Here is a 115,701-nt window from a genome sequence, read left to right as displayed (position 1 = left end):
GGAGTCTACGAACTTGATTGTCTGAATTGAAAACTAATGAAGTTGTAATAACTTTGAATTATATCTGGATTGTTCACTGCTGCATTTTAGGACGAAACGGTTGGGCATGGTACTTCCATTTTTTCTTATAAAAACAAATTTTTTATTGGAAAATAAAATTCTCTTATACTTGAGTTAGTAAATATAAGATGTAAAAAATTATATAACCAAGCTCCTTAATCTTTTAAATATTTATGTTTGAAAGACTTAACCAGTATAAGTTTTAGAAAAAAAAAACACTTATTATTTTACACATGTAATGTTGTCTACACCTTATTTTTTTTCTCACTCGACATACTCTAACTCCTTTTGTTAATATGTCATATATGAGAGATGAGAGTTAGGACATACTTAGGAGGTTGGTTTGTTTGTTTGTTTCTCTTAGAGCGAAAAACATTTTTATTTGAGGTGGAGAATGCTTTGTGATGTAGTGTGAAGAAAAGAACACTGTCAACAACAATGGTGGATTAATAGAGAAATTACCAAGATAAATGTTTAGAGTGCTCATAATTTGAAGATGTGGAGATTTTGTTGGAGGTGTCAAGATTTTGCTAGGAGATTTTGTATTGAGATTTTACTAGAGATATAAATATTGTGTTTTTTATTGAGGAATGTCTAAATATTGAAGCCCAAAGAACTAACCCATGTAAACACAGCCCAGCTACAAAGAATACAGTCCATCATGAATGGCCCAAGCCAACAAAAGTAATAAAAACAAAAGCAAGCCCATATATATACACACAAAACCCAAATCCACGTAATGTTCAGTGTTTCCATTTACTCAAAAGACAGTTATTAAGCCTGTGAAGTGAAGGGATGAAGAAAAAACTTGTGCCCATGCACTCTCTGGTCCCTTGGCTTCAAATACAATGTTCATACCCATTTCCTTGTGGTGGCAACCGAACCGTGAGAAAAAAACCAGAGAAAAAATAAACGAAAGTTAGCATTTGATAGTTTTAGAGGTCTTTTTTTCCCCAGAAAAAGGCATTAAGCTACTCGACCATCAGTTCACTCTCTAAAAAGTGTTCCTATTAATGATTCTGCTACTAGTTCTTCATCCTTTCGAACAACTTCAGTTCAGAACTCCAATGGCAATCCACTTGTTTGTCGAATATGTGACAGAGTAGGTCACACTGCCATAAAATGCTATCATAGATTTCTCTTCTTTTATCAGTGTCACTATCCACCAACCAAGCATGGAGTAATGGTAGCTGAGTCTAATGCACAATTTAAACATCAGGTGTGGTATGCAGACAGTGGAGCCAATGCCTGCATTACCTCAAATGCTCAAAATATCACTCATCTGCTACCTTTCAATGGAGAAGAGACTATCACTGTAGAAAATGATACATGTTTGTTAATTAAAAGTATTGAATTCGCCTCTTTACAAATTGACCAGTCTAATTTTCAACCGTCCAACATTCTTCATTGTCCATATGCTTCTACAAACTTACTTTCTATCAATAATTTTTCAACGTTTCAATGTTGCAAGACTATTTTTCATTGTCCAAATGGTCTTGCAACAACTATCGGTGAGAAAGCATCTACTAAGCAATGGCATAGTCAGCTTGGACATCCTTCCCAAGCTATTTCTAGTAACTTCAACGTTTAAGTTCTATTTCTCTCTTATCATATGCAAATAAAACTACTTTTTGTTCTTGTTGTCCTCTTGGAAAATTTCCCTTTAGTGACTCCACCAGACAATCTACCAATCCTTTAGTTTTAGTACACTTTGACTTGTGGATTTCATTTGTAGCTTTTTTGTTTTTCGATGATTTTTCAATATTTTCATTTTTGTGTCCTTTACATAATAAATAAGAAGTCTTTGCTGTTTTTTCTGAGATTTAAAGCTTATGTATTATCTTGATGTATTTTCAAGCCAAAAAACATTTGAAAAACAACCATTACCATACTTTTAAACACCCTGTAATAGATGATGGTATCCATCTTTGATAATCCAAATATATTTTTAACTTGTTTAAGAACACTTGTATCATACTCTGGCTTCTTCTATAATCTCTGGAGCTAGCTAAGTTCTCTGCACATGAGGTGAGCTACTAGCAGATGCCACGTAATATAGAGGAGTAGTGGGTGCCTTACAATATTGTACTCTTACTTGTTCAGATATCAACTATGTTGTTAATCAACCCTGTCAATTCATAAATAGTCCAAATATTGAAATTGAATATAAGCATGTTGAAGTTAATTACTATTTTAGACTATTTTATTCGAGAAAAGATAGTTAATAAAGATATTTTAGTTTGACGATTAACTGGTTTATGTCCTTGCAAAGGGACAAACACTACTACGCTTCACTTTCTTGCGTTCCAAATTAATGGTGTAGAAGTGTTGGTGAATCTGTTTCTTCACTTGTAGATTCCCTTGTTGTCGACTCTACTTAACAGCCAGCTGAACACTCTCCTACAAATGCTGTGTAAATCTAAACTTTCAAAATGTATATTCCATATTTCACTCCTTTTATTACTCTTGTCCTGTTGCATTGTATACCTATTTATTTCGATCAATACAACAACAGTGAAGTTCATGTTGGCCAAACCTGTTCTTTATCTTGTCTTTCATAAACAAGCGTTGTTGTTGTTGTTATCCAGTTGAGATGGTACTGTTTTCTTGCTACAAAGGCAAATGCAATTACAAATTCCTCTAACTTTATACTTGTTAATTACATAGAAGTCAACGCTAGTTTTGATCCACTTGCATGGTGACGCTGGACAATTTGCACAAAGTTTCAGTCTTTGTTTTTGGTGATCCATTGGGAAAAGTCATGGTAGAACATTGCATCTTCACTTCACCTCTTAATCTATTATAAAGCTCCATTTCTATAACACTTCTTGGTCCGCATGTCCACCTGAATCTGCATGCTGTTCTGATCTTTTCTTCAATTGTAAAAATCCAACCACCAGAACCCAACCCTTTAGCTGCAGAGTGGCTCATTCATCCATGGTTTGTTCAGCCTTTTGCTTCCGATCCTTTGTTTTACTTCTATCTTTAATCTCAGTCACCTGCTCCAACTACACTAATGAGACTGACTTATTAGCCTTGATCCAATTCAAGAACAAAATAGTGGATGATCCTCTTGGGATCATGAGCTCGTGGAATAGCACTATCCATTTCTGCCAGTGGTATGGTGTCTCTTGTGGTCGGAGGCACCAAAGGGTCAGAGTGTTAGCCCTACAGTCCCTCAAACTTTCAGGTACCATATCACCCCATATTGGCAATCTGAGCTTTTTAAGGGAACTACACCTTCAAAACAATAGTTTCTTTCATGAAATCCCTCCACAGGTTGGCCGTTTGCGTAGTTTGCAGATATTTTCTCTACACAATAATTCCATCTCTGGTCAAATTCCTACTAGCATATCTGATTGCTCTAACCTTGTTTCAATTAAAATTGAATACAACAATCTGACAGGAGAAATTCCTATGGAGCTAGGCTCTTTGTTGAAGCTCAAAAACCTTACTCTGGAAGTCAATGGTCTAACGGGGACTATCCCTCCTTCTTTAGGGAATCTATCCTCCCTCGAGATCCTTCGGCTAGAAAAAAATAAAATTCTGTTTGGGAATGTTCCTAGTACTCTTGGCAAATTGAAGAATCTTAGGATTTTAAATCTGATGGATAACAGGTTTTCAGGCGTCATTCCACCCTCAATCTTCAATCTTTCTTCATTGACAGGTTTGGATATAGGATTCAACCTTTTCCATGGCAATCTTCCATCTGATATAGGCATATCTCTCCCAAATCTTGAGTTCTTTTCAATCGCCTCAAACCAGTTCACTGGTTCCATTCCTGTTTCCATATCAAATGCTTCAAACATTGAATTGCTTCAAGTAAGTTTAAATAATCTAACAGGAGAAGTTCCTACATTAGAAAAGCTGCATAGGCTCAACTTTTTCACCCTTTTCTCCAACCATTTAGGAAGTGGACAAGCTAATGACTTGAGCTTTCTCTCCTCATTGACCAATGCCACCACTTTAGAGTATTTGTCTATTAAACGAAATAACTTTGGTGGGGAGTTGCCGAAACAAATCAGCAATCTCTCAACCATGCTCGGGGTGATCAGTCTACAGGAAAATAACATATTTGGAAGCATCCCAGCTGGAATAGAGAAGCTGGTGAACTTGAAAGTTTTTGATGTTGGCAGCAACAAAATCTCAGGTATTATTCCTTCTAGCATTGGAGAGTTTCAGAATCTTGAGGGATTGATTCTTGACTACAACAATTTATCCGGGCATATTCCATCCTCTGTAGGGAATCTGACCAAATTAATGGCTCTCCATTTAGGGGAGAACAGTCTTGAAGGCAGCATCCCCTCAAGTCTAGGGAACTGCAAGAAATTGTTAGTGTTGAATCTGTGCCCAAACAATCTTAGTGGTGACATACCCCCAGAACTTTTTGGGATCTTCTCATTACTGTATATTTGTTTTTCTCAAAACCATTTTTCGGGTTCCCTTCCCATTGAAATAGGAAAGTTAATAAATCTAGGAATCTTAGATGTATCTGGAAACATGTTATCAGGTGAGATTCCTAGCAGTCTTGGGGGTTGTACAAGTCTTGAAGGCTTGTATATGAATTCCAACTTCTTTCATGGGTCTATTCCTTCAGCATTGAGTTCACTGAGAGGAGTTCTACAGTTCAACTTTTCTCATAACAACTTGTCAGGGAAAATTCCAGAGTTTTTTCAGGGCTTTAACTCATTAGAGATGTTGGATCTCTCTTATAACAACTTCGAGGGCATGATACCAGATGAAGGAATTTTCAAGAACTCAACTGCAGTTTCAGTCATAGGAAATAGCCAGCTATGTGGTGGCAACACCGAGTTTGGGCTGCCTGGATGCAAGTTCCACCAACCAAAGAGGCGGAAACTCAAATTGAAGATAGCAATCTCTGCTATTGCAGTGTTTCTAGCATTGGCCCTTGTTGTCACTTGTTTATTTCTTTGTTCATCAAGAAGGAAAAGAAGAGAAATTAAATTGAGCTCTATGCAGAATGAGCTATTGGAGGCGTCTTATCAAATTCTCTTGAAAGCTACCAATGGATTCTCTTCAGCGAATTTGGTTGGTATAGGTAGCTTTGGGTCTGTGTATAAAGGAATACTTGACCAAAATGGAATGGTCATCGCTGTCAAAGTGCTTAATCTCATGCGTCAAGGAGCTTCTAGGAGTTTCATAGCTGAATGTGAAGCCCTGAGAAACATCAGACATCGGAATCTTGTCAAGGTATTAACTGCATGCTCAAGTATTGATTACCATGGTAATGATTTCAAGGCTATAGTTTATGAGTTCATGGCTAATGGGAGTCTAGAGGATTGGCTGCATCCACCTGGTACAGGAGGTGGCACAACGCTGGCTCTAGATCTTCGCCAGAGACTTAACATCGCCATCGATGTTGCATGTGCACTAGAGTACCTTCATCATCATTGTGAAATACCAATAGCTCACTGTGATCTTAAACCAAGCAATGTTCTTCTCGATGATGAACTCACTGGACATGTAGGTGACTTTGGGTTAGCAAAATTTCTTTCTGGAGCAAGCCTTGACCATCCAACAAATGAATCAACTTCAATTGGAGTAAGAGGAACTATAGGTTACGCTCCTCCAGGTAGTAAAATTATCAATCTTCCAATCTTTTACTTTTTTTGTCCCGTAACCTCTTATGCCAGGTTTCAACATCAAATATAGGATTAAACACTCATTAGAAGTGAAGTTTCAGCTTATGGCATTACTTTAACATATGTTTTGAAAAAAAACAAACTAAATCATATGTTTTGGTTATGAATTGTAGAGTATGGCGTCGGAGGTGAAGTGTCAGCATATGGTGATACATATAGCTATGGCATCCTCTTGTTGGAGATGTTCACAGGAAAGAGGCCCACTGATGAAATGTTCGGAGAAGGCTCAAATCTTCATAACTTTGTCAAGAGAGCTGTGCCTGAACAAGTGAAACAGATAACAGATCCAACTCTTCTTCAGGAACAACCAACTGGGGACGATGACAAACATGAATTTAGCAGCATGAGAAACAGTAGATCTCTTGAGTGCTTGAACTCAATATTACGAATTGGAATCTCATGTTCTGTTGAATTTCCAAGAGAGCGCATGAAGATTAGCGACGCCGTTGCTCAACTCCATTCTGTCCGAAATGAACTTCAATAAACTGGTGGTAATAATGCTATCTTCCTCCTTCAAAGCTAGAACTCCATTACTGATATTTTCATGTAAAATCGCACAACTTAAGCTCTTCCATCACAGGTAAGCAAGGATGATAGCATTTCTCCAAGTTGCCAAACGATCGAGAAGAAGCATCGGCCAGGGGCGCCTGTCAATCATTTATCATTTCTGGGCCTCGCCATTTACCACCTATATTGCCATTAGTTGTATTTTATTTAATTTCAGCATGCTTTGTTTGTATGATGAACATTTTCTGTAAATGTTAGCGTGGAAAAACTGCCATGTTTTACTTCAGAATCTTGTCCACTGATTCTTCCATAATTTGACTTTTATATCTTAAAAGTCTTAGGGATCAAAAATCAAATTAAGGCTTCGTTTGTTTGCTGGAAAGTAGTTTTTTTTTGGAAAGTGAATTCCGGGGAAAAGTGAATTCCGAGAAAGTGAATTCCGAGAAAGTATTTTCCGATGTTTGGTAATGTAATGAAAAATAAGTTGGAAAACATTTTCTAGTGTTTGGTTATGTCATGAAAAATGAGCTGGAAAATAACTTATTAATATTTTATTTTTCTCAAGTTTATTAAAATAATAAGGAATAAATCTTACAAATTAAAAAGTTGAATGAGAATGAAATTGAAAAAAAAATATATAATTTCATAAATTATCTCAAATAAAATAAATAATAATCAAAATAATAGAGATCAAATCTAAAAAATTAAAAAAAAATGAAAGATGAAGAAATTAAAATAATAATAATCAGCATTTCATAAATTATTTCAAATAAAATAAGTAACAATCAAAAGAATGAGGACCAAATTTGATAGATAAAAAATTTCAAAAAAATATAATAAGAAAAAAGCAAATAACAATTATAAAAATAAGGACCAAAGTTAATATAAAAATAAAATTTTAAGAGATGAAATTGAAAAATAAATATTCAAAACAAAATATATATAGCAATCAAAAGTTTGAGGATTAAATTTAATATAATCAGCAAATAATGACATTTCTAAATTTTTCACAACTTCCGGAAAGTGTTTTCCTCTCAAATTTTTCAGGAAAACACTTTCCTGAAAACTAAGCCAAATTTTCCTTTTACTGGAAAGTGTTTTCCATTGACCAACTTTCCTACTGGCAAACAAACACAAGAAAGTTTGGAAAGTGATTTTCCAGAAATCATTTTCCGGAAAACAAACACAGCTAAAGGGAAAACACTTTCCTGAAAACCAAGTCAAATTTTTCTTTGACTGAAATTGACTGGAAAGTGTTTTATGTTGACTAGAAAGTATTTTTCGTTGACCGGAAAGTGTTTTCTGTTGACCAACTTTCCTAATGATAAACAAACACAGGAAAGTTTGGAAAATGGTTTTCCGGAAACTACTTTCCGGGAAACAAACATGGCTTAAGTCATTTACAACTTCATCTTTACACGTTCCAAAGATTTTAACATTGATAAATCCAACTTGTTCACCCTCATTTTCTTGGCAGATTCATTGAATTTGTGTATAAATCTACGAGAAATTAAGCCTATTCACATCATAAGACTGGGTCGTAAACAACATGAAAGGGTCAACTCTAAGGATAATTGTAAACTATATTCAATTTCCTAATTAAATTATTTCCACCTCTAATTAAGGACAGTCATTAAGCAGGCCTTAAACTATAGTTTTTTTCTTCTTATTTAAGAACCAAAATATTGTCTTTTTTAAGCTAAACTGGCTTGAAACCTGGATCTCATTAATCCCCTTTAACTAGCTTTGCAAAGACTTATTTTTTATCAATTTTTTAACTCGTGTAAGTTCGATTTCAAGATTTTTTTTGGAAAAGAAAACTTGTGCAATGTTTTGGGGTTCAATGCATATATTCTTACATGGTATAGAAATATAGGTCTTTCTTTGATTTTCTATAAACTCTTTTTTTAGATGTGAGCCCATTCTTGACTTGGGACCCATTTCTTCTACTGCCTTTCTTACCCATCATATTCATGGAAAGAAGTTTCTAGCTTTTGTTTCTTGTGGGGTCCTTTCTTAGTCCATTGAATATATGTTTTGACATCACTTTCTATAATTCTCTTATCAATACTTTAATTTCCTTTTCCATCATAAGGGTTTTTTTGTTTTGTTTTAGCATAAAAAATATTTTTCAAAAAGAAAATCTTTAAAATATTTGGTTTTGTTCATGAGAATGAAACTTTCAAATTTCAATGTATGCATCATAATAGTTCCTTAAGCAATTCCCCCAAGGGTTTTATTAGATTTCTGAACGTGAGTCACCTTTAAGTCAGGCTTTTACTTGAGGTGACTTGATGCAACCATAATATTTGATAGTTTTATCCATATTTACCTAGTATTTTATTTATGTTTTATATATATATAATGCTTTGATAATCTTTGTTTTATGTTTTTAAAAATACTTTTGGATGTAGGATTTAAAAGGGAGTAAATTAGACATAAAATTCAGACCATGTTTCAACTCATGTTGAATATTGATAGATTTAATCTCTGATTGATGTTTTATGCAGAACTTGAGCTGTAGAAGTCAAAATGAAGTGATTCTAATAGTATTAGAAAGATAACATTCATACATTTCTAGACATATATGGAAAGAAGAATAAAAAATAAAGGGCATGGAAATTACAGTCTTTAAAGACAAGTCTTAAATTCTGTCAGTTTTGACATTTGACCATTCCTACTTGAATATCTTGAGTTGGAGAAGTCATTTTGATGAAAACTCAATTTTTTTAGATTCCTGACTCAAAGACGTACCAACCTATCAAATTGAAGCAGAAAATGAGATCATATGAAAAAGATATGATATTTCTAAGACAACCTATAAATTTTACCAACATACAGGTTTTGTAAAAAAACAAGTTCAATTTACTTCTAAAACATCCGATTCAACATGACAATTGTTTCTTCATATGGAAAAGATATTTATTTGGGGAAATTAACTTTTTTAAGTTCAAAGTTAAAGCTTGAAGATTTTATGCAACACTATATATATATATATTACTTAAATATAGATTGTCTACTTTGGAATGGATTATTTTTACTTTTTGGAGGATACAAATGGATTGGAGAGATGTGGGAATTTGAGTTTCCTATGAAATAAAAAGAAGGAAGCGACCAGAAAGAAGAAGAAAACTCTTACCCTTTTCTTCTATACCTAAAATTATATTTTCATCTTTTCTCTTCCTTATTTTTTTTTATAGACATGTAAGACTAAATTATTTTTCTTGGTTGAAAGGATACAAAAACCTTCAAATTCCAAAAACCATGAGATATATTTCTATATTTTCTTTTTCAATTTATATGATGAATATGAATGTTTTTCTATGCTTATTTACTATGATTGTTTAGTTTGATTGGTAGAGAAACTCTAAATTATTAGATTTATCTCTTCAATCACATCAAAAATTTATATATTTATATTCTGTTTTAAAATTAAGTATATCGACTGAAAACTTGTGATCAAATCTAAAGATTATTTTTAGATGTAATAACTCGATGTACTTGTTTACTTTTGTTTTTATTGTGTTAGATATTTTATTCTGTCTTTTGTTTATATGGTATGTGTGTATGTATTATTTTTTTAATAGGGGTTTTAGACTACTTGGGGTTTACAATTAATTTTAGTCATCAAGGCTTATGAGAAGATAGTAGTAGGATTTTCTCTATGTTGCCTATGCTTTTCTAACTTATTCATAACCACCGAGGTTTTTTTATCAATTAAGGTTTTTTTTTTGTCAATAATTTGGGTGTACGTAGCAAATATGCAAATATCCTATTGAATCTTAGAATCGTTGTTTGGAAAACATAATAAATCAAAAGAAGTGGTTTGGGGGAAAAAAAATTCTTTTTTACTTAATACATTCATTAAAAAATTTATGTGTTTGTATAAACACACAAATATGAGAAATCTAGTTTTCATAAAATACATAAAATATATAATAATTATTTTGTTATCACTAAAATTTTGATCTTTATATTCACTCATAATCATAATTATAAAACTCCGAAATGATCCATCAGATCAACCAGTTACATAAACAAAATCTTTCACCAACTAATCATCCCTTTTTATGAAATTATATGAAAAAGTAGTTGCAACGTATGTAAAGTTGTGTCTATCTTGATATCTTGTTTCCTCCATACAAAAAACACATACATGTATGTATGATGGGGATATTTTACATATATAATATACCATCTCTAGTTTGAACAATATCAGAAAAATTAAATTAAAACCATAAGAAAAACTAAATAAGGAGAGCATCTGCATAAACCCAAGCCTTTGAATAATCTTTATATATATATATATATGAAAACAAAAAACAAGGTGTTATGTATGTTTTTTGAGATGTATTCTTCTTACTCCACTAATTATCTTACTAGCGTGCAAACTTAGTAAAAAAAAAAGTACTAAAATAGTATAAGTTTACATTATAATTGATTTAATATTCAAAATGTCTTTATCCAAAAAAAAAAAAAACAAAACAAAACGCTACAATCACCATAGTCTTTCTCTCCCACCACCGCAACCATCCCTTCTTGGCCACCAACGGACACCGCCACCATCAACCCATGAAGCCAACCAACTGTTACCTTTCACCCACAATGCACATTAGCTCTTCGACTCTTTTTTATATATAGAAAATCGATGGCTTTTTGTATTTGTCAATGCGTTTTGATTTGGGAATTGAGCCAAATTTGATTTATGTCGGCAGGAGAAGAAAGGGAGATTTGGGTTATTAATATAAATGGGTTATTTTCATCTTTTTATCTAAATATAAAAAATTGACTATGACTTGGTATGTAAATTGTAATTCTTTACATGTGAGAGGGAAATTGCAACTACAAACAAACCATAGGATGTTTATCATAATCTTTCAAAGACGTGTCATTCTAATTTTTTATATGATAAATATTAATTAAATTATCTTGTAAAGTGATGTTAACAAGCTATGGACATAATAATCTTATGTTAAAATTAAACTTCCATCAAATTATTTTAGACAGCCACAATCACCATGCATAGGCAACGATAGATTATTATGAAATTAAACATTGTTATATGGTAACTTTTGAACCCTCCAGCAAAATATTGCTCGCATGGGATTCCCATTTCCCACAACGTTGTTGACTACAACTGTCTTCAGACAAGATAGAAAATACTCACGGTTTTCTCTCGTGAATATTAATAAAAATAAAAGGGTTTATTTGGTTTTGAGATTTTAAAAAAATTAAATTTTTTTAATTTTTTTATTCAAATTACTAAACTATGCGCATAGATTTCTTTACGGACTATTTGCAAATCTACACAAGTAATAAAAATTTTTGTGTGAATTTGCTTATATAATACTTAAATCAATTTATATATATCTCAAGGAATGTTTAGCACCTCTCAAACTTAACACGTACCATGTTTTTCTATATCATACCCCAAATGCTGCTCTCTGTTTGTAATTTCCACGGTTCAAGATGCTCCAGTCAACTACAAAGTTTTTGGATCTCCCAAATTAATGATGCTAGCTTTTTTTCATTGTTTTTTTTTTAATTATTATATACTAGGAAATACACTATTTATTTAAGCTTTTTATTATTATTATTAACATGAATACCTGAATTAATTTATATATATTTGGATTAATTTTATAAATTTTAAAATTAGTATATGAAAGGAATGGAGCTCATTTAAGGACCAGTACCTCGACTAATTGGCCCTGAAGTTAACGACCATATAAATCATATAAACAACCTTCGAACATAAAACCACAGAGATAGCAAACAATCATTTAAGCCTTTGATTGCATGGATGGGGTTCTAACTCTGCGCTCTAAATTGCTAAAGTGTAGTCTGTCAGGAGCTTGTACGCTCTGTCGTTTATTATGAATGCTCCTCTGATTATTTTAATTTTACCGGCACATAAAACTGTTCCGGCCATGCCTAAATAATTAATTCCAGCTTCTTATTCATTCGCCATGTTCTTTTACCTTCTAATATTGTCGTCCAACGATTTATTTTTAAGGCCGCAAGCTTACATTCCCTTTCCATGCAGGAGGACTCGCTATCGATCTATTCTTGCACACTTTTACAAGGTCTCAAGTTACTTAGTTATGCTCCTGTGATTCCTGCCTTTTTGTTGCGTCCTACAGCACTTTTTGAAAGCGTCACCATAACCAGTATGATTCTAATGAAAAGTACCTTAATTTCATGCACATTATCGATATCCCTCGGGCTCCAAAATCACCCATTTTCGAAGTGAAGTTCAGACTAGAAATGAAGCAAGGAGGCCGTCCAAATAGCCAGTTCTGCCTGAAGGGCATCGGAGGATGTTGAAAAAACAGAGGAAAACCTTGTGGTGGGGATGTGACCACAGACGTTACACGATACAGCGAGATGATCATAAATCCTGAAACAAAATCTTGGTGCCAACCAGAAAATTTAAAGTAGTGTCCACCTTGTCACTCCCTTTTCAAATGGAATCAAAATCCACATGACCGATAAGGAGAACTACCCTCATGATGCCTACCACCTCTGGTGTGCTCCGGGCACTGCTGAGCACCTTGAAGAGCCACATATTCTATGTGATCCATATAGCAACCCTCAAGCACAAGAGATGCTGCAAATTCTTCCTCGTCCTGTCTGGGGGGAATACGGGTACTCTATAAAGAAGGGGGGTGGTTGTATAGAGGATCCAAGAACTTGGGGAACTTGACGTTGACACTGTACTTCTTTACCTGGTATATTCTCTTCCTTTCTTCCAAGTTTGCTGTCAGACGAGGGTGCCAAAATGTTATTAGGAATTGCTTCTTACTATTTTATTCGATTCATCGTTGCAATGCAGGATCCTGGCACTTGACCTGTGAAGAGAAACTGACCATCAATTGACTTGGCAACTGTACATCAGCAAAGATCAAGTGGCAGAGAGGATCGTCAGTGACTTTAACACTGTTGCTCCAAAATTAAGAACGATACAGTCAGATAGCAAAAGGCCAAGTAAAAATATTATAGCTATGATTCATGAAATTCCTGAAACGTTTCTAGCCTGTTTCTTCTTTTAGTTTTGTCCTTGTTCGCTGGCACAGGGCTGCTCAAACCTGTCTGCTAAATAAAACCTGGTTAATAAAAAGAACAGCTCTCTTCTAACCGCTCAGGCATCATTTCCCCTTTTGTTGCTTAAACGACAATAGTGATTTGAGACTACAGTACTCCACCAAAACACAAGTTTCTTGAAATGCTGAGTGGAATTTTATTCTGATCAACGAATTGAATTACATTAGATATCTAATTACACAGCATGAATATACAGGAAGTTGACTAAACCCTTGAAACCCAGCTACCCCACCTCGAATTCTAGACCTAAATCCATTGCATAATACTGACTATGTTAATCCATAATGAACAGTGCCCACATTCCTATGAGCAGCCAAAGCAGCAGGACCAACTGGACCAAACTGGGATTGTGCCTGGAGCAGTTTTGCATCAATGGCAATTCTTTCATTTAACTGCTCCACCCTAGATTGTGGTTGGTAATATGGGTTGGTGTTCAAGTCCATGGCCATCCCAGATGATGGCTTGGCCGCCACGTTGCATTTAGGAGGTTGCTGTTTGGTTTGTGAATATTTTCCAGTCTCCGAGATAGACTTCTCTTGTATCAACGTGTTAGTCCTCAAGAAACAGTGTGGAGAGCTGGTTTGGGGAGGAAGAACAGCATTTCTACAAAACATCCTTGTATCATAGAGATCTTTGACATTTCTGTCATTCTCATACGGTACACCTGATCCCACAACTCTCCCTGGCTTTGCTGAACAACAAAACAAAAAAAAAAAAATTAGATGTTTAGTCTACTAAACGGAATCTAGCTTGGGGAAACCAAAATTCCCAGGAAGCACAATAAATGGTCTAGAAAGACATCTGGTAAAAGAGTTCATAAGAACAATTCAGAAACTAGTTCTTGCTTCCGAGCTTCAAAAGAAAATTAGCTTTTTGCAGTATGGAAACGGGATATATATCCAGGATGGGAACTAAACTAGTCGCAAGGACAAAAAATTAACTAGCTCTGCCATAACTCACTAAGGTATAATAATGACTCGACAACTCCCTGCAGCTTGAACATTCAAGTGATCCATATATATTGTTGTAGTTATTTAGTAAAGTCTATCCTTAACAGTAACTGCTGAAAGATGAAGCCCTCCAACATCTTACTGACAAAGAGAGAACTTGCAGAGGCTTGGAGGTCGAATACAAAAGTTTTCCCAATAGGCTGGATTTAGGGGGGGGGAAATTTCTCTTTACAGAAAGCAAGCAAAATAAGCATAAGTTATACCTGATGATGGCATTCGAGGTGGGGGCCTTGTGACATTTGCTGGATTTTCAAAACCTGTATCCTGTGCTCTTAAATTTTTAGAAGCATCTTCTGTAACTTGCCTGTTGTCAATTGAGGTTGAATTTGACTGCATTTTAGGAGGGATTGTGTTTGAGTGAACAGTAGACCTGTGAACAAAAGTAAAGGTTAAAAGGAAAGAATGCAGACAACATATTTATAGTGGAAGAACACAAGAATTCCAGATTAAAAAATACTCTATAACCCTCAAAACAAATAAGTCCTATAAACCATTTCATCATCAATGATTTAGAGGACAAAGGAACAAGTAATTGCAAGTCATACCGTGGAAGGGAGACATGCTTCCTCTCTAGAGGTATCACTGGTGCACTTCTACCACTGTTTTCCTCGAGATGCGCAAACTGCTTTCTAAAATGACCTATGGCACTGCATTTCAAATTATATATAATTTAAACATAGAAAGGAAAAGGAAAGGCAATTGCTGCTACTCAGAAATGGGAAAGGTGAGCTGGAGGGAGGAAGAACTCAGTACCTAGGATAGAGAAAATTAGTGCTTTCATTTCCATTTATGTAGTCTTTGAGTAGCTGTGGATGGTATTCCAGTATTTCACGGTATAGCAGTTCCCGAACATCTTCCTTTGTTACCCTTCGCCTTTCAAACTCAAACTCCAACTTCGTGATTGGCTGACAGGAAGGTTCTCTCTCAACTTTGGCTAGGCCCTTAAAGTAAGGGTCAGCTAATGCCTATTATACAAAACTTGCATCAATCAGTTCAGCAATGAAATAAAGATCAGGTGCGGCAGGAAAGGCAGCTCCATTCATACATCAACAAAAATTGAATGCCAGGACACCATTCTTAAGGCGAGAAAATACAACAAAGCACACACCTCTTCAGCAGTTGGTCGATCTTTTGGATCGAATGCTAGTAGCCTTTGCAGTAACCTGTGTGCCAAAGGATCTGCATTTGGAAATTTCTGTGCAAATGGCACAGGCTGTTTTTTCCTCATATCTGTCAAGTATTTTCTTGCCTTGTCATTTCGTATCTGCATTTTAATCCAATACAAATTATGATCAATAACTTGAAAAGGAATTTCTGTGACCAACTGGGGGGGTGAGCGAGAGAGTCATACTCTAGAAATGGTTTCTAATGAAGGAGTCCCAAGAAGATCGGTGATCAAATCTAATTGATGAACAACGCTTTTACCCGGAAACAGTGGCTTCCCTGTCAATACCTCAGCAAAGATGCAGCCAATGCTCCAAATATCAATTGCTCGCGTATACTGCACCCAAGTAGAAACACAAAAATAAGCAGCAGAATTATAGAGCTTTACACTGCAATTAAACCACTCCAGAGAAACAGACATAACCTGACACAGTTACCTGGATTGACAGATATTTCAACTTCCAGGAGAGTTCATAGTCCTCCCTGAACAACAATTGTTTTAATCTAGGCATTACTGCTAACTATAAAGCACTCAATCATTTTATGGAGAAGTAAACATTTTGCTTCAATGATGCAAGGACAACCAATTGTACTATATTTTCTGTTGCTTCATATCCAACAAAAGCTTATTGTAAAACAAGGAAATACCAGAATGATATTAAATATGCTGAACAATGACATAATAACTATAGCATTATTCAACAAAAGAAATAACCATAGTGTTAACAAAAATAATGTACCACTATAAAGCAACACTTGTAAGAAATTTTGGAATCAAGCACCAGTAAATTACATGTCGACCTATACCACAATGTTAGTCCACTGTAGCCTATATCACGCTCCAACCAAGTTAGCTCTGGAAAAGAATGGCCACACATGGTAAATAAAAGCCATACCTTTGAAAAGAAAGATCCACACAGCTCTGGAGCTCTATACCATCTTGTAGCAACATAGTCCTGCAAGATGCATTTATTAATGAAAACTTCTTAACTGAGAGATGTTGTCAACTGATAGTTGTTATAAAATGCTGGAATACATACTGTCCAGAAAACAGTGGTTGGTGTATCACTAAATGCTACTCTTGCCAGCCCAAAGTCACATACTTTAAGTTTGCAATTTGCATTTGCCAAAATATTCTTCGGTTTAAGATCTCTGTGGTACATATTTGCTGCAGCCAAACAACTTTAGTTCAGAAAAGAGGCAGATCAAAAGCATTACAATTTAAGCTGCAATTACACTGTTACACAAGATAATGACCAAGCATATATCTGTTTTTGAGGATTAGACACGGAAAATTTTGACCCAAAAGCGGCCTTTGACAGAGCAGGTAAGAAAGAAACAGTCACCTGTATGCATATATTTCAGTGCACGTAACATCTGATAAAGAAAGAACTGATGGTGTTCCCTTGTCAAGTCATCATTAGCTTTGATGACTTGGTGAAGATCAGATTCCATAAGCTCAAAAACAACAAATATGTCTTTGAATTCTCTCTTTGAGGGTGGCAGCATGATTCTCTTAATCTCAACGATATCAGGATGCCGTAAAAGCCTAAGTAACTTTACTTCTCTCAAAATTCGAAAAGCATCAGAAATATGCTCAAAAACATTATTGATTTTCTTTATTGCCACTTTTTCTCCAGTATGAGTGTCAATTGCAGCACAAACAACTCCATAGCTTCCCTTTCCAATAACTTCTAGAATCTTGTATCTATTGGCATCCCCATACTCAGTGAAAAATTCCATCTCTTTTAAGTCCTGAGACAAGACAAAAATTTCAGATTCAAGCAAGCAATGATTTTGCTGCAGGGATTGCCTAGATAAAATGCATCTAGAAACAAATTAATAAAAAAAATAGAAAACATAAACACAAATCCAAGAGCCTCTGGATAAAAAAGACAAGCAGATGAAGCCTCTGTTAAAATGATAGCATACATAGAGCATATATTGGGAATTATATACAGTTGCATGCATAACCAAAAATAAGATCCAGACAGTTCAACAAGCAAACGGAAATAAGTAGTATATTCCAAAGCAAGCAAGACATACCAGTGTTCCAGGGGGGGCAACACTGGACACATATAAACCAATAATTTTATCGAATGATCATGCTAGGAGTGAACTAATCTCTAACTTGATTGTATGCCCAAAGATTCATTACACTGAAAAAACTGCTTGAAGAATGAGATAGTGAAATCTTTCACAAATCAATACACATGAAAAACATTAGAAAAAAGAACCGAAAGATGAATAGCAGAGAAATTGTGCACCATCAACTTTAGGGAAAGGCATCAGGTTGCAATTGGTCACGGCTCACAATATGCATTAGTGAAGAATCAAATTCAGAATCTAATGGACTAGAATAGTGCCTAGCAATTGCAATACAGCACGCAAAGATATCAAGTAAAACACCTTTATTTTCTGGAGGGAAGCAACATCAGTGAGAATCAGAACCATTTATCTGACTAATTAGGACCAGGAACAAAATTTTCAAGCATCAAACCCAAACCAATCAATTAGGTTATTCATAGTTTAGCAGTTCGGAAATGGGGAATTTCAGCTTGTTGTTTCAATAAGTATTGCGACAGACAAAACTGTAACCACTCCGTGATCACAAAGCAACCAAAAGCTAAAAACAGATCATACTATTTCATAAAAGTAACAAAAGTATTAAAATTCTAGTTAAAACTTATCAAGAGCATAAAAGTACAAATAATTAGCTTATGTTTCCAAAATTTAAAATAAAACAGCAACCAAACCAAAGAATTAATTTACAAGTTAACTAGAAGTAGTATCCAACCACATTTCAAAACCAAACCAACTGACCATGAACTTAATGCAAATTAAGCATAAATAACCCCAAACTTAACATATTTACTTACTAATCTGATTAAGCCCAATTTTCTCAAATTACAAAACTTCATCCATTATCCTACACTTTCTCCCCACCCGAATAGACAATATCAATAACCCAGATCCTAATTCAAAAGGATAATTTTCCACTTCAACAAAAACTAAACAGAACATCATCGAAAATCAAATCTTTCATCTTCCCTTAAATTGAAGAAAGCCGCAAAAATCCTAAAAATTCTTTTTTGATCAATTGGGTGGTTGAATTTGATAAAAAAAAAAAAAACCATTCAACTTCTTTTCTTTTCGTTTCTATTCCCCCGGAAGAAAAAATACCATACAATTAAGAATAAAAAACTTTGGCCGAAATCCAAATTTACCCAAATTGAATCAAAGCCCCAGATCCCAAATTCTTCAAAACAAGAGAATTCAAACTCTTTCAACAGATAAATCAAGATTAATAGGGAAAAAAAAAAGAGACAGAGAAAGGGAAACTAACCTTCTTTGGATGATCCTGTTGAGTCTTCTAGATTTTCAAAACCCACCAGAAAACAATAAACACAAACAAGAAAAGAACTTGTTCTCTTTTTATCTATTGTTTTAAACAAAAACAAGGGCTTTATTTTTATTTCTCCTTTAAGATAATAATTATAATAAAAACAACTGCATTTGCCCAACAACCTCCACCAAATCTATTTCCTTCTCACTCTCTGCTTCAAAGTTATCTTCTTTTCAACAACCATCAACACCTCTTCAAAATCTTCACTCTCTCTCAAAACCCACCACCAAAAACTCAAAAAGCTTAAACTTTGAAACAAGAACCACCTCAATTGGTGAAATAAATTTTTAGAGGAAATCTGTGAGAAAGAGAGAAACGGTTGTTGTATGGATCTGAGGAGAAGAGAACAATGGAAAGAGAGAAACAAAGAGAGAATCACAACGGTGCAACAGCGATTGTTAAATAATGAGAAAACGAACTTGTCTTGTTTTGCTTCTCTTATTCCTTTATTTATATATTTATCTTTTTTACTCTCTTTTTTCAATTACTGTTACAGGTAATTTTTTTAAAATTTTACATCAATTGTTTTGAAAATTATATAAAATATCCTTAGTTAACAAAAAAAAAAAATTCAAATTAATCAAAATAAACTCATATATATTATATCATAAAATCAGCTAAAGAAGAAAACATAATTTATTTATTTTTGTTTCTTTATAATAAAAAAAAAATCTCTCATCATAACCTAAATTGAAGACTAAAATTCTATAAAATAAAAAATTTTGTTGTTAAAATTTTGATATTAAATATTTTTAAAATTATAATAATAATAACAATGTAAAATATTTTTTATTTAAAAATATATTAAAATAAAAAAAAATTATTTTTTAAAAATTATTTTTTATATTAGTATATCAAAATAATAAAAATATATAAAAAATTTTATTTTAAAAAAAAATTTAAAATTATTTAAAAAACATAATTTATATTATAATTACAAACACATTTTACAAATTCAGAGGAGTTTTGAACAGTGAAAAATAATAAGTATTGCTTTATTAACCCTAATTACTCGTCTGTTTAATAACTAAAAAGTAAAGATGGTGTAGGCCTAGAAATGGGGTTGCCAAATTTAAGAAGTTCGGGAATGTTTGATAATGGATGTGTGATTATGTTTTAGGGAGTTTTTATAGTTATAGTTTTTAAAAAAATAAATTTTAAATAAATATAATTAATTATATTTAGTTAGATTTAGATATGTGTTGAGTAAAAATTGTGATTAAAGTTTATATATATAATAATATATATATATATATATATATAATATTTAGTGAAAACATGGTTGTAGTTTTTTTTTAAAGTGTTTTTTATTTAGAAATTTATTAAAATATTATTTTTTTTAATTTTAAAAAAATATATTTTTAATATCAACGTATAATCTAAAAATACTAAAAATATATCAATTTAAAATAAAAATTTTTTTTTAAAAAAAATATTTTTAAAACACAAAAATAAACAGAGTTTTCATAAAATTTAATTAAAATAATATCTAAAAACTACTCCTGTATTTTAAACTTAATTTTTTAATAAACATACAAAACCCAATTTGATTTATTATTAAATATCCTAGTGCATTTATTTTAATTGCAAACATAAAAACCGATGAAAAACAGACTCACCCTAGAGAAGACCATAACTTTGAAAAAGCTCGCCCAGCATGAAAGCCAACACATACAGGGATGGTCTAAAAGAAGTTTGAGATGATTCTTGTTTAAAAAATCTTTGACCTTTGAAATATGTTTGCTAGATAAGTCATCTTTGTCAAATCTCACTATCCTTTCAGGGGTAACTTTTCATGATGAAAAACAGCAAAAATCCAGATCTAGAAAGCAGATTTTTCCTAGAAGAATTTCCAGAACCCATTCAATACATCTCATCAAATGGAGTGGATAGCTTTGACAGCATTGAACTAAGCAAAATGTTGAATAATTAGCGCCAACCAGGTGGTTCTCAGCCTTTCAGTTCATCGGCGATGGTATGCTGCACATATTGTGATAGTTACCGAACAATTATAGCTTGATTATACAGGAATTCTTGGGTGGATTTGTGTAAATTTTCTTGATAAAATAGCTTTGAAAGCGACAATATGGTAAAGGGATTGCATATTTCTTATCTGTTTTGCAGCAGGGAAGTGATGTTGCTACCTTGGAAAACCAAGCTGGTGAATCTCAATCCATCTACCATCAAAGAAAGCATTCTGTTTCCATCAGCTTGTCAGCTTCTCCAATAGCAGAAAGCTCGAAGAACCCAAAAAAGTTATTTTCAAAGAAGATGCTGAAAAAATATTTGTTTATGAAAATCAGGATTCTTCCACTGCATCTAAGACTGCCGGTATGTCAGATGATAGTGATTTTGTTATTTCCTGGAATTAGGTTTGATTTTGCATGCACACAAAGTGTTTTGTGAAAGTTCTAGCTTCTTTTTTTTTTTAATGACAAAGTTGTAATAGTAATTTGATTGCAAAGTAATGACTATCAGCTTGATGGTAAAGTTTAGTATTTATAATAGGACTTTTTTTTTTTTTTTTGTATATAATCTAACTTTATTTGTTGATTTTTTTTTTAATGTGATTTAAAGTATTATTAACTTATAAATTCAATTATGTAAATGATGATTTTAAAAATAATTGAGATAAAGTAAAATAATGACTTAATTGCAAGATGGCAAAGGTAGTTTTTCCCTTTTCAAATTAAAAAACAAAAAATATAGCTATTTTGATACCTTTTATAATACTTAGAAAGTAACAAGTGGTATCTTAGTAATTACTTTATAGGTCCACTTTGAAGGAAAAAAATTGATACAAGTAGGAGAAAAAAGTTTTATAAAAAATATATTTTTATCACTTTTAGTGGTTCATGAATTTTGTATTCCATTTTCTCTTTATATTCATCTCTTGCCTCAAAGTAAACTCAAATAGTAACTAATATAATATCATTAATTATTCTCTAAGTATATATAATTTTCCCAATAGATATATGTAAGATTTTTCTTATAAATGTTTTGTAGTTATAGATCTCCGATTATAAACAAATTCAATCAATTTGAAAATAAATAAAGCATTATATTTATTGAAGATTATTTATAAAATATATGGTCCTTTACCGTATTTAAGATTCGTACATGCATGAAAAGTCTTAATTACTCATAAAATAATTAGTGGCATCCTGTTAATTACTTTTTAATACTTCTTTTGAGAAGAGAGATGAACATAAATAGAAGGGAGAATAAAAAACTCATAACATACCAAAAATAAAGATATTATCTCTACCTGAAATTTTTATCTTCTATTTATATCAATTTCTTTTTTCAAAATGGGTCTAAAAAATAACTATCAAGGAGTCATTAGTTACTTCCTAAGCATCATAAGATTTATTTTTAGATTGACCTCAATTGCCAATTGCTATACATTAACATGTATAAGGATCATATGAAATCATTCCATTCAATTCTATAAATTTTTTGAGTTAAGATTATTTGGTTGTATTAGGGTTATTTTCAAATTTTAATTAATATTGTTTAATAAAACTTTTCACTTTTTTTTTGCATTAGGGTTTTTTTTTTTCAAATTTTAATTATTTATGCTAATTCTCTTTTTAGTCCTCTTTGCTAAGAATAAAAAGTTCTTTTTTAATTATAAGAAAAAAATATTTATTATTATTATTAAACGTGTAAGTATGCTAAAAATATATGAATTCAATAAAATTGATCACTATGAAATTTATAAAATACATTAATAAGCATGTATTAATAGTTTGTCATTCATACATTTTCAAATTAATAAAATTAATAGTTTTTTTAAAATAATATTTAAATATCTTTCTCAATAATATATCTAATAGACAAGTAGTTTATTTTTAAGAGAAATAAATCATCTTAAAAGTAGAAGATACATAAAACAATTAATAAATTCTTCTTTCTGGTAGTTTATTTGAAGACCTGACTAGATAATAAAATGATATGTCACTCTTGTTTGATGTGGAAAGATTTTTATGAAAAAATATTTGTTCCATTAGTTTTTTTATTCCTATTTAGTTTAGAAAAATATATTTTTTTATGATGTTTTACTTTTCCTATTTTGTTTAGAAATTTTATTTTTTTCTTATTCAGTTTAGGCCTAAGACTTGTACAAATAGAGTTATCTATTTTGTATTTCATAAGACTTCTTGAATAGAAAATATTCAATGGTAAAATTTTGAATTAGACTTTTTTGTGTGTTGACTCTATTCGGTAAATTTTTGTGTTGTTTATACATGTTTTCTTTCTTATGTTATTTTGTTTATGTAAGTTGGTATTAGATTCCACCAAGTCATGGTGGTTATCGTTGTGTATTAGACAACCATGGTTGGAAAAGATCATAAAAGAAGACACACTGATGTAAGAGGATGGGGAGGTTCTCTCTTGCGAAAAAGATGTTCAAGAATTGGTAATATAAGACATGTATAGATAAATTATAAAATTAACTTGTTGACTAATAATGATAAAGTTGCAACAATAAATTGAAGAATCATCATATTCATTAGCAGAGATGAAGAAGAGAAAACTAGAAGATCATGTGGAGAGTAATCATGTATCATGGTTAGCTTTAAGAACTCATTTTAGAGGTAAGAGCATAGAAACCAAACTCTTAATAAGGATGAGTATCATGAAGATTTTAATAATCTCATTTATGATGAGATAGATTTAGATTGATATTCTCCACTAATTTATGATGTTTATTTTAATGATGATTAGGTTGATAATGATATAAAAAAGAATGACAGTAATTACAATAACGATGTCATCAATATTATCTTCATTGATAAGTTAAAGATTGAGTGTAAACAAAACATGAAAGGTGCTCAACAAAAAAAATTATACTGATTTAGGTTATGTTAATTCTTTTAATTACAAGTTTACAATTATACAAAGGTAAATATTTTCAAGTATATGGATACAATATATATCAATGAAGCAAATTTTAGGTTTGCAATTAATTACTCTGAAAGCTAATGAAAGAGAAATCATTTGTCCATTAATGTTTCTTATGCAAAATTTAGCATGAATAGATTGAAATTGATCTCTAAATTTCATATACAATTTAAGAAAAAAAGAAGAGGTCGGAGATTCTTGATTAAACATCCAAGAAATCAATATAATAATAATTTAAGCTCGAGAATAAATCAATACAATAATGATTTCTTTCTAACCGATGATACTCATGTAAGAGGATTTTTAGAAAAATATATTTGTTTCATTAGTTATTTTTATTTCTATTTAGTTTAGGAAAATTATTTTATTTATGGTGATTTTATTTTTTCTATTTAGTTTATGAATTCTAGTTTTCTTATTAAGTACAAGCCTAAAATTAGTATTAATAGGATTTTTTAGCTGTATTTCAAGAGACTACTTGAAAATAAAATATTTAGTCATAAAATTTTAAATTAAAGCTTTTATGTAGTGACCCAATTCTATAAAATTTTATGTTGTTTATGCTTGATATCTTTCTTGTATTATTTTTGTCATAATCTAAATTTTACTCCTTCAAAAATAAAATAAAAATTACATCATAGTATTTCTTAGATAAAATATGATAGATTTTTGCAAAAAATGACAACAGCTAAAAAATAATAAAAATATTAAAAATTAAGAAATACAAAAAGAAATAAAAATACAATTAGTAATAAAATAAGCCAATAATAAAATTCAAAAGTCAAGAACTAAGCCAGAGAACAAATAATTTTGAAGGACAATTAGGGATGTGATTAAATAAAAAATAAAGAAATAAGTAAAAATTGGCTAAAAGTTGAAAAATTAAAGGACCAAGGATCAAGGTGAAAGAGATGGCAAAATTTAAGGGTTTTATTAATCCAATCATAGCTTAATTAAAGAGAAATTTTGAAATTTAGACTCATTTTGATTAAAAATTCACAAATTAGGGAATTAAGAACTAAACCGCAAACCATGGCAAAACATAGGAGCTTAACTAAGTTGGATCAAGTGTAAAATTAAAATAAATCTAAAGATTAAAATTCAATTTGAGTAAAAATTAAGGGTTTGCAAGACTAAGGATTTAAAGAAAAAAGGTGTCAAAATCATTTCACCCAGTCATTAATCGAGTAAGTCGTCTATAAATAATGGAATACTCATTTGATTTGATCAATGACAAAATTAAAGAGAAAAATTAAGGTTAAGGTCAAAATTGAACAAAATTGGAAAAATTGAAAGGCTAAGGATGAACTTAAAAAGTCAGAAAATCAAAGGACTAACTTAAAATTTTCCAAAATGACATCATTATAGGTTTAATAAAAGCCCTAATTTAAGCCTTAGTTGAAACAACATCATGTCATTTTAAGTGAAATAATTGAAATGATGAGTTTCATCTAAAATGACATCGTTTTATTATCTAGGAAATAAAATAATAATAATAATATACAAGAAACGACATCATTTGAAAATCATACATAATCATCTTTTTTTTCATCCCACCTGATCATAGCTTATGGGAAAGGGTTTTAAAACCTTTATAAGAGGCCAATTTTGGCCTTATTAAACCTCTAGTTCACACATCATTAAGATAAAAACTCATGCACCACATTATCCTTTAACAAAGTACCTGTAACCCTAAGATGTTTTCTTTGCTTTCAGTTAGGGAAATTGATGTCCAACCATGCCAAAAAAAGCCCCACAGAGCACGACAAACAAGTTAGGCCTACCACTTTATCATCCTTTATCATATTATGTAAGATAGCTAAAGGCAAGCTAATGGTGGAATTTTACTCTTCATGATAAAAGGTCTTGATCTAGCCAAATCATAAGTATCTTAGAATCTTTTAATACTCATATAAATATCCCTAAACCCACAACTCAAAAGGAAAAGGAAGAAAAAAAAGACAGAGAAAAGGGAGATGAAGGTAGACAAGAAAAAAAATGAGAGTTGAAACATAAGAAAGATATACAAAAATGAAAGAGGCAAAAAGGATAAAAGATAAGAGTAAAAAGAAAGTGGAGGAAAAAAAGAGTTTTGTGAAAATAAAATTTATAATGCAATGGTGAGCTTTGTTCTCAATGATAATAGTACCAGTAGTCTCTCTTAATATCAACTTTTCTTCTAGTTCATTCCTTAGATTTAAGGCATAGCAATAACAAAACTCCCAAGTAGCAGCAACATCTCTAAGTCATAGCAATAGTAATGGTTAGCATAAGATAACAATCATGGTTTAGCTATAACAACGATCTTTGCTTAGCCATTTCTTGATTTTATTGGTGAAGTGAGGTAGTTCTAAATCTTCAAAAAGTAATAAAAACCATAAAAAGTGCCAACAATATTTCCAAAAAACTACAACAACTTGGACTTGAGAGGAAATACTAGTTGACAACAACAATAGTTTTTGATTCATGTAAGTTTCTTTCTTTTGACTGCAGAGCTAAATGAATTTTATATTGTTCTAGGATTAATGTAGTAATACACCCAAAAAAGGTGAATTATGTGTTCCATTAATAATTAAAAATATTGCAATTAATTTAATTAAACATAATTAACCAACAATAAAATTAAATTGGGTAAAGTAAAGAGTTAATGGATAAAAATTACAAAGTTGATTTTTAATGTAGTTCGACAAGCCTACATTTACACCTTAAATACCAAACCATACTTGAGTATTGCATTCTTCATTAATCCAAGCTCAAAGATATAATATCACTTGGTGAACCCAAACCAAGTTTTTTTTCACTACTTGAATAAAATTCATTTTCAAGATTTTACCTTGGTAATGTCCCTTACCAATAACTAAAATTTTTTCGCCTAAACTCTTAAAGGTTTACATTTGTTTGATTTTTGTTTACAATATAATTGAAACTTGCATCTTTATATCTCATTTAATAATACTTATGATATTTGAAGGTGTTTAAGTGTCATGAGTATGAGAATTGATCCACTACTGCTAGAATATGAAGGTTAAAATTAGCACAACTTAAAGTGTGATAGTATTGATGATTTCTAGTTTTTTTTGTTCACTTGAAATAATCTCTACATTATTTTTGTTTGGAATCCCCTTCTATTTTAGCAAGCATGTGAGCTATTTATAAGTTTTCAAAAGAAACTAATTGTTGCAACCTCATTGACGGCTGAAGTGATTGACTAGTTCCTGTAAATTTTCAAGTGTTTATCCCTGATCAACAAATAGGTAAATGTCATAATATAAGAAAAATACTCTGATATTAAGCAAGAATATTTATTAAAACTATAAGGATTAATCTCAAATGAAAAATAATCAAAAGAGGTTAACCCTTATAACCTTCAACAAATATTCAATCAATTTGTCATTAATTACAAGCTCCTTGATAAAATAAAAAAAAACATCAATGAAATAGATATCTTATAACTAACAAATGATACTTAATCAAAAGACTCCACTGTGTATTAATTTTTCAAGTTGAAAATGAGATTAAGATTTTGGCAAAACCAAATAGATGAAAAAGATTGTTTCAAAACAACATTCACTATTTTGTTTGAACATTATAAATGGAATGCAGTACCATTTATACTTAAAAACACTCCTTCATAGTCCTAAAAGATAATGAATGATATCCTTAATTCTTATTTTAAACTTGTAATTGTGTGCATAAATGATGTATTAGTATTTTCAAAATCAACTACCGAGTATAATATATCAATCATTTGCAAAAATTGTTTAATATAACAAAACATAATGGATTGGTTGTTTTTTTGCATGAAAATGTGTCAGATAAAGATATAGTTTTTAGGATATATAATATATTATGGATCAATAACTCTTATTAGGAGGTCAATTGAATTTGCAAATAAATTTTCAAATGAAATCAAAGAAAAAACTTAACATAAAAAGTTTATTGGGTGACTTTATTGTGTTGTAGAATCTTTCCAATCTTAAATCAATAATCAACTCTTATAAAAGCATTTTAGGAAAAACTCTCCTATGTGTAATTCTCAAATGATTAAAATTTTCTAATCTCTTAAAAGTAAAGTTAAGAGCCTCTTATATCTAGAAATTTTTAATTCAAACACCTTTTTTATTAAAAAAAATTAACGCCTTTTATATTGGTTATGAACGTATTTTTTTTAAAAAAATTAATTAGACAATTTCTTGATTTTTCTCATTAAAATTTTTAGATAATTAATTTTCTCATTAAAGTTTTTTAGCTAAAATGTAAAAGAATACAAGTGTACAAAGGCAAAAACAAACAAAACAACTTACAATGGCTAGTGAAGAGGATGCCATTGTTATTGTCTGGATCCACGATGGCTAGTGGAGAAGATGTCGTCAATGATAGGAAAAAAAAAAGAGGTTTATTGGTGGTAGTTGATTGTTGAACGACTGAGAGAGAGAATATATATATATCAATTGAAATTGTAAAAATAATTTCAAATAATGATTTTACTCAATTTTAGTTCAATTTTATTAATTTTTGAGTTTTTGAAGTGATTTTGCACATTAAATATTTATTGACTCGTAAAATCATATAATTTTACAATTTAAATCGTGATTTTAATAATATTGGTTTAAAATATCTTTTATATGCTAGAAAAAACAACCTAGACTAGAAAACAAAACCATAATCCCTAGACATAAAGAAAAATAATGTAAAATCCAAAATTAAACAATAAATCTGAAAATATCTAAGAAAATAACAAAATGAGCCAAAACATCAACTTTTGTGTCTAATTTTGGGAGATCCATTAGTCCAATGAGTGATGCAATCACTCATTGTAAGAAAACATTATATATAATCTCCTGTAAAAATTTAAGCTCGATCCAACAACTAGATTTTTTTTTATTGCTTTTTTAAGCTATTATATGAGTCTGGCATGACTAGGCCTTCTCTTAAACTTATATTTATTCTACTGGTCTATAAAAACATTTGTTAGATCATACACATCATTTATTTGGAGCAAATTCTCTTGTAACCGTTCAAAACATGCATGTTTTTTTAACATTATAATCAAATGTTTGATTTTTACTAAAAATAATAATAATAAATCATTTCTTCTACCTACACCAATTGAATATAAAAATATCTTAATAATAAATAATTTTTTGCAATTTGTTTAATTTAGATGTGAATAATTTATTTAAACCAGGTCTATAAAGTGATTTAATTTGAATATACATGAAAGCTGATTATAACGTGCGTGTGTGTGGAATCAAAATATATTTTCATCCCACCCGAGTGCGCGATGAGACGGCAACTACAATATGGTCAACTGGGATGGAGGCATGTATATGTCATAATTACAATTTATATAAATGTCTTTTATTGCTCTGTCCAAATTATGTCTCGACCGTTGAGTGTGTTCCAGTAGACAAGGAAATAATATTGCCGATGTGATTGACCATTGCATTTATGTTTGGTTGGCTGTTTCTTCAAATAATTAAGCACGCGTATGGTGACTCTTTCCATGGTCGGCAAGACAATATCACTGCTTTTGTTTTTTTCTTCCATCATTGAGCGGTGCACCGTCTTCCATGCCATGAATATTAATTTAAGTTTTTTTTTAGAAAAAAAGAAATTAAAGCTGATGAGACTTTTGATGTGGACGGTTCTTAATTTTATTATTCATTCGACACTGTAAAATTATATTTTTTAAAATAAAATATTATATTTTTTATAATATTATTTTAAATAAAAAAATTTATTGGCGCATACAACACACATGTTAACAAGTGAGAGGTGCTTGCATCTTTTAGACCGTTCGAACAACACCTGTCGCTAGTTGACCATCACATTTAAGGGTGGGGATGGCCGTGTCTCTTCGCTCTCTTCATGGTGGTGATGTGTGAGTAGCCATTCCAACACGGTAGAGCCCCGACAATATTTTTTATTCTCCTGCTCTTTTCTCTCTCTTTAATGTTGAAAAACACGTTGTCTTGGTAAAAATTTGGAAAAAGTTTGTTTATTTGTTAATTTTATTATATTTGGTTTTCATTCTTTTAATTGTATCAAATTTGATTTATTTATTTTTTCGATTGCATCATTTAACATTTGATTTTTATATCAAATTTGGTCATCATTCTTATTATTGTTATTTGTTTTTTTGTTATACTTTTCTTAATTGATTTTTTTCAATCTCATCCCTTATAATTTGATTTCATTTTATTTTTATATCAATTTTAGTCTTCATAATTTGATTTTTTTTCTTTTTGATCCTTTTTTCATTATTATTTTTTCAATTCTACCCCTCATTATTTGGCTCATGATTTTTTTGAGTTTGACTTTTATGGTTCAATCCAACCTCATGACCCATGTCATGAGTTTAAAAAATTAAACCGGGTTGAATTCAATCTTTTTTAAGTGCTTATTTTTTTTTTCAATTTTATCATTCAACATTATGTTGGTTGAGGATTTGTATTCAATATTGTTTACTTTTATTTCTATGTATTTATCTCGATCTTATATCCCGAATCATAGATTCAGCAGAATTATTAGTGTTGACTCAAGTTTTTTTTTTTTACATTGCTTTTTCAAGTTTTTTTTTGGCACTTGCAACACCTTATTCATTTGAAAATTACGTTTCATCATTTTATTTGATTTACTTTTGAAGAAGTTATATTGGTCTCAAGACTAGGTCATAAATTTGGCTTGTTGGGTTAGATAGACTCAATTTGTTTTTCTTTTCTTTTTATATTTTTTTTTAATTTTTTCATTTGACATTTTATTTACTAAGAATTGAGATTCATATTTTTTTCATTTTATATGATCATCTCATTCTCATTTAATTTTTATTTTGTTAACAAAAAAAAATCATATAGACCTTTTAAGAATATTAAAAAGATATATTTCCAAGGTATTAGCATGTATTTTTTTTTTTTTTTGCATTAACTCATTGTTATTTTTTTTTGTTATTAATTCTTTTTTTCTTTTTCAAATCATATTATTAGGTTAACCAAGTTTATCAAACTCGGTCCAATCAATTACCCAAATCTCATATTTTCTTAATAGTTTAAAAACACAAGAATTGCCTTAACATCTTGTTTTACGTCAGAAAAAAATTAGTTCAACCCATGGCATAACATAAACCACATATCTAGTTAAATACTATTTGTGATTTTATTATGATACTTGAGAATTCTTTGTGATCTTATCATAATATTTTTCAAAGCTTGTATTTATTTATTATTTCATTTTAATTTCTAATAATACTAGTTTTGTACTTGGATGTGTTTTCTTATGTCATTTTTTTTTTTTTACATTAACTCATTGTTATTACAAAGGGGGGATGCATTTTAGTATGTGGCCAGACAAGCAAAAGCAATAAACGTTAGTGGAGTCTCTCTCGATCCATATAGTCTTTGAAAAGGTATTTTTCCCTATTACGTTATTATTATTGATTGGAGGTTAATGAGGTGATGCTCTTATGAAATTTAAGTCGGTTTTATATAGTTTTTGGATCAAGTGAAATTTTAAGGGAAGTAATTAATTACCCCTCCAAACCTTTTCTTTCATTGTAATAATTTAATTACTTTCTTTCTTTTTTTTACTAATATTTAACTCAATTTATTAACACATCAAATATCCTTGAAAATCAATCTCATATCCTTAGAAATTGTCTTTATAATTATTTCCTCTATAATAATTCACCCATCATTTTTTAACCTCATATTAAATGCCACCTAAAGCTTAAGACACCGTTTGGCATTGCGTTCCAAACGGTGTTTTGCCTAAATTCAAATTTTTTTTGTTGTTGTTAAAATTGAGTTCGGTTTGTATTTTTTGGATTGTTTTGATGTGCTGATGTCAAAAATGATTTTTAAAAAATGAAAAAAAATCATTGACATGTATTTCAGCACGAAAAGCTATTTGAAAAGCAACCGCTACCACACTGCCAAACACGCTCTAAGTCCTTTTCTGCAGGCTTCTCTTTTCTTTCTAGGGACGGCTTCCCCCTCCCCACCCCTCTCATTGGTTTCTTAAATGACACTAAGGGTTTGCAAGAGAGGTTTTATTTTATTTTTTTAAATCTATGGCGGTTTTTTGGTGACTGATTTTTATTTTGTTTATGTGTTTAAGGGCTGGCTAGTGGCAGAGCCAAGAAAATATTTGATGTGGGGCCAAAATTAGAAACTTTTTTCTAGGAGGATCAAAGCTTAAAGTTTACTAGTTTTGACCCTAAAATTTTAAATATTTCTAGAGAGAGCCAAAAAACATTTTAATTGGAATTAGCTGGATTGGATCCTTTACTCCTAGGTATTTTTTTGTGTGGTATTCTTTAAATTAAGTTCTCTATTTTATGTTGGGCAACTTGTCTTGTAAACTTGATTTTTAATTTATTGATAAATGTCTTCCTATTGTTTGGGGAAAAGAAAGCAAAGATAACTTTGTCAGGATTTTTTTTTTTTTTTTTGTATTTACAGATTTAGAGATTATGTATTGTCTCAAATATTAATATAATTAAGAAAGTTGAAATCAATATTGTTTTATTATACGAAGTTACACTATACCACAAGGTCAAACTACTATGCTTAAGCTAAAAAATGTTTACTCCAAGATAATTTTTAGGAAATACTTTAGAACGAAATATATATCTTTGAAAAAAAAACAATTTTCTTGAAATGAATTTAAAATATTGTTTCCACAGCATCATTAATAGTTTAGAATATTAAATTAAAATTAAATAACGACACCATGAGAATAGACGAGTGCGGATTTGCATCGTTTATTTCTTATCATAGTTGTCGTTACCAAGAGGATTCCCTGGACCCCTTATATTTATGCATGAATTCGCAACTATAGGGACGGGACTGAAATACACTAGTGTTAGAAATTGTTATTTTTTATTTAAAAATATATTAAAATAATATATTTTTGATATTAATGATTTAAAAATTTTTAAAAAATAATTTAAAATAAAAAAATAATTTTTTTTTTTTTTAAATATTCTTAAAATACAAAATTAAACGGGCTCAAGGCCCATAACATCGAGATTCCAGGGCTAGGTGGTACTTTATTGAGCATTGTTTAATAATGATACCGTTATATATTATTTTTCCTTTTACAAGTATCCGGGCCCAGGCCCAGGAACAGGCCCAGTCATGTCGACTATGGACGTTCTCTTCAAGGCATGGTCTTATGGAACCTAAAGCTAGCCTCGCTAGGACAAACCATGTTCAAATTCCAGACATCTTTCTAGGTGAGCTAACGCAAGCTAGATTCGAGCCCAAAGGCCACACCCTGGCCTTGTTCTAGTTGGGTTCGGGCAAGCTATGACCGAATCCAAGACCTTCTTATAGCCACTGACAGTGCGCACCCCTTCCCAGTGAACCACCTACATGTCCCTCCTCAGCATTACTTGTATCCCCGAGGACAACAACTAAAAGTTTTTTTTTTTTTTATTAATTTTTTATATTTTTAAATTAATATTTTTTAGTATTTTTAGATTATTTTAATATGCTGATATCAAAATTAATTTTTTAAATATATTTTTAAGTGGAAAAACATTTTGAAAAATAACTGCTATTATACTGTCAAATACCTACTTAGTATACTATGGATTTATTATTTTTGTGTTTTAAAAATATTTTTTTTAAAAAAATAAAGATTTTTAATTTTTTTTTGTTTTAAAATATTTTTAGATTGTTTGATGTGCTAATATTTAAAATAAATAAAAAAAATAAAAAATTATTTTTATATATTTTTAAATAAAAAATAATTTAATTACAGTAAATGCTATACTAGATTTATTTTATTTTATTTTATGCTTTCGGTGTTCGATGTAACAAGGCTTTTTGGCTAGAAAAAAAAAGCCACCATCCATTAGAGTCTATAAATTAAAAAAATTAATGCTATTTGTCGGTTCATGAGCCTTTTCTTTTATGCTATAGTATTTTAACCTTCATTTTCTTCGATATTTAATATGGAAAATCATAAGCACATAAATATACAATACATAGCCTTCATGACAACTTCTCTCTTACAAGTATCAAGGAATTTGTGTATATTATTAATATAGGGACCTGTTTTGCATGAAACCTCGGATCACCAACCCTACTTTGTAATCTTCCCAAACTATTTAAGCTCATATAGTAGAATTTGCAGATAATTCACTCTATACTTCACCAAGCCATCCTAGTTAATCTCCAAAGCTTCAAGCCTATCAATCTGTTGTGGAAATGCCCAACATTTCGACTTGATATTGGAGATAAAGTGATCTTTTTTATTGTGATATAATTATCTTTTACAAATTATTTATTTTATGGTTAAATTGATATATTTTTTTAACATAATTAAAATATAAATTTAATCTTATAATAAAAAAATTTAATGATTATTACTCAAGAATATTTTTTTCTTTTTAAAATTTTAAAATAGTGTAATTATTTTGATATTATTAAAGACAAAATCAACTTAACTCTCTTACAAGACTTTGTTTTATCATTTCACATTAGTTTTATTATAGATCTAAATATTGTTTATGAGCTTTTTTATAATTGACATATATTAAATATAATTAAATAAACTTACTAGTGCATTCCACACATGTGCCAGTATGTTGGTCCGTTTGACAACCAAACATGGCCTTCTAGGATGGTGTTTGAAAGGTTTCGACGGATTAAATGGTTCATGTTTCAAGATTCATGATAGTTTGACATTGACAACTATTGCCTCCCTTCTTTTCTTTATCCCCGCCTAAATTTTAACGTCACCCCCTTAAAAATTCAAGAATAACTCTTTAATTTGTCAACTCTTTAGATTTGATTTATTTTCTTTTTAGTATTTTTTTTATCTTGAATAATTTATAAAATTGGTATGCCTTTTCAATTTCATCCCTCTTAATTTTTTTTCATCTTTCAAATTTTGTCTCCATTCTGTTAATTGCTATTTTTTTTTTGAAATAATGTTTTAAATTGATTTTATTTTATAATTTCACCATCTTTTCGTTTATTTCCCGTATCAAATTTAATGCCTATTCTTTTGAATGCTGATTTTTTTTCTTTGACAAGTTTTTAAAATTGATATATTTAAATTTTTTCATAATATATTCCTTGATTTTACTTAGATGGAAGGTTCACAGATTGCGAGTTTTTAAGATTTAACTAGGTTTAAGATGTTTTCTTGAGTTTGCTTGTTTTTTATTTTTTGTTTAAACTATTTTTTTTCCTGTTTCATCCCTAAGTATTTATTTAATTGTAGACTATGTTTTGTTTTTTTAGCTTGCTTTCCATGAAATTTTTTATTGGTTCTAAAAATAACCCGATTATCTCAAGTCTTTTTGTTTATAATTTTTTGTTGGCTTTTTTTTGGTTAATTCTTTAAATTTTATATTTTTTTTTTCCGATCCTTTTCTTCAATATTTGAAATGATTTTTTAAGATAATTTTTAAGGTTATAATTTCTTTTCAATTTCATCCCCCTATATTTTATTTTTCTTTTGAATTTAATTTTTATTCTTTTGATTGCTATTTGTTCTATTTGAGATAAAGTTTTTAAATTATTTTTTTTATTAGTTTTCTCTAGGAATTTCCACTTATTTTAAAAATGACTATGGTTTTCTTGGGTTTTTTTTAATTGTTGCTCTTTGTTGAGTTGACTTTGGCATCAATATTAAATTGGTTTGGAATTGATCTTCTTTATTCAGTCCGAGTCTAAGATTTAATGGGTTGCAAATTTGAGACCTTTGCCTAAGTTTCTTAGGGTTTTTTTTTTTTTCATTTTTAAAGCTAATGTTTTTCTTTCTTAAATTTTTATCATTCAACATTTACATTATTAAGCTTTTTTTTTTTGTTTATTTTCCTTCCATATGTTTTTTTTAACCATGCACTTTTTATTGTTTCTCATTTTATATATATATATATATATCATCCTTTTTTCCGTGTCGCGTCTATTCTTCTAGTCACATTCTTTTAAAAAATAATAATTAAAACACACTTGAGTCATAAAATTACAAATATTTTTGAATTTCACCATCTTTTTTTTTTTATCTTTTAAATTTAATTTTCATTCTTTTTATTGCTATTTGTTTTGTTTGAGATCTGTTTTTTAGATTTTTCTTTACAATTTCATTCTTTATGGTTTATACTTTAAAGGAATTTATTGTAGGGGATTCATTGAATTCATAATTGGTAAAGTCACTTTCAGGGTAATGAGCTACTCCTATAATGGTTGTCATAATATCTCTATTTGCTATAATTCTATTTATTATTTTGAAGATTTATAATTCTTTTATTTTACTGACTGAAATTTTAATGGATTAGATTTACAAGAATCACTAATTCTAGCTTTAGAATACAAAGTAAAGTATTTTGGTCCTTTTATTTTAATATCATTTTATGCTATTCTATTTTGATATTTCAATCATGGAATGTTTTTTTTTTTTTTGGAAATATAAGTGTGCTACTTGTTACAATGGATTCTATTGATAATATATAAAATAGGTTTGTCATCTTATCTTGATAAATATAGCTTTTGACTTTGTCATATATTTTTTCTTAGTATTTGGAGCAAGAAATATATGAAATAGATTTTGAAAGTATTAAAGTTTAACTTAATATTTAAGTCCTGCTACTAGACTTCAAAAATTTCAAAGAGTTAAAAACTTTGAATTAAAAGATTTTTCTTCCCTCCATCTCTTTGTTTATGTTTATTTTGATTAAAAGATAAACTTTTCTTTGGATTTTTAGTTACTTTACATTAGTTTTTTATCAAGTGTATGTTTGATAATGTGATGCATTGTACTTTTATAAAAGTGTTTTCCAATTAAAAATACATCAATAAATTTATGTTTTTTAATTGTTAATATCAATTTTATATTTCTGGATATAAAAAAAAAGTTAAAAAAAGGATTGAACAACAAAATATAACACACCCTAAGAGAATCCTTGTAATTTCTTTGGCAGGGGCCGGATATTGTGTTTAGATGACAGTCTAGTAACATTCCTGCTCATGGATACCCGTTTTCATGACGGATTCTCTACATGTATTTTGTGTTTTACCGACAAATGAACTGGAGCACACATATAAGAAAAGTTAATCATACTACGAGAAGAATAAATGTTTGGCCACATTTCTCATCAATCCAGATTTTATAAGCACCTTTTTAGATTGCTTTTTTAGACTTCTTTTCTAAAAGGAAACAGCAGCAAGAGGGGTAACATGCTTTTCTTTTTATTTTTATTCTCAAAACTGTACAATTATGCCTCTCATAATGTTCCTCTCTCCTCTCTTAATTTTGATTGTTTGAAACATTAGAGGACCAACAAAAAATCATGCACCCAGCAGCAACTGGAGAACGTATATCTTGAAACAGTTACGAAACAGATGATAAACCAATGATCACACGTCGCCTCATGCTTTTTAATTTTCCACAGATGTGATAGAGGTCAGTCTGGTATTCCCTGCACTACTTGAATCGAGTGCTCTTTTCCCTACTGTGATTCCCAGTTAGTTTTGATTGAAACCAAGTTGAAGTCAAGATGAGGTTGAAGAAATGTTTATGTTTAGCCCATATATAAATCAAGCCCCATATATATATATATATATATATATATATATAGTGGGAGATGCTTTTAAACAAACTTTTAATAAAGCAAAATAAAAAGCACCCCTTTTACCTCAATCTTTCATACATCAAATCAAACTTCAGAAAACATGAAGCAAACTTTATAGATTTTGATTTAGCAACGTTGTTTTTCGTCAAGATTGTGTATGCGTAGTGCAAACGCTATGCATTGCTGTACTAATAATTCTTTTGTGTTCATAAGAAGTGCTTGTTTTGCTGTGCACTTGTGTTTGTAGTCCGCCTCTTGACTTGGACTCCTTTAAGACAATACATGGTAGACCTCGTATTGTTTTGCCATGTCAGAAACCGATATTATTATGCGGCAAAGCAGATTGCGTGAAGTTAGTGCTGGCCCATCGCTTAGCAGCTAGGTGCGCACCATAATGAATTATTGTGTCATCATTGCTTCAAGATTAAGACAGTAGCACTGCACACCTCTTTTCTGGGGAGATTGAACAATCATTTGAACTACTTTTATTTCCCAGCTCGATTCAGATGATGATTGTTGTAATAATGGCAAGTCAAAAGCATAACTAAAAGATCTGCTAATAGCTTTTCATATAAAGTTGCAAATCTAGCTGACAAACTTGGTATAGAAGAAATGATGATGAGAAGAAGTAATTTCATGGACTTCTTCTTAACCTTGTTTTCCACTTTTGTCGTGGAAAGGAATTACTGATAGGATTAGGTCCTGAATGCACTTCATGCAAGTGTTTCCTTTGAACATGACCACCTTCTTCAAATGACTGAAGAATCACCAAATAAAAGAGTATAAGAAAAACAACAAGCTGAAGCATAAGGTGGATATTTTCACTGTGACAACAAGAGTAGAAGCTACTTACTGTACTCACCTTGACTTTAATATCTGATGCCTTCGCTCTGGTCATTCCGGTATCTGAAAAACAAACCCATCAATTTTAAGATGACATCTTATTATTGTAAAAGAGATCGGAGGGAGAGAAAGATAGAGAGAGAGAGAGCAAAAACCTTCAAACTTTCTGATGGCCAAACTGGAATGAGTGAGGAGGTGGGAGAAGGAGACAAGTAGTAGAATGAAAAGAAAAGACGAGGGATAATTCATGGCTTTGTATCATGAGGAAGACCATGAACGTGCATAAGAGAAAATGATATAGCTCTTAATGGAGAGAGCAGGGGACTCTAAGTGACATGGATAGGTTTTGAAGGCACTACACAGATAAGAAAGGATTGGCTTTTCAACGGTGGATGATCAATTCAAGTAAGAGATGCTCTCTTGTGTGCATAGCTCTAGTCCTTACCCATGGATGGCCAAATAAAAGAAGTCAAGGGACTGCCGATCGAGGACCAATGTGTGTGTGTGTGTGTGTGTCTATATATATATATATATATATATATATATATATATATATATATATGCACTAATCACTTCAAATCAACATGTAGGTGTTGCTATTCATATTTCTTTCGAAGAAAAAACAAAGGGTGGCCGGGAGGTGTTATTGGAAGGGGGAGGACCTTAGATCATGAAGATTTTACACCCGTATGAGGGAAATTCTTCTTTCAGCCACTTTTCCGTTGAGAGAACAACCACACTCAAACTCAAATTAAGCTTGAATCAAAAGACACTTAAATAATACAAAAAAAAAAAAAGGAACATAATCAAAATATAATTACAAAGTTGAGTAAATTCAACTTCTTTTTTTAAAATAAAAATAAAAAAGGATAAAATCTAATTTAAATTTTAGATTAATCACTCGCACGATGTTTTGAACTGAAATGCGATATTCTAGCAAGTTTAAGCAAGTCCAACTGAAAACAAATAAGTTGTAAATAAGATATATAACAATTCAAATAATTATAAATATATTTATTTAAAAATTTAAAAACTATATCATAATAATTTTTTATTAGCTTGCTTTTTTTTAAAAATATTAACTATTTTTCAAGAAATAGTAAAAAGTTATCAAAACATCAAGGCCTTGTTTGTTTTTAGAAAAACACTTTCTTGAAAACTATTTTTTTCACTTTCTTATGTTTGGTAACCTTATGAAAAGTTAGTTAAAGGAAAAGTTAAACCTTTTTGTCAGGAAAGTGTTTTTCTTTTCTTATCCTTGAAAACACTTTTTTTTTTTACAAAACAATTTCCTTGTTGCTGATGATAGAAAATCATCATAAAATCCGCAACAATCTCCATTGAAGCATAATGAATCCTCTTATTTCAGGTAACCCCTTTTCCTCAAATGTTTCTCTATTATTTGCCTTATGTTTTCTTCTTCTTTGTTTGGATTTGTAGTTATGATTATGCTATAAATCTTGTAATCTTGTTAATTTGCTGTGTTTTTCATATTTTGTTTGGTTTTTGTGAAAAAAACACAGCATTCACATGCTCTGTTTTGTTTAGGATTATATGATTGGTTTTGAGAGTTGGTTTAAGTTTTCCAAACCATTTTCAATTCCAGTTGATCTCCCCACTCCCCCTACATTATGTCCCGATGATCTCCCTCTTTAGCATGTCCATGTTCTTGCCTTTTTCATAATCTGTGTCTCTCACCAAGTAGTATTTTTGCTCTTATGTCATACCTTGCTTTGTTTTAACAATTATGGTGTCGTTCGTGGAAGGAAATATTTGTTTTTGGTGGGTTTTGGTTTATTTTTGCCCTTTCTGCTTTACTTTCTCGTCAATTTTTTTTAGATTCATTGCTTTACCAAACAACAGAGCTCTTCTTTTTCATGTTCATTTATACATTTATATTTGTTTAAATGTGAAAGTATGAGTTTTCCATGTCTTTTCTTTCAATCCATGTTCTGTTTTTCTTTAAATTTTCCATCAAATCTGCTTTCAATTCCACTCCATCTTTTCCTCTTTCTCTCCTTCTTCTTGAATTGCTTTTCTTCCAGTAGAACATGGCCCACTTGATGATCTCTCCTCGAATCACCTTCTCTCCATCCTCTCCCATCTTAAATGGAAAAAACACCTTTATTTCCAGAAGCTAATCCCAAAATATGTGCCCTTCCCATATTTTTCCTCCTCTTTAACAACCACCCTGATCTCAACCTAATAATTCCCTCTAATTCTTCAACTCTTTATCCCTTATAAAACCCGGCTTTAAACACATTGTCAAATCCCATTATTTTCTGGTGTGAAGTTGCTGATAACTTCTCAGCAACATTGTGAATACCCTGAAGTGTGCAACGTGGGATGCTACCTTAGGCTCTCCTTCTCCTTCTATTCTGTTTTCCTAAAAATTTTGATTCCTGATAATTTATTTGGTGTTTGCGAGAAAATCTGCATTTCCATGATTAAAGCTTGTGTCTCTGTTGATGATATGTGTTTTCTGTTAGGTATTTTGAGGCAAATGAATAGAGATGACAACGATATTAAGTTTAAGTATAGGTTTTGTGAGAAAATTATATTTTCAGACCATGAAACATAAGGATTGAGAATTTATAAAATAATCTACTTTAAGGCCTTGTTTTTTTAGGGGATTAGATATTATTGCCATAACTTTTATACATTGTCAACTCCTTTTATTTCTAACTTTTTAATTTATAATGTGTGTCAGTTTGAGCATAATTTCTTGTATTGGTTGTGTAAGTATTTAATATGCTTTTTTAATGTTTATTTCCCTAATTTTTTAGGTTTTGTTATTAGAAAACTTTACTTTCTTTTTATGAATAGTAAGATTATTCATGCAACATGTATAAAAGCAACTGTAATTGTTATAGCTGTAGGAGTAACTATTATTAAACAAGAAATAAATAGAATTTATATACTAAGAGAACTACGTATAAATGCAATTACTTAACCAGAATTCTATATTAATAGCATTTTGAATCAAGGTGATAAACATTATGTTGAACAAATTCATATGAAACCAGTTGTATTATATAATTTGTGTGATGTTCTCACGATCAACTCAAAATGTGTCTATCCTTATAGATAATGAGTAATCGCAGATTCTATCTTTATTTTAAGGTATGAGAACAATACCAATATTTTTATACATTAATGCCTTATTTGTTTCCAGGAATTCACTTTTTTTGAAACCATTTTCCTCACTTTTCTATGTTTGGTAAACATAAGAAAAGTTGGTTAAGGAAAATGAATTCCGGTCAAAGGAAAAATTAATGCTTTATAGCAGGAAAGTGTTTTCCTTTTCTTATCCTAAGGAAAACACTTTCCTTTGTTTGCAAAAAAAAAAAAACATAACATTGTGTTACAAAATAAAATCCTTAACTCTCTCTCTCTCTCTCTTAATTCTCTTTACAAAACAATTGAAAGCATCTCTATCAAGCTTTTATTTCAAGTAACTTTTTTTTCTCAAATGTCCATTTATTATTTGTCTTATGTTTTCATCTTTTTGTTTAGATCTGTAGTTATAATATTGGCATAAATCTTGTGATATTGTTTAATTTGCTGTGTTTTTTTCACGGTTTATATTGTTTAATTTGTTGCAACGCATGCTCTGTATTTTTCCCAGAAACCAAACAAAATATCAAAACCATTCAAACACAGCAAACCCATGCTCTGTATTTCTGTATTTTTCCCAGAAACCAAACAAAACATCAAAACCATTCAAACACAACAAACCCATGCTCTGTATTTTTCCCAGAAACCAAACAAAACATCAAAACCATTCAAACACATCAAACCCATGCTGTGTTTTTTTCACTGAAACCAAACAAAACGTTTTGTTTGTGAAAAAAACATAGCAAATCCTTGTTCTGTTATTTACATTCTAATTGATCTCTCCACTCTTTTTCATGATTTTTTCCAAACCATTTTCAATTTCATAGTTGATCTCCCCACTCTCCTTGCATGATATTCCGATAAAATTCCTTTCTAGCATGTCCCTAGTTGCTTTACCCAAAAACAGAGCACTGTCCAAAGAAATCCCCCTCACTGAGGAGTGAACGAGTGATAATAGGAGAGGGACAATTCATTTAATTGGAAAGATTTGCTTTCAATTCCACTCCATCTCTTCATCTTCCTCTCCTTTTCTTTAATTGCTTCTCTTTCAGTGGAACCCGACCCACCCGATGAAAAAACACCCTTATTTCCAGAACATAATCCCAAATCTGTCCCCTTCCTAAATCTGCTGCCTTTGGCTCTCCTTCTCCTTCTCTTCTGCTTTCCTATAAAGTTTGAGATTATGTGGTGTTGGCAAGAAAATCTGTTGATGAAAAAAGTTTGTGTCTCTGTTGATGAGTTAATGATGTGCGTGATTTATGTTTTCTGTGCGTTTTCCATTTTGGTATTTTGAGGCAAATGAATAGAGATGACAATGATGTTATGTTAATGAAAAACTAAAATGGTTTGGTAGAAAAATCATTAAGACCGTGAAACATGAGTTTTATACAGAATTTATAAAATTATATACTTTAACGCATTGTTTGTTTAGGGAATTAGATATTATTGCTATAACTATTATACATTATCAGCTTCTTTGAGCATAACTTATTGTATTGATTATTTAAGTATTTTATATGTTTATTTCCCCAAAGTTTTAGGGTTTCTTATCATAAAACTTCACTTTTTTGTTATGGATAGTAAGATTATTCATGTAGCATGTATGAGAGCAATTATAATTGTGATAGCTACAGGAGTAGCTATTATTGAACAAGAAAGAAATAGAAATTATATACCAAGAGAACCACGTATAAATGTAATTGCTCAATGAGAATTCTATATGAATAACATTTTGAATCGAGGTGATAGACATTGCTTTGAACAAATTCATATGAAAGCAGTTGTCTTATATAAATTATGTGATGTTCTCACAAGTCATGACCTATTACGATCAACTCAAAATGTGTCTATTAAGGAGCAAGTAATTGTGTTCTTACAAATTATAGGTCAAAACCAAAGATTTCATTTTATTAGTGATATATATTATAGGTCTATTAAAACTATCCATCGTTACTTTAGAATTATTTTAAAAGCAATTCTTAAGTTATAAAAACACCTTATTAAAGACCTGGGGGATATAGTTCCTACATAGAGATAATGAATAATCAAAGATTTTATCCTTATTTTAAAGTATGTGAACAATACCAATATTTTTATACATTAATTAGATACATTTAGAAGAAAAGGTTATAAATTATTTTTTCATGTTTATATATGATTATGTGGGAGCAATTGATAGTATCCATGTTCCTGCAAATGTTCTTGTTGAGATTCAAAGAAAGTTTCGAGGTCGAAAAGAAGGAACAACATAAAATGTTTTAGCAGCTATAACTTTTGATTTGAAGTTTATATATGTTTTAGCTAGCTAGGAAGGAAGTGCATATGATTCACGGGTTTTAGGTGATGCATTATCAAGATCTAGTCGTCTAAAAATTCCAAAAGGTATATAATAAAGTATTTATTATATGCAATAAATATATAAAATGTTTAATTAGATAAAGATAATAATAGGTTTTTTTTTTTTCTAACTTGTAGAGAAATATTATCTTGGTGATGTTGGTTACGGTATTCGAAAAGGAATCATTTCTCCTTTTTGTGGAGTTCGATATCACTTGAATTAGTTTACAAAACATTCACCAAAAAAAAAAGGAGCTATTTAATCTTCGATACTCTTTATTGAGAACTAATATTGAGCAAGGGTTTGGTATTTTGAAGAGTCGTTTTAGATCAATTGATGAAAAATTATTTTGGTCTTATGAAACACAAGTAAATGTTATGCTTGCATGTTATATTATTCATAATCACATAATGGGAGTTGATCCTTATTACTTTTTTATGGAAGAAATATGTTCGAAAAGTGAACCAATTAGACGAACAATCAACTTAAGTCAACGAGAGGAGAGGGAAGAGAATAAAGAGTGGATAACAAAAAGAGAAATGATTGCATCAATCATATGGAATGATTATAATACTAAAAAAAACTAGTAATTGAGTGTTAATTATATGTGTTTATTTTTATTATGTCTTGCTTGAGTTTGTATTATCTTTTTTATATATTTGGATTGTTTGTTGACTTTATTATAATTTCTTATGTATTTTATGTATTCTCTTTTAAATATTAATTGTAGTTTTTATATTAAATTTATTAATTCTAAATATTGTATGATTTTATTTTGTATAAATTTGTAATTTTTTTTTTTGTAAAAATGAGTATCACATATAATGAAAAATACAAGGGTAAGCACTTCACATGGTATAAGCCTATGTCTCACATGCTATTTGAGATATTAGCTGAGGAGGCACTTAAAGGAAACAAACCTTCTTCAACCTTTAGAGCAGACTCTTTTGTTAAGGTGGCTACAAAAATTAGTCAAAAGTTCAACGTGTAATGCGAGCCTAAGCATGTGGACAATCATCTCAAAACTGTGAAAAAAAAGGGAAATAATAACCAAACATAAAATAAAAGTGGTTTTGGTTGCGATGATTGTTTGAAGATATAAAGATTACCTGAAGATTATATGTTCTTTTTCGATTTGAATAATTACTTTAAAGCTGGGTTGTCGCAAACCACAAGCCATTCAAATATTTGCTCTCTAATGATAATCCACACGAACCATTAGTGAGAAATCTCTTAAACCCTTTAACATAGAGTGCTATCTATTTTCTTTTTTATTTTAAATGTTTACGTATTGTACTCTCCTCATCCTTACATTATAGGAAATAAGAGGCATATCATTCTATTTATAAGAAAACCTAAAAACTCATTAAATAGTATCATATATATTATTTTTGGCTAATTTTAAAAATTCATTCAATCAAGTCCTTACTTGATTGTTTCTAGATCTAGAATTGTAATTTCTTGTATTAATTGCATTATAGTCCTTAATTTTTAAAACTTATTTATAATCAAGTCACACTTGATTTATCATCCCATTTTAATTTCTAACCAATGGTTCTTATGTGTGTGACCTATTAGGTTAATAAGTTGGCTCAAATATAAATCACAATCTTAAATAAAATAGGATTAAATATATTTAATTTATTATCAACTACAATACCTAGCAACTTGTCATGATCCTTAAATATTAAGAAAGTCATAAATGGTTTGACTTAATCTTTCAATGACTAGTTTCTTGGTGTAATTATTATCCCTTTATAAAAAAAATATATTCTGATTTAGACATTATCTGCTTTGTTAAATCATGTTAGTTCTCAACATTATAGTCATTGATTCTTTGAATAAGATATCAAAACTCTTTTCAAAATTCATTCTATCTTGGTCAAGGATTTCAAAATCAATACTATTTGAGAACAAATATAATATTTTCTCTAATCCATATAGGATGATGAATCCTATCTTGATTACTTAAATAATTTTATATAGTTTATGTTATACCCAATATCTGCTCGTTTGTTACCATTAATTAGGACAACATGTGGTCAAGATCAAAGCATAACTATAAACCTCTAATTAAATCAATGAAATTAATAAAGGAAAGTGATGTTCTAAGATATAACTTAATGAAAGTTGATGTAGTCTACATAAACTCGATATTAAAAATGCATCTGAACTTGAGAAAAATGACTCAGTTGTAAATGGTATAATGTAGACTCGTAACTCAAAAATTTATAAATTAGTGATAAATATGGAAAAAAAATTTATAAGTTTGGGGTGGAAATATTTAGAAAAGTATTCTAGAATTTTCAAATAAATTAATGTATGGTTATACACATGAATGATTTTGACTGCCATTAAAAGCCTTTATGCAATTTTTAACCCGAAAAGGAACAAAATTTAAGGAGAATTTGTATTATAAATAGGAATCGAAGTTCACAATAAATTAATTAAAAATATGGATGATTTAAGTAGATGAAATAGTACAAAAAATCAAATTTTGGCATAAAAAATTACTTGCTGGCCAAGTTTATACTGTTGGATCAGGCTGAAATTTTATGAAAAAAGCCTGCCCTCTCTTTTGCTTTTTGTGGAGTCATGTCATTCAAGCATAAATCTCAATCCAACTGTTGGATCATGCTGAAATTTTATGAGCGGTCTCCTGACACATCAATCAACCTTGGGTTATAATTTCAGAGTAATTAGAGTTTAGAAAAAGTTTTTGACAATACTGAAGTTCGAGTAAAATAATTTATGGACAATAAATAAGGATTTTTTTTGTACACATGATAAAATATCATTCTTTGTTTCTTTATAAGCTAAATGGTAACAACTTAGGAGAGGGAAAAAAAAATTACTCTCCTTCATTCTTGCAAAAACTATGATATTTATTTCTAAATGAGAATTAAGAGAGAGCTTGTGAGTGATTTTGTTTATATTTATATATATATAAAGCAAACTCAAAGAATTTGAGATTGGGAGGGGTAGATTTAACAAAGTCATAAAGAAGTGAAGTATTTAATAAAGTTTGAGTTTTAATGAGATGTGGATTTTGGAATAAAAAAAAAAAAAAAAACATTGTTGCCTATAATTAAGTTAGTGATCATTTAGTATTAATGACAATACAAGAGAAAATTATTTATTATTTTAAAATATTATAAAATTAACTTATTTAACAAAATATCTTAATTCATCATAATTAAATAACACATAATTGTGTGCTTGTCTAAATTTGATATCTGTTAAACATCTTATCGAAAGCTACATTCTTCAACAATTGTTAACTAGGATGGAAAAATATTGATAAATCTCAATTAGAAGATAGTTCACAACCATTATCATGTCCTGGAACATAATTAATTCTTGTTCTTATATGAGGTTCAAAATAATATAAGATAAATATTAAAATATATTCAATAATATAAATTTAGCATATCAAAACCTCAACAAACATCTTGTTTTTAACTAAAATTGAAGGTGAGACACTAAAAAAAACCAAGGCACCATTTATACAATTTTTTTTCTTATAGTTTTGTTGATGAACAATTTCTTGTATTTGTTTTTACATAACCTTTTTTTTGTTCGAAGTAACTGGCCCTATGGGAGCCCAGTCACGTGCAATATAAAAATAAATTTCTCAAACCTATTTAATGGAAGCAGTTTGGACTTTGATAAAAAAAGATTTCACCTGGTCGGCTTCGTAGAGAGTTCTCTGGTCCCTGTAATTTGAAAACATGAATTTCTCCGACTTGAGAAAGGAAGAAAAGTTCCTTTCCTCGCATTGCAGTATGTGTTTCCTTCAGCACACTGCTGACTAAGAAATACGCGTAATCTCTAATTTCTTCTTCCCAAACAAAACCCCAACGACTGCTTCTTCATCTTTTCCTCTCAAATCCCTACCTCTGTTTCTTCCTTCCCAATTCAAAGGACAAAACTTTCTTTCTTCTTTGTCACAAATTGATCTACCCAGAGACCGAACCCCATCCAAATTAAGGCAACTAACTACATGATCATCAAAAAGAGAAGATTCCAAGCCACGGTTACGGTTCCCGGTTATGAAAGCAAAGGGAAGTTGAAGATGAATCTAGGATTCTGTTATTTTCCTAAAAAGTTGGAGTCGAATCCAGAAAGTTTGGGAGAAGACGCCCATTTTATTTGCCAAGAAAGGCAAACCTTTGGGGTGGCTGATGGTGTTGGTGGATGGGCTATGAAAGGAATTGATTCTGGGATTTTCGCAAGAGAACTTATGTCCAATTATCTCACAGCTCTTCGATGCTTGAAGCCTGAAGGAGATGTTAATCTCAAGAAAATATTGTTAAAAGCGCATTCCAAGACTGTTGCTTTAGGATCATCCACCGCCTGTGTTGTTACCCTTAAAAGAGACCGATTGTGTTATGCCAACGTGGGTGATAGCGGTTTCATGGTTTTCAGAGGGAAAAAGCTTGTTTACAGGTCACCGACACAGCACAGTTTTTTCAACTGCCCTTTTTCGCTGGGGAATTGGGTTCAGAAGGGTAAGCGCCGGGCTTCGGTTTTCCTTGGTGAATTTGACGTGGAGCAGGGGGACATTGTGGTTGCTGGTTCCGATGGATTGTTCGATAATCTTTTCGGCTCTGAGATCGAGGAGATTCTTCAAGAAAATGGAGGAAGATCTTGTCCTCAGGATCTTGCCTGGACCGTCGCAACTGTTGCGTCCTTGAATTCAACCAGCGAGGATTATGACTCTCCCTTTGCAGTTGCCGCTGAGTCTGAAGGAATCGAGCACGTTGGAGGCAAAGTTGATGACATTACTGTCATTGTTGCTGTAATCGAGTTAGACCAGTGCTAGTTTGCCAGAATAGAGTTAACCAGCAGTTGTAGCAGTAGCAGTAGCAGTAATATTCCATATATCATTGTTTAATATATATATATATATATATATATATATATATATATATATATATATATATAATGCTTTGACTATAATTGAAATGAATGATTTCAATTCCCAAACCATATAATTGATTGTGAAGATCGTTTTTCTCTAATTGCAACTTGCAACTGCTCTCCTGTGGCCCTCAGTTATGGCTACAGGTTTAATTTTACAGTGTTTGCCTTTCTGCTACCCTTGAACGAATCTAGGACAATGCTCATGGTGTCCATGCATCCCATTTAGTTAGGAGAGTTTCAGGTGTTTTTTCACCATAAAAAATGTCTATAAAATCAAATCTAAGCTGTGAAGGTTTTTAGTTTCAAGTTAATAAAGATAACAAAACAAGTTTTCACGATATTAAAATCATTGTTCTAAGTTTTAGAATATACTCCTAGAAAGTTGTGGTTGAGTCTAGATATATTTTTTAGACTATCATTGGAAATGGAAACCATTTAAATTGAATTCATGAATATTAAAATTATAGATATTGGTGGCTGAAATTTGGTCACATAAGATTTTTCTTTTCTCTCTCTTTTTTTTTTTACTACTTTCTCTCTTATTTAATAACAACCAGGGATTAAAATGTAAAATAAATAAAGTCTTATGATTAAAATATAAAATTTAAAAAGAACAATTACCAAATATGCAAAATAATAATCGTGAAAGATGAATTTGAAGTTTTCTATCCTTTTTGAATGGTGTAATTGATAAACAGAAAAAAAAAACTATTTTTTCAATGTTAATTTTGGTCCCCAATTGTTTTTATTTTTATTTTAAGAATAACTTAAAATTTAATTTCATAAAATTGACATTTAATTTAGTTCTAGAATATTAATATCACATTAGATTTGGATGAGTAAGAGCATGTTAATCAAAACAGATTTCAAAAATAAAATAAAATATATGTCAATATAACTATAATTTAAAAAAAATCTGCTGACCAAAGTAAAAAAAATAAAAATTCAAGGACCTAGAAAGAAAAATATTAACTATGAACAGTAATATGAGCATAGAAAGGTCCTGCAATTCAAGTTTATTTTATAATTAAAATAATTTTCTCTTTCTCTTTCATTTTCCTTTTTATTTTATTTTATTTTATTATTATTATTAATCCTCTTTCTCCACTCCTAGATTTTTGCCCATTACAGGAGGAGGAAGGGGGCGTCAGCAAGAAAGAAGGACCCAATTTCCCTCCAATTCATTACAAAAGTCAACTTTTGACTTCATCAAACTCCTAGTATATCCCCAAGTTAGTTCTTCTTTTGCTCACGAAGCACTTGATTATTACCCGCTTACTTTCATTTTCATTAAAAAAAAAAAAAACAAAAAAGAAACCGAACCCACCACCGAACCAACCGTCAATTAACAACGGAACGGCCGCCACAGAACAACCGTCTCTGTCTCGCTGCTTTTAGTGAGAAAAACGAACTAATAAAGTGTAATTAAGAGAGAGAAAGTAACAAAATTCCAGCTTCTTTGTTAGTGTCGTTGTTTGTTTAGAGAGAGAAACAGAAAGAGAGAAGGTGGGGTTTGGGCTTTTGAGGTTCCTTTTGATCAAGAAATAATAATCATGGGTGGTCGTAATAATAATAATGTGATAAACAGAAAAGATTACATTTTGCTGAAAGATTTCAGAATGGAAATCGAAGTTGAAAACGAAAAAGATTTATCTCTCTCTTTCTGGGTTTATCTTATTGACTCCTCCACCACAACATTTCCTGCGACAATCATCAAACAGGTTTGGAAAACAGTGCCCTTTCTCTTTCTTTTTTTGTTAGATTGTTATGCATTTAGGCATTCAACTGGGGTTTTAAGTTTATTTCTTCTTCCAGCCTTTTATCCTATCACTTGAGGTGTAACCAATGTTTAAATTTTTCTTCTTTTGATGGGTTCGTGTATTTTTAGTGTTGGCAAAGCTTGTATCTTTCTCGAGGCTTTTATGAAATCTTAGGCAAAATTTATGTAAATTTTTGGTATGTTGCTACATTTTTTGAGTGTGTTGTAAACATTTGCTTCAATTGAGTGGCGTTCATATCCTGAATTTTTCTTTTCATTGGGATTGTGTTGTTGTCTTGGTCAAGTACATTGCTAGTTTGTTACTAGCTCCTTATTTTATATGGTTTAAATGTAGAAAGTTTAGTGTTCTCTATACGGTCATGAGCAGGAGTAGTGCCGTTCCTCATTACATTTGACCAAGTTATCTGCTTGATATCTTTTATGGTTTCCGGGTATATAGCTACTCTCCAGGGGAAAAAAATGGCATTACTACAGTTGATATCAATTTCTTTTCTTTTCTTTTTCCTTGAAGATTTTATAGGCTCACCTCTCATGTAAATTATGAAAGTTTTTCCAAATTCGCTAGCTCATTCCACCTTTTTTGTATAGCCCTGTAGTCCTATGTCATGAAAGTCTAATCACTAGATGTTAATAAGGATAATGAGTAGGAGAACTTTATCAGTTGTAGTAGAGTTAGTCAGCAAAATCAAGGAGCTGAATAATGTTTTTGATTGCTTAGATATTGATAATCATCTTTAATACTAAAGCCTGAAGGGTGACCACTCTGCATGCTCCATAGATCTTTGTTAACCAGTGATTTATATTCTGTAATGCGGTACACTGGTGTGTTTTGCTTGTTTGACAATTTCTTTTTCTTCCTTCAAAATGAATTGCTGAACTAAATAATTCTGTTCACAGGTTTACCCGGATATTACTAGCTGTGCTCCTTTTCTTGTTCTGAATGAGAAGATAATCACGCTTTTTCCACTTCTCCATGCACACAAAGAAACTACAAATTGTAGTAATTCTACATCAATGGAGATTAAATGTCCTCTGGAAAACTGGATTCATGTTGGATTTGAGGTATGCTTTAGAAGTCAAGTCACACAATTAGTCGTTTATGAAATTTATAGTATGGAGGTTACTTTTCCATTAATTAGTTTTTTTATCTAGTTAATTTGGATTTTTTTTAATAATATTTTTCTACTTTCCCTTCTCCCTCTCATTCTCTCACTGGCTCTCTCTTCAGTTACAAAGTGCTAAAAGTCATTTTGCTAATTATAGGTTCTTACTGATATTTTTCGGCTTCACATTAATGGGGAGATTGTAAGCGAGCAGCCTCAGTCATCCTCCCTTGACAAAAACTGGAATTCCAATGGACTGAGGAAGATAGCATTAGTTGGTTCTTGTGCAGATGATGGCCTGCAGGGTTATGTTTACCATGCAGAAGTCTTGCCTTTAAGCTTGTCCATTAAGGATCACTATGTTAAGGTTCATAAAAGGCATTTTTCTGGATTCTGTTATTCTCTTAAAATATGCCTATAAATTCACTGAATACTTGACAAATAAGCATATGCTATGGCAGGATCCACCTCTGTGGTTATCAATTGATCTCTCATCCACCTCTGAAATTGATGAAGACAATGATGGCATCTGGAATATTGTTGGAGGCAAGGTTAGTAAAAATAGAGAATTTTGATGTTATACTTTCTTAAGGAGTCATGTTACATCCCAAAACCATCTGGCAAGGGATGTTCCACTGGGGCATGAGCGACTTGATTGTCACTTGTTCTTGGATTTATCTTAAGGTTGCTGTTTCTTCTCTTTTATTCCTGCCAGCCATTTCGAATAGCTGCATGACAAGATCTATGAGATCAACTCATCTAACCATTTGCAGTCTATTTTCAAATTGAAGAATAATAGTTGCCATCTTGAGTTAGCAAGATGCTGCACATGTCAACCTTTTTGTGCGAGAAAATGATGCCTAGGCAGCTTATGCACAAGGGCTAGGTTTTGATGTTTGTATTTGCTAATCTTTAATAGGTGAAGAGGACATCTCCTTGCCCTTTGTTTTCTAAGTTGGAAGGGGAGTGGAGGAAGTGAAAATTATAAAAATTAATGTGCTTCTCTTGTTTGGTCTTAAAGAAGGGAATAAGAAGAGAATAGGTGGGAATGTTTGTAATTTTATTTTATGCAGCTAGCAAGATTTCCTGCCAAGAGAGTCAAAATTTTGAAGGGAAAATCTTTTAAAACAGGGTATATTTATAAACAGTGGATTATTAAAACTTCCCTTCCCTATCCTCCCACTTACATTTGCTTGATTTTAATTTATGGCTGTTGTGTGTAATGATTTTATCCTGTTAGAGGAAGAAATATATAGCTTAAAATTCCAAGGACTGGTTGGTGAAATGGGCCTAATGGTAGAATTGGGGAAAAATTGATGAGGTAGAAGACTGTAATGTAAAGCAAGAAAGCATGACCTTTTTTGTCCAACTAACTATATCCATACCTATTAAACATCTTGAACGAAAAGTAGTCTCGTGGAAGGAATTTAAATTATTTGTTCATCATTCATCACATATGAGTATCATACCATTTGTATTGTAATGGGAAAGGAAATGAAAGAATAGCTGCTAATACTTGTAATTTGTTAGTTAAAAACTTGTGATCTGGCCCAATGAATTAGGTGAAATCCTCAAATGACAATTTTTAATTAGATCTTTGGTGAGAGCAAAGATTTAGCAGCATATGCCCTTAGGATCAGTTTCTATGATTTCTTTTTGGATTCAATTATTTTCTCTCCCCTTTTGCAATTAGGGCTCATTATTTTGGTTGTACACAAATAGGTTTCAGGTTTTATCGTGGTTAATTTAGAACCTCCTTTGTATTTTGTATTCCCCTGCTATTTTTATGGTGAAATCTCTGCTTTGTGGTGCACCATATAAATTTGGTGGACATTTTCTTCCTCTCTTTCCTCAATTCTGTTGCTTTATTGTTTTCCTGTGAGGCTCACTAAATATCAGGTCAGAAAATGCTTGGAAACCTCAAGATTTAGAGCACCATAGGAAACCAAGAAAGCCACTCCATATCAGATTGACTGTTTTGATAGGAATTGATTTTTATATATCTCGACATTTTCTCTCCAAGCAGAGATTATTAAAAAATTGAAAGAACAGCACAGCACCACAGTCATAATATCTCTTTCTATCTCTCAAACTTATAAAATGGGTTGAATGAAATCCTCTAAAGATGTGGAGTGCGGACAGACTGTTAACTTTCCTACATTTTAGGTTAACATTGCTGAAGTTATGAACCAAGCAGCATTCTGAGCTTTTATTCTCATATTTTCTGTTTTGCAGGCTTCATGTCGTAGGGTTTTTTCCTTGGATGTGGTTTTATTAAATGCAATGAGCCAGGCTATAAACAAGGAATTGGAGGTCTGCAATTGCATCTTGAGTTTTCCGATAGTGCAATTTCTATAATTTTCTTGTATTTTTGTCATTACTTGTTGTACTAACATTTTGTACATTACTTGCTTTAATAGATTGTTGCTTCACTGGTATATGCGGACAGTGGGCTTCCTGTGGAGAAGACATCTGATGATGAAGATCCCCTTTTGACAAGCTGCGATGGGATTGATTTTTCTAATTATGATAGACCAGGAAAACTATTGCATGGGCGTGCATCTTTGAAGCTCAAAATATCTCAGGTAGTTTGTCAGATGTTAATAAGGTTTCTGGTTACTTATCCAATTCTCTAAGTGTATGTACAAGTGTCCCTCTTCTATGCATTGACAAGATGAAGATTCTTATGGTGATTCTCATTTCTTTTCTTTCCTCTCTGTTTTGGCCAGAAAACAGATGTCTTCAGCATTCCATATGCATTTTTTTCCCTGCAAGCTGTTTTAAGTATAAAGAACACTATCATATGGCTTTAGTTATCTGATATAACTTTGCTTACCATATATCTCTAGTGGAAGTTGCAATGATGGGACCGATATTATGTGAAGCTAGCTTGCAGCTTGCAGTCTCATGCAGTTGGAAGCTGTTTCTTGACCTTGACCATCCTATGAGTTTGCTTTATAAATAAGCATACAATTATTCATTTTATGATTTTCCATTTGGTCATGTTATATCCCAGACATCAAATTTTTTAGAGAATCCAAATGCTGCATATTGCAAAAGTTTGTGTTGCATGATCACAATTTGATGAACACTATATTACAGTAGTCTTCTACATGTAGCTGAAATAATAATCATTATTGTTCTTGAATTATAATGCAGATGCTTCCTTTGTCGGATTCACTTAAATGACTTGGTTTGGTATGTGTCCATGTGTCGTAAGAATTATTCTCCTTGCATTGCAATGAAAAGGATTACTCCTGGAACGGGATTCCATGTTCACTAATTCACTAGAGATTAAATATGTATGCAATTTAGGTTCTTGCTACCAATATTTATGGAATTTGCAAGTGATTCTGCTTTCTTTCTTGTGTCAGCTTTCATCCAAGTGTGATAATAAGCTTTTCCGCATTAAACTAAAAATCCCAAAATTCAGTGGGTATCATTTCCTGGAGGCATTTTCCCATCCAATCCGTTGCATCTCTCGAAGTCGTAATCCCCGGACATCTCTGTCATGGAAAAGGCCAACCTCTGTTGCTGAACCTTTCAACAAATCTCAATCATTTGGACTATATAATGGATCTATAGAATTGCAGCACAACTCCATCCATGAGATAAGACCTAGTCCATCATCAAAACGGATCAAACTTGGGCAAGAAAAGACATCTACCATGGAGAAGCCAGATGTGGAATGCTACTCTGATGCTTGGACAACTAATCAGGTATAAAATGAGTGTACTTTTATTTCTCATTACCATTTTCATCGCCTTCATCCTTGTGATTGTAGTAGCATTAGGATGAATATACTAAATAGTTGAACTACTGTAAGCATAAATATCCATCCAAAATCTAGGATATTCTTGAGGATCACCTGGTGTCATTTATTTGATTTTATATGGCTACCATATCATCAAAACTTTTCTACTATATTTTTTTTCTTAAGCTATCTTTTGGTTTTTACTCTTTTTTTTTTCTTTGTTTTTGATGTTACTCCCTTTTCTTTTTCTTTTTCTTTTCCTTTTTGTCCACATGATTTACAGCAGATTGATTGGTTCCTGTTATTTATTTTTGGCCCTGTTGACATGACCAAAGTTGGTGCATAATATTATGTCTTTAAGTAAGAGAAGGACAGGAGATTTTTTTAAAATATGTTATAATTGTAAATGATATAAGCATACAGTCTATGGTTTATATTTATTTTTATTATCCAACTCTCAATTTAATGCCACAAAGGTGGTCCATTGTTTGCTGGTGTGTGGTTCTGGATACAGAAATCTTACACCAAATGCGCAGCATGGGTATAGATAGCGTTTTTCTTACTTGGAATACATTTTCCATGCCCTGTCCTTTCCTTGACATATCGTTTAGTTTAACTGTGATGTCGGACACTCTCATTTATTTGGAAACCTGAGATTGGAATAGAAATTTATTCTCGCTCATGAGTAACTGCACCATCATTTGGAATTTAGGTTGAGAATGCACCCCGGATACCATTAGACAGGGGAGCAGAGATTGTTGAAGAAGCAGACAATTCACCATCTGTGTCAGACAGTATCAAAGAAAGGTTATCGGATTTCAATATCACATCAAGCAGCAGCTATTCGATATCAGATGTGACCATTTTTAAATACTGCCTGGGAGGATTGACAGATAGGGCTCTTCTGCTGAAGGAGGTTGCAACCTCTGCCTCTGAAGAAGAGCTTTTTAGGCTTGCAAATGAGGTGTCTCTATACTCAGGATGTTCACACCACAGGTAATGTAAGGATTTGGTTCATTCTGGATGCAATTTTGTTTGAGGTTTCTATGCCTGTTTAATTTTTAGAAGGTTAAAGTGATCATGATCTTGGTGCCGGTACTATATCAAAATTAAATTTGAGTTCTCTGCTATAATTTTTTTTTTATTTGAGTTTTACTCTTGAAAAATGATCAATCAACTACATTTGCTCTAGAATACCTTGATTAATTGATTTTTAAATGAATGGGAACTCAAATAGAAATCAGACAAAATGCAGGCACAAATTTGTGACCATCTAGCATAATGATTCTTTGCTAATGTTTCAATTACAGCATTTTGTTGATTTTGCTTACAAGCTATTCAGTTCACCTTTTCATGTCAAACTCGTTGGATTACTTTAGCATCATGTATGCTCGCTACATTTTTTTTCTCTCTCCTCTCCTATCATTCGCTACTTACAATAAAAATTCATGTTCTCCTTGTGCACTAGATTGAAGCAAGAATGAGCATTGCATATGTTGCCTACAAAATCTATGCACTTAAAGTACTTTCCCTGTGCGAAATTAACTAGGGGAAGGTGTCCATTTTCATGTCTTTTTATTCCTTATCTGTTTGCAATTTTTAAATGTTAGAATAAGGATAGAAATATTGGAAGCTCTGTGGCGTGTAATTTGACTAACCAAGTGGTCATTCCCAACTGTTGCCACTCCACGCAAGAAGAATTTCCAAATCACACGAGCCCTATTGTCTAGTTTTAATACTCACAGTACCATCTTTCTTGTTCAGACGACAGATAGTGATAGCAAAGAGGTTGATAGAGGAAGGAACCAAAGTTTGGAATTCAATCTCACAAAACAACCGCCTCATTCATTGGGAGAATGTGATTTTTGAGATTGAAGAGCAATTCATGAGGATTACTTGCTCCAGTACTAGATCCCTCACAGCAAAGGTTGCCTTTTCTTCTCCTTCATGTACTCATTGTGAACACACACGGACACCATGCTGCTACTTCCATGTTGAGGTTGATATGCTGGTGGCTTGGAAATAATATTACTAGTTTTGGATCATTATTAGCAAGCAATGACATGGCCTCATGCATGTGGCACATATATTTTCAGTTTCATTTGTGGGTTTGTTGTGTAGAGGCCACAAAACACGGGTTAATTTCATCCATCTCTTTAACCCCCATTCACCCATCTTAGAATCTGAATCTAGAACATCCAATTTGAAAGTCACTGGATTCACCTGAAGTAAATAAAAATGTAAAGAAGACGGAAAATTGTGTGGATGAAAATAATTCATCAGAAGTTCTTACAATAAACTGTTTTTGCTTTATGTACCCATAAACGCTGTGATATTTTTTTAGTATTTACTCTAACATGCTCTCTTAAACTTATCAAGCCCCTTTCCATATGAACACCTGTAGCCAAGGTCTAGTTAAGTACATTTAAGCAAGTTCCTGCCCTACAGGACTTGGGGAAACTAATGGTAGTATGGATCTTTCTGTTGATGCACTAATTGTTAAATCAATAATCTTCAGAAGAAGCTTTTTTATGCTGAGCACGTTATAATGGTGCTCAAGCATGAGTTTCAAGCATGGGTTGGCACAACTTGGAGACGTATGAATGTATTAACTAATCAGAGTTAATAACTGTTTCAGGATTTTGAGCTCCTGAGGAGAATTGCTGGATGCCGGGAATATATGGCCCAAGAAAATTTTGAGAAGATATGGCGTTGGCTGTATCCTGTTGCTTTTACATTGGCAAGCGATTCAATAAATACAATATGGAATTCTACATCGCCAAAGTGGATAGAAGGACTTATCACAAAGGAAGAAGCAGAACTGTCACTTCAGGGTCCGAGGGGCCTTCAAGAGCCTGGAACATTTGTTCTGCGGTTTCCCACTTCAAGGAGCTGGCCCCATCCTGATGCAGGTAGCTTAATTGTGACTTACGTTGGCAGTGATTACACTGTTCACCACAGGTTGCTTTCCCTTGATTATATCTACAGGTTTGGACTTCCTTTCTTTCTTCTTTCTTCCTTTGTTCCCCTTTTTATTAGGTGTGAAATTATTGAATATATTTATCAATTTGATTATTGAATATCCAGATATTTATGTGTACATTGCATTTATATGTTTACATTTTGTGGGCATTGTTTTTGGTGGGGGAGATGAAGGATAGAAGTAAGAAAGAACCCCTGTTTTTTTACTGACTGAAGAAAGTGATTGCCTTTGTTGTGTCGTTACAGTTGTGAGGAAAGGGAGATGAATTTGAAATCACTGGAACATATGCTGTTGGCAGAGCCTGAGCTCTCTCGGTTAGGAAGGCAAGATATCTGTTTCTGATTTAATCCTTTTCTATGTTGGGGGTATTAAATAATGCCTTTTCTCTCCATTGAGGGGCATCATTTTTCCTTTCATCGACTAGTAATTAATAATTCATTACTTGAAATGCAGGATAGTAAGGCAAAGCCAATTAACTTGATTGAGGCTTAGAGGAATATCCCACTGCTTTTGATTTTTGGTGATATTGAACCATCATCTCTGTTTATTCTTGTTCCTCTTCTTGGCTGCTGCTGCTTCCTTTTCCCTTTCCTTTCCTCTCATTCAATTTTTCAGCATCAGGGAATTCTGTTTTAGGTGTATTTCTGCTCCTGGTCTAGTAATAGAAACTTGAGACTTCGAGTTGGAATGTCAATATTGGAACTCCCCCATCCTTCAACTAGCAAAAACACCAAGTGGGATGCTTGTCTTTTGCCTATGCCGGCAAAAATGTGGTTCAGATGAGTGTTTGTCTTGGTTATCTGATGCAGTTTTTTTCATACAGAAACAATTCATGAGATGAGAAAAGGACCCTTTTCTGAATCCATTAATATTCTGTTGCCTCAACAATGAAGTAATGCTCAGATTGAAAAATATCAAAGAAATCTGGATTTGTTAAATGGACCATCGCAGAAAGAAGAGGAAACCTTCCGCCACATGGGATGAGAAAGAGATGCTTCACTGCTCATCTGGAAAGAAAATTATGGGGGTTATATTTGAATAGGCTGTTGAATAACTTGAATTATTATTATTATTATTATAGAAAGCAACTTGAATTAGTCTGGTTCAAGTACTTGTGGTTTTCTCATTCTAAAATTGGAAAAATCTGCACAAACTGAATGGAGATACGCACATGACTAAGGAGTTACTCGTGAAGCTATTGAGATTTAGGCACCTCGTGAAAGAAAAAGAAATCCAAAGAGTTGTTGTATCGATAGAAACAATGCACCTCAGACTTCTAATGGAAGGCTTCAAAAAGTAGATTATACACAGAGGGTAGCTTTTTTCTTCATATATGTAAATCCCTGATGCGTCTCTTCTCTTTCAATATTTGAGCATAAGATCTCCAAGTGAGATGCTTGAACACTGCTTTAACATTACTAAATCTCATTGCACAGCAACGTTCTTGCTTAAACAAGAAATCATAGCAGTCATAAAACTCCTTTCCTTTTTGTGTCAGTCATGACTCCAGAAATGTTACGTATCATACCAGTAATTTTTGAGACGTCACAATGATAAATCTTTTGATTTCATTTTTAAGATTTTGAAGCCAGATTTAAATTCAGTTTTTTGCATAGCTTTTCAACTAAAACAAAAACAAATAAGAAGGGAGAAGGAAATTTATTAAACAAATACCATCCAGTCAAGACAAGAACAGCCGTACACCACAGGAGCAGAGACCTGCATGATTGCTGAGTAGAGGCAGAGCCACTCAACTACTTGAAAGCTCACTTCACATGATTCATTTGTTGCTTGTACGTGCTAAACATCACACAGCTGTACTCATCTCGTACTGATCCACAAGAAGATGTTTCATGTTGACTTTGTGAATTCCCAGCTCCAATTTCAATGCAGTAAAACCCTGGCTAAAAACTCATCAGGTTACAAAATCCAAAATACAACACTCTGTGAAAGATAAATCTATCAGATAATAAGAGATGTGATGAAAACTTTGACCGAAAGATACTATATTATAATGAAATAAATATTTGTGTGTATCGAATGAACAATTATAAATTGTCCCAAGAGTTAGCTGGGAAAATAAAGAGTTTGGCCACATCACAGTACAAAAACACTGAAATATAAATTGGGACACAATCAAACAAAGTCTGGGGTCAATGAAGAGGGGGTATAAATACTTTGAGTCAAAAGAGAATGGCTCTTCTTCTTCCTAGTAGCACCGGCCAAACAGCCCTAAACCACTTCCTCTTGTGTTCTTTTCACCAAAGTCACTTGCATGCCTTACTATGTTGATATTTAAAGGACTTTATGTTGATATTTAAAGGAGTTGTGTGTGTGTGTGTGAAGAAAGAAACCACTACTAGGAGATATTGGGGGTGGGGGGGGGGGGGGGGGAGGCGCTAAGGAAGAAGAAATTGAAGGAGAACCAAGAATGTGATGGGATTATGGGATTAAGGTTCTTGTACATGTTTGATTTTGGGAACCTAATGAAACAAATATGTTAAGTTAGCAAAGAAAGAACAAAAACTCGAAGGAATAATTAGCTAGGAAATTGGAAGTCCATCAAGAGAAAACCCAAACATTAGGGTCGACCACATTTGAACATGAAGGAGGGATAAAAATTGATTTGTAAATTTCAATATTACGAGTTTGAACAAGCAATTTCAAGAGAAGTAAATAGTTCAAATCTGAATTTTTTATTGTATTATGTGCTCTTGCATTAGTGCAAGGAAGAACATGATTTAAGTTATATAACATGCTAAAAAATGGTAAACTTATCTTGTAAGTTGTAAATATGGGATTAATGTGAGAAAAGTGAAGTGATTGAAATGAAAGAACTGGAAGAAATTGATCCTGGTAGGTTCATCCATATGGTAAGAATTCAAGAGAAACTTGCTTGATTGATGAATAACTCTTGAAGAATGAAAAGAATGGCATGGAAATGTTACAATTGTGTTGTGATAAAAAAAAATGGAAATTAGGAGAAAAGAGGACGAGTCTCCTTTAAATGGAATTATAGATTTTAAGAGGATTGGATTGATTAAATTAGTAGGCATATGTTTTTTTGTAAATATAATGAGGGACAAGTAATTAAATGATACTATTGAAGAAAATGGACACCTTCCTTTTTTTTGTAATCCTAGGTTCGGCCAAATGAGTATCCAAGGAAGGAGAGAGACCAAATTCAAATTGGTATGTAATCTTGGATAGGAAAATGTATTGTTGAATATGTCTAATATGAATTAAGGAAAATGTCAAATGTGCATATGTGTTGAAGGAAAGGTAATGAAAGATGATTGAACATGGAAAGAAAAATTCTATGTTTTTATTATCATGGATTCAAAATTTAAATTGGGATGAAAATTGAATGAGTTTTCCATAACAATTCAATTGTATAGGATGAGTTACTTCTATTGATACATGAGAAGATGTGGGGTTTGTATAACAGCAAAAATTTTTTGCTCGAGCACAAGCATCAGATAAATGCATCACATCTTTGTTAAATAATCAAGTTCAATTCTTGATAATGTATAATTATAATTCCTTTAATTTTATTATGAGTCTATAAGAATTCAAACATGGAAATTGAAAAAGATTTATAATTGACCAGTTTCTAGAATAAAAACTAGTGGTGTAAGTATATCTAATGACCAGAAAATTGAATTGACTAACTTTCAAATTTGAAACTAGTAATGACGACATTATATCTGATGACTGAGAAGTTGAATTAACTGATTTCTGGAATGAAAACTAGTGGCGTTAATATGTTTGATGATCAGAAAGTTGAATTAACTAGTTTTTTGAATGGAAATTAGTGATGTCAGTATGTATGATGTCCAAGAAGTCGAATTGACTAGTTCCAAGAATGAAAACTAGAGGCATCAATATATTGACGATCGAAGAATTTAAATTAACCAGTTTCTTATAAGAGATCTTGTGGCATCAATAGTATTATTAGAAGTCATCTGAGTGCTCACTTGAGTGCTGGAGATGAGGCGGGTATGCCTTTTTTTTTTTTTTTTTTGATTAACGTGGGTGTCCGGGCCAGCTTACGCGCACCTCGACTAATCCCACGGGCCCTGGAGTTAACGACCATGTAAGCCTCCAGTGGCCATCATATGAGCAACCTAGGGTTTGAACCTGAGACCACAGAGGGAGCAAACCTCTTAGTCCCAAGCTTTCGCCACCAGGCCACCACCTAGATGGTTGAGGTGTTAGAGTTCAAAGAGGTGTCATCTAGGCGAGTGCCTGTGCATGGGAGGCAAGCAATAAAGGCATTGCCTGATGAAATTCTTTGATTTCTTTTTTTTTTTTTTTTTTTACTTTTTAAAAAAGGAGTTATATCTTGTCTTGTTTGCCTTTTTTTTTTTTTTTCTGGTCTTATACAAGAAAGAAATTTAAAGGTAGTTTTGTAAAAAAAAACATAGATTATGGTAAAAAAAAAAAAAAACCCACGTGAAAATCAAAGAAGAGAAACAAACGTGATAGTTGAAACAAGAAAGAAATAAACAAATATGAAACACCGCCATAGAGGAAGAGAAAGAAAAGTAACGAGTAAAGTTTGAAGAACAACACAAGTATTCCTTTAACTGTTTTTTCTTTCTTTCTTTTGTAATCACATCTTTTTGTTTCTCAAGTTTTCTGTTCTTCACTCTCTCTCTCTCTCTCTCTCTCTCTCTTTTATGTGATGCTGTCAAAATTTAAACTTGATTATATCATATAGCTGAAGCTTTGTACGTGGCATATTACAAAGATTATTTGACCATGTCATGACACATGTAGTTTGCTTGTTTATAATATATATTATATTTCAGCTATATTGCACATGTAGTTTGCTTGTATATGGCTATTTTTTCTAGAGTAATTGTTACAAGCTTACATCATGTCGACTATGTGTGTGCTTGGAGGCTTGCTACCATGCCACTTTTTCTGGACTTGTCATTATTCCAAGCTATGATTTGCAGCAGAGCACTACCACTCATATATTTGACAATGTCTCTATGATTTGAAGTAGAGCACTTGCTAATATATTCTTCTGTCATAAAAAAATGAATTGATAGCCATTATTGAGAGCCTCCAGGTAAGATTCATATATCATACAGGTTGAGCGTTTTGGTTTATTCAAGCGAGCGTCTAGTACCTTGAACATTTTCCAAGCTTGGTGTTTTTTAGGGCATTTTGCCTTTGACAACACTGAGCATTACTAAGTCTGGTGACCGAGAATACAAATTTAATGAGTTAATCAAGACTAAATAGAACTTTTGAAATCATTGAGAATTATTGTATCAAAAGGTTTAAGTTCTTATATTTTTAATCTTAAGAATGTAAATAGGTTATACGAAATTGATGGATATATTAATTTTATCTTGTGTGTTAAATATATTTTAGGTGCATCTCATCCTCGCATGAATAGTTGACATAGTAGCTCATTTTTTGTTTGTGATATAATGACATTCGAATAGGCTAAGTTATAATGTAATGAAGAAATAAATTTTAATATGTAAATAGATCCTGCATGTAATTGAATTACTAGTATGTTTTAATTTATGACAATATTATGAACTTTATCTGTAAAATGTTAGATATTTCTCTTTAATGTTCATGTGAACTTAATCTTCTAAATTGTTGCAATTTCTTCTTACCATGGATTGTGTTATAAAATATACAAATATCAAGTTCTTGACATGCATTCTAAAGCTAAATAAATGTTGGAAGGAAGTATAATAATTGATAACTGCAATGTGTTGATTTGTTGGCCAAAAGGTATAATTATTGTGTTGTCGATAACTTAATACTGCCTAAATTTAGAGGAATTTCTACTGAAATTTCAGTAATATATATATATATATATATATATATATATATATATATATATATATATTACAGCAAGTACATGAACCATTTTCCTCTTTTGTTCACATTTTATTGTCTGTTTTTCAGGTTGCCAAGACATTTGCAGTCAATGAGCAAAATAATAACATTGCAAAAATGGAATATATATATATATTATTCCTTTTCCAGAAGAGGAAATAAAGGTGCAGGGGCATCTTGAGGTTGCTGGACCTTCAATCAGTATATCGATCATCATCACCATTGTTATTAAGAGATTTTTTTTAATCATAATTAGTAACATTTACAAGTTGGAAGGATTGTAATTTAAGAAAAAAATTTCAAGTTCAAAATTTTTCTTCTGCGCACAATACATAATAAGATGGAATAAACTTTAGGTTTAAAGTGTGTTTGGTAAAAATAAATAAATAAATTCTAGCTTTCTTTTTCTTTTTTAGTTTTAGCTCTCGGCCTTCATTTAAATAGCTTGGAAATAAGATGAAGTCATGCTAACAATGTTACAGGTGGGAAGATGGTGATGTTCAAGCCTGCAGTGATGCAATCCCTAAAATCTTGAAAAGGACACTTAAATCGAGAAACAAGGACATCATAGGGCCGGAGGAGCGTATGGGACAGTGTACAAGTCGATGCTAAACGAGCCTACTGCAGAAAGAGTTCGAGGTTTCGAGAGAGAGCTGGAGGCCACGGGGGGTATACATATTTCTGAAGATCAGGAGACAATAAGCTATTGGATTGGCCACATTGATGGAACCTAATTAGACTCGTGTTTCAACATTAGTAGCGGGAATTTCTGGATACTTAGCTCCTGGTATGTCAAAGCACCAGATAAATGTAAATTCTGTCCCTTCCCTTGTAGGGATTTAATAATTAATATCTCCAGACTCCAGGTATGTTCTTCTTCAGAGTACTTTGAAACAGGGAAAGTGACTGTGAAAGTGGATGTATACAGCTTTGGAGTTGTCCTGCTCGAACTTCTAACTGGAATGAAGCCAACAGATGAAGAATTTTTCGAGGAAGGAACCAAGCTTGTAACATGGGTGAGTCTTCTGAATTTAATGAGCATTTCTAGACTCTCTTGTGGGTGAGGGAAGAAGATTATAGGAAATCCCAAAGTGCTTCTGTACAGAATGTTGTTCTGACTTCCATAATGCTCATTCAAAAATGTCATCTCAAACAAATTTAAATATTAATTAGCACATGCAAGAGAATGGTCTATGAAAGCAATATTGCATACAGTGAACTCATCTCAATTGCTACAAATTCTGAACAATAAACTACATGAAGTTCCATGGCACAACCAGATATGCCTATCAAGCTTTATGTGGATTCAGAACAGGCTGTTTAACTGGGAAAAGGTTGCCTCAACTACTAGTTTCCTCTAATATCAGTCTGAAACCACCTGATATTACATATATTGATATGGTACCTCGTTGTTTGTTTCATGTTGAAACTTGAAACAGGTGAAGGCAGTTGTTGAAGATAAAAGGGAAGAGCATGTCCTTGACAGTAGCTTAAAGTGCAGTCCCACTGAAGAGATTAATAAAGTATTCAGAATAGCATTCATGTGCCTTGAACCAGAGCCCTCCAAGAGACCTACCATGGATGAGATTGTCAAGATGCTTGAGCAAGCTAGATCGGAGAGGGTTGTGGAAGAGTACTAATATTTACTTATTGACTAATCCTTTTTCTAGCAAATTTGATGTTTACTGTATGGAGATTTAATTAATAGATGTTCATTAACAGACAATCTTGACATGCTTTATGTTGTTGACCATTATGAGTACCAAGCCTAACATGAGCAAAAAACCTAAAACAAAATGAGTCGCATATTTCTCCATTGGAGAATAGGTGAATAGCCAAAAGGATGATATGGTTCATAAAAAGCTTACCAGTCCCAGCACTAGACTCACAGAATTAAGTTTTATTATGATTGAAGTAAGAGGAACTACAACGAAAGAGGCCACATAAAGATGATGCTAATCTCCCAAGCATTTTAATGGACTGAAAAATTCTTCTATCAGAATATTCGGTGGTACAACAACATAGAGATGTCAGATTCTCAACAGTCTAAGCTACAACTATGAAGAGATAAGCAAGATTTTCCAGAGTCTCAAACAATCAAGAAAATCTAACATGGAGGCTGCAGAAATGAAAAATATAAACTTGAAGAAACTAAGATTCAAAAATTGAAGTAACATGAACTTCAAGAAACCAAGTCACCTTATTCACTTGAGGATAGTTGCAAGGCCATTGGCTGCTGAGTTTTTCAAGGACGGAGAAACTGGAGCATCTCCGAAAAATACGTCAAAAAGTGCAGAAGTAACATTTTCTGACTCAATTGTAGCATCTGCACTAGAGGGAATACCATCAGATGAGACACAAACCTGAAACAATCATAATATGGTCTTGTTAATATGCAGAGGAGAAAACCAAAAATACAAAAATAAATAGAAGAAAAATAAATGTAAGAATTAAGATCTTCTGTCACCAAAATTCTAAAAAAGAATTACAAGTGTGTTCTTGTATGCATGTGCCAAAATCACACTTACTAGCATCTTGGAGGGATTCAGCCAAGTCAAAAATATCAAAGTTCCTTTCTTAAGACTTCGACCTTGGAAGATGCTTCGGAATGTGGACAGAGCAGACTCATCAACTGGAGTGGCAGTTTTGATTCTTGGGGATATGGCGTCATCCAAGGCATCCCAGAAAGTTTTACCATCAATATCTCTCACCAGAACAATCTGTAATGATTTTTCCAAGGGAGCTGCAATTAAGGGATAATTTCAGTTATATTAGCAAAATTCATATGCTCTTCCTCTGCAGACCAACACATATCTGATGAGATAAGTTACCTTGGAAAATCGAGCTAAACAAAGCTGAATTCTCTTGAATCTCACTGGCTGATTGTCCTTTCCAAGTGCTCAATGTACTTAAGATGGATGGATTGACATATAGCCCTGCAGCATATACCTTAACACCAATTATTGCAAAAACCTTCTCCCTGTATCCTGAATTCAATGAAGAACATAGTTACAGTATTAGAACGACATCTTTAGATAACAAAAGCCACAATGAGACTTAAATGGACTTTGGGTTATCTAAAACTACAACAGACCCATTAACTTCTCTACTAGGAGTTTTGATTGCTGAAAACCATACCAAAAACATCGACCTTCAGACAAAACCATTAGTTTTCCGGTTATAGTTGGAGCACCACCTCAAATACACCCATTAATTCCTTTATCTAGAAAGACAGCTGTTTTCAACTAAGTGTTCCTCCATTGTCATAGAAAAACAGAGGATCCTCCGCCTCTAAAGGGAGGCCTTTCCATTGAACTCTCCTAAATGATTACATTTGGAGGCAATTTTATAAAGCACCTCCACGTAACTTCCATCATAGTTACTGCTTGTTGTAGTAGGATTCAGTTTATTAATACGCATTAACAATCAATTAATACACAGTGTAGAATGAAAGATAATACAAAAAACATATTTGAATATAATAACTCCTGCACATGTTTATCTGAAACCTATGCTTTCTGGTAGAGATGAAGGTTCTTTAAATGAACATGTTATGTTCCTCCACCCATTATGAGAGCAGGAAATTATTGAAATAATTTCCTTACAATAAGTGTGAAGTAGAAGGGGAAAAAAAGCTGTTCTAGGATACTATAACAGTTGTGATCAATTCTATCTATCTTCAGAAACCCTTTATCCTACAAATTGTAAAAGGATACTACATTAAGTGATCATCATACCAGCTCTTACAGTTAGATAGCTGCAAACACTAAATGATTGTACAAAAGTTCAATTGATACATAGTTTCTAGTCTCTTCTGGAAATAAGTACTCACAACACTAAAGTAACTGACCAGTTCCAAGCAATGATAATGAGGTAGAGCAACCCGGTAAACTCAACGATCTCTGAAATTTCTCTTTGGTTGCTGTTTCCTCTGTGTATTCTGCTCTCCCAACTGCAGCAATGAGTTATGAGAGCAAAAGGTCTCATAATTTTGTGATGATTTCAAATTTAGAGAAAAAAATAACAAAGAAAGAAAGGAAAACAAGCAGCATGTTTATATTGTTTCTCTTAGACTTTCAACCTCTATTTAATGTATAGCTTTAGAATAGAAAGATAAGAAGTTAGAGTAACCTTCACATATTTCAATCTGATTCCATTTCCTTATCTGTTACTATTCTTTTCTCTTTTCATTACAGTCTTAAATGAAACCACCTAGCAGATTCCATAGTGATATGTCTAGTATTAAATATTCTTAAGAATAAACACAACCTAAACAAAACAAAAGTTTTCCAGTCAAAGGATGATGCCATGCATTTCTTCTTTTGGTCATTGTAACTGATACAGAATTTTTTTTTTTTTTCCTGAATTAGCTAACTAGCCTCAAGATCTTGTATCCAAGATACAGCGGCCCCCACCCAGCCCCCAACACACAGACACGCATACTAAAAAGAATAGTTTTCACATATTTGTTTTTGACAAGCAACATTAATTCTAATTTATGCTTATCATCCCTTTGCTTTTCCCTTCCTGAAATTTTGATATGCTGCCGATGAGTTTCAGTTTTAAGAGGAAGATGATGTTTTCCTAGGTCTCAGGTGTCTAATCTAACATTTGAACAGGCACTACTCTGTCATCAACTTATACAAAGAGAACTTCATAAATCCTACTTTAATACTCTTGAACCTTCATCACCACAGTTATTAACGCACTCAACCCCAGATGTTCTCCCAAAAAAGGAAACCATCAACCATTTCCTTTTCCCACTTCCATTTAGATTTGGGTTCATATAACTACATTCACCAGTTAGATTCACAAAAATGTTATTCTTTCGGCTTTTAATCAAGAGCAATTTCCTCAAGCTCGGCCTCTATGCCAATGATGCAGCAATTATTATTGAGCTCCTATTTAATCAATAGTGAGATTTGGGGTAACAAACGAGCCCTTAAAGATTGCTAGGGGCAATCATAAGAAATATATAACGACCTTGATGATATTCTTATGAAAATACACTGAGACAAGAAATTAACAATGACACAAGTGAATTATGAATAGAAATTATAATCACATAGTCAAGAACAAAATATGGACTAATTCTTTGAAGGATTTCAGGACCTCAACCATCTCCAAGCCTCCAATACCGTAGACTTGATCCCACATTGTTCCAAAGTTTTTTCCATAATATTTACCGCAATTAGTTAAACAGGATTCCTATTTCTTAAACTTTGCCACTTTTCACAAATATTTTTTAGAAAAAAAAAAAAAAAATTCCCCACAAGAAAACAGCACTCCATATATATACAATTTCAATGAGAATATTCAAATATCCTTGAGATGATTCAAGCATCCCCCAATTGCACACAAAGTGAATCACTTCTTGTGAATTATGACCAAATTGGCGAAATTGCAAAGAACTTTGGCATGCACGACAATACTATCAATCTTAATATGAATTATCAAAGAAAAAGAAATGTGATAAATTAAAAGAAGAGTTGAGAAAGGTACCTGAAAAAGAGGAGGAGGAGGAGGAGGATGCTTTGAAAGAGAGGTGGGTTGGAGTTGAGTTGTTGTTGAGGTGAGGGAATGTGGATAAGGGTGAGAAATCAGAGTGGGTTTTATAGAATGGTAACGAAACTGGATGGATTGGAGATTTGAGTGGAAAATGATGTAAGATATTCCAGGCCTGAGTAGAACACATTGACATTGCCATGCTTCAGTAGAAAATACTACCAAGAAACAAAAAGTAAGTGTTCGAAGACTTGCATAAAGAGATAAGGACGTTTGTTTTTATTAAACAATTTACTGAAAATCATTTCCCCCTGTGTTTGATACCATTTAAGAAACAGTTTGTTTATTTATTTATTTTATTTAAAATAATTTATAAAATTAATTTTTTTATATGTGAAATTTAATTTTTAATTTTTATTTTATTTAAAATAATTTATAAAATAAAAATTGCACCATCTTTTAATTTTTTTTTAATTTAGTTCCTATTTTTTAATAAACTTTTTAAAAATTAAAATATTAATAATTTTTTTTTCTATCTCGTACAACCAAACTCTAAAAATTATTATTTTTTATTTTTCATAACATTATAAAATATCATAAAATAATCTATTTTTTAAGAATTTATTTTTAATAAAAATAATTTTCCTCGATATTTTATTTTATTAGTGATATAAAATGATATAGATTAATTAGGGTTCATTCAAATTAATTAAAAATTATAACAATATTATTTAAAACTTGTATAATTATATTATAATTAACGAGATCATGTAAGTCTCCAATAATTATAAAATTTATGGATCTTGAAGTGTTGATCTCTACAAACAAACTTAAAATCTAACAAATTAAATTACACTATTAAAATTTCCCTTCTGATTTTTTTACTTTAACCAACAATTTAGCCAACCATCACAACAATTTTTTATCCCATAAATATTTTTACAGTCAAAACTTATAAAAAATAAAAAAATAAACCTTTAGCCATCAGCTTTTAATAAGTCTTTTTATCATGCAACAAAAAATTCTACATCCTAAATAATATTTTAATGTTCAATGAGCTAATAGAAAATATCAAGACACCCCACCCTCAAGACTTTTTTTGTTTCCATTCAAAAGCAAATATGTAATTTTATTATAGTAATCTATTATGATTACAGTAAAACAACCCACGGTACTATAATGTTATGTTATGATTAATATGACAAATATATCATTGTACATGATAGCATAATTTGAACATAATATTATATACTAGAGGCTTTGTTTTTGGTTTGGTTTATTGGGAAATCCAACCTCCTATATGCCCTGGGATACCTCTTCCCCGTCACAGATGAACATTTTAGAGTTTACGTATTATCATTGGGGCACCGTGCTGTGGCTGAAGAGTTATGAGCGTGCGAGGAGCATGAATATACGATGGAGAGAGCTCAAAAGAGCAGCGCTGTAAAATCATTGCCAAAGCCATTTTTGCTTCAATCAAAGCAAAGTTTTGTCCAACGCATATTCGAGGACCCCATCCAAAGGGAAGGAATGAGACTTGACTCTTTGTAGCCTTTGAAACACCTTCAGCAAACCTCTCTGGTTTGAACTCAGAGGCATCATCACCCCATAGTTCATGATCTTGGTGAAGGAGGATTGTTGGCACCGAGATCTGCACTCCGGCAGGTAATAGCAAATTTCCAAGCTTTATTTCTTCATGAACATCTCGATTAAGATAAATTATCGGAGGGTATAACCTAAGAACTTCATACAAAATCATGGTAACCTGTAACATGCATCAAAAGAGAGAATGATACTACATGGTAAGAATCCATTAAAAAGGTGACTTGCGATCCACTTTGATAAAATAAAATATCGCATATATAGAGTTCATTTGCATGCCATTTCAACTTACTAAATTGAGAATCTTTATGATGATCCAAGAACTAGTAAATCTCATTCTTAATGTATATAGATGTCACCTCCTAGCTTGCTTGAGTGCTCATCTGTTGGTAGCTTTTCCTCGTCATTTTGGCCGATTAATAATTCAACGAAAGAAAACATGAACGTTTTTTTTCTGCTATCTTATTTTTTCTTCAAAGGATACCTAAGCTTGCATTTTAAATGCAAGAATGCTCTGTGTTCCTAACAATAATAAAACAGTACTGAAGTAGAAGAATTCAGTTGCAAATGCAGAGAAATACTCACAACTTTAAGGTGATTTAGCCCATCAAAATCTGGTTTTTTGTTACCAAAGACTTGCACAACCTCTTCTCTTGCGCGTGCTTGCCATTTCGGATACTGAGCCAATAAAACCATGGTCCAGGTAAGAAGAACTGTGGTTGTTTCTTGTCCAGCAAAGTAGAATATTCTACATTCGTCAATCACATCTTCAATACTCATTCCGACGCTCTTAGTATTTCCATGCTCTTGTATTTCTCTAAAATTGGATTCCAGAAGTAAATCCAACAAGTCATTCTTTGCATCTTCACCAGCACTCATTGCTTTCTCTCTTTTGTTGATGAGAGCCTTAAGAGAAGCTTTTATTTCTTTGTCAATAGCTTTTAGCCTTCTATTAGATGGGATCGGCAGGAACCTACATGCAATCCATGAACATGTTGTCAAGAGATTTGGATTTGTTCTTCTTCTTACTTTTAAGATATATCTCATTGAACAAGGACTAACTTGAAGGAACAGAATTGTAATGTCCAGCAAAAACATAATAAAGAGTTACCTGTAAGCTGGTATGACAATTGCTTTTATTATAACAAGAGCTGTAAGATCGATAAGTTCCTTGAGGAGATCAAATATTCTTTTTCCTTCTTCGTAATTACTTCCAAACGACGTTCGAGAAATAGCATCACAAGTTAAGCCTTGAAGATCAGGCCAGACATCCAATTCACATGACCCCTCGTCTACAGAGAACAGCTTCTCCCACTTGTTAAGCATCCCACTACAACTTTCGTAAAACGCAGGTATCATAAGCTGTAACAAGCAAACCGAACATATCATCATCGAAAGTTTTATATCACAGCTATATGAGAGCAAAACATGCATGCTACTCATTCAAGGCAATCGAATAGCATGGATGCTTATAGGCAAATAAGTTGGGACTATCATGATCACCTTCAGCTTCTCTTGATGGAATGCTGGGTTGATTATCTTTCTATGTTTAGCCCATTTTTCACCCTCGTGACTTACAAGTCCACATGCTAGAGCTTTCAACAGCGGGTGCGAGGGCTTCTGATATTCATTTATCTTCATGAATACGTCCCTTATCTGATCAGGGTTCATGATGTTCACTCTTGGTTTCGGCCCAACCCACATAAATGAATTCTTACCTGCATCGATAAAGGAAGCATATTTATTAATCAAATATATATATATATATATATATATATATATATATATATATATATATATATATATATATATATTCTTCTGTTGAGGGAAATACACGAGGCTCAAATTGAGATATGAACAAAAGAAATCCAAACCCAGAAAAAATTGCATATTTCTTTTTCTAATGGATTTTTATGAACATCTCAATAGAGTTGACAAAGTATAATCTTCTCTAGATGCAGCTTTACTTTAACATGCAGGAAAACATAAAGTTATGATTCTTTTAATATACTTAGATAAATACAAAAGTATTAATTTTGTTAAATATAAATCAACATTTAGAATCTGATTTTTGAATCATAAAATAAAGTTACCCCACACAAAAATCATCTTTTCTGCGAGAGAGAAAAATCATCTTTTCTACCAGAGAGATAATAAAGGGTTGCGTATTGAATACCATAATCCTTGACCAGTTGATGGAGGAAGGGCATGACACGAGGTAGAACAGCGGCTGATAAACCAATGGGTTTGGTCCTTGCTTCCTTCAACATATCTGAACTTTCTTTCCAGTCTCCAAACAAAAGCCTGTAAGGCTTGCCTGCAAAACCTTGTTGTCTCAAGCACCTCTCGACCTTCTTCGGCCGAAACCAAACCCAGTTCAAAACTCTCCATGCCCATCTTAGCACTGCAACATAAACAATGGAGACTAGAATTGAAGTGACTGTTACTGTCATTTTTACACGAAGAAATGAATCCAGAAATGGATGAGAGAGCGAGAGAAAAGGCGAAGACTTTGGGCAGGTGATGTGCGCAGAGACCGTGATGTGCGCAGAGAGACCAATTAAATATTATTGCCTTCCAACATTTCTTTCCAAGCAAGTTTCAATGATTCTCGAAGGGGGAGTGTGATATTTTTTTACCGTTTGTGTTGCAGAAATGTCAATTGTGAATGGCATCTCCATATCTTGTTTGCTGGTGTTTGGAACTAATATTCCTTTGTTTGGATTCTTAATTTGCGGTTGTAGTCATTAAATTAATAATTCATGAGAATAAACAAAATGTTGATTGGAGTAGATACTTTCATTTTTTTCCCATGGTTTGACATTGAAAGCTTGATTATGCTTTGTTCTGAGAAGTTAAATAAGTTATTGTAGATTAAAATTGTGGTTATTTTTTTTTCTCTTCTAGGGCATGTCTAAGAATTAAGGGGTTGAGAAAAGAAGGAACATATGAAAAGAATCACACACAAACAAAGAGGTTGTCTATGCTATCAATACCATATAAGAGAGATGTTGCCGAGGCAATTCCAACCAAGGATATCCATAATCTTATCTTAAAGAAAGTTACACACATTGTCTAAACACAACAAACTTCTTTTCACATTGGCGTGTACATTGCACACACCTTTTAATGTGGGATAATAAATAATAAGAATTAAAACAAGAAAAGAAAGAAGTTCTTAGAGAAAAAGCTGAGAAGTGAAAGCGAAGAAAGAGAAGAATGGGGATTGAAGATATGCAAAGTCTGTAAATTTTTCAATAATCATCAAAACTGCTTAATATTTAGAAAAGTAGGGTATAAATATTAAAACTCCAACTAGAACAAGCGATTGGGCTTATGGCCCACTAAATAAAATACCCAATAATAATTAAATCAAACCCAACAAATAAAGCAAAATTAATAAACCTCAACTAAAAATTCATATAAATTAAACCCAAAAATATAAAATAAAGCCCAATCTCTCAATTGATTTGAGTATCCTCCACCGTCTATGATCATATGCATACATAAATAATATTTCGGGTTTGGTGTCCCCACCAATTCTCCTGGGGTTGGAAGAACTCGACCCCGTCGAGTATAGGTCAAGGCGACTCTGATAATGATCTCAAAGATAAGAATCAAGCTGTTGTGATGTCTCTCTGATAATCCAAGTATAGTTTGAATCTGAATCTGGTCGTCAAGCCCATTTACTGGGATTTGCTGGAGTTCATCATCCCTGATAAAAACAACTTGTGCATTCAAAGTAGCATTAATATGTTCCTTTTGTGCCAAAGATATGGATACTGAGGTAGGGGTATCAAAAAAAGCATCAGGGATAGGTTGTATTTTATAAATACTAAGGTCTTTCATGTTAAAAGTAGAGTTAATATCAAACTTTAATGGTAATTTAATGACATAATTATTTGATTCAATCATTTGCAACACTTTGAATGGTCTAGCACTACTTACTTGCAATTTATGATCGGTTTCCAAAGGACATCGTTCAGGTCTAATATGTATCATGAAATAATCTCCAACATTAAGTGCATCATGATACTTAAGTAAATCAGCTCGAAATTTGTATTGTTCATTAATTGCTTGAATTTGTTTCATGATCTCAATATGCAAATTATGAACTCTATATGGTAATGACTCAGCTGACTTAGACATCCTATCATGAGGAGATATAAGAAGGTGTTCTATAAGCTTATCAGGTTTATAACTATGAACACTAAATGATTGAGGGTGTGGAATGAGACAAATATTGTTTGAAACCTGTGTAGATATGGTATGGACACAATAAAGTAAACTAGGATTATCTTCATCTTCCTCATCACGTGCACGAGGAAAGGGGTCAAGAAGCTCAACATGTTGCTCTAAACTTATGATGTGCTGGACACCAAGCATGTGGGGTGAGGAATCATGTAATTTAGAAAGATTAATATCATGAGACTCTTCTAAGAACATACTTATCTCTATAGGTGATTCCATTGAAGAGTTCCTTAAAACTTCCTCTACCATTAAAGCAGACATATCAAACTCTTTCTTAACCTCATTCTCAAGCTCACGTGGACTCATTGTGTTAGGTTCCTCTTCTTGCACATCCTCATCATCTAGGTCACTAAAATCCTCAAGATTAGGCCCATACACTTCAACACTACAATATTCCTCTTTACCTATATACTTATGTTTTTGGATGACTAAGGGTTTAGAGGTGCAATTTAAAGAGATATGACCAAAACCTAAATAATTAGTACACTTAACCTGTGAAGTCACCTCAGACACTTCATTGACAACTCGTTTGCCCTTATCTTTCCTACAAAGTTGGGCGCTACTAGGATTAGGTCTGTGGGGTGGAGCACCTAACAAAGAATCACTACTTCTGAATTGGGACCTAGTAGGGATACTACAAGAGCCCTAACAATTCATCCACCGATTCTTCGTGGCCAACTTGTAGTCTTGAACTAAGGTATAAGCTTGGTTAAGAGTAGGTACACCTTGAAATACAACTTCTCTTATAAGATCATCATTTAAGCTTGATGTGGACCAAACCTAGAAACACCAGCAAAGACCCATTACATGTTCCAAATGGACCCATGACTCGGTCCAAGACAAAGACATTCAAAGACGCATTGAATACATTGGTTTTGAAGGTTTCCACCAAGTCAGAATTGAAAGGTCCATTGGAGTATCAAGAGGAGATCCTAGTACATCTTATCCATGTGCAAGAGGGGTCCAATACAACTTTATTTGGGCCATGAAGTGAGGACAACAAAGGAAACAAAAGAATCCTACTATAACTTGGAAACAACAGGGGCTGCATGGAAAGCTTTAAATAAGCCTTGAATCAGTTGTGTACTATTTTTATTCTATTCTCTTCTTTTTATGGCAGAACATGGATTTAATATTAGAGACTTTATTTTATTTTGTTAGCTACAGCCTAAGGCTTGTTTGGGCTTAATTAATACTTTGTTTTAAGCTAGGATCCAATGTTTGTTTGGATTAAGTAATGAGCTTTTCAGTTTAAAGTTTTAGGTCAATTTTGAGTGGATCTCATATAAGTCCACATAAGGGGTCCATTAGGGTTAATTTTTCAGGAACTATTTAAACTCATGTAAGCCAAAATTTTGGCAGTTTTGATGATTATTACTTCTGAATTTTTTAGTTTTAACGTGTGAGAGTGATTCTTGTATTCTTTAATTCTTGAACGAATTGAATCTGACTTATTGAAGATTATCTGGCTTCGTGGTGTCATTTCACTTATTCCAATAGTGTTGGTGTCTTGGGACAGGTTTTCATTGTGTCACACTCTTATCAGACATATTTCGGCTTTCCGGGATTAGATCTCAATCTTGATTGTGGGTTGCGTGACCACGTGATCATGAAGTTCGCATCAGTTGGTAACAGAGCGAGGCTCCGAAACAAGGTCATATCAATATGTTATTTTTGTTTTTTTTCTTTAGTGTTCCCTTAAGTTTTTCAGTGTTTGCGTCCATCTTCTTGTTCTTCGTGTCTGCATCATCTAAGCAAAAAAAGAAGAAAAGCTTATATTTCATCTGGTTACTATCTCTAATCATATCAGTTTATTAAAGAGAGAGAGAGAAAGGGATTAGTTGAAACTTGAAGGACCATTCAATTTTTACCACAGAAACACAACTCTTGGTGAACCATAAGCAAACCACCTCGGAATCAATTTAAACTTCATATTCAGTCTATTAGGGGTGAGATAGCATCATATGTCAAATTTAGGCTTATTTTGATATTGTTTGCTTGAGGTTTTAATTCGAGGTTCAATTCTGCCGCAGAAACACTACTCTTAGTGAACCATAAGCAAACCACCTTAGAATCTATTGAAACTTCATATTCTGTGTATTGCGTATGAGATCGCACCACATATTAAATTTAGGATTATTTTGATATCGGCTTCTGGAGGTTTTAATTGGAGGTTCAATTCTATCGCAAACTGATCATATAAGGGGTTTGGGTACCTACACATAAGAGAACGACCTATAAATTTAGTTTTAGTGTTTTCATAGTATTATAATACTAAATATTGAATTTTAGGTCATTTCAAGATCGTTTGGTCTGGTTTTCAATTCTGTTACGTAAAAATTGCGTAATAGGTTAGATTTGCGTCAAGTTTCAAAACATGATCTTCACTGTTTAGTTTTGTCCAAATATTTTTGTTTCTATTATATTTGGGTTATCTAGGAGTCAATTAATTGTTTTTGCTAATATTCGCTTCTATTTTATTTCGTGTCTTCGTTTCGTCCACAGTTCGTATGAATTTGTGTTGCTACTCGTGAAATCGTAATTGTAGTTTTGTTTTGCTTTGTTTTTAGTATATTTATTGATTCTGGAGTCTGAAAATTATAATTAGAGTGCACTGCGAAAGCTACTGACTTTGATTTATTGATTTCAGTTCCTAAAGAACAAAAAAAAAGCAAGTTGTGAGGTAAAAAGATAGTGAGCTTAATAGAGTGAAAAGCCTTGATTTTTTTTTGTGTGATACACGAGAGGTGTGAGGATATATTTTATGCTACTAACCAAATTTTACAGATTCAAATAATGTCTGAAAACAACGAATCAGCTACACAAAACGCTGACGTAGCTTTCCAATTATGAGCCATAGGCCAACACCTTGAGCTGTTGTCTAGGATGTACAAGGATATGAAAGATGAGGTGAATTCGATAAAGCAACATAATAGTGGGGCTGATCGCTGGGGAAATATGGTCCTATAGCCATACGGAATGTCGGATCTGATTTTGAAGAGTTTGTTGATGAAAACACAGATACGGGTGAAGATGACTATGATTTTGCATCTACTAGCCAAGGAATCAAGTCTGGACCAAACAGGGCTAGGAGGAATGTGAATTTTCATGGCATAAACACTTATTAAGATATAGATGGGGACTTGGACACCATTAAATTGAAAATTCCTAGCTTTCAAGGTAAAAACGATCCCAAGGCTTATTTGGAGTGGGAGAAAAAGGTAGATTGGATTTTTGATTGCCATAGCTATTCTGAATAGAAAAAGGTGAAATTGGTGATAATTGAGTTTATGGAGTATGCGTTGATTTGGTGGGATCAGATTGTGATCAGTAAGAGGAGGAATGGGGAGCCACTTGTTCAGACTTGAGGGGAGATGAAAGTCTTAATGAGAAGACGATTTGTGCCAAACCACTATATTACAGAGACTTATATCTAAAGCTCTAAAGTCTGAATCAAGGTTATAAGATAGTAGATGAATATCACAAAGAGATGGAGATAGCAATGATTAGGGCCAATGTTGTTGAGGATAGAGAAGCCACAATGGATAAATTTCTTAAAGGGTTGAATCGGGACATTGCTAATATGGTTAAGCTACAACACTATGTGGAACTAGAGGACATGGTTCACATGGCTATGAAGATGGAGAGACAACTTAGAAAGGGACATGCTCGGCCAGCGTTTAATTCGGGTTCTTCATCATCTTGGAAGTCGAATATAAAGAGATAGGGTATTGTTTGGCTGAGATCCTTTTGTTCCTTCAAGAACTGAACCACCAAAGGCTAAACTTGATGTCCCTACTGATACCAAAGGTAAATCTGAAACTCAACCTAAATGTACACGTGATGTTAAATGTTTCAGGTGTTAGGGACATGGACATTATGCTTCAGAGTGTCTAAACAAGAGAATCATGATGATTAGAGGTAATGGAGATATGGAATCTGAAAGTGACATATCTGATTGTGAAGGCATGTCATCATTGAAGGATAGTGACGAGGATGAGTTCGCATTATCGGTTGAGGAATGCTTTGTTATAAGGCAAACACTTCATGTTCAAGTAAAGGAAGATGATACTAATCAATAAAGGGAGAACTTCCATATGCGTTGTTATGTACAAAGCAAGGTGTGTGATTTAATTATAGATAGTGGAAGATGTGTTAATATTTGTAGCACCACCCTTGTTAGTAAACTGAATTTGTGTTCTGTTAAGCATGCTAAACCATATAGATTGCAATGGCTGAATGATAGTGGTGAAGTGAAAGTGACTAAACAGGTTGTGGTTTCATTTTTTATTGGGAAATATGTTGATGAAGTTCTGTGCAACGTGGTACCAATGCAAGCAAGTCACATCTTGTTGGGGAGACCATGGCAATATGATAGGAAAGCAATTTATGATGGGGTTAAAAATAGGTATACCATTGTAAAAGATGGTAAAACCATCACTCTTGTACCTCTTACACCCAAATAGGTGTATGATGATTAAATAAAGCTAACAAGTAAGTATGAGGCGATGGGGAGAGAAAATCAAGGTGAGGAACAAGGGGAGAGAAGACCATTAGATTCGGCTAGAACCCAAACCACTATAACCCATTCGGCCACCTATCCAAACACAAGCAAATATTCGACAAACACTCCAAACAAATCAAACCATTCGACCATAACTCAAAAACACCCAAATCTGGCCGAGAGTGGACGTAAGACAAGAGGAGTGAAGAAAGTCAGTAAGGGTGATGAGAATTGTGTGGAAAAACTCAAGAAACAACCCAATTTTTATGCTAGAGAGGGTGAGGTCAGATATATATTTTTCACTAATAAGCCAATGATTTTACTTGTGTATAAAGAGGCTTACTTTAATACTAATGATCTTGATCATATTGTGCCTAGTGTTGCTATTTGTTTGGTACAGGAGTTTGATGATGTGTTCCTCGATGATACTCCTAGTAGATTACCACAATTGAAGGGGATAGAACATCAGATTGATTTCATACCTGGAGCTTCAATTCCTAACCGACCAACCTATAGAAGCTATCCTGAGGAGACGAAGGAGCTTCAAAGTCAAGTTGATGAGCTGATGGAAAAGGGCTACATTCGCGAGAGTATGAGCCCGTGAGCTGTACCCGTGCTACTTGTGCCTAAAAAGGATGTGTCATAGAGGATGTGTGTTGATTACCGAGCCATCAACAACATAACAGTAAAGTATAGACACCTCATTCCTAGGCTTGATAACATGTTAGATGAGTTATATGGATCTTGTATTTTCTTTAAAATTGACTTGAAAAGTGGGTACCATCAAATTAGGATGAACAAAGATGATGAGTGGAAAACAACATTTAAGACTAAACATGGTTTGTATGAATGGTTAGTAATGTTGTTTTGACTTACAAATGCACCTAGTACGTTTATACGTTTAATGAATCATGTGTTGCGTGCATTCATAGGTAAGTTTGTGTGGTTGTGTATTTTGATGACATTCTTATCTATAACAACTTAACTGAGCATCTTGATCATTTGCATAATGTACTTAATGTGTTGCATAGTGAGAAATTGTATACTAATCTTAAAAAGTGTGCCTTTTTCATGAAGAAAATTATGTTTTTTGGTTATGTTGTAATTGTACAAGGCATCGAGATGGATGAGGAGAAAGTTAAGGCCATCCGGGATTGGCCTACACCCAAATCGGTAAGTGAGGTAAGGATTTTTCATGGGTTAGTTAGTTTTTACAAGCGTTTTGTGAAAGATTTCAGCACAATAGTTGCGCCCTTGAATGAAGTTGTTAAAAAGTCAGTTGGGTTTAGATGGGGGGAGGAACAAGAATTGGCTTTTGTTCTTTTGAAAGAGATATTATGTTCTACACCTGTTTTGGCTTTACTTGACTTTACGAAAGCATTTGAAATAGAATGTGATGCATCTGGAATGGGAATACGTGCTGTTTTGATGCAAGATCAGAGACCTATTACGTATTTCAATGAGAAGTTAAGTGGAGTGACCTTGAACTATCTCACTTACAACAAAGAACTCTATGCATTGGAAAGAGCACTTGGGACATGATAGCATTACTTATGGCCAAAAGAGTTTGTAATCCATTTGGATCATGAGTCCTTGAAACATCTGAAAGGACAAGGTAAGTTGAATAGGAGACATGCAAAATAGGTTGAATTCATTGAAACTTTTCCTTACGTAATCAAGTATAAGTAAGGGAAAAAGAACATCGTAGTTGATGCACTTTCGCGTAGGTATGTTCTTTTACGCACCATGAATAATAGATTGTTAGGCTTTGAATATGTGAAGGAATTGTATGATAATGATTCTAACTTTGCCGAGATTTATAAAGCATGTGGACATTCGGTTTTTGGTAAGTTTTATTTGATGGATGATTATTTGTTCAAAGAGAATAGATTGTGTGTTCCTTTTAGTTCTTTGCATGAATTGCTTGTTCGTGAAGTACATGGGGGTGGTTTAATGGGTCATTTTAGGGTTATGAAAACCTTGGATGTATTGCATGAGCATTTATATTGGCCAAAGATGAAAAGAGATGTGCAACGAATTTGTGAACAGTGCATTGCTTGTAGAAAGGAAAAATCTAGAGTACAACCGCATAGACTATATACACCATTACCTGTGCCTATTGAACCTTGGGTAGATATCTCTATGGACTTTTTTTTAGGTTTACCTAGTTCAAAGAAAGGTAGAGACTCTATTTTTGTTGTGGTTGATAGGTTTTCTAAAATGGTGTATTTCATTGCATGCCATAAAACAGATGATACATCTCATATCGCAGACTTGTTCTTTAGGGAGATTGTACGTTTGCATGGAATTCCTAAGAGTATAGTGTCAGATCGTGATGTTAAGTTCCTTAGCTACTTTTGAAAGACCTTATGGGGAAAGTTAGGAACTAAACTCTTATTTTCAATAACATGCCATCCTCAAACAGATGGACAAACTGAGGTAGTGAATAGAACATTATCCCAACTTTTATGTGTTGTAATTTAAAAGAATTTGAAAAGTTGGGAAGAATGTTTGCCTTTTGTTGAGTTTGTTTATAATAGAACTGTGCATTCGACCACTAGTTTTTCTCCTTTTGAAATTGTTTATGGTTTTAATCCACTAACTCCTATGGACTTAATTCCTATACCTTTTGAAGAAAGGGTAAGTTTAGATGGTAAAAAGAAGGCAAAGATGGTGAGAGAACTCCATGAGGGAGTTCGACAACAAATAGAAAAAAAGAACAGACTTTACGCTTCTAAAGCAAATAAGGAAAGTAAACTAGTTGTTTTCCAACCTAGTGATGGGGTTTGGGTGCACATGCGTAAGGAACGATTTCCTAATCAAAGGAAATCAAAATTACAACCTCGTGTGATGATCCATTTCAGGTTTTAAAGAGAATCAATGACAACGCATAGAAAATTGACCTTCCAGGTGAGTATAGTGTTAGTGCTACCTTTAATGTTGTTGATCTTACGTTGTTTGACACAGATTTTGATTCGAGGTCGAATCCTTTTGAGGAGAGAGGGAATGATGTGGACCAGCCCAGAAACATCAGCAAAGACCTATTACATGTTCCAAATGGACCAATGACTCGGTCCAAGACAAAGACATTGAAAGAAGCATTGAATACATTGGTTTGAAAGGTTTCCACCAAGTCAGAATTGAAAGGTCCATTGGAGTATCAAAAGGAGATCCTAGTACATCTTATTCATGTGCAAGAGGGGTCTAACATAACCTTATTTGGGCCATGAAGTGAGGACAACAAAGGAAACAAAAGAATCCTACTACAACTTGGAAACAACATGGGTGGCTACCTTTTCCTTTTGTTTCTAGGATTAAGGGGCTGCATGTAAGGCTTTAAATAAACCTTAAATCAGTTATGTACTATTTTTATTTCATTCTCTTTTTCTCATGGCAGAACATGGATTTAATATTAGGGGCTTAGTTTTATTTTGTTAGCTACAACCCAAGGCTTGTTTGGGTTTAATTAATACTTTGTTTTATGCTAGGATCCAATGCTTGTTTGGATTAAGCAATGGGCTTTTCAATTTAGAATTTTGGGTCAGTTTTGAGTGGACCTCATATAAGTCCACATAAGGGGTCCATTAGGGTTAATTATTTAGGAACTATTTAAACTCATGTAAGCCAAAATTTTGGCAGCTTTGATGATTATTACTTCTGAATTTTTCAGTTTTAACGTGTGAGAGTGATTCTTGCATTTTTCAGTTCTTGAACGAACTGAATCTGACTTATCGAATATTAACTGGTTTCGTGGCGTCATTCTACTCATTCCAATAGTGATGATGTGGACCAGCCCATAAACACTAGCAAGGACCCATTACATGTTCCAAATGGACTAATGACTCGGTCCAAGACAAAGACATTGAAAGAAGCATTGAATACATTGGTTTTGAAGGTTTCCACCAAGTCAGAATTGAAAGGTCCATTGGAGTATCAAAAGGAGATCCTAGAACATCTTATTCATGTGCAAGAAGGGCCCAACACAACCTTATTTGAGCCATGAAGTGAGGATAACAAAGGAAACAAAAGAATCCTACTACAACTTGGAAACAACATGGGTGGCTACCTTCTCCTTTTGTTTCTAGGATTAAGGGGTTGCATGGAAGGCTTTAAATAAGCCTTGAATCAGTTGTGTACTATTTTTATTTCATTCTCTTCTTCTCATGGCAGAACATGGATTTAATATTAGGGGCTTTATTTTATTTTGTTAGCTACAACCCAATGCTTGTTTGGGCTTAATTAATACATTGTTTTAAGCTAGGATTGAATGCTTGTTTGGATTAAGTAATGGGCTTTTCAGTTTAAGGTTTTGGGTCAATTTTGAGTGGACCTCATATAAGTCCACATAAGGGGTCCATTAGGGTTAATTATTCAGGAACTATTTAAACTCATGTAAGCCAAAATTTCAACAGCTTTGATGATTATTACTTCTGAATTTTTTAGTTTTAACCAAAGTTGTTAATTCCATTTCGTTCTGGCCGGAATGCCTGGAACATCTCGTACCAGTTAAAAAAATGAAACAAAACGAAATAATTTTTACCTTGCTTAAAATCTCGATCTGATCCGGATTTTCTGGTCAAATTTCGGCCGGAATGTTCTGGCCATATTCTATGTGTTTCGTTTCGGGTTAAAGCCACCAAGTCAAAGTCAAAGACTCAAAATTAAACCCAGTTCATTTTCATTTTTTACACTAAACAGTACACCCACACTCTTTTTCTCTGAAGTCTAAAGTAAACTAAACCAAATCCGTAATTTCTCTTCCTCCCCGCAGACTCAAGTTCCTAACCAAAACAATTACAATTGGCATCTTGTCTTTCACCGTTTCACGAACTCCCCCTCCAATCTTCCCTTTTCTCTATTGCTGTCTTGCTCTTGCATACTGTAGTAACTGCACTGCTGCTCCTGCAACCTGACTTCTTGACCGAAGCGGCTCAATCAACAAAAAAGAGAAGGAGCCCCTCTGCAACCTGGCAAAGAATTATCAATGAATTTTGGAGTATTCTCAACCTCCCCGTAAAGATTATATCACACAGAACTAGAAGACTCATCAAACCTCGCTTTGTGGCCATTCGCTCCCTTCTCGAATAATTGTCTTTGCAGAGCTAAGGTGCAATCTTTTTTCTCTCTTCAAGTTCAAATTGGAAATGGAAAACGCATGAACTTAGTTCTGTTACACTGCTGGAACGTTAATACCAAATTTTGTATTTAATTTGGTCTTTCTTTGTATCTAATTTAATTCTGGAATGGAAAACGCATGTAATCTTTTTCTTTGTATATAATATTACTGTTGGGTTTGTGACTTTGTATTGTATTTATCATTTTATTACTTCACTCAGCTTGGCTAACTAGTTTGAACTTTGAAGCTTTATCTGAAATTGAATGCTACTTTGATGTTTGATCTGTATTTTGCGCACAAGCCTGTACAAACCAAGTCAGAACTCTTTTAGTAAATGAAATTGATAAAATAGAGTTAATGATCTGTTTTATTTATACCGCAATCTACATACATCAAGATTAAAGTTAAACAGAGTTAAGCCTAGATAAAAATATTATATTTAAAGGAATAAAGTAGCATACGTCAAGATTAGAATTTAAAAAAAAAAGAACAAAATAACCGGATTAATTGCTAGGTTGCTAGGTTTGGTAGTTAATAATATAAGTAACTTGGCCATGGCCGGATTAATTATAAGAAAGGATACATAATTATTATATAAAACCGAATGTATATATATGTTTACTGCTATGTTGAATTAATTTCTATGTAATTATTATATGTATGTGTAAAATATAAGTAACTTGAACATAACCTGATTATATAGTTTTTTGAGAATTATTATATGTATATATATGTGAAACCAAATGTACCAAACTATAATTAATTATAAGGAATGATACATAATTATTATATGAAACCGAATATATCAAATAATAAATTTAAAGTGTGAAGCCAACAAATAATATTTGTAAATCAACATGATATATTGAGAAATGTCATTCTTTTCATTTTAAGTTATTGTTATTATTACCATCCATTTTACTTTAAAAATCACATTGATGTAAATTGTAATAGCTGAAATTAATTGTGTTTTTTTTTTTTTCCAGATCAAGTTACATGGTTGAAACTTTTCTGATTAAAAAATTAAAAACTCAACTTAAAAATACTAAAAAACTCTTATGACCTTGGTAATTACCTAAAAACCCATGCAAAATTATAAAATATCCCTAAATACAAACCTGATTTTTTCTCTTATCTAGGGCCAAAAATATACATTTACTACATATTAATAATGGAAAAACAAAAAAAAATCATTGTACAATAGCCCAACAATTTTTTAATACCAGGATAAAAATAAAAAAAATCTTTAGTCAAACACTTTAAGTTTTGTTGACTCTGAATGTAAAATAATCTTTTAATCGTGCAAAAAAATACAGTATACACCCACACCCTAAATAATTTTTTTAATGATGAATGGGCTAATAGAAAAGATCAAAACACCCCACCCTCAAGACTTTTTTATTTTTTTTGTTCACTCAAAAGCAAATATGTAATTTAATTATAGTAATCTACTATGATTACAGTAAAACAATCCACGGTACTATAATGTTGTGATTAATATGACAAATAAGTAATTGGACATGATAACATAATTTGCACATAATTTTATATACTAGAGGTTTTCTTCTTGGGTTGGTTTGTTGGGAGATCCAACCTACTCCATACCCTGGGATAACTCTTACCCGTCACATATGAACATTTTAGAGTTTACGTAATATCATTGGAGCACCGTGCTGTGGCTGAAGAGTTATGACTGTGCGAGGAGCATGAATATACGACGGAGAGAGCTCAAAAGAGTACCGCAGCAAAACCATTGCCAAAGCCATTTTTGCTTCAATCAAAGCAAAGTTCTGTCCAACGCATATCCGAGGACCCCATCCAAATGGAAGGAATGAGACTTGACTCTTTGTTGCCTTTGAAACACCTTCAGCAAACCTCCCTGGTTTGAACTCAGAGGCATCATCACCCCATAGTTCATGATCTTGGTGAAGGAGGATTGTTGGCACCGAGATCTGCACTCCGGCAGGTAATAGCAAATTTCCAAGCTTTATTTCTTCATGAACATCTCGATTAAGCATAATTATCGGAGGGTATAACCTAAGAACTTCATACAAAATCATGGTAACCTGTAACATGCATCAAAAGAGAAAATGATACTACATGGTAAGAATCCATTAAAAAGGTGACATGCGATCCACTTTGATAAAATAGAATATCGCATATATAGAGATCATTTGCATGCCATTTCAACTTACTAATTTGAGAATTTTTATGTTGACCCAAGAACTAGTAAATCTCATTCTTAATGTATATGGATGTCACCTCCTAGCTTGCTTGCGTACTCATCTGTTGGTTGCTTTTCCTCGTCATTTTGGCTGATTAATAATTCAACGAATGAAAACATGAACGTTTTTTTTTCTGCTATCTTATTTTTTCTTCAAAGAATACCTACGCTTGCATTTTAAATGCAAGAATGCTCTGTGTTCTTAACAATAATAAAACAATATTGATGTAGAAGAATTCAGTTGCAAATGCAGAGAAATACTCACAACTTTAAGGTGATTTATCCCATCAAAATCTGGTTTTTTGTTACCAAAGACTTGCACAACCTCTTCTCTTGCGCGTGCTTGCCAATTCGGATACTGAGCCAATAAAACCATGGTCCAGGTAAGAAGAACTGAGGTTGTTTCTTGTCCAGCAAAGTAGAACATTCTACATTCGTCAACCACATCTTCAATGCTCATTCCGACAATCTTGGTATTTCCATGCTCTTGTATTTCTCTAAAATTGGATTCCAGAAGTAAATCCAACAAGTCATTCTTTACATCTTCACCAGCACTCATTCCTTTCTCTCTTTTGTTGATGAGAGCCTTAAGAGAAGCTTTTATTTCTTTGTCAATAGCTTTTAGCCTTCTATTAGATGGGATCGGCAGGAACCTACATGCAATCCATGAACATGTTGTCAAGAGATTTGGATTTGTTCTTCTTCGTACTTTTAAGATATATCTCATTGAACAGGGACTAACTTGAAGGAACTGAATTGTAATGTCCAGCAAAAACATAATAAAGAGTTACCTGTACCCTGGTATGGTAATTGCTTTTATTACAACATGAACTGTAAGATCGGTAAGTTCCTTGATGAGATCAAATATTCTTTTTCCTTCTTCGTAATTACTTCCAAACGACGTTCGAGAAATAGCATCACAAGTTAAGCCTTGAAGATCAGGCCAGACATCCAATTCACATGACCCCTCGTCTACAGAGACCAGCTTCTCCCACTTGTTAATCATCCCACTACAACTTTCAGAAAACGCAGGTATCATAAGCTGTAAAACAGAACATATCATCATCGAAAGTTTTATATCACAGCTATATAAGAGCACAACATGCATGCTACTCATTCAAGGCTAACGAATAGCATGGATGCTTATAGGCAACTAAGTTGAGACTATCATGATCACCTTTAGCTTTTCTTGATGGAATGCTGGGTTGATTATCTTTCTATGTTTAGCCCATTTTTCACCCTCGTGACTTGCAAGTCCACATGATAGAGGTTTCAACAGCTGGTGCGAGGACTTCTGATATTCATTTATCTTCATGAATACGTCCCTTATCTGATCAGGGTTCATGATGTTCACTCTTGGTTTCGGCCCAACCCACATAAATGAATTCTTACCTGAATCGTTAGAGGAAGCATATTTATTAATAAAATATACATATATATTCTTCTGTTGAGGGAAATACACGAGGCTCAAATTGAGATATGAACAAAAGAAATCCAAACCCAGAAAAAATTGCACTTCACACTTTAAGGTAAAATTCTTGTAAGAGAATTTTTGTTTCTTTTTCTAATAGATTTTATATTCTTATGAACACGTCAATAGAGATGACAAAGTATAATCTTTCTCTAGATGCAGCTTTACTTTAACATGCAGGAAAACATAAAGTTATGATTCTTTTAATATACCTAGATAAATACAAAAGTATTAATTTTATTAAATATAAATCAACATCTAGGATCTGATTTTTTTAGTTACCCCACACAACTACACAATTGTAGCCTCACAACACGAATAGGTTATATTATACACAACCTAAACTAATCACTATGCACTTAGACACCATCTAGATTATCACTTGCAACCTATATACTATTCTGTATCCATTCAATAAACACAGTCACAATTTACTCTTCTTGTTTTTTTTTTCTTGTTTCTCCACACACACAATACTATTGGTTTTTGACCACACTAGATATTCTCGGAGCCTATTTAGTAATCTAATAGTGATTACTTTTAAAAATATTTTTTTATTTGAAAATGCATTGAAATAATATTTTTTTATTTTTTAAAATTTATTTTAATATTAAAACGATCTAAAAATACCAAAAATAATAACAAGTTCAATACTAACTTGGAAACCAATGTTTTCAACTATTAGTAACCAGTATTGTTCTGTCCAGTAGAACACTACCAGGAGATCAAATACGCATACCATGAATATTGAAAATTAATACCCACTTGGTCTATTTTAAAAATATTACAACTCTCTAAAACTATAATTAAGAAGTAATCAATTTAATCTATATATTTTTCTCCCATTGATAGAAAACTAGGTCTGAGGCGAGAGTAGTCCACAAGAGCACTATAAAATGAAATAAAATAAGAAAATGGGCTGAAACATTGGGTCAGCACAGTGCAGCACTCACCAAAGGAACATGGCATTCTGATTCCCAATGATACCAATGGAAAATTAATTCGTTTTTGTATTCGTAAGAAATAATATTTTATCGATTAAAATAAACCGATGATAACAGAGTTTTACTGACAAACGGTGAGCAAAACTTGTTCGACATAAATAAAATTCATCATGATCAACTGGTTTTAGTTTCTCAATCATTGGCGCCTTATAGAAAACAAAAGGAATTTCTTAAGAAATCGGAGAAATATTTAACTAGCAAGAAAAATCATCTTTTCTGCGAGAGAGATAATAAAGGGTTGCGTATTGAATACCATAATCCTTGACCAGTTGATGGAGGAAGGGCATGACGCGAGGTAGAAGAGCGTCTGATAAACCAATGGGTTTGGTCCTTGCTTCTTTCATCATATCTGAACTTTCTTTCCAGTCTCCGAACAAAAGCCTGTAAGGCTTGCCTGCAAAACCTTGTTGTCTCAAGCACCTCTCGACCTTCTTCGGCCGAAACCAAACCCAGTTCAATACTCTCCATGCCCATCTTAGCACTGCAACATAAACAACGGAGACTAGAATTGAAGTGACTGTTACTGTCATTTTTACACGAAGAAATAAATCCAGAAATGGATGAGAGAGCGAGAGAGAAGGCGAAGACTTTGGGCTGGTGATGTGCGCAGAGACCATGGGCGCAGTGAGACCAATTAAATAATCATTTCTTTCCAAGCAAGTTTCAATGATTCTAGAAGGGGGAGTGTGATACTTTTTTACTGTTTGTGTGGCAGAAATGTCAATTGCGAATCCGCTTAGCAATGCGTTAGTGTTTGGTTTCTTTAAAATACACTTAATATTATTAAGTGTTTAGTTACATATTCTTAAAAAATCAAAAAATATGGAACCATTTACATGTGGCAGGACCATGATTTTTTAGAAGCAATAAAATATTATTTTTTTCACAAGTTTCAACCTATGGTTGAACTTTCTAGACATGATTAGTGGCTAATTACCAAAACACATACGTTGTTCTCGTTTAGTTCTCATTTGCTCTGCTTCTTCTCATTCTTGTTCTTCCATTTGCATTCATTTCCCTTCCCATCAGCCCTAATTGCACAACAACTCCACAGTAAAAACCATTACTGCTGCATAACCCAATAAACTGATGGCTCCGTCTCTCTCGACACATTCAATTATCATTCATTTCTCTTTAACAAAAGGAAATGAAGAACAACAACAACCCTTTGCAACAACCCCGAAACATATATATAGATCAAGCTTGATTGAAGCACCAGAGGTCAAATTTACATCAGGTTAGTTCACTGCTCTGTTCTTAATGAAAATTTAAGTTAATTGTTGTTTATTTCAGTGAGATCTATTTGTCCCCTTTTGTTTAATTACTTATAGTTCACTCTTGATAGTTTTATATGCTAATTTTTCCTTCGTTTCTGAAGCATCAACACAAAAAGAAGACGCCGATCAACTTGTCTTCCTGCCTTCAACAACCCCACCACAGATATCAACATCGTGCTTCATTCAAACACCTCAGCTGCAATTTCCAACGGGTACTGTGCTTACTTCACTAGTCCTCTAGTAATTTTAAGTTTTTTTTTTGTTCATTGCAGTGAAATTGACATGTTTATGCTCATTTTAATTCACTAGTATTTTATTTTCGGCAGCCATTACTGCTAATTTTTCATTATCTTTATTCATTCTATGTATCTGCAGTTATTTATTTTTTTGGTGTGTTTTGTTGATTGTTACCAAATAATTGTAATTAGGGAACAATTAATTTCAGTAGCTACAATAAAACATCCCCTACTTTCTTTGTTAAAATCGTTTTGTAACATTCTGCATATTGCTAACAATATATATATATATATATATATATATATATATATATATAAGTTAATAAATGTACATTAAAATAATAGTTATATATATATATATATATAGAACATCCCCTGCTAATTGATGACAAACCTTCTGTTAAGTTTCTTAGTTCACACTTCACAACATGTAATTTTTTTTGAACTAGTTTCTTTTTTTCATCCTTATCAGCATTAAAGTTTTATTCATCTATATTGAATTGTGTTTTGAATTCTATCTTGCATTGTCAACCATTCTGCTATACATAATTCTATTGTTTGCTGCTAATTGCTAACAACTACAAACATAATAACTTAAACAAATTATTTCAATAGCTAATTAGAATATCCCCTGCTAATTGATGACAAACAGTTATAGGATTATGACAGAGTGGCTAGGTTTTTAGGTTGATGATAATCCTCCTGTCAAGTTCTTTAGTTCACACTTCACAACATGCAATTTTTTTTAACTAGTTCCTTAGTTTTTTTTTTTCATCCCTTATCAGCATTAAAGCTTTATTCATCTATATTGAATTGTGTTTTGAATTCTATCTTGCATTGTCAACCATTCTGCTATACATAATTTCTTTATTTATGTTTTCATTCCTTGACAACATTCAACCTTTTGTTATTCTTTGGTTGACCTTTTGTTGCACATGTAATTTCCTGTTCTATTACTATTATATTATGGCCTTATTAGCATTCAATCTCTTGTTCATTTGGTTAATTGTTTGTTTATTTTTTCATTACATTGTCAACCATAAACAATGGATGGGTCTGACACACATGACAAAGCTTCTTGGAGCAAGGCAATGTTGCACACGTTTTGCGACATTTGCATTACAGCTATTAAGAGAGGCATGAGACCAAACACATATTTTGACAAAGCTGGCTGGAAATTTTTCATACAGTCATTCAAAGATTAGACATGCCTTTCATTATCAAAATCTCAGCTTAAAAATAAATGGGATGGGATTAAAAAGGATTGGAGGGTATGGAAGAAATTAATAGCTGAAACTGGAGTTGGTTGGTCTACTGAACTTAGGACCATCTCAGCAACTGATGAATGGTGGCAATCAAAAATTCAGGTTAGTTTGCTGATTTGCAATAGCCTCATAATTGTTTTTTTTCATGTTGTATTATTTATTCACCTAGTATCATTCCTAATTACATTTAGCTGTCATTGCACAGAAAATGAGAGGAGCAAAGAAGTTTAGACATGTCGGCATAGAGCCCTCGTTATGTGCCAAGTACGATATCATGTTTACTAACATAATGGCCATGAGAGAATACACTTGGACTCCCTCACAAGGACTCTTATCAGATGAAGATAATATGGCTGCTAGAATGAGGAATACAACCAATGAGGATACTAATATGGAAGAAGGAAGTGGCAACTCTGAAGAGGATGCAATCCATGATTTCACACATGATGTTAGCAATAAGGTTGGTGGAAGCAATGTCGCAAACAGTAACAACAACCCCAGCAGTTTAAAGAGAAAGGGTGCACATTATCCTACACCTCAATTGCGAAAAAAGAAAAGGGGAACTGGAATGGGAGTAGTACTAGTTGCACGTCTGGATAAACTTGTTGAGACTGTCTCCATGCCTAGAGGGATCATAGCTCCTTGTAGAGATATAAAAAAAAAAAAAAAAGGTTGTAGCATTGAAGAGGTAATACAAGAACTGCACTCTATTGATGGAGTTGCATTTGGTAGTTCATTGCATACCTTTGCAACTAAATTCTTCTGTGCGAGGAGCAAGAGGGAGATGTGGGCTGCAATGAGTTGTATTGACAGAAAAATATCATGGCTACAAATTATGTTTGACCAACACAGACAAACTTAAATGGACAAAGTCAGTTTTTAGCTTTTAACCCTATTCATGTCTTTGCATTTATGTTGAATTTTGTAGACAAGTAATATATTAATTTGTATGAAATATTTTCAACTGGTTTTGCAGCCTTCCTATGCTGCAATTGTTGCTGGAATTAGAAGGAGTTGCCCATGTTTTGGTGTATTTATATAGCTAAGTTTTTGGAACACCACAACCATGTATGTTTTGCTATATATGTATGATTGAATAGTGCTATTGGGTTAAAATTTCATGGATGTTAATTTCTGAATTGTAGACCTTAAATATGTGGATGCTTAACTTTCAATGTTACCTTAAATATGTGGATGCTTAACTTTGAATGTTATGTTTAGCTTGTTAAAGTACTCCTTTTCAGTTTGGTTACTTAAAGTTGAATGGTTTGAAGTTGAATGGTTGGTGATAATATTTTATGAAACTGAGACTATTGCTTGTTGGTATCATACTTTGAATGTTTGGTTAATTGCTCTGGAATGGAAGGTTTAGGTTGCTAATTTTGAAATTTTCAGTTAGTGTATGCCACATTTGAATGTTTAGTAACTTGCTCTTGAATGGTAGCTTTTGAAAGTTAGGTAATAGTTTTTGAAATATTACATCAATTCTTATGTATTTGTATATAAATTGCAGTAGTATTGGAAGTTATTCACTTGCATATTGATAATTTCTTGGTAGAAACCAAATGTGTTAGTACATTTGAATCAAGAGTGGTTGTTTGTAATTGCTGGTGTTACTGATTGCTACTATTTATACATCAGTAATAGGTAAGTTCCATCTAATTCCATTTAGTTCCATCTGTAACAGGTTAGCTTCTTAGGTTTTCAAATGTTTGTTTATAGAGTTCATTGGGATAGTGAAGGGTAGAAAATCATCAGTTTTGGGAATGAAATTTTTTAATCTCTTGATGTTTATGGGTTTTCCAAAGTCAAGTTAGTTTTCATTTAGCTCCACACGCAGAAATCAATTATGGGAATGAATTTTTCAATGTTGTATGGTTCAAAAAATTTGTGTGTGAGTTGTTCATAGCTGTTTAGGGAATTGGACTTTTTTGATCTCTTGATGTTTATGGTTTTTCTAAAGTCAGTTAGTTTCCATCTAGCTCCACACGCACAAATCAGTTTTGGAAATGCAATTTTAAATGTTGTATGGTAAAAATAATGTGTGTGTGAACTGCTGATTGTTTCTGGAATTGGACTGAAGTTAGCTCTTAAACTTCTATTTTTTAGGTTGTTTATAGCAAGTGGAATTATAAAGTTATATTAGAGATAATAGGCATTTTGGAAAAAGAAATTCAATTTCACTATCAAAGGAGGTATAGGACTAAATTGCAAATAAATATTGCGTTTTAAAATTTACATGCCGAGCAAAATTTTATAAAACGTGGAGATATTGAACAATAACACTTATTTCAGTTTGCATCATCCATTTGTGTTTTTTTTGTAAAAAAAGTCATACAATTTTCAATTATTCACAACATTTTTTTTATGGCATGATAGATATGGATTCGCACTGGTTTTCAATACTTTTTGATGGGGATTATGATGATGTAATGAATGACGTTGCCGATTACGTTAATTATAGGAATTCTTCTGTAAATGATGGAGATTGCAGTGGTAGTAACAGTTCTGATACTGACGACAACAATGATGACGATTCAGATGAAGAAGGTGAGTTGTTTTGGGAAAGAGAGTTTGATGATCAGAAATTGATTTTATGCACGGCAGGTGCCACAGCTTTATATTATAATACTTATATATATAAGGAGCCTTGTATGGATTCGTACAACACTAGAATGCAAGGTTGACAGAAATTCTACATGGACATTGGACGCGTTGTGTAAACATGTTTAGGATGGATGCGCCGACATTTCAGAGTCTGCGCTTTAAACTTGAAAACTAATACGGGTTAACGGCATCTAGAAAAATGTGTGTTTTTGAAAAAGTTGGAATATTTCTTTATACAATAGCTTTAGGTGCTTCCAACAGGGAAGTTCAAGAGAGATTCCAACATTCAGGAGAAACAATTAGTAGGTACTTTAATGAAGTTCTTATATCAGTTTATTCGCTTGCTACAGATTTAATTCAACTTGCAGATCCCGGGTTCATAAACACACCGAGGGAAATTGTGAACAATCCGAGGTACATGCCACATTTCAAGGTAATGTCGTTAATCGTATTTGTTAATGGTGATTCGTATTTCATGAATTTGTGAAATTTAATTTTTTTGTTAGCTGAAATTGATGTTATTTTGCTGGTTTATCGTATATTAGAATTGTATAGGAGCTATAGACAATACACATGTACGTGCATGTGTTTCTTTTGAAAATCAAATTCCATTTATAGGCCGAAAACGTGTGCCAACCCAGAATGTTATGGTTGCATATAGCTTTGACATGCAATTCATATTTGTTTGGGCGGGTTGGGAAGGTAGTGCACATGATACACGAATTTTTCTCGAGGCAATTGACAATCCACGTATAAATTTTCCTAATCCATCAGAAGGTAGTAATACGTGTTTGTGTGTGTCTGTATATATGATAAATAATGTTATTTTTTTTTTTTTTGTTTTTTTGAATTTTCAATTTAAAACAATTATATGTTTTATCAGGGAAAAACTACTTGGTTGATTCAGGATATCCTAATGAATATGGATTTTTAGGTCCATATAGAGGTCAGAGATATCATTTGCAAGAATTTAGGAGGCGAGGACAACCACGAACTCGTGAAGAAATTTTCAACCGTATGCACTCTTCATTATGTTGTGTGATAGAATGAACATTTGGAGTTTGGAAAAAAAGATAGTGAATTCTACAGAATATGTCATCCTTTAATTACAAGACACAAGTTGAAATTGTTGTTAATTACATTAGAAGAACTTCAATACAAGATGTGGCATTCATGGAGTTCGATCGCCATCCTGATTTTGTGCCCAATGATGTTCTAACTGATGTGGCTTCACATTTACAAAGCCAAGGACACCAAAGGTCTTCGCAAGTAGATTACATACGTGATGGGATTGCTGCAAGTTTAATGACACAATTATAAATTATTGTTATAATATGTTTAGGTCTATTTGCAAAAATTTATTGGTTGTAATGTTAATTTTATGAGATTGTTCATTAGTATTATGAATTAAGTCCTTTTAGGTAATTATACAATAAAAAAAAAAATTGAACCATAATTTTTAACCAAACACATTAAACAAGTTTTTCTTCAACCTTAATTTCAACCACAGTTTTAACCAAACATATATTTTTACAGACAAACCTCAATTAAAAGCACTTTTTTATAAAAATATTTTTTTCATACCACAACCACCACAATACCAAACGCACTCGTGCAAATGGCCATCTCCATATCTTGTTTGCTAGTGTTTGGAACTAATATTCCTTTATTTGGATTCTTTACTACTGTAGTCATTAAATTAATAATTCATGAGAGTAAGCAAATTGTTGATTGGAGTAGATAAAATAAATAAATAAATAAATGGTAATTAGAATCTCAGCATGAAGAGCCATTTATAAGTTACACGGTATTTTCATTTTTTTCCCTGATGATGACATGGTTTGACATTGAAAGCATGATTATGGTTTTTTCTAAGAAGTTAAATAAGTTATTGTAGATTAAAATTGTGGTTATTTTTTTTCTTCTTAGGTCATGCCCAAGAATTAAGGGGATGGGAAAAGAAGGAATAGAGAAAAAAAAATACAAGAAAAAGAGGTTGTCAGGGCCCATCATGACTACACTATTGATGTCATGGAAGAGAGATGTCGCCGAGGCAATTCCAACAAAGGGCATCCTTCATCATAACTTAAAGAAAGTTACACACGTTGTTTAAACTCGAAAAACTTCTTTCCATATTGATGTGTGCATTGCACGCACCTTCTTTTATTTTTATTTGGTCTCTTATTATATATTTTTTATTTGACCTTCGATTATTTTATAACTCTTTTAATATTTTTGATTTGGTTCCTAAGTTTTTTATAACTCTTCAATTGATCCCAAATCTTATCATACCAAAGCTCAATAAAAACACAACCTAAAAGAAAATAAAGGAAGGAAAATAAAAGAAACAAATAACCAAACCATATAAGCTTATTGTGGTCATGTCATGACCCTGCCAATGCATGTGGTAGGTGTTACCTAGATTGATCGAGGTTGATCCAAAATGGTGTTATCTTTTCGTTTCACCACGATTTCCTCATATCACAATCCATTATTCCTTATTTAAACTTGATTGGATTGCGCAAAGGTTAAAACGATGACAACTTAAAGTTTTTTTTGGAGTCAAATCAAGTTTTAAATGAAACAGCTAGATCACATTAGAATGACGTAGACGTCATTTGCTTGTTAGTGTGTTTACCACACACCAACAACTTTTTTGATTAAAAAATTAAAAACTTATCTTAAAAATATTAAAAAAAAACTCTTATGACTTTGATAATTATCTAAAAGCCTGTGCGAAAGTATAAAAACACCCTTAAATATAAACCTGATTTTCTGTCTTATCTAGAGCCTAAAATATACTTTTATTATATATGAATAATAGGGGGGGGACCATTGTCCAATAGCCCAAAAAACATTTAATCCTAGATAAAAAAAAAATTATTCAGCCACTTTAAGTTTTGTTGACCTCGAAAGTAAAATAATATTTTTATTGTACAAAAAAATAAATTCTACACCCTTAATAATATTTTTAATAATGAATGGGCTAATTAAAAAGACCAAAACACCCCACCCTCAGGACTTCTTCTCTTTCTTTCCTACTCAAAAGCAAATATGTAAATTTATTATAGTAATCTACTAGGATTACAGCAAAACAACCCACGGTACTATAATGTTGTGATTAATATGACAAACATATCATTGGACATGATAGCATAATTTGCACATAATATACTAGAAGTTTTCTTTTTGGTTTGGTTTGTTGGGAGATCCAACCTACTTTATACCCTGGGATAACTCTTACCCGTCACATATGAACATTTCAGAGTTTACGTAATATCATTGGCACACCGTGCTGTGGCTGAAGAGTAATGACAGTGCGAGGAGCATGAATATACGACGGCGAGAGCTCAAAAGAGTAACGCTGTAAAACCATTGCCAAAGCCATTTTTGCTTCAATCAAAGCAAAGTTCTGTCCAACGCATATCCGAGGACCCCATCCAAATGGAAGGAATGAGACTTGACTCTTTGTTGCCTTTGAAACACCTTCAGCAAACCTCTCTGGTTTGAACTCAGAGACATCATCACCCCATAGTTCATGATCATGGTGAAGGAGGATTGTTGGCACCGAGATCTGCACTCCGGCAGGTAATAGCAAATTTCCAAGCTTTATTTCTTCATGAACATCTCGATTAAGCATAATTACCGGCGGGTATAACCTAAGAACTTCATACAAAATCATGGAAACCTGTAACATGCATCAAAAGAGAAAATGATACTACATGGTAAGAATCCACTAAAAAGGTGACATGCGATCCACTTTGATAAAATAGAATATCGCATATATAGAGATCATTTGCATGCCATTTCAACTTACTAATTTGAGAATTTTTATGTTGACCCAAGAACTAGTAAATCTCATTCTTAATGTATATAGATGTCACCTCCTAGCTTGCTTGCGTACTCATCTGTTGGTTGCTTTTCCTCGTCATTTTGGCCGCCGATTAATAATTCAACGAAAGAAAACATGAACGTTTTTTTTCTGCTATCTTATTGTTTCTTCAAAGGATACCTAAGCTTTCATTTTAAATAAAAGAATGCTCTGTGTTCTTAACAATAACAACACAATATTGATGTACAAGAATTCAGTTGCAAATGCAGAGAAATACTCACAACTTTAAGGTGATTTAGCCCATCGAAATCTGGTTTTTTGTTACCGAAGACTTGCACAACCTCTTCTCTTGCGCGTGCTTGCCAATTCGGATACTGAGCCAATAAAACCATGGTCCAGGTAAGAAGAACTGAGGTTGTTTCTTGTCCAGCAAAGTAGAATATTTTACATTCGTCAACCACATCTTCAATGCTCATTCCGATGATCTTGGTATTTCCATGCTCTTGTATTTCTCTAAAATTGGATTCCAGAAGTATATCCAACAAGTCATTCTTTGCATCTTCACCACCACTCATTGCTTTCTCTCTTTTGTTGATGAGAGCCTTAAGAGAAGCTTTTATTTCCTTGTCAATAGCTTTTAGCCTTCTATTAGATGGGATCGGCAGGAACCTACATGCAATCCATGAACATGTTGTCAAGAGATTTGGATTTGTTCTTCTTCTTACTTTTAAGATATATCTCATTGAACAGGGATTAACTTGAAGGAACTGAATTGTAATGTCCAGCAAAAACAGAATAAAGAGTTACCTGTACCCTGGTATGACAATTGCTTTTATTATAACATGAACTGTAAGATCGGTAAGTTCCTTGAGGAGATCAAATATTCTTTTTCCTTCTTCGTAATTACTTCCAAACGACGTTCGAGAAATAGCATCACAAGTTAAGCCTTGAAGATCAGGCCAGACATCCAATTCACATGACCCCTCGTCTACAGAGACCAGCTTCTCCCACTTGTTAATCATCCCACTACAACTTTCGTACAACGCAGGTATCATAAGCTGTAAAACAGAACATATCATCATCGAAAGTTTTATATTACAGCTATATAAAACAGAACATATGATCACCTTTAGCTTCTCTTGATGGAATGCTGGGTTGATTATCTTTCTATGTTTAGCCCATTTTTCACCCTCGTGACTTGCAAGTCCACATGCTAGAGGTTTCATCAGCGGGTGGAAGGGCTTCTGATATTCATTTATCTTCATGAATACGTCCCTTATCTGATCAGGGTTCATGATGTTTACTCTTGGTTTCGGCCCAACCCACATAAATGAATTCTTACCTGCATCGTCAGAGGAAGCATATTTATTAATGCAATATACATATATATTCTTCGGTTGAGGGAAATACACGAGGCTCAAATTGAGATATGAACAAAAGAAATCCAAACCCAGAAAAAATTGCACTTCACACTTTAATGTAAAATTCTTGTAAGAGAATTTTTATTTCTTTTTCTAATAGATTTTTATATTTTTATGAACACATCAATAGAGTTGACAAAGTATAATCTTCTCTAGATGCAGCTTTACTTTAACAAGCAGGAAAACATAAAGTTATGACTCTTTTAATAGACCTAGATAAATACAAAAAGTATTAATTTTATTAAATATAAATCAACATTTAGGATCTGATTTTTGAATCATAAAATAATCAAGTTACCCCACACAACTACACAATTGTAGCCTCACAACACGAATAGGTTATATTATACACAACCTAAACTAATCACTATGCACCCATCATACACCATCTAGATTATCACATGCAACCTATATACTATTATGTATCCATTCAGTAAACACAGTCACAATTTACTCTTCTTTTTTTCTTGTTTCTCCTAGCACACAATACGATTGGTTTTCGATCACACTACATATACTCGGAGCCCGTTTGGTATTGTACTAATGGTTGTTTTTTAAAATATTTTTTACTGGAAAATGTATAGAAATAATATTTTTTTTCATTTTCAAAATTTAATTTGATATCAAAATGATCTAAAAATACCAAAAAATTAAATTAAGGTAGAAAATTAAAAAAAATTAGTTTTTTCAAAAACATTTTTAAAACACAAAAATAAACATTCTCTTATTTAAGATACAAGTTCTTTTATTTATATTTTTACAACCTCTAGCCAACTAATAAAAAGTTCAATACTGACTTGGAAACCAATGTTTTCATCTATTAGTAACGAGTACTGTTCTGTCCAGTAGGAAACCAACACTACCATGATATAAAATACGTATACCATGAATATTGAAAATTAATACCCACTTGATCTATTTTAAAAATATCATAACTCTCTAAAACTATAATTAAGAAGTAATTTAATCTATATATTTTTCTCCCATTGATAGAAAACTATGGTTTGAGGCGAGAGGAGTCCACAAGAGCAATATAAAATGAAATGAAATAAGAAAATGGGCTGAAACATGGGGTCAGCACAGTACAGCACTAACCGAAGGAACATGGCATTCTGATTCCCAATGATACCGATGGAAAATTAATCTGTTTTTGTATTCGTAAGAAATAATATTTTATCAATTAAAATAAACCGATGATAACAGAGTTCTACTTACAAACGGTGAGCAAAAGTTGTTCGACATAAATAAAACTCATCATGATGAACCGGTTTTAATTTCTCAATCATTGGCGCCTTATAGAAACAAAAGGAATTTCTTAATAAATAGGAGAAATATTTAACTAGCAAGAAAAATCATCTTTTCAGCGAGAGAGATAATAAAGGGTTGCGTATTGAATACCATAATCCTTGACCAGTTGATGGAGGAAGGGCATGACGCGAGGTAGAAGAGCGTCTGATAAACCAATGGGTCTGGTCCTTGCTTCCTTCAACATATCTGAATTTTCTTTCCAGTCTCCAAACAAAAGCCTGTAAGGCTTGCCTGCAAAACCTTGTTGTCTCAAGCACCTCTCGACCTTCTTCGGCCGAAACCAAACCCAGTTCAATACTCTCCATGCCCATCTTAGCACAGCAACATAAACAACGGAGACTAGAATTGAAGTGACTGTTACTGCCATTTTTACACGAAGAAATAAATCCAGAAGTGGATAAGAGTGCGAGAGATAAGGCGAAGACTTTGGGCTGGTGATGCGCGCAGAGACCAATTATATATTATTGCCTTCCAACATTTCTTTCCAAGCAAGTTTCAATGTTTCTAGAAGGAGGAGTGTGATATTTTTTTTATTGTTTTTGCGGCAGAAATGTCAATTGCGAATGGCCATCCCCATATCTTGTTTGCTAGTGTTTGGAACTTCCGAGTTTTTGGCTTCACATAAAATATTTTCTTTAAATTAAAAATATGCAAAGTAATTTAAAAAAACGAAGTCCAAGCTTTTTTTTTAGATATAAAATAAATTTCTTTGATAGGTGCACTAATATTCCTTTTGTTTGGATTCTTTACTGTTGTAGTCATTACTAGCAGCATAGGCTTCCCTCAAATCTCTTAAATATATTTCCCTTTAATTAAGAAATATCAAGATACTTATCACTTCAATCCCAAAAAAAGACATGAAAAAAAAAACTTGTTGCTTCTTGTCACATCAATTTTAACATTACTCAGAATAGGAATCATTAGATGCATGACCCGCGTGATGCCGCGGGTTATTTTTTTATATATAAAAAATATTAAAAAAATAAAAATTTAAAAATCTGTGGTTTTTTCTGCAAAGTTATATCCAAGAATCTTGTGTTTGGCTGCAACGTCTGACATAAGAGTAATATTTATAATATTAATAACAAAATTAAACTTGTATGATCCAAGTTTAAGTGAGCCTGCTTGTAACACCGGACCCAAGAATATTGGATGTGAGTCTGGCTATAAGATCGTGTTATAAAAGTGTGATAATTAAATAGATTAATTTAAAAAAAAAACAAAGAAAAAAAATCAACAGTAAGGAAAAAACTAATGAAGAAAAAGAAAAAAATTAAATTAATTGGGTTAACCCTTTAAACCAGGTTATCCCATAAAACCTGAGATTCACGTCATGAAAGTTTGATAACTAAATAGAAAAAAAAATGACGGGTTTACGTAGAATTAACTGAGTTAACCCATCAAACCAAGTTAACCCGTCAAGCTCAGGATATGTGTCATGAAAGTATAAAAGTCTAATAATTAAATAGAAAGAAAATTAACTTTAACAAATTAAACTAAATGAAAAAAATAACTCGTCAAATCAGGTTAACCCATTAAACCCGATATCCGTATCATGAAAATTTATCTGATAACTAAATAAAAAAAATTAACATTAACAAACTAAATCAAACAAAAAAATTTCATTTTAAAAAAATAAAAAGAAAAAAAACAGTTATATAAAATAATATAATATAATATAATATAATACAATATAATTATAATTATAATTATAATTATATAATATATTAATAAGTAAATATATTAGTAAAAGGCGTGACATGCCCGCGCGATGCCACGGGCTTGTGGCATGCTTGTGCATTATCGCGAATTTGTGGAAAAAATCATATAAAAAAATGTTATCATCCACAATATTTTAAAGAAAAAAACTACAAAGCTATATTCTTAACCAGTTCAATATTAAAAAAACAAAATCGACAAAAAAAATTATGAAAAAAAATACACAAAAAAAAGAAAAAAATAAGATGATAATTTTGGAAGAAAAAAAAAAGCAAAAAAAAAATAGTAAAAAAATTGTAAAAAAAATATATGGGGAAAGTTAAAGCTAAATTTCCAACCAGCTCAATATTAAAATCATTTAAGAAAACACTGTAGCAATCTATAGTGTTTTGTGAGGAAATATACAACTATAATTCTAAACCAGCTCAATATTAAAAAAAAATCAACAAGTATAATTTTGACAAATATAAAAAAAAAAATGAAAGGAAAAAACAACTACAGGGAAACACTATAACAATCTATAGTGTTTCATGAGAAAATCTACAGTTGTAAATTTTAACCAGCTCAATATTAAAAACAATAAAAACGACAAAGACAATTTAAAAAAAAAAACATAACAAAAAAAAACATGTGAAAAAACACTGTAACAATCAACGATGTTTTAAGGAAAAAAAAAAAAAAGCTAAATTGTCAATCACTTCAGTATGAAAAAAAATAAATTTGAAAAAAAAACATCGATAAAAAAACATGTGGAAAAACACTATAGCAAGGAAAAAATCATGTGGGAAAACACTGTAGCAATCTACAGTGTTTTAAATAACAACAAAACTAAATTCTCAATCAGCTTAATATAAAAAAAATAAAATCGACAAAGATAATTATGAAAAAAATTATTTAATAAAAAACCATGTAAAGAAACACTTTAGCAATCTAGTTTTTTAAAGAAAACAAATTTTAAAAACTAAATTCTCAATCAGCTCAATAGTAAAAGAAATAAAATCAACAAAAATAATTATGAAAATATATATATATAAAGAAGAAAGACAATTTTGGGAAAAAATTAAAAAAAAAAAAAAAAAAACATGGGGAAAGCTAAAACTAAATTCTCAACCAACTCAATACTGAAAAAATAAATTCAACAAAGATAATTTTTAAAAAAAAAAAAAACATGTAAGGGAAATATTGCAGCCAAACAAAAACCATGTAAGGAAAATACTGTAGTAATCCATAGTTTTTTTTTTTTGAAAAAATCTACAAAGCTAAGTACTTAACCAGCTTAATATATAAAAAAAACAGACAAAGACTATTTAAAAAAAAAAACAAGAAGAAGAAGAAGTCAATTTTGGGTAAAAGAAATGAAAAAAAAAACATGTGAAAAAAAGGAAACAAAAGCAAAAAAAAAAAAAAAAAAAACACGTGGGAAAAGCTACAGTGTTTTGAAGAAAAAAACAAAAAAATTAAATTTTCAACTAGCTCAATAGTAAAAAAATAAAATCAACAAAAATAATTCTGAAAAAAAAAAACATGTAAAAAATGACAATTTTGGAAAAAAAAAAGAAAAAACAAATAAAAAAAAAACATTTGGGGAAAGCTAAAGTTATATTATCAGCCAGCTTAATATTAAAAAAATAAATTCGATAAAGATAATTTAAAAAAAAATATGTGGGGAAACACTGCAGTAAAATAAAAATTATGTAGAGGAAACACTGTAGCAATCCATATTGTTTTTTTTTTTTTAATACAAAGCTAAATTTTCAACAAACGTAATATAAAAAAAAATCTACAAAGATCATTTTGAAAAAAAAAAAGAATAAATAAATCATAAAAAGAAAAAAAAACAATGTATGAGAATATTATAGCAATATACAATGTTTTAAAAAAAAAAAAACTACATAGTTAAAATTTCAACTAGCTCAATATTTAAAAAATTTAGTGAAGATAATTTTGAAAAAAAAATTAAGAAAAAAGAAAAAAAAAAAAAAGAAGAAGAAGTCAATTTTGGGTTAAAAAAGAAAGAAAAAAAAAGCATGTAAAAAAAAGAAGAAGAAGAAAAAACGAAAAAAAAAAAAAAAACCTGCTATAAAAAAAAACCTGCTACAAAAAAAAATAAAAAATGAAAAAAAAAATAACACCTGCTAAAAAAATAAAGAAAAAAAGAAGAAGAAAAATGAAAAAAAAAAAAAAACCTACTACAATAAAAAAAAAAAAAAAAAAACTTGCTACTATAATGAAAATCCTACGCGTTTTAGAGTTCTTTAATATTAATTAATCCATGAGAACAAACAAATTACTGGTTGGAGAAGATAAAATAAATAAATAAATGGTCATTAGAATCTCAGCATGAAGACAACCATTTATAAGTTAGATGATATTTAGTCGTTTAATTGATAGAAGGAACAATGAAATTGGCTATTATCTAATTCAATTGATCAATCATTTGTTGGACTATTAAGGATACTAATGAAATTTAGTAGTATTCGGTCAACTAATTAGTTGTACCAATATTAATCGGTTGATCATTCTAACCGATGATTAACTATTATTATTAAAAAAAAAAAAGACTTTTGATTTCTTAAATTTAGAAACGAAATTGTGCATTACTTAATTAAGAAAAATATGAATGTTACAATTTGGAAAGAGGTTTCAATAATAAATGGATAAAGTGTAATATTTTAAAATTCTTATTGATAAAAGAAAGGTTGCAGGAGGAGTACAACCACAAGATAATGCATCTTAAGCTTAAATGCCATGTAGGTGATTAGCACGTTGACACTTCTATTTAAAAACTTATTTAGTCAAATAACTATGAATTCTTTAAATGTGGTATCCTGCTATTTTAATTATAATACATGTAGAATTAGTTACCTGGTAATGAAAAACTATAATTAGTTGCCCGGTAGCTGGCAATGAAAACTAGTTCCTGATAATGAGTTGGTGGTATTAATTTGTTTGATGACAGGAATATATGACTTGGCAAGATGGTTCAATAGGATTATATAATTGCTTGAAATGATCAATTAAGACTATGGCATATTATTTAAGTTGACTTGTTATTTTATATGTTTTATTATATGATTTTATTTGCTTCACATGTTAAATCAATTTAAGGTATATTGCAACCTCTAATAGATATTTAGAATCTGTTTAAGTAATAAACATGTAATTTTGAATTGAAATTTCTTTGCAATGTAATTTTTGTATGTAGTTAACACTTATATTTAAGATATTTGTAATATTGTTGATAAAATGTCTTATTAAGCTTTTATAACAATATAAATTCATTTTAACATATTAGAATTCAAAATGCATGCTTTTATTTTAAATAACCATATAATAAATAATCTTTTTTGTTTTAACTTTCGTCGCAACTAGGTTCTAGGTGATGACAACAATTAAATATCATGGAAACTAAAAGATAAATGAGTATAACCTGATTTTAGAGTTTTGCTCTAATACCAACCGGCATACCACATGGATATAATTATTCAAATACCCACAGTCAAATTGACTCTTACTAGGAAAGCTAAAATCAGGCTTATAATTAAGTTTGATACAAAAATAACCAATATCGAGACACCCATACTATAAAAAACAAACCCCCCCTCCCCAACTAATGTCTATGAAGAGACACAAAAGATAAGCATACAAGATGCCACAAAACTTGGTTAATTCTTTGATAAGTCAAAATAGTTCAATGAAGAATCAAAATACAAGAATCTTCTCACAAACACAAAATAAATTTAAAAAAAAAAAAACTCAAATAGAAGCTAAATAATACCATTTATGATAGATGAAAATATTCTAAAAAAAATTGGAAAAATAAATAAAAAACATTCTAAATAAAATATAAAAATAATCCTAAATAAACTAGGAAACTAATATAAATCACACTGATTATATTCTAAATCTTATCACAAGGCCTTGTCGATGTCCAATAGATAATTATGATTGTTAGCATAAAATTATATATTAAAAAAAAATAAGCATCTAGCACCCAAAATTAATTAGCTCATGAAGTAGATGGGCAAAACTTCTCTTGTAGATAGATTAAATTAATAATCTTGACTTGGCCTTTTATATCTTGTCTTCCTGCTTCTGCTGCAATGTAATAATCGCCATTGTTGATGTTTAACATGCCTATGCCTACCTCCTAACAGTACATTTTATGCTTTCCTTTATTTTCGATCCACAATGGCTGCTTTGATGCTTTTCCATTACATTCGTTCATTCAAACCATGTTGGATGGACACCGCAAATAATAATAAGAGATTGGTTTTGAAACTTAAATCATAGAAGATGGAGATTAATTATAATTGCTTTGAAAGACTCTTACAAGAAAATAACATTTTACGAAATCCAGCGGCAGTTGAATTCATTTGTCAGATAATTACATTTATATGTATATTATCGAAAAAATTAATTGATGGTAATTCCACCGGTATATATATTTAATTATTTAAAAATAAAAAAATTAAAATTAAAACAAAATTAAATTAAAAGAAAAAAGAAAACTTCTATTATTAACTTAAAAAATATTATTAAATGCAATTTATCTATCTAGATAGCACAAACTAGATGAGAAGACAAAAACGGATCATTATAAAAACCGGGAAGGCAACAAAGTGGAGCACATATACTAGTAAAAGTTGTCAACAGTTGCTCAATGACATTCAATTTATCCCTCAATTCAGCCATCTCAACCCCAAGTTGGGTCATCTTAGCTTGAATTTGTTCTCGAATGCACCTGGATGGCGAGTGACTACTAGCTTGATTCGGATTACGGGGTCCCAACAGTTAAGATACTATAGCCCGCCATCTTATCCCGACCATAATATTGGAGATACTATAAACCTAATTTCTATATGTTTCATTGATAAATCCAATCTTCAACAATAAATACGGATTGAGTTCTAGATGGGTCGAATGATCTTCAATATATACATCTCTCATGCAATCAATTGTTATATATTTCTTGAAAAAAAAAAAAAAAATGTCATCAAATATAAAGAAGAAATGTTCAAATCCTATTTACAATGAGCTTCTCAGCTCGGTTATCCATAAGTCACTGCACTTTTTTCTATATGTCCTTCTTTTGTATATTGGTTTAAACAAAAATCTTGGTCGGTCTTAGATTGTGCCCAACCATTGTAGCTTGTAAAAGAAAGCTATTGTTAGTTAAAAATTTTCATATAATACAGCAATTTAACAAAACATTATCATATAAAACATAAATCTTATCATTTGCTTTACATATGAAACGAACGGAATGAATCTTCCAGTGTGTGTAGTCATGAAAACATGAATCTCATTGGTTTGGTGCTTTGAACGAGACTATGACCACCTCACAAAATGCTCTGACATCATGTGTTGGAGATAACAGTCTCAGATAACCTCTCTGACATGTGGAGGTTTCAAATCCTTATACATGACCATGTATTCCCAGCTTAAAAGATCTTTATTTTTTTGCATATTTCTTTGCTTTTATTTGGGAATCCTACTAGAAATCACGCAACTTAGTTCATAAAAAAAATCCAATAAGATAACAAAACATTAAATTTGAATATTTGTTTATTAAAAAATTCACAATTTGAATTCAATCTTACCTAATGACTCTGTGATTCTCCCACACTCTCCAGGTTACATCATTGTCAGCCTCCTCTAATTAAATTTTTCATTACATGTTAGTTTTCCTAAAATTAATTAGTTTTTTTAAATTAAAAAACTAATCGGATTGAATATTAAAAAAATAATTGTTTATGTATATATTAACCTTAAGCTTTTCGAACCAAGTATCAATCATAGGCTTTTATTGATGATTTCATCACCGATGTTATTATGTAAGTAGTCTTAATATTTGTAAATCTGAATTTCAATTTGTTCATTAAAATTAATTATTCAAACTTTATCTATTATTGTTTAATTTCTCTTCGTGCAAGAAAAAAAACAAACTTACATGTTGTGATCGTGCTTCCACTAAGCAATATACTTGTGTAAACATCTCACTTAGAAGGGACACCCGTTTTCTGAGTCGCACTCACACTCGACAAGCCTATATTGAGAGAGGGTGTTTTGAGGTGTCTCGTCATGGTCGACACCTAAAGACACTACCTACTCATGCTCATTAAAAGCATTGCTAGAAAAACCAATAGCGCTCATATTTGTCTTTATCTTTACTAACCTTCTTTTCCTTATCTAAACAAATTTGATGAGGAAAAATAATAACATTATCACTATATTCTAATTTTAAAAAATAAAATTCACCAGCACCTATCCAATATAGTAATCTACCTAAAATTTTAAAATTTATAAATACACATCAATAACTCATGTCGCAAATTAACCGGTTGATTTTTTTATGAATAATATTAAACTTATGTATATGTTTAAAAGAAGAAATTCCACTTGGAATTGGAAAGAAATCCTATTTCCATTCCATTCTCAGTGCTTAGAGAACCATATGTATACCCTTACTATTCTAAAAAACAAGAAAGACAAATGGGGAAACTTAAAAAAACTAATCTGTGATGCATCTAAAGCAATTCAAGTCATTCAAAATAGAAAGAATTAACCAAAATCTATTGAATGACAAGTCAACCAGTTGGCATATTTTTTGGACTCACAATGAGGAGAGGCTGGGCTACCATCATCAATGTCGCTGGAAGAGAAGAGGATGTCGTCGGTCTTCTTTGGCTGGAGCTAGCTGCTATCGTTGACTGAAGTTGGACTAGTGAGGAAGTTGGCCGTCGTCAGCTGGAGGAGAAAGAGGACATGTAATAAAAAATTTAAATTTAAAAGAGTATATTATTTAAATTTACTCAACTCTATCTATAAACCCATTAAAATTATTTGACTTATTTTGAGCAGTTTACGATTTGACATGTAATAAGATTTTTTTTTATGATAGAATAAAATGTAAGGACCAAAATAAAGTTTTCAAAAACATTTTGGGACCATATTATTTATTAGTGAAAATTCCATGGCGTGAGCATACATGTGCCAATATTTAATTAACAGCTAGATAAAAAAAAATTACCTCTTGGAGTTTTGCTCATGTTATGACTCTGGTACTGGTTGGACTCATAAATCTCCAAAGTCATAATAAAGAATAGTAGAAGTTCAGTAAAATTCTACCTCTCGTAGTATTTATCATCCCTTCATTACTCTTTTAAATTCATCCTCAAAATATCGAATCCATATACTTAGGGTTTTTCTTTGTATAATTTGCTTGTCAGCCATGGAGATGGATGTTGAAGGCGTTGATCAAATTAGCAGCCTTCCTGACGCACTTTTATCTCGGATTATCTCACATCTAGGTATCTCAGAAAGCATACGAACAAGCATCTTGTCAAGAAGATGGAAAAACATATGGAAATCTTCGTCCTGCCTTCACTTTGATACAAACTTTCTGACCAAATCCCGCATAGATATTTACGAGAGGGGTGCGAGTTTCAGAAACTATGACAGAAAGAGGCTATATGACGAGATTTCACGAGCCACAGGTTTAGTTGAAAGGGTCATTGATTCTCATGAAACCAAACTTGTATTTTGCAGTATTTCTCACATAGAAGATAATCTTAAATCTGGTCTCGTTGAAAGATTGATCAAAAACCTTAAAGAGAAGAAGCTCATCGAAGAACTCTCCCTCGTGTGCGAAAAACTCTTCGTATCCGATAGGTTTCAGTGCAATTTACCTCCAGGTATATTTTTCTGTAGAACCCTACATGTTTTGGAATTGAAGGGATATAGGCTTAAAGATGCTTCTCCTTTTGAAAGCTGCCGTAATCTTGTCACCTTAAGGCTCGATTCGGTGAATCTTGATGATAAAACCCTCTCTCGGGTTATTTTAAATTGCATGTTCTTGGAGGATTTGTGTCTTTGTTCTTGCACTGGCTTAAAAAAGATAGAGATCCATGATAAGAAGCTCAAGTCTTTGAAACTTAACGACTTGGATTTGGAAGGAGTTGATATCGAGGCCGAGGGCCTCAGCATTCTGGTGCTTAATTCAGTTTCGTGCTCGGTAAATATGAAAATCAATACTCCAACTCTCTTGGAGTTTGGCTTTTGTTCTGATGGTGGTCGACTCCAAAAAAGCACACAAATCTATTCCAGGATCATAGATCTTCTTGAGCGTTGCTGTGGCCTCTTGGTAAGTTTTCCAGGTTCAACTTCATTGATTAATTAATTTGAACTTTAAGTTTTAAATATATGGTTCGTGGATGATGAGAAGAATAATGTTTTTTTTTTTTTTCTTTCTTATTCTTTCTGTTCATTTCAAGCAGCAGCAAAAGCCTAATAATGGTTTTGTGAACTGCTCCAATCCATTTGGGCAGTTGCATACTCTATCTATCAGTTTAGCTTTGGACAGTCAAATGGAACAACACATCTTAGATCACATCTTCAGACTATGCACCCATTTGCAGAAACTCTGTATCAGCATTCCAGTAAGTAGGATTTTCTAATGTTCTTTTTTTGTTCTTCGTTTTTTTGGTTACTGGAGAACACACACACACACACTTGTCCTTACTTCGACGAATCTTTTGTTTCTTTTTCATAAGCCCAACAATACGGGGCCTTCCGACTGGGAACTACCATATCCTACATTCATGTTCTGGGAGAAAAGGGAGCTGCATGATAGCATCACACATAGCCTGAAGTTGGTGAAGATAAAAGGATTCTGTGGGAAAGAGGAGGAGATCGTTTTTGCTAAACATCTCATAAGAAAGGCTCCCATGCTGAGGAGATTTGTGGTTGAATGTGGCGAGAACTGCTCGGAGACAGGAGCAAGGGAAACTTTAGGCTTATCGCTCGAGCCAAGGGCCTCCGTCAATCTCTCTATAGTCTTGAAGCCAGAGGTAGATGGAAGTTTTCAGAATTGGGTGTCAACCTTAAACAAAAATCCCTCTTGTTAATCTGATAGCAGTAGTTTTTTCACTTGAATTTAGAATTTCCTGGATTTTTAATCTCATTAATTTGCTTGAGACAAGAACTTATGAGTGCTGTTGGCATATTGTTTTATTTCGGGTTGTCCCGAAAGAAATCCTGCTCGTTAAACATTTTTCTGTGCATTTTATCTTAATTTTATTCGTGTGAAAACCCAAGTCCCATAAATGCCCTGTTATGACATGGATCATCTAACTCTAGAAGTGAATATTAGGATTGTTTCCCAGTAAATTACTATATTACAATTGAATGTTCACCATTACATATTTGTTAGCTTTGAGACTCCATGACGGTGCGTAAGATCATAAACTTTTGGGTGATGATGGATTTAGTTCACATCGTAGATGCTTGCTGAAGAGTTTCAATGCCCTCAAATAGATAATGCTACGCAGCTCCGTTCTGCTGTTTTCTTCGCTTCGTATGAACACTCACATAACATGTAACAGTCAAGCTCCTTTTGATATATCTGACGTTTGGAATTTGCTCTTTTAACGTTCAAGTCCATGCCATTGAACTCCGTATTTGTCAAGCTTTGACATGCTATATAGTCCGTTGTCATGTAGCAGTAAATATTCCGGCTAATGCCATTGAACTCCGTATTTGTCAAGCTTTGACATGCTATATAGTCCTTTGATGGGGCGGAATCCGGGACCGGTGATGTACTGATCATTGCTCATCGGAGGGGTAAGCACACTGAGACACAATATTTAACGTGGTTCGGCAAATTGCCTACATCCACGGGAGAGGTTCATTTTATTTAGAGATAGAGAAAGAATACAATACATGGAGGAGGATCACATCCACTCAACTCCCATCTCTCATGGCTACATAGGGCAGCAGCTGCTGGTGGCAGCAGGGCTGCTGATGGCAGCCCTTCTCTTTCTTTCTCTCTTCTTCTCTCTACATGTCTCACAACTCTCACACTTTGCTCTTTAAGATCATGCCTCTTTTATAGGCATCAATGGCAGCTCCTCTTGCTCCTTTGTCATCAATGGTGGCTGCCAAACTCATCTCTTTTTCAACAAAGGTGGCTGCCAACTTCTTCTCTTCTTCAACAATGGTGGCTACCAAAGTCAAGGTTGGTGGTTGCCACCAACAAGCCTCCTTCTTTGACAATATCAACATAATTGGCAATATTCCAACAATCACCCCCTTTGCCATTTATGTGGGCAATTGTCATCTTGCTTCTTCAGCACACGCTCTCTGGAGCGTTCTGAAATGAGCTCCTTTCATGGCTCTCACACCTTCTCTAAGGTGTCTCCGTTTGTCGTTATGCGACGGTCTAAACTAGGGCTCCTATCATGGCCCATAGTTTGGCACATATAATTGGGTAAACATGTGCACCTTCTTCTTCTTCATCTCCATCGACCACCATGATGACCTTTAGATGCCTCCTGATCGGGCAATCTCTCTTTAATAATTCACCACTGTCATTTTCGGTCTCAAATCTCAAAGATCGGACCATACCATTGCATCCGGAATGATCAAATTAGCTGGAAACATGTCTTGAATCGTCCAAATCGCACTTCAGACGGCTAAGATTTGATCAAAACAATTCTGGTCTGATCAACGACTCAGATTCAATCTCAGATCCGGTTGCATGTAGGATCCGCTACACTGGATCCTATCCCTCGGCTCGGCTCCACTCCGCTCGGCTCCACTCGGCTCAGCTTGGCTCGGCTCGCGGCTGATGACATGGCAGGTGGGTCCCGCTATGCTGACATGTTAGTTGACTAGTCAATTGACTTGCTGACTGTGTATGTGATGTCATCATTGCATCATGATGACGTCATCCTTTGCATGGCACTGTTCATGATACGTCACTGTTCATGTCTACTGTTCACATGGGTCGGGTCAACTCATCCGGGTGAAGAAGACGCGTGGCGCGCGTTGGCGCGCGTGGGTAGACGCCTTGCCGGAGAGTGATGGAGAGTGCGGCCATGTCCGACGTCCGATTTTGACGCCGTTTTCACCAGTGGCTTCGTATCGTCCTCCTCTACACAGTGGGATGGTCAAAACACCATTTTAACAACTTTCATTTTTGAGCAAAGATCAAACACCACTTTAAACCAAAAAAGCTCTGATACCATTTGTTGGTGGGAGAAACCACTGGTGGTGGCTTTGAAACACTCAGAGGGGATAAAACACACTGTTTTATTACACAAAACCGAAGCTTACAAATACAACACAAAAGCTTAACAATTACACACCCTCTCTCTCTCTATTCTCTTTCTAGTGTTCCTCTCAATTCTCTCCACACATATAACATAAGCTGGGCACTCTATTTATACACAAAAACAGAATACGAAAATTCAACCTTCAAGTGTGAAGGCGGCTGGCGGCTGGCGGCTGCGGCTGGTGGCTGGTCGGTTGGTGGCTGGTCGGTGGCAGCTGGTGGTTGCCTTCCTTGACCATCTAGAGGTTGACTTCCTGCTTGAGTGGTGTATCCACTTGATGAAGTCTCCCCTTGCTCATATCTGTCCTTGAGAGACAGCTTTGCTTGTAAGGCATGCTCAATTGCCTTATCTCCATTTCGCTTTACAATCTTCTGCTCATGAGCTTGCAAAGAACTCATAAGCTCATCAACCGTCAACTTGTCCACATCTTTGGACTCTTCAATTGCGACAACAACAAAATCGAATTTTGGATCTAGGGATCTCAAAATTTTTTCAGTAATTCGAGCATCGATGATGGCTTCTCCATTTCTCCTCATCTGGTTGATTATCACCATAATCCTTGTGTGATAATCAGAAATAGACTCCGTGGACTTCATTTGCAATAACTCAAATTCACCTCGCAAAGATTGAAGACGAATCTTCTTGATTCTGTCAGCACCTTTGTATTTCTGTTGGAGAGCCTCCCATATATCATGTGACGTTTCAGCGGAAGCTATGATCTCGAACGTATCTTCATCAAGACCTTGGTAGATGATGGTCTTGGCTTTGTTGTCCTTCTTTCTGTTGACTTTCAAGGCTTGCTTCTGTGCCTCTTGTAAAGCATCTTCTCTTTCTTTGGACTCTGGTTCATCATAACCAGTTTGTACAATATCCAAACACTCTTGTGACCCAAGAAATGCCTTCAATCTGATGCACCAACTATCATAGTTGTCTTTAGTCAGCTTCGGGATGAGTGTATGTGTACCTTCTGTAGTCATTTTGCTTTTGGAATGACTATATCACCTCTTTGGGAGCCGAATTTGGACAAACGGACACTGTAGATCGATCCGGAATGGTCCAAATAGTAGGGAACCGGTCTGACTTTGTTGAAATCGGGTCCGAAAATGGGTGAACCGGT

At 32.5% G+C, this 115,701-nt stretch overlaps 10 protein-coding genes, 2 long non-coding RNA genes and 1 pseudogene across 17 annotated transcripts; 7 read left to right on the top strand and 6 right to left on the bottom strand.

Annotated features, from left to right (window-relative positions):
- The first annotated feature begins 2,772 nt into the window (after positions 1-2,772).
- On the top strand, positions 2,773-6,563 carry LOC118043705 (uncharacterized). The gene is made up of 3 exons (XM_035051743.2): positions 2,773-5,653; positions 5,837-6,214; positions 6,304-6,563. The coding sequence occupies exons 1-2, from the start codon at positions 2,998-3,000 to the stop codon at positions 6,205-6,207; spliced, it is 3,027 nt and encodes a 1,008-aa protein (XP_034907634.1). The 5' UTR covers positions 2,773-2,997; the 3' UTR covers positions 6,208-6,214; positions 6,304-6,563.
- Positions 6,564-13,446: 6,883 nt separating this feature from the next.
- LOC118043694 (mitogen-activated protein kinase 19) lies at positions 13,447-19,342 on the bottom strand. The gene is made up of 10 exons (XM_035051730.2): positions 18,855-19,342; positions 16,855-17,263; positions 16,549-16,676; positions 16,405-16,464; positions 15,696-15,845; positions 15,453-15,608; positions 15,098-15,309; positions 14,890-14,991; positions 14,548-14,714; positions 13,447-14,025 (listed from the first exon to the last, which is right to left on the bottom strand). The coding sequence occupies exons 2-10, from the start codon at positions 17,249-17,251 to the stop codon at positions 13,604-13,606; spliced, it is 1,794 nt and encodes a 597-aa protein (XP_034907621.1). The 5' UTR covers positions 17,252-17,263; positions 18,855-19,342; the 3' UTR covers positions 13,447-13,603.
- Positions 19,343-20,556: 1,214 nt separating this feature from the next.
- LOC118043696 (uncharacterized) lies at positions 20,557-21,404 on the top strand. Its single transcript, XR_004686691.1, has 2 exons — positions 20,557-20,889; positions 21,039-21,404. It is a non-coding gene; the product is annotated as an uncharacterized lncRNA (long non-coding RNA).
- Positions 21,405-37,504: 16,100 nt separating this feature from the next.
- Positions 37,505-38,787, bottom strand: LOC118043695 (uncharacterized). Its single transcript, XR_004686690.2, has 3 exons — positions 38,409-38,787; positions 38,273-38,316; positions 37,505-38,167 (listed from the first exon to the last, which is right to left on the bottom strand). It is a non-coding gene; the product is annotated as an uncharacterized lncRNA (long non-coding RNA).
- An 8,924-nt stretch (positions 38,788-47,711) lies between these two features.
- On the top strand, positions 47,712-48,533 carry LOC118043688 (probable protein phosphatase 2C 55). The gene has a single exon (XM_035051721.1). The coding sequence runs from the start codon at positions 47,712-47,714 to the stop codon at positions 48,531-48,533; it is 822 nt and encodes a 273-aa protein (XP_034907612.1).
- A 1,313-nt stretch (positions 48,534-49,846) lies between these two features.
- On the top strand, positions 49,847-59,115 carry LOC118043697 (SH2 domain-containing protein A). Of its 3 annotated transcripts, none has more exons than XR_004686693.2 (12): positions 49,847-50,355; positions 51,312-51,476; positions 51,678-51,884; positions 51,979-52,068; positions 53,753-53,830; positions 53,938-54,102; positions 54,892-55,236; positions 55,984-56,267; positions 57,036-57,198; positions 57,910-58,183; positions 58,500-58,577; positions 58,708-59,115. XR_004686693.2 is itself a non-coding variant. In XM_035051731.2 (12 exons), the coding sequence occupies exons 1-12, from the start codon at positions 50,188-50,190 to the stop codon at positions 58,733-58,735; spliced, it is 2,121 nt and encodes a 706-aa protein (XP_034907622.1). In that variant the 5' UTR covers positions 49,847-50,187; the 3' UTR covers positions 58,736-59,115. The 3 variants fall into 3 exon arrangements, 2 of the variants coding, with proteins under 2 accessions (XP_034907622.1, XP_073268460.1); XM_035051731.2 differs by having other exon boundaries at positions 57,910-58,259; XM_073412359.1 differs by having other exon boundaries at positions 58,500-59,115.
- A 3,341-nt stretch (positions 59,116-62,456) lies between these two features.
- Positions 62,457-65,765, top strand: LOC118043686 (receptor-like serine/threonine-protein kinase At1g78530). Its single transcript, XM_035051720.1, has 4 exons — positions 62,457-62,515; positions 64,608-64,708; positions 65,023-65,141; positions 65,565-65,765. The coding sequence occupies exons 1-4, from the start codon at positions 62,457-62,459 to the stop codon at positions 65,763-65,765; spliced, it is 480 nt and encodes a 159-aa protein (XP_034907611.1).
- LOC118043699 (fatty-acid-binding protein 3, chloroplastic) lies at positions 65,313-69,899 on the bottom strand. Of its 4 annotated transcripts, none has more exons than XM_035051736.2 (6): positions 69,628-69,899; positions 67,976-68,077; positions 66,957-67,112; positions 66,654-66,868; positions 66,325-66,451; positions 65,313-65,697 (listed from the first exon to the last, which is right to left on the bottom strand). In XM_035051736.2, the coding sequence occupies exons 1-5, from the start codon at positions 69,830-69,832 to the stop codon at positions 66,371-66,373; spliced, it is 759 nt and encodes a 252-aa protein (XP_034907627.1). In that variant the 5' UTR covers positions 69,833-69,899; the 3' UTR covers positions 65,313-65,697; positions 66,325-66,370. The 4 variants fall into 4 exon arrangements, with proteins under 4 accessions (XP_034907627.1, XP_034907624.1, XP_034907626.1 ...); XM_035051733.2 differs by having other exon boundaries at positions 66,325-66,488; positions 69,628-69,898; XM_035051735.2 differs by lacking the exon at positions 65,313-65,697 and adding an exon at positions 66,079-66,244 and having other exon boundaries at positions 66,325-66,488.
- Positions 69,900-70,802: 903 nt separating this feature from the next.
- LOC118043718 (cytochrome P450 CYP72A219-like) lies at positions 70,803-73,905 on the bottom strand. The gene is made up of 5 exons (XM_035051779.2): positions 73,409-73,905; positions 72,736-72,950; positions 72,344-72,594; positions 71,818-72,205; positions 70,803-71,395 (listed from the first exon to the last, which is right to left on the bottom strand). The coding sequence occupies exons 1-5, from the start codon at positions 73,683-73,685 to the stop codon at positions 70,970-70,972; spliced, it is 1,557 nt and encodes a 518-aa protein (XP_034907670.1). The 5' UTR covers positions 73,686-73,905; the 3' UTR covers positions 70,803-70,969.
- Positions 73,906-86,531: 12,626 nt separating this feature from the next.
- On the bottom strand, positions 86,532-90,442 carry LOC118043716 (cytochrome P450 72A15-like). Its single transcript, XM_035051775.2, has 5 exons — positions 90,056-90,442; positions 88,505-88,719; positions 88,119-88,369; positions 87,593-87,980; positions 86,532-87,169 (listed from the first exon to the last, which is right to left on the bottom strand). The coding sequence occupies exons 1-5, from the start codon at positions 90,417-90,419 to the stop codon at positions 86,744-86,746; spliced, it is 1,644 nt and encodes a 547-aa protein (XP_034907666.1). The 5' UTR covers positions 90,420-90,442; the 3' UTR covers positions 86,532-86,743.
- Positions 90,443-92,361: 1,919 nt separating this feature from the next.
- LOC118043685 (L10-interacting MYB domain-containing protein-like) lies at positions 92,362-93,442 on the top strand (annotated as a pseudogene).
- A 4,787-nt stretch (positions 93,443-98,229) lies between these two features.
- LOC118043717 (cytochrome P450 CYP72A219) lies at positions 98,230-102,203 on the bottom strand. Its single transcript, XM_035051777.2, has 5 exons — positions 101,839-102,203; positions 100,147-100,361; positions 99,827-100,077; positions 99,301-99,688; positions 98,230-98,875 (listed from the first exon to the last, which is right to left on the bottom strand). The coding sequence occupies exons 1-5, from the start codon at positions 102,113-102,115 to the stop codon at positions 98,450-98,452; spliced, it is 1,557 nt and encodes a 518-aa protein (XP_034907668.1). The 5' UTR covers positions 102,116-102,203; the 3' UTR covers positions 98,230-98,449.
- Positions 102,204-110,701: 8,498 nt separating this feature from the next.
- On the top strand, positions 110,702-112,850 carry LOC118043684 (F-box protein At1g80960). The gene is made up of 4 exons (XM_035051719.1): positions 110,702-111,613; positions 111,798-111,908; positions 112,023-112,319; positions 112,752-112,850. Exons 1-4 carry the CDS (start codon positions 110,702-110,704, stop codon positions 112,848-112,850), a joined length of 1,419 nt encoding a protein of 472 aa, XP_034907610.1.
- The last annotated feature ends 2,851 nt before the right edge of the window (positions 112,851-115,701 follow it).

This window comes from Populus alba, chromosome 11 (genome assembly GCF_005239225.2).
Source record: "Populus alba chromosome 11, ASM523922v2, whole genome shotgun sequence".
NCBI classification, from domain to species: Eukaryota; Viridiplantae; Streptophyta; class Magnoliopsida; order Malpighiales; family Salicaceae; genus Populus; species Populus alba.
The sequence above is the reverse complement of the archived record's forward strand: the minus strand, read 5'-3'. Positions and strand labels throughout refer to the sequence as shown.

What these genes read in the sequence shown, in the direction of transcription:
- LOC118043705 (XM_035051743.2), top strand. Translation starts at nt 2,998, where the DNA reads ATGGTTTGTTCAGCCTTTTGCTTCCGATCCTTTGTTTTACTTCTATCT. An exon ending in TATAGGTTACGCTCCTCCAG is followed by an intron (nt 5,654 to 5,836) that starts GTAGTAAAATTA and finishes TATGAATTGTAG; the next exon opens with AGTATGGCGTCGGAGGTGAA.
- LOC118043694 (XM_035051730.2), bottom strand. Translation starts at nt 17,251, where the DNA reads ATGGAATTTTTCACTGAGTATGGGGATGCCAATAGATACAAGATTCTA. An exon ending in CAACCACTGTTTTCTGGACA is followed by an intron (nt 16,465 to 16,548) that starts GTATGTATTCCA and finishes TGCATCTTGCAG; the next exon opens with GACTATGTTGCTACAAGATG. An exon ending in CATTAGAAACCATTTCTAGA is followed by an intron (nt 15,609 to 15,695) that starts GTATGACTCTCT and finishes ATTAAAATGCAG; the next exon opens with ATACGAAATGACAAGGCAAG.
- LOC118043688 (XM_035051721.1), top strand. Translation starts at nt 47,712, where the DNA reads ATGATCATCAAAAAGAGAAGATTCCAAGCCACGGTTACGGTTCCCGGT.
- LOC118043697 (XM_035051731.2), top strand. Translation starts at nt 50,188, where the DNA reads ATGGGTGGTCGTAATAATAATAATGTGATAAACAGAAAAGATTACATT. An exon ending in GGATTCATGTTGGATTTGAG is followed by an intron (nt 51,477 to 51,677) that starts GTATGCTTTAGA and finishes TGCTAATTATAG; the next exon opens with GTTCTTACTGATATTTTTCG. An exon ending in TTAAGGATCACTATGTTAAG is followed by an intron (nt 51,885 to 51,978) that starts GTTCATAAAAGG and finishes ATGCTATGGCAG; the next exon opens with GATCCACCTCTGTGGTTATC.
- LOC118043686 (XM_035051720.1), top strand. Translation starts at nt 62,457, where the DNA reads ATGGTTGAGGTGTTAGAGTTCAAAGAGGTGTCATCTAGGCGAGTGCCT. An exon ending in CGAGTGCCTGTGCATGGGAG is followed by an intron (nt 62,516 to 64,607) that starts GCAAGCAATAAA and finishes ACAATGTTACAG; the next exon opens with GTGGGAAGATGGTGATGTTC. An exon ending in CATCATAGGGCCGGAGGAGC is followed by an intron (nt 64,709 to 65,022) that starts GTATGGGACAGT and finishes ACTTTGAAACAG; the next exon opens with GGAAAGTGACTGTGAAAGTG.
- LOC118043699 (XM_035051735.2), bottom strand. Translation starts at nt 69,832, where the DNA reads ATGGCAATGTCAATGTGTTCTACTCAGGCCTGGAATATCTTACATCAT. An exon ending in CTCCTCCTCCTCTTTTTCAG is followed by an intron (nt 68,078 to 69,627) that starts GTACCTTTCTCA and finishes TCATTGCTGCAG; the next exon opens with TTGGGAGAGCAGAATACACA. An exon ending in GTTTAGCTCGATTTTCCAAG is followed by an intron (nt 66,869 to 66,956) that starts GTAACTTATCTC and finishes CCTTAATTGCAG; the next exon opens with CTCCCTTGGAAAAATCATTA.
- LOC118043718 (XM_035051779.2), bottom strand. Translation starts at nt 73,685, where the DNA reads ATGACAGTAACAGTCACTTCAATTCTAGTCTCCATTGTTTATGTTGCA. An exon ending in TCAACTGGTCAAGGATTATG is followed by an intron (nt 72,951 to 73,408) that starts GTATTCAATACG and finishes TTATCGATGCAG; the next exon opens with GTAAGAATTCATTTATGTGG. An exon ending in GGCTAAATCACCTTAAAGTT is followed by an intron (nt 71,396 to 71,817) that starts GTGAGTATTTCT and finishes TGCATGTTACAG; the next exon opens with GTTACCATGATTTTGTATGA.
- LOC118043716 (XM_035051775.2), bottom strand. Translation starts at nt 90,419, where the DNA reads ATGGTCTCTGCGCACATCACCAGCCCAAAGTCTTCGCCTTCTCTCTCG. An exon ending in TCAACTGGTCAAGGATTATG is followed by an intron (nt 88,720 to 90,055) that starts GTATTCAATACG and finishes CTAACGATTCAG; the next exon opens with GTAAGAATTCATTTATGTGG. An exon ending in ATTACCATACCAGGGTACAG is followed by an intron (nt 87,981 to 88,118) that starts GTAACTCTTTAT and finishes GATTGCATGTAG; the next exon opens with GTTCCTGCCGATCCCATCTA.
- LOC118043717 (XM_035051777.2), bottom strand. Translation starts at nt 102,115, where the DNA reads ATGGCAGTAACAGTCACTTCAATTCTAGTCTCCGTTGTTTATGTTGCT. An exon ending in TCCATCAAGAGAAGCTAAAG is followed by an intron (nt 100,078 to 100,146) that starts GTGATCATATGT and finishes TCTGTTTTACAG; the next exon opens with CTTATGATACCTGCGTTGTA. An exon ending in ATTGTCATACCAGGGTACAG is followed by an intron (nt 99,689 to 99,826) that starts GTAACTCTTTAT and finishes GATTGCATGTAG; the next exon opens with GTTCCTGCCGATCCCATCTA.
- LOC118043684 (XM_035051719.1), top strand. Translation starts at nt 110,702, where the DNA reads ATGGAGATGGATGTTGAAGGCGTTGATCAAATTAGCAGCCTTCCTGAC. An exon ending in AGCGTTGCTGTGGCCTCTTG is followed by an intron (nt 111,614 to 111,797) that starts GTAAGTTTTCCA and finishes CCATTTGGGCAG; the next exon opens with TTGCATACTCTATCTATCAG. An exon ending in CTATAGTCTTGAAGCCAGAG is followed by an intron (nt 112,320 to 112,751) that starts GTAGATGGAAGT and finishes TTCACATCGTAG; the next exon opens with ATGCTTGCTGAAGAGTTTCA.